Below are 140,359 nucleotides of genomic sequence, written 5' to 3' on the forward strand. Positions count from 1 at the left end.
TCCGCAGGCACTAGCAATTCCTTCTGTGGACTCCACCGGCACTTTCTGCCACTACAAGCTCTGAAGTGGTCTTGCAGGGGCCAGCACTGTGGCAAAGCAGGTTAAGCTGTCACCTGTACAGCCCATAAGTGTGTCAGCTCAAGTCCTGCATGCTCCACTTCCTATCCAGCTCCCTGCTAAAGGCTTGAGAAAAGCAGCAGAAGATGGCCCAAGTGCCTTGGCCCCTGTACCAGTGTGGAAGGTGTGGATGAGCTTCTGGCTCCTGACTTTGACCTGGTCCAGCCCTGGTTGCTGCAGCCATTTGGGGAGTAAATCAGCAGATGGACAATCTATTCTCCCACTCTCTTTGAAAGGTAGTAACTCTGCCTTTCAAATAAATTACATTTTTTAAATGGTCTGGCAAGCATGACCTGTGCTTGTCTGCCTCCCTGCCTGAGTGAGCCACTGAAGATGAGATTCATGCCTGCACCACAGGTCAGATGCTCAGTAACCACAGTTGCCTGCTGTTTCCTTCAGACTAGCCCGGAAGTCCTGGGCCACTGCCCCTCTCAGCTCCAGGGCTGAGCCTGCAACCAAGGCCTGACCAGACGAGCACTTAGTCTCAGCATTCACCAACAGGTACTACAGCCTGGATCAAACTGGCCCATTCCCAGTCCCAGCTCAACAGCAGGTGCACTAGCCTAGCCCAGCCTAGCACCCCCAGCCCACATGTGAACTGCATCCTGTCTAGGCTCTTGCTTGTGCCCATGTGTTCGATGGACTGGTCCAGCCCAGCCAGCCTTCAGACCCAGCTCACACATATACTAGCGGGTGCTACAGGATAGCCCAGCTTGTCCTACACCCATTCTGGCTCTCAGAATTGCCAGCAAGTGCTGGATCCTTGCCCAGGTTAGCCTGCCTCCAATCCCAGTCTATACATTCCCTGACTTCAGCCAGTCCACAGACCTTTTATAACGAATGTGGTTGAACAAAACAAATGAGAATGTGAAAAGCTGAAAGCAACATCATCTATTTCTCTCACTAATCAGCATGTGCGGCAGCACCCAGCAGGAATAACTCCTCTCTGCTCTACTCGGGCTTATCTGGAGTAACTCAAAGGCGGGGGTCAGAGTCACTGAAGGCTCCTCCAGACGTGGCACAGCCGAAGCTTTGAGGATTCAGCCAGCCAGGGGCTGGGCCAGCTGTGAGTCTTCAACCACCTGTCTACCTCATGGGGCCTCCATGCTCAGTGGCCAGGAGAGCAGCTTCAGCACTGTGAGACTTCAAAATGTTGGCTCAGGATCCCCACACTATGACAGACAGGGAGAGGGAAAACTCCAGATGGAAACTGGATCCCATTTTATTGCTTAGCTTGATTCCAAGCAGTCTCATTTCCTCCACATTCTATTTTTAGAACTAAGACCAGCCCCCGCTTAAAGGGAAAGACATCAACCCTACATGTCTCAATGAAGGACTCTCACCATCACACCCCAAAAACAGCAAGGCCAATGGGCTACATGGGCAGCTGTGCTTGCAACAACCTCTCCCTGTCCCCTTGGGGAAGGACTTGGCTATGCCACCAAGTGATACCAGCATCCATGGGCCAGACCTGTCAGGGAATACTAAAGTCGGGCTCTAAGTCCACACCAGCCACGGTGGCCATGGCCTCATCTACAGGGACGTCTCGGCCTTGAGACTCATTACACCTGCGTGGCCATTCCCCAACTACTAGGGACCAGTCAGGGAAGCAGCAACAAGTTGATGACATTGCGTCAGTCACTCAGTCACACATTGGGTGGCACTTCTCTCCAGAACAGAATCTCCAGACGTGGAGGTGCCTTCCTGCCGGCCATACTTTGGCTAAATCCACAGTACTGTTAGTTCACAATCACGTTATCAAAGAGATGGCTTCCACAAGTCCACATATAGTATACGCAAACTATAAAATTGATATTTTATCTTTGTCAACTTCCACCTTACCAAGGGTCCTTTCTGGCAACTTGAGACCAACACATGTAATGGTTCAGAGAATGATTTTTTTTTAATCCTGCCCTACCACAATGAATTTATTATGAAAGATTAGCTGGGAGTAGGGAGTACTTTAATAGGAAAACACTTCTGTGGGCACCAAACTTTCTACAAGTTGCAGAACTGGATACACACTGACCATTTGATTCTACCATAACATCTGTTCTTGCAGCCATGTTGAAAACAGCATGTCTGGGGCTTCACACTAAATAAATCTGCACTTGCTCTAGGAACTAAACTTGGCTATGGTCAAGGTCCCTGGAGGGAACTCTGTTCCTAATGGAACCCCGTCTGGGTTGCTGCCCCACTGTCATGAAGGGACCTATCTCTGCCCTCCACAGAGCCACACTGTGCCAGCTGTGCCCCAGGGAGTTGCCAATGCCAGGGCTTTGGGCTTTCTCCTCCATTTGGAAACAGCTCATTCATGCTGCCCAAGCCCAGTCCCATTCCTAAGGCAGGAAGCAGGCCAGTGGCACTTGTTCTGTTTGTTTCCTAACATGTCTCCTTTCAGGCCAATTTCAGACCCAGGGTGACCTTAAAGAGCAGGGCTGACGCAGCAGGTACAATCTGCAGCTGACCACTTTTGCTGCCCCCTCCCCAGGTCTACTAAGTCACCCTGGCCAATGGCTGCAGGCCATGATCTCAGAGCCATAGGCCAAGGAAGAGCTGGGAGGTTTTGCAGAGGAGGAAGGCCGCAACAAGGAACAGCAATGTGGCACACAAGAAGAAAATGAAAGAAAATCTAACTCCTAGGTGGCACAAGGTGGGAGCTAAGGGAGTTGTAACAGTCACGTCTCCTTGAAGTTCAAAAAATAGAATCCCACATCAAACCAGCTTACAAACAAGAACAAGAGATTTACTGGCTCACTCTCCTGGGAATGTGTGCTTCAAGCACAGCCGGATCTGGGGGCTTGAAGCAAAGATGTCATTAGGGCTATGTCTACAGTTTTCCTCTACAAAGAAGTGCCCCTCTGATGCCAGCAAGATGACCACCAGCAGTGACAGGCCCAGGTGGACAGTGAAAAGAACACTTCTCTTGTAACTTTCTTGCATTAATCTCAGGGAAGAGCCTGTCTTATTTTGGACACACATCCTGTCCCTATGAGCAGGAAGATCCTCGGGTTGGCCTCTCTGTCCTGTGCCCCACTGTGGCGGCCGCAGAGCTGATAGCCAGCTGTATGCTTCAGCTTTTCATTACCATACCAACACACCTAAGGCAGGCCATGAATGAAGAACAGAGGTGCATTGAGCTCCCAGTTATAGAGGTTCCAGGACATGGCACAGCACTGGCTGAGCTCTGGGGAGAGCCTGCTCAGCTGCATGATACCATGGCACAAGGCATGGGCAGAAGCACAGTGGTTGCAGGCGACAGCATCATCCAACAGGAAGCCAGCCAGCCAGCCTCAGGCTGCTGGACAACCTGCTCTTGCAAGGACCCACCCTAGAAAAGCAGCACTCCCTTCCTGGGGCAGGGCTCCCAGGGAGGGATAGGCCTCCCACTTACAGATTGCACCAACCTCAACACCACCCCACTAGAGGACAAACCCCAGCCATATCCTAACGGAGCCCTTTCAGGGCCACAGGACATGAGATGGTCCAGAGGAGCGTAGAGGATCAAATTCTTGCTTCTTTCTGTTTGAAATGCCTTATTGAATAACTATGTGTGCTATACTCCAGCTGTTTGTATCTATGTATTTAAAAGGCAGGAAGAGACACAGAGAATAAGAAGAGAAAAGAAGAAAAGAAAGTAAAAGAGGGAGGAAGGTGAATGACAATAAGCAAGCAAGGTTCCATCTGCTGATTCACTTCTCAAATGCCAGCTCGCAATGCTGGGAGCCAAAGATTCCACCCAGGATTCCCATTGTGGGCAGCAGGGACTTAACTATCACCTGATGCCTCCTAGGCTCAGCCTTAGCTGAAAGCTGGAATTAAAAGTAGAGCCAGGACTCACACCTGGGCATTCCAATATGGGATGTGGTCCCCACAACTGGTAGCTTAACCCCTACAGTAAATACCAGCCCCCGCAAAATATGCTTTGATTGTCGAAGGCTTGAGACAATGCTTGAGCTGGGCAGGATTTACTAGGGAGCAGTGAGGATGACAGGAAGGAACATGTGTGGGACAAGAACAATAACAGAGAGTCCAGGAGATGGAGAGAAAAATAGAGATCACCCACCAAACCCCACCAGCCTCCCTGCCCCAACTCATACCTCTCCAGGGCTGTCGAACTGCTTGGAGCTGGGGCCGAGGCACTAGGGTAGGGGACAGTGAAGAAGCTTTTGGGACCCAGACTTCTAATTAACATGCTTTGAAAATGAAATTTAGCACTATAGATTCCTGGCTGATGCTCAGGCGTGTGATGCTCATAAGTCATTGAGAAGAGGCCACAGGAGCAGGCACAGCCACCTAGGCCTTCCTGGCAAGTGGAGCAGGTCCCTGCTAACCACTGGCTGAGTCCCCAAACACAAGGGAGGCAACAGAACTTTAATAGCAGGAAGGATAGCAAGGATGAGCCTGGAATCCAGCATTTGGAGCCAAATATCCTATGGTCATTTTTGTGTTTTTTAAAAAATTAGTAAATGCACAGCACACGTTTCACCTAGCAGGTAAAATGTACATGTCCCACAGTGGAGTACCTGGGTCTTATTGTCAGCTCCAGCTCCTAAGACCACTTTCCCCCAGATGCAGACCCTCAGATGCAGAAATGTTGGCTCAAGCGACTAAGTTCCTGCCATCCACTTGGGAAACCTGCATGGAAGTTACCAGCTCCTGGCTTTGGCCCCAGCCCAACCCCAGCTGTGGCAGAAACTCAGGGAGTAAACTGGTAAATGGGAACTCTCTTCCTCAAGTAGACTTTTCTTTTTTTTTTTTTTTTTTGCAGATTTATTTATTTATTTGAAAGGCAAAGTTACAGAGAAAGGGAGAGACATAGAGAGAAAGATATTTTCCACATGCTGATTCACTCCCCAAACAGCAAAGGCAGTGGAACTGGGCCAGACCAAAGCCAGGAGCCTGGAACTCCATCCAGGCCTCCCACAGGGGGACTGAAGTTCAGGTTCTTGGGACATTTTCTGCTGCCTTTCCAGGAAGAAAGCGGGATCTGAAGGGGTCATGCTAGGACTTGAACCGGCACTCGATACAGGGTGCTGGCATTGCACTCACTGTGCTACAGTGCCAGCCCCTACCCATGGTTTTATCATTCTCCTGGTGGTAAACAAGGAGAGCCATCCACGGAAATGAAGTAAGTCATGTGATGGACATCCAAGACAACAAACTCTACAAATCCTTTTCTGAAATGGATTCCACATTTCCTGCCTTCTTAAAGATTGTAAGTGAAACATAACATGTTCCAAAGTATTCACAATCAGCATTACCCAACAGCACACTTTGCCACTGTAGAGTAATGCTCAGAGAGAAGGGTGGGTGGTGACCATCAGCACTTCCTGTCAGCATCAATCCTGGACTAAGAACTCAGCAACGAGAGCGTGTGAGAGGTGTAGGTGAAGGGCCCAGGCAGTAGCTTAATGGCTAAAGTCCTTGCCTCACAAGAGCCAGGATCCCATATGGGTGCCAGTTCATATCCCAGCTGCTCTACTTCCCATCCAGTTTCCTATTTGTGGCCTGGAAAAGCAGTAGAGGATGGCCCAAAGCCTTCGGGACCCCGTACCCGTGTGGGATACCTGGAAGAAGCTCCTGGGTCCTGGCTTCGAATTAGCTCAGCTCCAGCTGTTGCAGCCACTTTGGGAGTGAACCAGTAGATTGAAGATCTTTATATCTCCTTCTATCTGTAAATCTGACTTTCCAACAAAAATAAATAAATATTTTATTTAAAGAAAAAGACATTATGGATTCCAACCATATTGGATTAAAGTCCCCGTGTTGCCACTGTGGTGCATAAAGTTAAGTTACTGCCTGTAACATCAGCATCCCCTGTGGGCACTGGTCCACATCCCAGTTACTCCACTTTCAAATCCCTGCTATTGTGCTTGGGAAGATGGTCCAAGTGTTTTGGCTCCTTCACACACATAGGAGCCCCAGCTAGTCACAGAATTGCTCATCCACTTCTCAATACATAACTCCATTCAGCTCCTCCACCTGTCTGTGAGATCCCTTATCCTCCAGTCACTGAGCTTCCCCGCCAACAGACACTGCTGAGTCCAAAATGCCAGACCAGGATGGACACAAACTCACCTAGTGAGGAGAGCAGTCGGCTCCCTGCAGTCGGTCCACCTTGTGACAAAGACATAGCTGGTACAGTGTCCCAGGATACTTACAAGGTAGAGTAACCAGCTCTGCCATGTGGGAAAGGGGAAGCTTCCTGAAGGAGGTCATTTGAGCTGAGCCTTAAAGACAAAGAGAAAGAAGGGAAGGGTATTCCTGGCAGAGGGGACAGCTGGTGCAAAGGCCCAGGGGTTAGGGTCTGTTCACAGCTTAGGATTGGGACAGAGGCTAAAGCCAGAGTGCAACTATCCCCCCACTGGCCAAGCAGCAACCTGCAAAAGGACCCAGGAATTCTCCCAAGTCCTTTACCTTCTAGCAGAAGCTGACCCCAAGAGACCCTCAGGCCTGCTCCACCTGAGCCCCCACGCCAGGTCCACCCAAGGCCAAGGCACACCTCAAAGGCTGGAGAGCACTCGCTGGAGGCAGGGTCTCCCAGTGCCCAGCACTTCCACAGAGCAGCTGAGCCCTGAGCCAAACAGTCTAAAAATAAACTCAGGGTAGATTTCCAGACAGGCCTCTGACTCACTCAGTCCAAAAAGATTTGGAGATTGGCACAGTTGAGTAAAATGAAAATATCAATAGGCTCTCCCAGCTTGCAGAGCGCTTGGCTCAATCAGGCAGTGGTGATTCAGCAAGAGAGATTTGTCCATTGAGCACCTGCCACACTAGGGAACTTGACACTAACCCGTAAATAAACCATGTCTCATCCTCAGAGCAGGAAAACACAGGGAGGTGGCTCTGGAAACACAGGTCTGCAGGGACTCGAAAGTACGTAATGAAAAATGCAAACTGGAGAATACACAGGATCCCAGATAACTTTAAGAAGAATGTGTGCATACATTCGCATATGTGAATGCATGATTTAAAAAAAAATCTGGAAGGGTCTCCCTTGTCACACGCTGAGTGAGCATCTCTAACCCAAAAATGCAAAATCCAAAGGTTCCAAACTCTGCAACTTATTAAAGATTGATACAACACAAATGAAAAGTTCTATGCCAGGGCCCAGCACGATAGTGTAGTGGTTAAAGTCCTAGCCTCGCATGCTCCAGGATCCCATATGGATGCCGGTTCTAATCCCAGCTGCCCCACTTCCCATCCGACTCCCTGCCTGTGGCCTGGGAAAGCAGTCGAGGACGGCCCAAAGCCTTGGGACCCTGCACCCTCGTGGGAGACCTGGAGGAGGTTCCTGGCTCCTGGCTTCAGAGCGGCGCAGCTCCAGCTGTTGCTGGAGTGAACCATCGAACAGAAGATCTTCCTCTCTGTCTCTCCTCCTCTCTGTATATCTGCCTTTCCAATAAAAAAATAAATAAATAAATCTTTAAAAAAAAGAAAGAAAAATTCTATACTGAGGAACTTTGTTTCACAAGCAAAATTATTTAAAATGCTGTACAAGGCTACTTTCTGTGTACATGTGGCATATGTGAATCTAAGAGAATTTCATGCTTAGAGTTGGGTTCTATCCCCAAGATAACCTGATTATATACATCAAATATTCCAAAATATGCAATACTCATAACCATTTCAGAGAGGGGATACTGTGGGGCTAGTAATTAATCATATGGCTACTAAATTATAGAACTGGAACACAACAATTTTCAAGATTGATTTGGTATATTTTTGAAAATAAAACTGAAATGATACCCACCAGACCCACATATTCATTCATTCAGCAAATATGAATGGAACATCTACCACGTGACCACCACTCCCACCTGGAGATTAAATGATGAAAGAATATGCAGGCCGCCCAGACCCTCCTCAGTGCTGCTGTCCCTGGGCTTGCCCCGGGGAAGGAGTGGCCGAGGCGAGGGCCAGGGAGTGGAGGGAGCAGAGCAGCCTTGTCCAGGCCGCGGGATTTCAGAACAGACTTAACCCAGTGCGAGGGCTTGGACAGGGGCCACTCCCCTAAGTCACCAATGTCACAGTACCGCAAGAGGGGACAAAGTGGAAAGGACGGGTTCTGGGGTCACCACAGGGAAGGAATTCCTGTAGTTGAATTATCCAGGTTTACCGTCCCAAAAGTGGGCTGTTATACTGCAAAATCACCCCACATGTGTGTCTGCTTCAAGAGTGGCCACCCCCCCTTTCTGCTTCTCTATCACATCATGATGTAACCAGGCAAAATCATGAGCCAAACAAACCTCTTTTTTATAAAACCTCAGGTATTGTGTTATAGCAACACCAGAAGCGTATCCATTATTTAAATAATCAGAATTTAGGTCAGCATTCTCATTGGAGGTCAGTTACTCTTCAGGTCTACTGCCCAACCACCAGAAGTTTGTTTTTAAGAACTTCAGTTGTAATTACTGCAAGAGTAAGGCACATACAAAAACAAAACAAAACCCAGACTGACAGCACAAGGGGCCTGGGGAGGACACCACGACTACACATGCCTTCCATAGCCTGAGCATCACAGCCACACCACCTGATGCAGCAGCCATCAGCCACGGGTGATTGTCCAACACGTGGCACAGTGTGCAGACACCTGTATTTGTCACACTGAGAAGGAAGCATTTAGGCTAAATGTTCACCCCTGAAGCAGTTCTAAACCCCATTCAACAGACGAAAATGGGCACTTTATAGTTTACCTTTCTTCGGTTTTTGGAGGAATTGTACCTTTTTCTCATATATTGACAAATCATATTGATTTCATCTATGCACAATTCGTTCATGGAATTTACTCACTTTCCTACTTATGTGTTAGGTTTCTAATCAGGTTATTGTTACGTGATCTTAACTGTACGTTAGATCTTCAGAAAGGTCATGGAGAAATGTAATTAGAAGGCAAGTTTAGGGTTAGGCATTTGGCGCCACTTGGAATCCCTACCTCCTGTGTGATACAGAGAGGCCCGGAATGCTGCTACAATCCCACGGAGAATCATCCACCCCAGCACTGACAGTGCTGAGATGGGAAACTCCACGACACATGAAGAAACTCCAGTTCCAAAGAACAAGATGGACAGGGCAGTGGGGACCAGGACCTGCCAACAGGGTACCTTACTGTGAAGTCCCAGAGCCAGAGATGGGGTTAAGGCTGTTGGTCAACTGAGCTGAAGAAAGAAGGCAGTGGCCTTGGATTGTCTGAGCCCAACATAACCCCCAAGCGTCCTTACAATAACAAGGGAAGCCGGCGGGAGCATGTCAGAGAGCGAGCGTGAGGAGATAGGGGTCTGTGTAACCCACAAAGCCTAGCTCCAGACCACTACACCAGAAGAAGGGGTGCGGCAGCCCAGGGAGAAGCACTCTTACTATTCTGAGATTCTACCACAGTGATAGACTTACGTAGTAAACATTTCCCTGTCATTAAAAATGAATGCGAAGCATCGTTTTCATTGACCATGTCATAGTTCATCATTCATATGGATCTCCCTCTAATGTTCTCTCTTTAAACAGCCATTAAGTTGTTTACAATCCTGCACTGTTGCAAATAACCCTGAAATTTCTGAAGGAATTTTTTTTGGGGGGAGGGCAAAACAGATTCCTAGAAGTCAAATCCTTGATCCAGTGAGAATTAAAATGTTGAGCCTCTTCATAAACCCTGCCAAATGCCTCTCCAGAAAGGCCAGCACAGAGAAGGTCAAGAGAGAGAGACAGAGTGCTTTCTTCCACTCCCCACACTCCTGCAGGGCACAGGGCCAGGTGAAACCTAGGTAGGGCTGACTGAGATCTGAACTCGATCCAAGTCTCCCACATGGGTGGCAGGAGCCCAGTTCCTTGAGCCTCTGCCTCCCAGGGTCTGTGTTAGAGTCAGGAGTCAGAGCTGTGTAGTGAACCCAGGTATTCCTAGCAGGATGCAAGCGTCTTAACCAGTGCCTTCAATAACCACTAGGCTATATGCCTGCCATGCAGAAGTTTTAAAAATTGCTTGATAGGGGATCTAGCACGATAGCCTAGCAATTAAATCCTTACTTTGCATGTGTCAGGATCCCACATGGCACCAGTTCATGTTCCAGCTGCTCCACTTCCCATCCAGCTCCCTACTTGTGGCCTGGGAAAGCAGAAGAATATGACCCAAGGCCTTGGGACTCTGCACCCACATGGGAACTCCTGGCTTCTAGCTTCAGAACAGCTCAGCTCTGGCTGTTGTGGCCACTTGAGGAGGGAACCAGTGGAAGGAAGATATTTCTCTCTATATCTCCTTCTCTCTGCAAATCTGACTTTCCAATAAAAATAAATGTTTTCTTAAAAATTGCTTGATAGTTGGTTACTCATTACTATGTCAATTAATTCCATAATGATGTAAATTTTTGCTGATGGTATGTTGGAGCTTTCAATTGACTGGGATGATACTCTGCTGGCTCTGTCATCAGACCAGAGAGGGTATACCTAAGAAGCCGTTGAACTTGACGGGACAATAAGATGCTGGACTCTATGTTTGGTATACGCTTGCAATGGGGAAATCTCAACTGAACTTGAGCTGTGGTTATGCAACAAGGTGGAGGAATCCACCATGGTGGGAGGGTTTGGGGAGGGGTGGGGAGAACCCAAGTATCTATGTAACTGTGTCACATAATACAAGGTAATTACTGAAGTTAAATAATAAATAATTTAAAAAAAATTGCTTGATAGGGGCCTGGCGCGATGGCCTAGCGGCTAAAGTCCTCTCCTTGAACGCGCTGGGATCCCATATGGGCGCCAGTTCTAATCTCAGCTGCCCCACTTCCCATCTAGCTCCCTGCTTATGGCCTGGGAAAGCAGTCGAGGATAGCCCAAAGCCTTGGGACCTTGCATCCGCGTGGGAGACCTGGAGGAGGTTCCTGGCTCCTGGTTTCGGATCAGCACAGCACCTATTATTGCGGTCACTTGGGGAGTGAACCATCGGACGGAAGATCTTCCTCTCTGTCTCTCCTCCTCTATATATATCTGACTTTCCAATAAAAATAAACAAATCTTTAAAAAAAAGTTGCTTGATAGGGTCTGGTGCTATAAGTGAGTTAGCAGGCTAGTGCTCTACTCTCAGCACCAGCATCCCATCTGGGTGCTGATTGGAGTCCTAGCTGCACCACCTCCCCGTTTATGGCCTGGGAAAAGCAGCAGAGATCTCTCTGGCCCTTGGAGGAAGCTCCGGGCTCCCAACTTCCAATCAGCTCAGCTCTCACTATTGCAACTATCTGGTGAGCGAACCAGCAGATGGAAGACCTCTTCATGTCTCTCCTTCTCTCTGTAAAATTTGCCTTTCAAATAAATCCTTTTGAAAAAAATAGTTTGGAAGGTGAAAGTGAGTACGTTCTAAACTGTCTTTTTTCATCTATAAGCCATTTGTTCATGGTATTTGCTCACTTTTCTTCTGTGTTGAGTTTCTGATCAGGTTATGTTATGCTGTACTACCCCATGGTATGTTATGTAAGTGATTCTTCAGAAAGTTCACAGAGGAATGGAATTAAAGAGGTAGGTTTAGGTTTAGGCGTTCGTCATGGTGGTTAAGACACTACTTGGGACACCTACATCCCATATGACAGTGCAGGGGCCCGAGTCCACATCCCCCTTCCAGTGCCAGCTCGCTGCTAATGCACACCCTGGGAGGCAGCAGGTGGCGGCTCGAGGACGTGGACCCACGCCACCAGTGTGGGAGACCCAGGCTGAGTTCTTGGCTCTTGGATTTGGCATGGCTCAGCCTGAACCGCTGCAGACATTCAGGAAGTGAACCAGTGGAAATCTCTCCGTCTCTCTGCCTTCCAAATTAATTAATCAAAATATACTAGAAATAAATTTGATTTTTAAAAAATGAAAATCCACTGACAGGTTCTCATTATGTGCATTTTCCATGGACTTTCCAAAAACTCATTCTTTCTCTGTCTCTCTTAAAATTTCTCTCACACACACATACACATTTTAACATTTAAGATAGGGCTCGGCGGCATGGCCTAGTGGCTAAGGTCCTTGCCTTGATCCCATATGGCTGCTGGTTCTGGTCCCGGCAGCTCTACTTCCTCTCTATCTCTCCTCCTCTCGGTATGTCTGACTTTGTAATGAAAATAAAATAAATATTTAAAAAAAAAAAACATTTAAGATAGTAACCCTGTGCTCTCATTATGACAAAAATATTTTGGAAAATATTTGTTGTGCATACTTATTTTGGGAAAACCTTTGCCATCAACAGTAGTTTAGGTTGCCTTTTAGCAATTAGTGTTTGCTAATATGTCATACTTTTGTTTTTCCTGTTGTCAGATTTTCTCTTTGGGATTCCATCCATGATTCAAACACTTACAAAGCCTATCCAGTCCAGGGGTAAATATTTACACACATTCCCTTCTGAGTTTTATGCGTGTAACATTTAATTTCTTAACTTTGTGACTTAATAACTTCACCACCAAGAGATGCCAACCACAAAATAAAAAGTGGCAAAATTCCTGCCACTTTTTAAAGCTACAAACAGGTGACAAAACCTCAATGTGATGTACTAAACTATCAGTCTCCTTGTGTGATCTGGTAAGGCCATCAGCCACAAAAGACAAGCAGGTCATTTGGGAGGCCCTGGTGCCACCCCAAGCCACGAGCCAATCTCTTCTCCCTGTGGTGATCATCACAGGAGAAGATTCCCCAGAACTCGCTCTTTCCACAGCACCTGCTCAGCCTCACCTGGACTCCCTGACCCCTGCTTCCCTGTTCACCTGCCACCGTCCCGAGAGGGAAGGATGGAGATTCCTCCAACCCCCACCCCGCCTCGCCCACCATCCGAGAGGCGATGGCCTGGAGCTGTAGCAGTGGCTGCCAGTAACATCTCCACGCTCTGGTTGGCTCTAAAAAGGAGCAACAGCAACATGTACCAGCAACAGCTAATAAAGGACCCAAGATGGCAGATGACGTCATCATTTCCAGACTTTGAGTCCTGAGAAGGTTTGAAAGGCCACCTCAAAAACAAGAGTACAGGGCAAAGAAAACCAGTGACAGGGCATCATGCATAAACCAGGTCATGTGACACCAACTCCAACCGCCCCTCTGTGAGGCACTCATCTCTTTTTTTTTAATTGCATTTCATTTTTTTAATTAATTACATTGCATTATGTGATATATTTTTTATGCACTGGGATTCCCCCGCCCCGCCCCACACCCTCCCCCCACGGCAGATTGCTCCACCTTGTTGCATTTCCATAGTTCAAATTCAGTTGACATTCTTTCATTGGAGGTATCTACCAAGCATAAAGTCCAGCATCTTACTGTCCTGGTAAGTTCAATGGTTTCTTGGTGAGACCATCTCTGGTCTGAAGGTAGAGCCGGCAGAGTATCATCCCAATCAATTAAAAGCCCCAACATAATATTTCCAACCATTTACAACATTGTGGTATTAATTGACATGGTATTGATTAACCAATATGTTAATAGGAAAATGCAGGTTCTCAACCACAACGTGTGACTTCTTCATAGACATTTCAATTTTGGTTTATATTCAGCCGTGTTCTATACACCTTAAAATGGCTTAGATTGCTATTCAGCTGTCTCATGAGGCACTCATCTCAATGACTCCACCACACGTGTGTCCTTAAACAAGACCGTTAGTGCCATACGCCTGTTAGCCTTATTTAAATTAAAACATAACACATCATTCTTTTGCAAATGCATTTTTCCATTCAGCAGTAACTGCTTGGTGCCCATGTTTCCTCATGCAGCTATAATTTACCCATTAATACCGCTCAATGGGTTCCATTAAATAAACATGCCACAATTCATTTGCCCAGTCAACTGTGGATGAACATCTGGGCTGTTTCCAGTTTGGTGCAGTCATAAGCGATGCTGCTGTGAACACTTGTTAACAACTTGATTGAGGTATAATTTATATTACCACCAAATTTACCCACGCCAAGTGAATTACGCAGGGTTAGGTAACCATCATCACCACGCATTCCAACAACTCTCCCACTCCCCACTCCCCAACCACCCTTTGTGTCCATTTGCAGCCAATCTCACACAACCACTGGAGCCCCAGCAACCACGGAGCCAGATCTGGCTCTGGACAGCACTACTGTTTTTCTTCTAGAAATTTCCCACTAGTGAAATCCTACAATGTGTCATCTTCTATGTGTGGCTTCTCCCACTTAGCAAAGTTTTGCTGAAGTCCACCCACATCGTTGCTTGTATCCAGGAGTTGTTCACTTTTGTTGCTAAGTAGTTCGACATCCATGTAACATATATGTACACGTGATGTCACATGCATGCAAGTACACATAAATAATCCTGTAACTACAGTACGTCTTTCCAATCCAACCAGCTTCAGGTGGATTAAAGACCTCATAGTGGAAGACAAAGCTCCAGGTTTTAGCAGACGGTGTAGGAGAAGTTCCAAGAGGTCGAGGCACACAGGTTGCACCAGCTCCAAGAGTATTTCCAACATTCCTTGAGAAGTGAGGAAGGGAAGTGTGCCACAGTAAGCTAAACCTCTGCTTGGGATGCTCCCTGCATTGCATGCTACATCCAGCCCTGGCTTTTCCACTTCTGGTCCAATTTCCTACTAATACGCCGTGGGAGATAGCAGAAGATGGTTCAAGTGTTTGGGCCCCTTCCACCCACTGGGTTAGCTTTCATTCTGCTCAGATCTGCACTTTAAAGTGAAGAGATGTTAAGGTGGACTTGTCTCTCTGCTCCTGAACAACCCGAGGATCTTAGAGCACTCTGCCCCAGTCTCTCCTGATGGACACACTAGAGCTGCTGCCAGGCACCTCTGCTTTGTCCTCCACTTCCAGCCACTGCTGTTTGGGTAGCGTTCTTCCCACTAGTCTCCTTCCTTGGTACATCCACCCTCCTTGTCACTCAGACCCTTTCTCAGCAGTCCCTTGGCGAAACGTGCACACAGGGTGGGACTCTGCCAGGTCCCAACTGATGAATGAAACCTAAATTCCTCATCCCAGCTACCCTCTGGCTATACCACAACACACCCCACTGTGCTCCTGCTGTGCTGTCCCCCAGCCCTCTGTTCCCCCAAAAGATGTGTGCATCCTGACTCCAGAACCTACGACTATGCTGCCTTCCATGGCAGAGGGGAAGTGAGGTGCTTAAACAACATATGATTCTGAGTGTTGCAGGTGGGCCCTGGCCCAGAAGTCCGAGAGGAAGGCTGGGAAGAAAAGGGGAAGTAGCAGCATCAGAAGGACCTGGCCAGCTGCTGTCACTGTGAGCCCAAAGCACACGGCACCTTCTAGTAACTGGAGAGGACCAGGAGACACATTCTGGCCTGGAGACTCTAGGAAGGAGCCCCGCCCCACCAGCACCCTGCATTTTCTCCTGTGACACTCTAGATCTCCAGAGCTGTTAAGCAAATGCATTTGCCTTATTAAAGCACTCTGTGTGTGGCTTGTCATTTGATGACAACAGCTATAGAAACTCAAACGTCCCCCTGCCAAAGCCTCCTCCCGTGTTCACCCTCTGTGCCCACACTGGACAGAGGGCCTGTAAGCTGGGAAGTGTGCCCGCCTCACGGTCATTCAGTTCCAGGCCTGGGTGGCAAAGAAGTGAACTTTAGGGCTTTAAGCGGCCCAGCAATGAGACACCCATGAGCCATTCTGATGATGTCACACAAGAGAAGCCGGAGATTCAGAGAAGCAATTGACTTTAAGGTTGCTCCACCAACACAGAGCCCACACCCTGCCTGGCAGCCCTTGGGTCCCCTGTCTCAGGGATCAGAGCCCAGAATCCCAGGACAGATATAACCTCCAACACAGCACCCCAGAGAGGCACCATGAGGAACCAGGAAAGCTGTGCAGAGCTGGGAGAAAGTCAGTGCAAGTCATGCCAAGCCAGAAGGGGGAAGTGACCAGAACAACCCCCAGGAGCAGCCTGAGCAGCTCTGCTGAGAGAGACACTGAAGTATGAGGCTGGGACACCTAGGAATGCCAAGCCAGAGGGCGGCCTTCAGGACAGACACCTGCACTTCAGAGCGCCTGGGTTCCATGCAGCTCAGCTTTTCATTCCAGCTTCCTGCCGTCGGGCGCCCCTGGGAGGTAGCACGAGATGGCTCAAGTACTTGGATCCCTGCCACCCACGTCGGTGAGTCAGACTGGGCTCCAAGCTCCTGGCCTTGGCCTGGCCCAGCCCTGCTGATGTAGGTGTTTGGCGAATGAACTAACAGATAAGAGAGCTCTCTCTCTCTCTCTCTGCCTTTCACATAAAGGTGAAAGATCCCGTTAGGGAAGCAGCGAAGGTGGGAATCTCGAATGAACGCACATCTGTGGGCCAAGGCAGCATCCAGCAGTGTGAAAGTCAACAATGCAGGTTTTCCTGAGAGGTCGGGAGGGCTCTGGGGAGGATTTCTGGAATGCCGAGTTAAAGCTCACAGCACCAAGGACTCGAGGGCTTTGTGCCTAGGCACCCCTGCTATGTACACATGCTGCACGAAACAGAAACGTCGAGTTCCAGGCTACTGAGAACCGGAATGTAATGTTCCCTCCCTCCCCTGCAGCCTGGTGTTGCTGGCCAGTCCCTCCCTTGCCACCTAGCCTGTATGCTGGAAGCCCCAGAACTACCGGGTGCAGCTGAAGAGGCCCCGCCCCACCTTGCTTTGGGAAGAATGACAGGTGCAACCTTGCTGCTTTGTAAGCGGCAGGCAGAGCACGGCTGAGGCTGGGGGCGGGGTAGGCCAAGCCACAGGGTGTTATTACCGCCCTCAACTGGGCGGCCTTAGCCCAAACCAAGTGGGTGAAGATGGGGAACGCCACCTTCCAGCCCAGCCTTGTCACACGCCAATTCTGACGTGGTCGTCCCTTCCGCCTGGTCAGTCACTTTTGGACAGAAAAGCCCGATGCACCTGCTTTCCTCACCGCTTTTCACTGAAAACGAAGCCAGCCGCAAGCAAAGGATGCTGCCCCTCTAACAGAGTGAAACCCTGAAGACAGGACCCACCTTGTTGAGAAGACCCGGAGACAGCAACCGCAGCATCCCAGGCGCGTTTGCTGGCCTGCGCAGCCGTAACCCTTCCCTCTGGCTCGCCACCGCCAGTCCTGGAGGCCCCAGGGCTGAGCTACCTCCAATTCTGCATTTATTCGTTCTCCCTTTCTAAAAAGGGAGCAAACTCCAGCCCAGGGCCAGGACAGGGTCTCCAGGCCTCTCCTCACCCAGTCATGACCCAGGAAATGGGGGCCGGGCTCCCCTGGGGCACAGGGAGGACCCCACCGAATGACGTGAGCCGGAAGCCGGAAGCCGGAAACGGCTGCTGCTTCACCGGGGGAGCCCTTTGGCTGATCCCCGGAAGCCGTTGAGGCCGCTCTAAGGCTGCTCCCAGGCCTCAGGAGACACTGCTGAAGGCCTGGATACCAACCAGGTCCCAGGGCGCAGAAGGGCCTACTTCCTCCCGTGGCCACTCTGCTCCTGGCTGACTCTAACCCGGGACCCGGAAGGACCTACAAGCACATCTCTGTCGCTGCCTGGATAGGGACCAAGCTGCCTCGCTCCCTGGGGCTGACCTCACGCTTAGCCCAGACCTATGATTGCCCCTCACCGTCAGGTTCCGCAGCCGGCAGAGGAAGTGGCCTGGGTTCGGAGACAGGCAGAGAGGTAGGTATGCGGAGCCCAAGCAGCCCGGACAAGCACCACTCACCCTCCAGCGTCTGAGAAACGCCCCAGTCAACTCCAGCTGCTTCCCATCACCGAGACGCAGGCGTGCCCTAAAGAGATGCTCACTTTCTGGCTGTGGCCATCTGGGTCATTCCCCACTCCTGGAAAGCTCACAGAGGGAGGTCAGCCTTCACTGAAGGCTCCAGAAACCCCCTGAGGTCAGTTCCAGCAGCATGCTTGGGGTCAGACTGTGCCTCTGCCAGTGAACAGAACAGCTGTGGTCCAACCCAGCACTCAGCAGTGCCCACTCTGATCCTTCTGTGGCCACTCAGCAGAGCCTCCCTGTCCCCCCAGGGGCCCTGCGCTGTGCCTCCCTTCCAGTTCTGGTACAGTGCCAGGAGCTTGGGAAAGCAGCCCACAGCCAGACCCCAGACCCTCACGGTGGTACCTCTGCCCCGAGTCCCACACACAGCAGCTCCTTGCACAATCACAAGCGTAGGAAAGGCAGCCTGGGCCAGACTGGACCATCAGCGGCAGCTGGCATCTCCTCTTCCTGCAGCTCTTCATAGAGCACTGGCGCCCGCTCTTCCACACACTGCACGTGTGCACAGGCAGCAGGGCTCCTGAACACAGTGGCGTTTTCCATTTCTAGAACAGTGATCTCTGTGCCACTGTGGGGGCCGACATTCTCAGACCCATCAGGCTCTGGCAGAAGCCCCACAGCACTCTCCTATTTATTCTGGGTGGGGGAGGGGAAGGAAGGAAAGGAAAGGCTTTTCAACTTGAGTGCCAACACAAACCTGACAACGGAGCGGGCTGACGAGAGCAGAACACTGCCTGGGCCTCAGGACTTCTACCAGCTGCTGCTGGGATCTCACCTGAGAAGCATCCCCTCAGCCCCTCTCGGGACAGGTGCCAGGTGGGCATCGCTGCACTGTCTCAGGTCCTCCCATGCCTGCCAGCCCAACCCTGTAGAGCCTCCAGAGGACAGGGTCGAGGTGGAAGGCACATCGCCCCGTCCGCCTTCCCTTCTCCCCACTCGATCAATGGCTGCTGATGCAGGCACAGGCTGGGTGTGGAATACCTGCCGCACGTATGGTGTAGCAGGCTGGGAGTGGGAGGCATGAGTCCCAGTTCTGGCTGTCCCTTCATCACTGTGGGACCTCAGAACGTCCTTCCTCTGCCCTGGGTCTTGTTTTCTTCACCTGTGAAGCTTAGCTGAACGCCTTGCACTGTGAGCATTCTCATCCATGCTAATAGCAACCCAATCTGGTGCTGGCTTGTGGACCACAGCAAACCTGCAGCACGGCCAGACCCTAATGGGAGCTGCCAGCTTCAGGTACCCTGTCTCATTGTCTCCAGCACCTTTGCCAGGTCCCCAGTGGGGAAGCGAATCACTGCCCACAAAGCCCCCCACCCACCCGAAGCATCCCTGGCCCCATCCTAGAAGCGCCCCCAGTCCTCTTTTCAATCAAAAGGCGGGAGGGGGAACTGCAAGGAAGGGCAAGAAAGACCACCCTCTCAAGCTCCTGAGCAAAATCCATCTTGCCCTGTAACACACAAAAGCCTTCGCTGGGTTTACCTTTTCTTTCTGAAACTCCATTGCCAAGTCCCAGGGCATGAAGATCCCGTCCTACGTTTTTCCTCTAACACATACTTGGTTTTAATTAATATAATTAAGTTGCTGACCCTCCTTGAGTTCTTTTTCTACACACAGGATGAGGCAGTTGGAGCCTCGGTTGATTCTTCCGCATGTGGCGCTTTCGTTGGCCCAACAGCACCTGCCTGTGGCAGAGATGTCTTTCTCACCATCTGCTTTCTGATGGCATTCTACCCCGGTGGTGCTCAATGCCAGGACCCAGGTCACCAAACCCACAGCTAGATAACTTGCAGTTCCAAGAGGTGATATATCTAATCACATCTGCCTCACATCCAAGGAGCAGATGGGGCTATCTTGCTAGGACACAGTTTTCCAGGCTGTCCATGAATGAATATGCAGAGATGGCTTCTCATTGTTGTGTGTTTGTCTTTCATCCAGGCAAGCTCACAGACTACAGAAAAGTGCCTGTCTAAACAAAGATAGTACTTCATGCCCTGTCAAAAACAATCTTTTTGTATTTGTTTTTTTGGGGGGGCAGCCCCAAGGGTTTTCATCTACATGTTACTGTTTAGAACTACACCAAGGGCCCAGCAGCGTGGCCTAGCAGCTAAAGCCCTCACTTGAACGCCCCAGGATCCCATATGGGCACCGGTTCTAATCCTGGCAGCTCCACTTCCCATCCAGCTCCCTGCTTGTGGCCTGGTAAAGCAGTCAAGGATGGCCCAAAGCATTGGGACCCTGCACCCACCTGGGAGACCAGGAAGAGGTTCCTGGTTCCCGGCTTTGGATCGGCACAGCACCGGCCGTTGCGCTCACTTGGGGAGTGAAACATCGGACGGAAGATCTTCCTCTCTCTCCTCCTCTTCTCTGTATATCTGACTTTGTAATAAAATAAATCAATCTTTAAAAAAATCTTTTAAAAAAATTGAAAAAAAAAAAAAAAAGAACTACACCGAAAGGCCACCCATAGCTGCACAGGAGGTGGGGTGGTGGCAGCCCAGAGAACAGCAGGTGGTTAAGCAGGTGCTAGTAGCCAGACTGTGTAAGTGTGTTCACAACCTGCTGGTAAACTCCACTGGTAAATACACTGCAAGTTGCACTGTCCTGCTAGATTGTCACTGTCAAACTCTTAATTTGTTGATTTAGAAAAAGTCATTCTTAAAAAAAAAAAATTATTTCAAAGTATTAGCATTACAGGGCCCAGCGCAGTAGCCTAGGTTGAAGTCCTTGCCATGCATTACAGGATCCCATATGGGTGCCCCACTTCCCATCCAGCTCCCTGCTTGTGACCTGGGAAAGCAGCTGAAGACAGCCCAAAGCCTTGGGACTCTGCATCCACGTGGGAGACCCAGAGGAAGCTCCAGGCTCCTGGCTTCTGATTGGCTCAGGCCAGCCACTGCAACGACTTGGGGAGTGAGTCATCACCGGGCGGAAGATCTTCTTGTCTCTCTTCCTCTCTGTATATCTGACTTTCCAATAAGTAATAAATCTTTTTTTAAAATTACAGAATATGTTTTCTTGTCAAACTGCACACACACGCCAGACTGAGATCCAGGTCCGAGGTCTGAGGAACGACTCACATAAACACTTGTCAGTCGCGGCTGGAAGACCCTAGCTCTGGCACTGCCTCAGCCACCTGTTGGTAAAGGCGCTGCACGAAGTGGGACAGTCGGGAGTCCCTCGGCCGCTTAGGACAGGCAGCTCTCTGAAAGCGAGGTCTGGGACCCGGGAAAGCGCTCCCGAGCAAAGTACAAACGGAGGGCTCTGAGAGCCGGGGGTTTGGGGCGGGGGGCTGGCATGTCTGATGGACGGAGAGGGGAGGGGAGAGGGACTTCTTGGACCATTAGCCGAGGCCTTTCGAGGCCAGGAGGAGGATGTGTAGACTGTCCTCGGCACCCTAGGCAGGTTCACCTGTCCCCCACCCCATGTGCAGCGCCAGCCTAACGTTGGCCGAAGCAGCCGCCCTTCGCCACCCAGCTGCTCGGGCAGCGCATCTTCGTCTCCGAGCCCACCAATCAGCATCCGGAGCGGCGCCCGTGGCGCGGGGTGTGGGCTGTCTCTGGTCCTCAGCCAATGAGTGCCGCGGCCCGAGGCGGTGCCTCGCAGCCCCCTCCCAAATGAAAGCAGCCGGCGAGGCCCGTGCGGCGTGCGGGGAGCCGGAGCCGCGCCGGACTGAGCCGAGCGCGCCCAGCACCCGCCCCCGGCGCGCCTGCCCGCCTGCCCGCCCGCGCTCCGCCTCCGGCCCGGGCGCGGCGCGGCGCGGTGGCCGGGGCGGGGGAGCGCAGGGGGCAGGGCCGCGGCGGCGAGGAGGGGGCGGGGAGCAGAGGGCCCGATAAAGAGCTGCGAGGCGGCCGCACCCCGCGACAGGCTCGCGGGCAGCCTCGGCGCGTCCCTTCCGTCCGGCCCGCGCCGGCGGGGAGGCGGCGCGCGGCCCGCAGCCCGCCCATGGAGGCTTTCCCTTGGGCGCCCCGCTCGCCCCGCCGCGGCCGCGCCCCCGCGCCCATGGCGCTCGTTCCCAGCGCCCGCTACGTGAGCGCCTCGGGCCCAACAAACCCTCAGCCCTTCAGCTCGTGGAACGACTACCTGGGGCTCGCCACCCTCATCACCAAGGCGGTGGACAGCGAGTCGCGCCTTGGCTGCGCCAGTGGCGGTAGCGGGGACGGCGGCGGCGGCTCCCCGCCCTCGTCCTCCTCGTCGTCTTGCTGTTCCCCGCACGCGAGCGCCGGGCCCGGGATGCTGGGACCAGCCCTGGGGCGACCCGACTACGACGAGGAGGAAGACGACGCGAGTGACGACCCGGGCTCCCGGGGCCGCTGCGTGGGGGGCGCGCTGGAGCTGCGCGCGCTGGAGCTGTGCGCGGGCCCCGCCGAGGCCGGGCTGCTGGAGGAGCGCTTCGCCGACCTGAGCCCCTTCGCGGGCCGCGCCACCGCCGTGCTGCTGGGCTGCGCGCCTGCCGTCGCCGCCGAGGGGACGCCGCGTGGGGAAAGGGCCGCGGCGTGGGCGGCTGAACCCCGGCTGCACGCGGCCCCCGGGCCGGCCGCCGCCCGACTGCTCAAGCCCGAGCTGCAGGTGTGCGTATTCTGCCGGAACAACAAGGAGGCGGAGGCGCTCTACACCACGCACATCCTGAAAGGGCCCGACGGGCGCGTGCTGTGCCCCGTGTTGCGCCGCTACACGTGCCCCCTGTGCGGCGCCAGCGGCGACAACGCGCACACCATCAAATACTGCCCTCTCTCCAAAGCGCCGCCACCACCGCCTACAGCTCGCCCGCCGCCGCGCAGCGCCCGAGACGGCCTGGCGTGCAAGAAGCTGCGCTGAGGACCACAGCCGGCGGGTCTGCTCCCGAGCCTCTGTGGCTGCCCCGGAATCCACTCGGCACGGGACCTCGGGAGTTTGGCAAAGCAACCGATTCTGCGGACGACTTTGGCGCTGAGCGCCTGGGACTGGACACTCGAGTAGCTGGTCTGCATCTCCCTGGTTTCTCGTGGGCGCACGCCCAAGGACGAGGGCTGGGTGTTAGTTTCCGCTGGCTGAACACGGCAATTCCGCGTACCTGTTTTAGATGCGCATCAGTATGGAATTTCGCTCTAATCTTGGATGTTTCGTTTTACCAATGGAGGCACCCTATTAGGTCTGGAATATTTTTAATGGCCTCTGAACTGAGCCTTAAACTGGCGATTTTATGGAATGTCGACGAAAGTGACTATTTTATTGTTTGACGCAAGTAATGCTTTAGTTGTCCTTAATAAGTTACTCTAATTCCAGGTGGAGTAAGCCCCTGGTGCCTTCACCGTAAACTTGACAGTATTGGTTTGGACGGAGCTCGTTTCCTTCCTAGCTGGAGGTGTAAGACGCGCATCTGTAGCAGATAGAATGCAGCTCATGCTTTTCTGTACCAGCTCTTTTATTACTCAACTAGCCTTTTTCACCTTTAGAAATTGTGCCAAGTCATAACCATACTGTGTATACACTTGGAAATGGTGCTGTTAAAAGTGTATTTATAGCAGTAACAGTATATGAATGTACTCATGTCACAGCTCCTAGCTGGCCTTTTCTCCTGGCGTCCAACGCGCTTACAGCTCTCTGGAAATGTTTGATGTTAAGACCAGAAAAGGGAGGAAGGTAACACAGGAGCAATAGCCTAGCCTGAACTGCGTGGATTAGGCTCCGCAGTGGAGCAGAGTTGACCCCAGCTGTTGCCTCACGGGCTCCTGGAGCTCTAGGAAGCTAGTGTACTAACGTGTGAGGAAGGGGTCGGCTCTGCTGGGTCTGGCTCACATCAGGATGTGCAAAGGCACTGCTGCTGGTAGTGGTTGGCAGCGAGGAACACAACCTTCGCTGTGGAATCACTCGTTCGGACAACCCCTAGGCTCTGTTCATTATCCCCAAGTGACACTTGATTCTTAACAAAAGCTCCTAACCACAGTTGCACCTTAACACCTTTATTTTAAAAGGCCATTCCCATCATGTAACCAGGAGGTAAAAACACGAGGAAGCCAAGCCACTCTTCCAAATGTACACACTTCACTATTTGAAAATACCAGCCACAGGTACAGTCCAAGTCATGAAAGGCTCCCAGGACGATTCAGCTAGGGTGTTGGGAGTTAAGACTGCTTTGACACTGAACAGCTAATTTCCTCCACAGCAAATTGGCTTCATGTGGGACACTGGTTTATAAGTGTGACAAGTTGGGATAAGTTAACACTGGGCAGCTGTCAGCCTTTCTGGCCAAGGGGGTTGCAAGGTCCCTGCCAGCTTAAGCCCCAGATCAGAGCACTGCAGAGCTGGCTGTGCCACAACCTAATAAAGGTATGTAACTGTGTTCTCGTACGAGGAAATCGACTAGTTAAAATGGTCTTTGCTTTTTGGGTAATTCTTCTCTAAGGGTCCCCATAGAGACCACCGTGTTCTCCAGGCCAGAAGACCCAGCAAGTTTAGGGTCTCGGGCATGTGGCTTTGGCATCTCAATGGGTATCACACTAATCCACTCTTCTGTGACTTCTGCCAGTGGGGACACTGTGAAGTTGGGAGGTGAGCAGATTTCAACCCATGTAAGAATTCCCTCCCTATTCCACCCCCCACCAGATCTGTGGATTTTTCAACATCGCATTTTTTACAACAAATTTCAAATAGTTTGCAAGGGTGAAACAGGATCTTTGGAATTTAGAGGCATCTTCTTGTGTAGAACCCGCTGTAGACAAGCTGACATCTTCCAAGGAGCTTCACCCCGCCCTGGGGGGTAAGGGGGGGTGACCCGTGGAGGCCGAGGCAATTACCTCATGTTATTTTTTGGACACATTCCAGTGGCAACTTTGTTTTCTTTTTTTTTTTTTTTAAAGATTTATTATTATTGGAAAGCCGGATATACAGAGGAGGAGAGACAGAGAGGAAGATCTTCCGTCCGATGATTCACTCCCCAAGTGAGCCGCAATGGGCCGGTGCCGTGCCGATCCGATGCCAGGAACCAGGAACCTCTTCCAGGTCTCCCACGCGGGTGCAGGGTCCCAAAGCTTTGGGCCGTCCTTGACTGCTTTCCCAGGCCACAAGCAGGGAGCTGGATGGGAAGTGGAGCTGCCGGGATTAGAACCGGCGCCCATATGGGATCCCGGGGCTTTCAAGGCGAGGACTTTAGCCGCTAGGCCATGCCACCAGGCCCGGCAACTTTGTTTTCTATGAAGTCTTTTTTTTTTTTTTGAAGCTGCAAAATTGCTAGCTTTGATTAAAGCAACTTTTTCTTAGATTTGCTTCACAAAACTTTTATTAATCTGTATCCTAAACATGTGTACTTCCAAGGGAAAGATAAAGTCTTGGTCCTCACATTCTGGTCTGTTCTTAGTCACTCTGAGGAACACCACTTTCCTGATACCCCCCAATGCACTTCAATTACTTATAAAAAGTTGAAAAGTCCCCCAATCCATAATCAGCCTTTGGCAGGAAAGGATGTGTAGCCTAGTGGTTAAGATAGCGGTGGTCCCACAGCGCACTGCCTGGAAGCCCAGCGGACAGCACTAGCGGCTCTGTGACTAAGACCCTGTCACGTGTGTGGGAAACCTGAACTCAGTCGCTGGCTTCAGTCCCAACAGGGACCGCTGTCTTGTTGGGATTTAGCAAATAGGCCAACAAATTAAAAAACACATGCCACCCCTAGCTGCAACCCTTGCACTGAGGACAACAGGACAGTGTCTTGGTGGACAGTGTTCCTGCCCCCAGAGCCACTGTGCTGAACAATGTTACTCTCATGCAAAAGGCACATCAGTGACAGGGTAAGCAATTTAACTTTCCTATAACATCTGCCAATAAAAAGGCAAGGTGGCGGAGTGGGAGCAGACCCTGTCACCGCCTCCGGGCCTCTGGATTCCTGACTTCCAAAACAAAGCAGCTGCTAGAAGGGCATGCTTGGAAAAGTCTGTGCTGAAAGTGAGGCTCTGAAACCAGCCTTTGGACCCATCCATCACTCATACACCTAACTCCTCAGCAGGCTTTTCTGTGATGTGTGACAATTATAACACCAACTCACTGGGGTGAAATTATCCCCTATAAAAATCAGTATTCTGAAAGTCTTTTACTGCCATGAAAAGGCCTCTTCCCACAGAAGACCCCTGCGGTTTGAAATCAGACTCCAGAAGTCAACCACTCCCTCTCCTGGCCTGAGCAGCAGCGGAGCAATAGCTCAGCAAACAGGCAAATGATTTTCTAGAGAAACTAGGGCTTTTCTAACTAAAGGTGAAATCAAAAGGTGGCGCCTTACAGCATTACACAGAACTAACAGAGGACATTTCAGGGGCAACACCCAAACAAGGTTACTTTTACATGTGTTTAGGCTACTTTCAATCTTCATTAATACTCAACACTGAGACGTTCAATGGTACTCAAGTGAAATAAACCCAGCTGAATTTGCATACTTACCATTATAAACACAACACTGACAAATTCAACATTAAACAAGAAACAGTAAAACAAATTCTGTAAGTATTTTATTTTTCACTGAAGAAAAAACACAGCAGCAAGTTCTGTGTTGGCTTCAATAAGACCAAATAGTTCATCTTTAACACAGCTACGACACTCCAAAATTGAAGCCAGCACAGTCGTTACTACAAATTACTCCTGGAAAGAATCTATCCTGAAGAGAAAGAAAATTAGCAAAGAATTTAAACAGTTCCTCCAAACCACACATTTATAAATATTGTCATATTTAAAATGCTTGAAAGGCATGAATTCTCCATTAATGGAAAAGCAATTTGCTATTGGCAACAGGAAAAAAAAAAAAAAAAAAAACCTCAGCGATAGTTTACCAAATGCTTTAAAATGTAAAAGCCATGTTGTTTCGGATTCCCACTCAAGCAGCATCCTTACCATGCCAATGACTGTACTAACCTCATACTCACCTTGCCTCAAGTGAAAGCTACAGAAGACCCCGCTATATCCAATGTGTGTGATGTTTACTGCAGAGCGGATCTAAAGTCTCTGTAAATTTAGTTAGCAGTAAATACCTCAAAATTCCTAAATGAGGTATGTTTCAATCACTAAGTGATACGGAAACTGTCTCAGGCCCACTGCCCTAAAAGGTCTTCAGACAGACACATTTTAAACAGAACCTTATTCCAAATTCTCATTCCAAATTAATATCAGATATTTCAAAATCAAAAGAAAAGGATCAGTTCTATACCAAGATACAGGTGTTACTCAATACCTGAAGGGTTCACATTTTATTTTTTAGTTTTCCTTTTTTTTTGTAAACAAATGATTGATGAAATAATGCAACACCTTAATTTCAGAAAATGGCATGGTTTTCAAACCTCTGTGGATATGGTGCATGATCAATCTAATATATAGGATTAATACAAGTTCATGCTTTTGTGTAATGGTGAAACAAGGTTAAAGAACCCAACTGAAATTGGCTGAAGCACAAATATAATAATCCTTGAATGGGACCAAACCTAGGTAAGACGGGAGTTGGAATCCGTTCTCAGGGACCTAGCGGCGCACTGTGGTCCATCCGTCCTCATCAGTCTCATTCTTGGTACGCCGCAGAGACTCCCTGTCCTTCTCAGCTCTCCAGGAGGTCTTCTCCTTGTCACCTTCTCTCTCTCGTTCCCGCTCCCGCTCCCGCTCCCGGTCTCGGTCCCGCTCCCGGTCTCGGTCCCTAGAAAGAGCTGGGGGAGGAACTCGACGAGGTTCCCGCTCTTCGGCTCGGTCATCTTTCCTGTCATCAGCACGCCTCCAAGAACTTACTAAAAAGTTGAATTTCAAAAAATAGTGTTATCACAATTAAAAATAATAGGTAGTTATAATCATTTATGTAATTTGACAAGATATTGAAAATGAACTACCAACCTACAGATACAACTCAAAATTGAAATTAAGATCAAACTGTTGCCCTGAGATATGTCTTAACCTGTATAAATCTTCATGGCAAAGTGACAAATTTTAAACTACAGGAATTCCAGGCGATTATTAAGAATTTTAACTGCAAATTAGCCATTACACTGAAAGCCATCAATTGTTGCGCTAACAGAACAAACGGCCTTACAATCCTACTGTACAGCTAAAACACTGACCGTTTCTAAGGAAGGCAAGCACTCTAACCACACTCAGGAAGCAGCTGCTACGTGAACTGCAATTTCAGAGCAGCAGTGTGCAAGCCCAGTTAGCTTCACGCTCTGCTCATCACTCCTTAGCACTGTGAACACCCAGACAGCTCCACCTCGCAGCCTGCCTGCCAAGGTGGGGTCCTCAGGGTATCAGACACCACAGTGCGTCTGCCACGTCGCCATACCTTCTTCGCGCTCTGATCTCAGGGGGGGTCCCCTCCGGTCCCGGTCATCTCTCAGATCCCGTCTGTCTCTCAGATCCCGCCGGTCGTCTCTGTCACGGCGCCGGTCATCCCTGTCATCTCGGCGACTTGAATCTCTCCAGCTAGAAGCTTCCTCGGCTGGTCCTCGCCTCCAGCCACCTTCGTCCCTGCAGTGCGTGAAAGGACAAATGAAGCTCTTCCTGCTGCCTGTGGGGCTGTGTAGCTGTGTGCATGGTGAGCACAGCAGATCAAGTCAGTGCTCGTACCAGGAGCAGATGACCATAACCACAGCTCCACTCACAGCCTCTCTGCTGCCCTGTGTGACAGACAGCCACCATGGGATGGAAACATGACTCCTGGCACTCCTGGGTGTATCACTTTGGCAAATGGAACATCCTAGAACTAGGTAAGAGGCTTTTGAAACTATAAGGGCAATAAACTGCAGCCATATGGACTGGGCCTATATCAGCTCAAGCCTCCATGTTATCATTCAGAGAAGGCCACTCCAACTGGACAGCCTCTAAAGCTGCATTGCTGTATCCTGGACAGGGCTGGGGCTTGGAACCCACAGCAGGAGCTGCAGGGAAGCAGCAGCGCCGCCCCACCCAGAGCGGGCAGTGGACCTTACCTGGGCCTTCGGAAACGCTCTTCTCGGTCCCCGTCCCTCTCCCTGTCCCTGTCTCTTTCAGGCTCCTTGTCGTTCTCCTCGCGGTCTGCATGGTCTCTGTCTCTTTCTCTCTCCCACTCACGTTCCTCGGGTGCTCTTGATTCTCGGGGAGGTCCCCAACTCTCTTCTCTCGCCTTTTCTTTCTCTCTCCATCCACCTGTATTTTTTAAGAAGCAAAATTACTTTTTCCACTCGTAAAATAGGCAATCGTCATGGGGAATTTAATGCAGGCATGAGTTCTTTACTATGCTAAAATGCTAATGTAAGAAAATACCACTTTGGGGCCAGTGCTGCGGCACAGCCAAACTGTCACCTGCGGTGCAGGCGTCCGGTAGCTGGACTTGGGCTCCTGAACCAGAAGGAAGCTCCAGGTCCTTTTCTTTTTTTTTAAGATTGACATTTATTTTTATTGGAAAGGCGGATATACAAAGAGGAGAGACAGAGAGGAAGATCTTCTGTCCGATGGTTCACTCCCCAAGCTGAGCCAATCCGAATCCAGGAGCCAGGAGCTTCCTCTTCCAGGTCTCCCACGCGGGTGCAGGGTCCCAAGACTTCAGGCCATCCTCGACTGCTTTCCCAGGCCACAAGCAGGGAGCTCAATGGGAAGCAGGGCTTCCAGGATTAGAACCAGTGCCCATGTGAGGTCCTGGCAGGTTCAAGGCGAGGACTTTAACCATTACACTATCGTGCCAGGCCCATTCCAGGCTCTTGCCTTTCACATGGCAGACCTGACAACTGTGGTCATTTGGGGAATGAATCAGTGGATGGAAGGCCTCTCCCTCTCTAACTTGAGCTTTAAAAAAATTAATAATAATTAAAAAAAAATTTTTAAACTTCACAAAAAGCCCTGCTAAAACCTGTATTCAAAGACTGAGTACAAGTCTGTTCTTATGTAAACAGAATGTTCAAATAGCGGTTTTCAGAGAAGTAGAGAGAACCTGCCTACTTAAAAACTGCCAATATTGAACACTGATGGCACTTCAATGTTTTGTGAAACCAAAAAGCAGAGCAAGCAACTTCACATCAGCTGGGGCCAGGTCAGACCAAAGCCTGTAGCACCAGCATCCCATATGAGCACAGGCACTTCATTTCCGATCCAGGCACCTCTCTGCTTAATGGCCTGGTAAAGCAGCACAGAATGGCTCAAGTTCTTGAGCCCTTGCACCCATGTGGGAGACCAGGAAGAAGCTCCCAGCTCCAGGGTTCAGACCGGCTCAGCTCTGGCCACTGCAGCTATTTAGGCAGTCAACCAGATGATGGAGGATAGATCTCTCTCAAGTCTCTCCTTCTCTTAGGTTTGTGAATCTGCCTTTCATTTAAAAAAAAAAAAAGCTATGACCCCCCTCAGGCTCATAGAAAGTAACCTTCCATGTTTTCTAGGATTTCTCAATATTCAAAAATCCTTTCTAAAACAGGAACCATGATTTAGAAGAATCTACCATTAACCACATTTACATTAGGCACAGTAAAATTAAGTCATTTGCCCTGGTCCTCACAGCTCAACTGTGGAAAGAGGTGAGACTAGAAATGACAGAATGCAACAGACGCCACTAACAGTAAAAGGCAGGAGGCCACTCAGAACAGACTGTTCTGGAGAATGTACAAAGAACTGAGGAGAGGATTTTCAGGGGGTAGCCTAGCAGGTGAGACTTGAGTCTCACATGGGAGTGCAAGCATATCCAGCTGGCACCTCCACTTCAGCTTTCTGGTAATGGGAACAGATATAGCTTCAGTTGGATTCTTGCCATCAACATGGCACTACTGGATTGAACTAGCCCCCAGCTTTAGCCCAGCCCACTCGAGACACTACAGGCATGGTGAGTGAGAGGGTCTGTCCCTACATATGTATGTGGGGAGAGGGGGGAAGGAACTGGTGTATTTGTGGAACAGCATAAGAAACTGCCTTTTGGGCCCGGCAGCGTGGCCTAGCGGCTAAAGTCCTCGCCTTGAACGCACCAGGATCCCATATGGGTGCCGGTTCTAATCCCGGCAGCTCCACTTCCCATCCAGCTCCCTGCTTGTGGCCTGGCAAAGCAGTCTAAGATGACCCAAGGCCTTGGGACCCTGAACCCACGTGGGAGACCCACAAGAGGTTCCAGGTTCCCAGCTTCGGATTGGCACGGCACCGGCCATTGCACTCACCTGGGGAGTGAATCATCGGATGGAAGATCTTCCTCTCTGTTTCTCCTCCTCTCTGTATATCTGACTTTGTATAAAAATAAAATAAATCTTAAAAAAAAAAGAAAGAAACTGCCTTTTGGGACACTGCTTCATCTCAGTGCATCCTGACTCAGTGCCTGGGTCCCTGGAAACCAACTAAGAGATCCAGGGGAAGTTTCCAGGCTCCTGGCTTTAATTTGGCCCAGTCTTGTCTGCTGTGGGCACTTGGACAATGAGCCAGCAGGTGGAAGCTTATTCTCCTCTGCCTTTCCAGAGATAAGCATACACATAGCAAAAAGCTAGGAGACAAAAAAAACCATCAAAGAATCAAGAGACCCAAATGAAGTATACACCGTGACTAGAGGAACATCAAAGTCAGAATGAAAGGTTAAATACACATAAGAGACAAAACAGAAAACGTAAGCCCCATACTTCTAGCTGTCAAAGTTAGACGGACACTTGCATTCTAGCTGTCCGGAAGAGGACGGTGGGTCAGGTGAGAACCTGGAGTAAACAAGGCAGGAGTGAGGTTATTTCAGTTGTGCTTTTTTGTTTGGCCAATTTGTAACAGAAATTATTTTACTGATATTGAAAAACACTGCTTCTCGACCTTTTGGCTAAGATTAAATGAAAAAGAGAAGACACTTATTTAGAAGTGAAACAAAACTTTCTAGGGGCAAACACATCAAGCATGTTCCATAAGTCAATCTAGTTTTCTGAATATCCCACCACCCAAAAAAATCCCAATGTTACCTGGCTTCACAAATGGTCTCCACGGGCCGGGTCTGGAGTCCTCGCCCCGCCTGGAGAGCCGCTCATCATCCATGTTTCTCCAAGGGCCCCTGTCGTCATCAGCTCCCCGTCTAGGAATTCGATCATCATCGCTAGCTCTCCAAGGTCCTCGGTCGTCGTCCAGGCCTCGTCGGGGACCACGGTCATCGTCCAGACCTCGTCGGGGACCACGGTCATCATCCAGGCCTCTTCGGGGACCACGGTCATCATCTAGGCCCCTCCGGGGACCTCGATCGTCATCAGCATTTCGCCAGGAGGGCCTCTCGTCATCAGCACCTCCTCGCCTGGGCCCCCGGTCCTCGTCCATCCCACGTCTTGGTCCTCTGTCCTCATCAGCTGTTCGCCAGCTTCCTCTGTCCTCCTCCAGTCCTCGTCGGGGTGGCCTGTCATCATCCGCATGGCGCCAGCTCCCCCTATCATCATCGCCAATTCTCCGAGGAGGCCTGTCGTCATCTGCACTGCGCCAAGAAGGCCGGTCATCGTCCAGCCCGCGCCGGGAGAACCGATCGTCGTCGAGACCACGCCTGGGGCCTCTGTCGTCATCCAGGCCGCGCCGGGGGATGCGCTCCTCATCCGGCCTGAGAGAAGACTCTCTGTCGTCCTCGTCTCCCAAGCGCCGCGGCCGGTCTTCATCTCTGCGGTGAGACCTCTCTTCATCCCGGCCTTCTGCGCGTCTCCAATCCCTACACAGAAACAAACCACATTTTTTAAAGCAAAATTTGTAGAAAGCGTATTTCTTGGAAAATTATCTTTCAAAAAAAAAAATCAATCTAGTCTATATTCATTGATCCTGATCCTTAAAATTATACCCCTAATTCAACCACAAGCACATGATACAATCCCTGCCAACAAGCTGACACTGCCCGCGAACGGCTGTCTGTGCTGTACACAGAGCGCCACTCAGCAACCGCTCACCTTGGTGAACCTTCTAAATTCAATTCAGAAGAAAATAAAGCCAGTATTCTTGCCTATCATTAGCAGTTATTTTTAAAAATGAATTAATTATTTAGAGGATAAAAAAATAGCGCATGTATCTCGAATTCAGTCAATGTAGGTAAACAGCATAACCCAGAACCGAGCGCTTTTCCTACAGTGCTTTGGTCCTACAGGCCCAGTCACCGATCACGATGACATCCAACAGAGCACTGGTTCGAGTCCCTGCTGTTCCACTTCTACTCCAGTTTCCTGCTAATGTGAGGATGGCCCAAGCATCTGGACCCCTGACAATCACACAGATCAGTATGGAGTTTCTGGCTCCTGGTTTCAGCCTGGTCCAGCCCTGGTCATTGCCCTCTGCGCAGTGAGCCAGCAGACTGAAGACATCTCTCTCTCAGGATAACCACACAGAAGCAGTTTTGGTGCCGGGGGCTGCAGGCACACTGTGTGAACAGGACCAACGAGCACTTACTTCTCCGGTGGGCCTCGTCTCCACTCAGAGTCAGCCTCGGGTCCCTTTCTCCAAGTACCTTCTGAGTCTCTGTCTCCCCAGCGCGAGTCCTGGAGGAGGAGGAGGAGGGACGGGAAGCAGTGCTGTGACGGCAGCTGGCAGTATCCCACTCACTCTCAGCCCTGCCAACCCGTTAGCATGTCATCTTCCTTTCCAGCAGAGAGCACACCGACACAACCGTAAGCGTAGTATTTCCATAGACCACGTTCAGCTTGTAAATGCAAGCAGAACGACTAGAAAGCAACCTGGAACAATTAACATGTCTACAGATTTTCTATCTAGAAATTTCTTTTACAGGTTACATGGAAAAGAAAAACAAAACTAAAAAACTAAATTAACCATAGTGCCTATTACAACCATCAAGCCAAGGACGGAGCCAACGAACTGCAAGGCCAAGACTGACAGCCTCTCTCTCCGAAATATCCGGCTGATGGCACGACGAGCAGCCCCTCAGGAGGAATGGCTTCTCCGCACGCTCTTCCACGAGAACGCACACAGCTGTGTACCCAACAGCCTCAGTGTAACGACACCGGCACAGGACAACCTAAGGCAATGAGCTACAAAATAAACTCCATGAACCTATTTGTTGGGGGTCATTACTTTTTTTTTTTAAGATTTATTTAAAATTGGAAAAGTCAGATTTACAGAGGAGGACAACGATCTTCCATCACTGTTCACTCTATCACACTAGTTACTAAGTGACCACAATAGTCGGAGCTGGTCTGAACCGAAGCCAGGAGCCTAGAGCTTCTTCCAGGTCCCACACGTGGATGCAGGGACCTGGAAGAAGCAAGCTCCTGACTTCCGATCACTTCAACTCCAGCCACTGTGGCCACTTGGGAGAGCAAACCAGTGGACAAAATATCTTTGTATCTCTCTTCTATCTTTATCTGCCCTTCCAATCAATAAATAAACAAAAAAAAATAAATCTTTAAAAAAAGGAGCAGGCCTGAAAGGCCTTTAGAACGAGTGAGTGGTGCAGCTGACTGATCCGCCTCTGGGGCCCCCATACCCCACATCACAGCGCCCGTCTGCGTATCAGCTACCCCGTTTCTGATTTAGCACATGCTAACCATCTGGAAAACAGCAAAGCAGTCCCAAGGGCTGACCTTACATCCTCCTGTTGTTCCAAGCCCCTGCAACCACGCAGGGAGTGCTGCAACCACGCAGGGAGTACTGCAACCATGCAGGGAGTGAGCCAGCTACCTATTCCTCAGCCATTTTGTCCCTTTCAGTAAGTACACAGAACAAATTAAATAAGACACCAATCAAAAGGTTTGGGGTCAGGTCCCAAGAGCCTGTACTTCTGAGGATTGGGGCCACCTGACCCTGCTCAGCCCCAAACCTGGATCTGAGAGGATGACCACCCTCCACGCCACGGCAACTTCTCCAAAGGACTGGGAGACAGTCCTCTGCTGCAGCACCAAGGAACAGAAGCCGCAAACACTCCAAGATTCATTCCGGTTGGCAAGTATTTGGGAAAAGTATTCCAAACCCTACAAAACTCCCATACATCACATTTATTTCCTCTTTAGGGTCATTCTGTCTCTGGGAAGATGAAATGCCAATTTAAGAGATGTGCATGGGCCCGGAGGCATGGCCTAGCGGCTAAAGTTCTCGCCTTGAACGCCCCGGGATCCCATATGGGCGCCGGTTCTAATCCCGGCAGCTCCACTTTCCATCCAGCTCCCTGCTTGTGGCCTGGGAAAGCAGTCGAGGACGGCCCAAGGCATTGGGACCCTGCACCCGCGTGGGAGACCCAGAAGAGGTTCCAGGTTCCCGGCATCGGATCGGCGCGCATCGGCCCGTTGCGGCTCACTTGGGGAGTGAATCATCGGACGGAAGATCTTCCTCTCTGTCTCTCCTCCTCTGTGTATATCTGGCTGTAATAAAATGAATAAATCTTAAAAAAAAAAAAAAGATGTGCAAAGACAACTGATTTAAACAAGCAGCTAAGACACTGAGACACCATGCAAGGCAACTGACTGCAGAGCACAAGCCTGAACGTGTCGACTCACCTTCCTGGACAGCGGGTCCTCACCGAGCCGCCTCTCCTCCTCGCGCCGGCGCTCCCGCTCTTCAATCTCCAGTTCCCTCTGGCGCTTCTTCCTTTCCACTTCCTCCAGTTTCTTGACACGTTCCTGATATTCTCGGAGCTCTTCCTCTCTTTTCGCTCGTTCAGCACGTTCTCTCTCTTCGCGCTCTGTACAATTCACAAGGTTAGTTAACTGTGCCTTTACCCACACCTTTCTCACTGAGCAGGGTCTACTCGTCTGGGATACATGCAGCGGTGATGTGAAGGAGACACTGCTGCCCCTCCCTCTTCCTGCACATCTGAAATTCTGACAGCTGTCATGTCACAAGATTCCCAGTACATAACACAGTGATAAAAAAAACAGTATTCCTTTAAAAAACAAACCCCTGGGCCCAGCGGCTTGGCCTAGCGGCTAAAGTCCTCGCCTTGAACGCACGAGGATCCCATACGGGTGCCGGTTCTAATCCCGGCAGCTCTCCTTCCCATCCAGCTCCCTGCTTGTGGCCTGGGAAAGCAGTCAAGAACGGCCCAAAGCTTTGGGACCCTGCACCCGCGTGGGAGACCTGGAAGAGGTTCCAGGTTCCTGGCTTCAGACTGGCACAGCACCGGCCATTGCGCTCACCTGGGGAGTGAATCATCGGACGGAAGATCTTCCTCTCTGTCTCTCCTCCTCTCTGTATGTCTGACTTTGTAATAAAAATAAATAAATCTTTAAAAAACAACCTTAAACAAGCAGAAACAAGAAGATTCCAATTAACCGTGGTGCTAAGAGGCCAACCACTTACTGCTTTACTTCTAAACCAGCACCGACCCACCCGCCAGTCACCTTTCAGCATCTGCTCTTCCGCCCGCCTCTGCTCCTCCTCCTCTTTCTCGCGATAGTAAGTGATCCTGCGCTCCTCTTTGCGCTGCCTCTTGCGCTCCTCCAAGCGACTGCGTTTTTCCTCTGCTAACCGCTCTTCAAACTGTTTAAGTTTTTCCTGCAATTTGACAGTTACCAAAAGTCAGAAATGAAATTTATTTCTAGAGCTACAGACTACAAAAATCAGAATTCTCAAAGACTAGAGTTTCAACATGTACACCAAACTTTGCAAGCTAAATTGCTGATACCAGCTACAAAAAACCACAAATGATTGAATTAGAGTCCAGCCCCACAAACTTGACCAATAAAATGTGATCTAGTTTTTCCCTTTCTAAATAAAACTCTAAAGAAACAAAGCTTGGGTCCAGCTCAATAGCTTAGCGGTTAAAGTCTTCGCCTTGACCGTATCTTCTCCCTTTATCACTTTACCCTCTGACCCTTTGTGCCGTAATTAACAATGTAAAGATTGTCAAAAATAAAGACCAAAAAACCCATGAAGTTCACCTCGTATACAGACTGTCGGGCAGCTTTCAGTCGCATCACAAACAAATCTCTGTCCTCAAGCATCCGGGACATTCGGTTCTTGTGCTCAAGAGCCTTTTCACGCTCCAGCTGCATAGTTGTGATCTGCAAGTGCATCACACACAGGCAACGTCAGGCAAGCATTCACGGCTCACCTGGGACCAAGCAGCTGCTCCGAGGCCGTCTCATCTTGCCACACACTGCCACGCCCCCAGGTGGCAAACAGGAAGACAGATGCAGCATTCCCAGACACAACAAACTTTGCTAATTTAACCCCGCGGTATCGGAAATTTAAAACATAAAAGAAAAACTTAACTGATGAAACAAAATAATACCACTTGATATACACAATACCACATAAACACTGTGGCATAATTTTAAAGGTAATTTTTCTCTTTAAAAATCATTTGGGGCCCAAAACAGTAAGCCTAGTGGCTAAATCCTAGCCTAGCATGCACCAGGGAATCCCTTATGGGCACCAGTTCGTATCCCAACTGCTTCACTTCCCACCCAGCTCCCTGGTTGTGGCCTGGGAAAGCAGCAGAGAATGGCTGAAGCCCGGGCATCCTATGCCCATGTGGGAGACTCAGAAGCAGTTCTGGCTCCTGGCTTCGGATCAATTCAGCTCTGGCCATTCCAGCCATTTCAGGAATAAGCCAGCAAACAAAGATCTTTGTGTAAATCTGTCTTTCCAAGAAAAATCTTTTTTTAAAAATATACACAAATTGGGCCCGGCAGCGTGGCCTAGCGGCTAAAGTCCTCGCCTTGAATGCCCCGGGATCCCATATGGGCGTCGGTTCTAATCCCAGCAGCTCCACTTCCCATCCAGCTCCCTGCTTGTGGCCTGGGAAAGCAGTTGAGGACGGCCCAATGCACTGGGACCCTGCACCCGCGTGGGAGACCCGGAAGAGGTTCCTGGTTCCCTGCATCGGATCGGCGCACTGGCCTATTCATTGTGGCTCACTTGGGGAGTGAATCATTGGACGAAAGATCTTCCTCTCTGTCTCTCCTCCTCTCTGTATATCTGACTTTGTAATAAAAATAAAAATCTTTGAAAATTGAGAAAAAAAATACACAAATTGAAGTTAAAGTGCCTTAAGAATAGATGGAAATGTTATTTATTTTATCTGATTTGCGGCAACTATTATTTTACTAATAAATTTAGAATAGTTATCAAGAATTATCACAGAAATACCATCTTTTCATTTAAACACTGGAAGAGCCAGCCTCACAACCTCCAGCTGGCAATACTCAGTGGGACCCACAGGGCTCCAACTCCACCCCTCTTCCAGGAACCTGTGTTCTCCTGAGCTGGGTCATGCTTCGCAGCCAAGACCAGGATTCACCCTCACAAGCAGCTGCAAACCCCACTTCCGCCTATCAGGCAAACTTTAATACAGACTAAATGGCCAAAAATGAGGATGTCAATGTCCAGACTGCACAGGGTACCTCTACTGACATGAGTCACCCAGCAGAGGCCCATCTACAGACAGATCGGTAGCTGCTGTGGGTTGGGCAATGGGAAGAGAGTGGGGCGGGGGGTGCCCCTGGGTGTGACTGCCTTTATGGCGTATGTTCTAAAATGAAGAACCATGAATCCTACGCAAACCAGATTTTTGCTAAGTTTCATTTTTAATCTCTATCAAAATTTCTGTCTTTCCACCTATGTGTTAGCAGGCAACCATTAAAGAATCATTTACAGGGGCTGGAATTATGATTAAGTTGCCAATATCCCTTATAAGAACCAGTTCCAGTCCCAGCTACTCCACTTTCAACCAACAGACTCCGACTGTGTGCTCAGAAAAGCAGCACACGATGGCCGAGGGCTTGGGTCCTAGGTGACCTACGTGGGAGTCAGGGCGCAATCACAGGCTTCTGGTCAGTGTGGCCATTTTGGAGTTAAAACAGTTGAAGAAAAATCAATTCACCTCTCTTACTGTCTTACTCTCGACCCTCTCCGTCCCTGCTACAACTCTGCCTTTCATACAACCAAATCATAAAAAGATAAACAAACAAGGGCCTGGCACAACAGACTAGTGGCTAAAGTCCTCACCCTGTATCTACTGGGATCCCATACAGGTGCCAGTTCATGTCCCGGCAGCTCATAGCCTTGGGACCCAGTACCCATATGGGAGACCCGGCTCCTAGTTTCAGATGGCTCAGCTCTGGGCATTGTGGCCAAGTAGGGAGTGAACCAGTGGATGGAAAATCTTTCTCTGTTTCTCCTCTTTGTAAACACGACTTTCCAATAAAAATAAATAAGACTGTTTCTAGCAAAAGAATGTGAAAGAAACCAAGCATGATATCACAGCCCATTTCTGCAGCTCAGTACTATAACGGACCTACCCTCTCCTCCTCCTGCTGCTCCCACAGGTCCATATCCTTTATCCTCTGCTCCTCGTAAGCACTCTTGATCAGAGGGATTTCTTCCAAACGTTTCGCTCTTTCAAAATAGTCGATCTGATTGACACAAAAATCAATTCAGCTTTTTAGACAAAAATCTCTTTTAACTTTTATGTTCACAGTTTACTGGTCCCTTCTGTACCTTCTTTTCTTGATTCTTTAGTCGTTCTTGAAGTTCCTTCTTTTCCTTTTCCAGCTGTTCAACCTGTTTGGCCATGATGAAATCTGGATCCAGTTCTTCAAGATCCTAAGCAGTCACACAAATACACCGTTAACAGACAGCTCATGGCTAAGGACTTCACTGAGGGAAAAAATGCATAATGCAGTACATACCTCGATGTCAATGTCTTTAAATGCTTTGGCCCCCAGTTCTGTCTTCTTGATCTGCTCCAAACGCTCACGCACAGTTTTCTTTTTGATTTGCTCATGTTCTTGTAAGATCCGCTCCTTCTCTCTCTCCTTTGCCTCCTGGCGCAGCCTTTCCTCCTCAGCTTTCCGAACTTTCTGCAGCTCAGCTTCCCTCTGCTCCAGCTCTTCTTTCTCCCGCTGAATATTCAGACTCTCCAGACGTTCTTTCCGTTCCTCGATTGTCTGTCGGCGAGCCAGGATGCGCTGATGCTCCTTCCGTGAGTTTTTAAGATACGCAGTAACAGCCAACTGATGCTGCTCCTCTTTTTCTTGCTTAAAAAAAGGAAAAAGTTTCACAAATGACTGCAGCGCCATACCTGGTGTATTAGCCTTTCAAGAAACTCTCCTGCTCCCGAGGGCTGCCTACGTGCGGCTGCATCTGTCCAGGCCACTGCTGGGTGCTGCTCCCACTCAGCCTGAATGGCAATGCCAGGCTGAAGAACCTTTGTCTGTGAAATCTACCTTCCCCTGCACCAAATCCCGCCAGAAACGTGCAAGCCACAGAATAGTACTGACACACTCACAAGCAAGAAATTACTCCACTGACTTGCGTGGTCATGAGATATGTACTCTTTTGCTCTCTATAACACAACCCATACTCCTAAATTCCTGAGTAGTACAATGCTTTTCTCCAAGGAAAGCACATGCATTGTGTATCTTGTCACAATATCTGACAAAATAAACTACCAAACACAAGTGAATTGGAAACTCCTCTCAGACATCTCAAGCCTTTCTGTGAACGATTTGGTACAAGAGTCCCTAAAGCACTCTAGCTGACTCTCCCTCTGAAAATGCACGCCATGGCAGGCACTATGGCTCACTGGGTCAAGGAACCACCTGGGACGCCAGTATCCTGTATCAGAGTGCCATTTTCAGCCCCATCGACTGCACTTCCAATCTAGCTGCCTGCTAAAATGCCGGAGAGGCAGGGGTTGAAAGTTTCCATCAACACAGTGGGAGAGTCATGAGGCGCCCCTGGCTCCTGGTTCAGCCTAACACAGCTTCCTCTCTGGAGGAGTGAAGTAGCAAACGAAAGATCTGTCTCCTCTCTTAAACTGTCACTGTCTCAAATACATAAACAAATCTTAATTTAAAAAATGCATACCAGTATGTGAGCTGGTTTAATGACTTCAAGCGCTTTGGCCAGCACCGAAGACATGGCTGTGAGCTGGTTTCTGATCTGCTCTGAAGGCATGCTTTGCAAATGAGGACCAATCGGAGCGTCTTCTCGAGTAGCGTAATTCAAATCAGATCCAAAGCTCAGAGTGCGAGTAGTGTGGTCAATACGAACCTTTGAAATTAGTAAGAAACATGAAGTTGCTATCCAAATTAAAGGTTTTCTATGCAAATCTGAAGTAAATCAGAAAATAAACAAAGGCTACATTCCAAATCTAAATCATTGGCTAAGAGGAGTGTTAAAATGATACCACTATACCAAAATTTTAAAAGCTACATGTCCCAGCTGCTCCACTCTATCAAAAGCTGAGAAACCACAGTATGTCATCTCTCCTCTCAGGGGCCAGCCCAACGGCTCAGTGGCTCAACTCCCGCCTTGCAAGTGCGAGGATCCCTCATAGGCACTTGCGCATGTCCCAGCTGCTCCATTTCCCATCCAGCTCCCTGCGTGTGGCCTGGGAAAGCAGTAAAAAATGATCCAAAGCCTGGGAACCCTGAACCCACATGGAAGACCGAGAAGAAACTCCTGGCTTCTGGCTTCAAGGGAGTAAACCAGTAGATGAAAGATCTCTCTGTAAATAAATCTTTAAAAAATAACAATAATAGGGCCCGGCAGCTTGGTCTAGCAGCGGCTAAAGTCCTCGCCTTGAACGCACCAGGATCCCATATGGGCGCCTGTTCTAATCCCGGTAGCTCCACTTCCCATCCAGCTCCCAGCTTATGGCTTGGGAAAGCAGTCGAGGACGGCCCAAAGCTTTGGGATCCTGCACCCATGTGGGAGACCTGGAGGAAGTTCCTGGCTCCCGGCTTCGGATCGGCGCAGCACCGACCGTTGCAGCTCAGTTGGGGAGTGAACCATTGGATTGAAGATCTTCCTCTCTGTCTCTCCTCCTCCTCTCTGTATATCTGCCTTTTCAATAAAAATAAAATAAATCTTTTTTAAAAAATAGTAACCATAATAAAATTTCAGACTTAGTGTCCCCTCACAGCACATACCTGCAGGTCACAATGCCTTGCTGCATCTACTATGGCCCGTTCCAGTTGGAAAGCATCAACAAAAGGAACCAGAGAAGTCAAACGAGAAAACTCAATGCTCTGATAAATCTGGGCCACCTGCATATAAAACACATGGTTAGTGACAGCCACCTTCTTCTACCATGTAATGTACAATCTCATGACAGCAAGCCAAACAAAAGCTGCTGCCAAAATTCAGCTCATGTTAATAGTATATAGCCGGAATTGGAGATCAATTCCTAGCCATCTACTACAAATCCCAGGCTGTGCATCATCGTACTTAAGTATTCCTCAAATATTCTCTTATCAACTCCTAGTTTCACCATCAAAAAACTTACATGATCATACAGCTACTACCTGCTACTTATCTAATACATTTATAAACATTTCCTAAAAAAAATCATGTCTGAAGGAGACTGGCAGCATTACTACTGAACAGTCAGGCTGCTAATTAGCCTTCAGTTTTGTATAGCACATCAGAAATAACACTGCTCACATGTAGAAAGGAAAGCAGGTCAATGAAATGTGCAGAGAATGACGTGACTATAGGACAGCCACCCCCTAAATGAAAACAAGTGGAATAGCAACTTTAAGCTATCATAAGACATAATACTCAAACTTACTCGAGAAGATAGATGAGATGCATAACAAGGAAACACTACTGATTTTTAACGCTGAGCAAAAGTAACCCTCCTCACGAAGGGCAGTGACTGCCTGCTAAGTTTTCTGTGCAGTCTCTGAGGCTTTCCAGCATCTATTCTGACTAATTCCACTTTGACACAACACAAAGTCAGAGAGGTGTGCAAAGATTAACATATCAAGATGCTCAATGTCACATTTTCTAATGGGAAGCAAACTACTAAGAAACAAGAGTCTGAACAACTAAACCACGGTACCCTCAGCCCACGAAAACAAGTAAGAAAACGCCACATTTGGGAAAAAAAGGAGGGGGTACAGTAAGACAGTTCTTAGCAAATAGGTGATAATTCTTACTCCAACAAACCGTAAAACTAATTTTAGCAAAGAGAACTTGGGGAAGCTTTTCGAAGTTTGTCCAATTTCAGCTTAGTGCCGGGATGCACCCAGCACCCCACGCCCTCACCTGCTGCAGGAGGCGAAGGATGGTGTTGCTTTGCAGTTGTGGCACATACTGCTGCAACTCTGGCTCCTTCTCAGGTTGCTCCCGCACCCAGTTCAGAACCTACAAAGTCATTAAATTGACAAGGTTATATTCTGCAAACAGATAACGACGAAAAGGCAAAAACTTTCTCAAGCTCATTATTTGTGCTTATAGAAAAGGCAGAGCATGAAGAGACAGAAATCTTCCATCCGCTGGCTTACTCCTCAAATGCCTACAACTAATGGGACTGGGCCAGGCCAAAGCTGAAAGCTCAAACTCCATCTGGGTCTCCAGATGGGTGGCAGGAACCCAACCACTTGAATCATCGGCTGCTGCCTCCCAGGGAGCATATGAACAGGAGGATACTGGACTGGAAGCAGAGGTGAGACTCCACAGTAAGACACAGGTGTCTCAAATAGCAGCCTAACCTGCTGCACCATAATCTTGCCCTTTCAATCTGTTTTATACAAAAATAGTCACCAGGGCTGGTCCGACGGTGCAGCAAGCTAAGCAGTACCAGCACCCCATATTGGCTCTGTTCTATCCCAGCTGCTCTACTTCCAACTGAGCTCCCTGCTTACAGCCTAGAAAAACAGAAAAAGTTGGCTCAAATCCTTGGCACTCCTGAACCCATATGGGAGCCAGAAGAAATTCCTGTCTCCAGACCCTTGTGGCCATTTGGAGTATAAACCAGCAGGCAGATTATTTGTCTTTCTGTAGCTTTGCTTTCTGATTTAAAAATGAATAAATCCTAAAAAAAAAAAATCACAAATGTCAAAAAGTAAAATATGTGCCACAAAGTTCCTGATTATTTGTCTGAAGGTGACTGACAGCAATGGCTAAATTAGTCAAGCTGCTAATTTTCCTCCAATGTTTATTTAGCACATCAGAAATATCTTTTTTCTTGACACCAAGAAAAAGAATGAAATGTGCACTGAGATCAAACACACGACACTGCTTCTTCCTCAGAGAACATAAATACAACCCAGTCCTGCACTGGGGCTGGCCACAGAGCAGCACATCCCAACTCTGAATGTGGCAGCTCACCTTCGTGACTCTCTCACAGAGCTTCAGTGGGTTAAATTCCACTTCCAGCCAATTGTAAAGGTCTTTCACTTCTGGAACAACATACTGTAGCACGTTGAATCTGACCTATGTGGGCAAAAACAAAGGCGACATGTGGTAAAGGAAACTTCTCAAGTGAGCTTCTGAACTATAAGGAACTACAGACGACCTCCTCTCAATTCTTAAATATTCACTAAGAGGAAAGTGGTGTTCATGCAATAGTCCTCTATAGCAAAACATTCACCCAACCTCACACTGAATATTTTGGCAAACTGAAATTATACAAAGAACAAACAGAACTTACATCTTGTCATTTATTCCCTGGACACAGCACAAACATCTGAATTTCATATTAAAGAAAACTATCAAACATCCAAAGTGCACAGAACAATGTGCATCCACTATATGTACATAGTTCAGGTACAGACTATATATGCCAGTTCACATACAGACCGTCAAGAGCAGCCCTGAAACCCCTGTGGATATGGAGATGACAGCACGCTCAAGGTGAATGGTGATCAAAGGGATGCATTCAGAAAACAAGAATGGACCTCTCAAACATAAGGTGAAAACCTGCATGTCATTCCCTTTGCATAAACTTGACGTTTTATGTGAACCACACAAATAAAACCAAGCTGTGGTTTATCATCAGAACAATGGCTGATAAGAGTGGCATGTTTAGCAAAAACCCTGTGAGAGTTCACCCAACCATATTTACAAGTCATTAAATGAATATTTCATTTCAATAGAATTCAATTTCTCTACAAAGCCAATCACAAGTTCTTTCTTACAAAGAAAACAAGGCTATTATAATTTCATAGAACTCTAAGAATAGCCTATTATACAAAATTCCATCTTCTCTTTCACATGTTCCATGGGAAATAGGGCAAGCAGAATAAATGCTAAGTCAAAGCAAGACTTGCAAGCACAGGAGCAGACCAGGTAAACAGGCTGATGCACCTGCTAGCAGAGGGCAGCCACACACTCAGGCACTCCCAGCCAAGTTTAGCACCAATGCAGAATGGGTGCATGACCTATTTCCTAAAATACCCGACTACCTCTCCCTCAGAAGCATCCTCTGTCTACCCCAGCTAAGCAGGGCACACATTCCATTAGCTTATATGGAATGACAGGCTATTATTAATTACTCTTCACACTAAAATTTGTAAGTGAATTTTCGATTTAAAATTCACTCTCGTGAACTCTACGCAGTCTTTTCCTGAGATAATGCAGTCAGCTCTCCTGCTCTCAGCAATTCACCTGCATGGTGACCTGAGACATATGACAGCATATAAGAGCATTCACAGTAGTACCGCTGGGCAGTTATTTACTCTCCAGACACCACCCAGTGCCCTTCTCCAAATTTCTGCTCTTCATAAGCACATCTTCATGTCATGGCTGCTGGCCAAATGTTAACGATCTGTCAATAAAACTTCCTTCTAAGTATAATGCAATTGCTTTGACACTTAATCTTTCAGATTCTTAATCCATAGATTCTGACCAAACACTGTACTTCAGACAATTGTAACAGGGTACAACACAGAGATAAAGTAGAGAAATTCTTTTACATGTTCTTTTTTCCTGAGAAGGTTGAAACAAAGGAAATCTACACTGCTATTATCAAGATAATGCTACAAAAGAAAAATGCTGTTATCTAGAAAGCCTACTAGTTGTTATCAAAATTGACTCTTCCAGCAAACTAAGGCCATCAGTGACTGGACTTGCTTCCTGATTAGTCATTTACACAGCATCAAAACATGCTGCACCTGCTGTATCTCCCTGGCATTTCTTTAACTGCTCCACTCACAGGTAAGGACATGTACTGGTCTAAGCCCCATTTTCATAAACTTAGAGCCAAATTATCTCCACAATCCTTGCCTCTAGCACCTGCTCCTTTTTCCCCTACCTCAAAGAAATGTGCTGGAAGTAACCGCTATACTAATCAGCACTGCGTCGGTGTGAAGCCCCAAGAACCTCAACTTGCCAGGGAGACATGTTCTGTGTGAAGTGTCTTGGCCAGGCACAGAACAGACATACCACAAAGCTCCACGGAACCACACCCTGTGAAGACGCACAAGGCAGGCTCCACCATTGAAGCTAATGGAGCATAAATGAGGGACCTAGAAATTCACATTTTAAAAGGACAGTTGGCTAACTAAACACAGACAACATATTTGGAAAAAAAGAAATTGTGTCGTACCAAATATTAGATCTCTTTATCCTGCCTGTATTCCCTAAAACATGTAACTTACTTTGTATTATTAGTTACGCAATATACAAGGCAACAAGTACATTATATGCAAATATAACGCCGTCATATGTAAGGGACTCAAACATCTGTTGGCTTTCATATTCATGGGCAAAGAACAACTGTATTTTATACCTAATTTCATTTCAGTGTATAAATCTTATTAAAAACACTCCTTGTGAGTGGCCTAGGAGGGAGATAATGGGCACCTCCCTCTTGGGTTACCACTCCCACTGGAAAGCACAAAAACCAGGACAGGGACAGGGGTGGCTAGACAGAAAGGCACCTGCCAGGATGTGTGTGGGTTGGATAGTAGGGTTGGTTGGGTTGAACTTGGTTTCAATGACCACTGGCATGTACGAGAACTAAACGGGATGTGGGACAAACTGAACAAGCCTGCAGTACATACTGGCATGCATGGGAGCCAGGGTGGGGCAGGCCTGGTGGGGGTAATGGAGAGTCACCCCAACTAGGCTGCAGCTCCCACTGGTTTGCATGAGGGCAACCAGTATGAAGTGGGCAGGATCAGGCTGGACTGCAACACCCATTGGTTCACGTGGAAGACAGGGTTGGAAACAGAACTGACCCAGCAACTGCAACCACCAGCGTGTGCAAAAGCTGATTGGGGCGACTGTGTCAGACCCTGTACTGGCAAGCACACACAAGAATCAGGTCTGGGATCATCTCAGACGAAGTTTCTTTGGAGATCCCTCCAACTGAACTGCTCATCTCAGAACCGCAACCATGAAGAGACAATGTCAGCCAGTGGATCCTGAATAGGTTTCATCGCAATTAGAGCGGCGAGACTGCAGGACCCTCGAAGCGTGCCTCACGTCGGGGACTTGGGATGGGAGGGAGGTTGGGTGGGGCTTTTCCCTTTGTTTCTCCCTTGACCCCAGATACAGGGGGAAAATGATATTAGTGTGGAAACAACAGTATTACCCACTTTCCTGCAGCCCTTGATCCTTTGTACCCTAATCCACTAAGTAAGATTATTTAAAAAAAAAAAAGGGCCCGGCGGCGTGGCCTAGCGGCTAAAGTCCTCGCCTTGAAAGCCCCGGGATCCCATATGGGCGCCGGTTCTAATCTCGGCAGCTCCACTTCCCATCCAGCTCCCTGCTTGTGGCCTGGGAAAGCAGTCGAGGACGGCCCAAAGCCTTGGGACACTGCACCCGCGTGGGAGACCCAGAAGAGGTTCCAGGTTCCCGGCATCGGATCGGCGCGCATCGGCCCGTTGCGGCTCACTTGGGGAGTGAATCATCGGACGGAAGATCTTCCTCTCTGTCTCTCCTCCTCTCTGTATATCTGGCTGTAATAAAACAAATAAATCTTTAAAAAAAAAAAAAAAAAAAAAAAAAAACACTCCTCTAATAACACAAGAGTTTAAGACAAGTCAGTATAGTTTAGGCAACCAAAACTGACCTAGATTTCTGATCTGCTGTCCTGACCTTACCACATTTCCTATGACTGCCACCTAATCAGCCATGACCCATGACCCTGGGCACTGAGTGCTCTACTGTGTTCAGTCAGTCCAAGGTCTGCCTCAAAGGCCACATCAACTGAACCCCAGCATGCTCACTCATCTCAACTAAACACAAAGCTGATTTCCATCAGGGTTCCGAAGTATGCACCTGAATGCCCTAGAGCACTTCCACAATTTAATCATGAATTGCTGCAACTGTGGAGCAAGTTAGTTACTGAAACTCACACTAACCATATCATTAATGAGGCCAATTCGAGTCGGTGGGGCTTGAAGACCTAGCAGTGTTGCCAGGCGACGCTGCTTCTCCACTATGATACCATCCATGTCCAGAAGCCGAGCAATGTCTGTGCGCTCGGGTGTGATGGGGATGGAAAGCGTGGCCAGGAGGACTCTGGTAGACATCCTGTGGAATCATCAGCAAGCAGAAAAGCACTCTAACCATCTGGTAAAATGTGGCAGAATATGGACATCACAGTAACTTACAAATCTTATTCTATCATGACATGGGATGAATTAAACAAGCTCTGCTTTAATGAATACTTGTGGAATCCTACTTTATCCACCCACCTGGTACTGACATAGCTTTCGATAAGACTGTGGCTAAATGGCAGAGAAGGCATACTTTCATAAATAAACTAAAGCAGCTTCACCAACCAAGGTAAAATAAATGGCAAAGGGGGGTGGGGTGTTACTAAAATACCGTAAGTGAACAATTATAACAGGAAAGGGGAAGGGTGCTTCAAAGACAGTCTCCAATGTACAGGACAATTCCCACATAACAGAACTATTCAACCAAAAACGTACACAGTGCGGAGGCTGAGAAATCCTGACCTGGACCAAGCCAGTTCTCACTTCACCACTGCCCAGCTGTATGGCAGCCTCACCTTTGCATCTCCTCTTGTGTAAGATTCTTCCTCATTTCTCTGGACAGATGGTAAAGACGATGGAGTGTAGATGCATGAAAAAGAGCGTTTCCAGATTTCCAGAACACAGTTGAGACTTTATTATAGTAATTTGCCATCAACTGAGGTTTAGGTGGCTTTTTAGACAATGAGAACAGCCCATGAATATCTTCCACAGCTTTGAACGCTTCCTGAAATCAACAGCATAGATCACAGTCCTTTTATTACAAAGCAAACCTAATTCACACATCTATGAAAACCCAAAATATAGAGCACGCTGAAAGGAAAATATTTATATAATATACTACCTGAGCACTATAAAGAAAAAAAATTGAAGGATGCAGAACAGAACAAACAAGCTGTTTCTCAGTGACGGAAACAACGAATTTTTCTTCCTTTATCCATTTCTTAATAACAGTAATAACTTGTTTTCTACAAGAAGCATTTTACAAGGGCATCCCAATAGAAAAAGAACATATTATAGGACAAGCAAAAGATCAGATCAATTTTCATTGGGCTGAAAACTCTGAATTTTTGGCTTGTTCTAGTTTAAACTACACATTTTTGCCAAAAATGAAAAGGCTTCAAGTTTTTAAGGCTACATAAAAATGTCTGAGCTGTATTCTTTTTTACTAAAAAATATAGACAGTTGTCTTCCACCTGCTGGTTCATTCCCCAGATAGCTACCACAGCCAGCAGTTGGCCAGGCCAAAGCCAAGAGCCATGGCTTCTTCCTACTCTCCCCCGACGGTGGCAGAGTCCCAAGTTCTGGGACCACCTTCTGCTGTGTTCTCAGGCTATAGCAGGAAAATTACATGTGGAGTGGCTAGGACACAAACCACTGTCCAGGAAATGCTGAAGTCAGCTGCTCTTCATAATGGTAGCCCCTGAACTACTTAGATTCTTAAAACAAAGGCCAGGCTGAGAAGACAAGTTTCTCAGCTCCCAAGACCTCCAATGTATGGCATTCACCACACACCAGAGTAGCACCGGGGAATACCCAGTAAATGACCCACGGCAGCCAGACAAGTCACTTGCTTTCATTTCCAACTGCTTGGGACCCTGTACTCATGTGGGAGATTCCAAAGAAGTACCTGCCTCAGTTTAGGCCAGCCACTTGGGAAGTGAACCAGCAAATGAAGATCTCTCCCTCTCTGTAAATTTTTCAAGTAAATAAATCTTTAACAACAAAAAAAAAAAAAAGAAGAAAGGAAAAACAGATCTACTGGGGAAAAAAAAATGTTGTCTACATGTTTCTCTGTCCATATTAACAACTTACCTATTTCCACACTGACAACAGTCACGGAACCATGCTAGGAGCAGCGCAAGACAGAAACTGGACTAGAACAAATCACACGATTTGGCCCAGATTTCACAGGCAAGCAAACAAAAATATTCTGAGCTTCCTGTCTAAAAGTATTTTTAATCCATCAGACAACATTAAATTTCTCAATTTACCTATTAGAATTAACCAATGCACACCAAGATGATTCTCATTAGGGAACAGAGAGCAGTAAGAAACACACTGTTGTTGCGATGCCAACCTACCTGCCACAGCTCCATGCTGATGGCGCTGTCCAGCTGCACGAGCCGCGTCTCCAGATGCATGGACTGGCTCTCTGGGTTATTCAGATTGATGGCTGTGCTCTGGTTATGGTGGCGCTGGATTTGTGCTAAGTGCATTCTCAAATTGTCACACAGCTTACGGAATTCAGCCTTACGAGTATACTGAAGGCAGAATTTGAAGGCTATAAACAAACATGGTAAAAAAACATTAGGAAACTTCTACCGTCAACTTAAAGTTTATATTTCATATACTAAGATTCATCACCAGTTTCTGAAGCTGACTGATGAAGTGTCATCACTCCATGTCCTCACTAGGCTTTTTTTTTTTTTACATTTTATTATTATCATCATCATTTTCTCACTAGGCTTTTAACTGACCTCTACAAAACCAAAGATAAAGATAAAATCCTGCCCTAGTTCCAGGTTCTGCTGGAGTTCCAGAAGCTTACAAATGGAAAACAACTGGAATTCAGATCTTCTAACACCTCACATCCTACAAAAATTTCTAATCTGAGATACAGTGGCAAAGAAAGCAATATGCTCTTACACTCATTAAAACTAGAGATTGGCAGAGACCTAACTGCAACTGTATATACACATGTATGTGAACTGCTTGGCCATCACTGAAGTACAGTAACTTCTGACTGACACATACGTAATATTAATATTATTGTTCTAGAATTACTGTACTCTTAAAAGTCATTCAACAGACATTAAAGTTAAAATTAATCATCAAAAAGCCTAAGTTTACTTGTGTCGAGTGAAAATTCATATGCAACCCATGTAAACAAAAACATAGGCTCCAATACCCCAGCTAAGCACTCCTAGTCCAAAAGCACTGACACATGCTGGTCACCCGGTGAGACCGGCAGCATGCGCCCAAGCATCCCAGTGCAGCAGCAGCCAGTGACAAAGCCACATCCCGACTCTCCACAGATGTGTCCAGCCCAGCCCTCCAAGGCTCAACACACATTAAAGTAACAACTGACACTAGGATTGTCCATGTTCCTCACGACTGCATCTTGTATTCAGTACTACTGCAATGGATGGATGGATGGACAGAAGGACGGACGAACCACCAACACTCACAGAATTCTTTAAATGCAGAAACCTTTGACACCCAAGAGGCAAAGAGCCGACCAAGAATTTGTAGTAATGGAGTTTTTCCCAGTCACCTGGAGAGTTCCTTTTCTTTTTTTTTTTTCTCCAACCTGGAGAATTCCATGTTCAAGTCTTTGCATGTGCATTTCATGTGTAAGTGTTCTGAACTAGTAAAACTAGCTGCTAATGCAACACTTAAGACTAAAATGTCAATTTTATTCCAATAATGTCCAACACTAGTTGATTTTAAGTACTAAGAAAGAAAAGGTTAGTCTGCAAATCATAAGAGATTATCAACTTTTCGAATCATTTATTCAGATCGCATGATGCCATTTTACCTTGTTGGGCAATATCATGATAGAGGCGTTCTACTCTAGAATTGTTTCGAAGGAGGTCCAAGCACTGCCTGTATGATTCCCACAGGAATTTAACCCAGGGAGTTAGAAGCAGTCGGTCAGTCCGATCCTGAGTATCTTCCCCACTTACAGCACTCAGCAGAACACTGCAAAGACAGGAAAACCCGGTAACCAGACATGATTTCCCACTCTGTCACATGATTCAAAATCAACAATCATCATCTGAAAACAGTGAAAACTGCTCCTACAACTCTATACAGTGAAAGGCTCATCAAACATCTTAATTATTGTATGCTATTTTCTCTTAGAGCTACACTGCTCTACCTTCAACAATTTTGAGTATTACATCATTTCGGACTGTACTGCACATTTAAAATGGCAAACAAGCATTCTCTGTGATGACCATCAGATACATTTTCAAGTTTAGCCCACACACCTCTCGGGGGTTTGAATATTATCCAGATCCTCTATGTCCAACACCATCTGCTGGGACTCCTCCTTAGCAGCTTCGGTTTTCTCCTCTGCCAGCTTCAAATACGCCCTGACAACATCCTCCAAAGACTTAATGTTCACCTAATAACAGAAACCAAATGACAAACTGTTCCCAATGAAACTAGACAATGCTTCAAAAGTAAATTTTAATATAAAGTACATTAACTTTGAAAGGAAACTCTTCCACAAACTTTAAAAGCATCCCTTCAAGATATAAACTGACTCATGCGTACCTGTTGACAGATGTTCTTATACTGGTATAATCCTTCCTTAGCCAAGTGGCTCTTGCGAAGGTCCACGCAGAGTTCCAAGTATTTCAGCATAATTGGCTCATGTATCTTTTGCCATGTTCTGTGTTTCTTACTTTTCATAACATCGTAAAGAACATCCAAAGCAGGCTGTTTTTTGCCAACCTCAAGAAATTCTGAAAAAAAAAAAAAAAATTCTGAAATAATTCAGGATCATTAAAATCGACATATACAACACCAAAGTCTAACTCTTATTTCAACTGGCTGCTTTAATTCCTATTCATCATTACCAACTTTCTGTGGGTCACATTCATTTTTGACTTTGAAAATTATGCCATCATTATCCAAGATAAATCAGTGAAGATTGCTACTCTCAAAACACTGTCCACAGAAAAATTGAATTTCACTCAATTCCACTGTGATTTAAAAGTTCCAGAAAATTAAGTCATGAAGTAAGAAAATCCCAAAATCCAATTACCTTAACTGTAATACTGTATCAAGGTGGAGGAATCCACCAGGGGGGAGGGGCGTGGGGAGGGGTGGGGAATTCCCAGAGCCTATGAAACTGTCACATAATGCAAAATAATTAATAAAAAAAAATCCAATTACCTTCAGTCACCCAGATCTAGCTGAGGAAACTGTTCACATCACTAAGGCAGGAAACATTAGACTGCCACTGCTAGCCAAGATCAAATGACTATATATACACACTCAGATGGGTCTGTTGCTGAGCTTTCTTTCTAAAAAGATGTGTTTATTTACTTGAAGCGCTGAGTTGCAGAAAGGGGGACAGAGCAGGTGAGGGGAGTCTTCCATCAGCTGCAACAGCAAGGGCAGGGCTAGACTGAAGCCAGAAGCATCCTCCAGGCTCTGTCACAGAATGCAGGGCCCGAGCATTCTGGGCCATCCTCCACTATTTCCCAGGCTGTTAGCAGGCAGCTGAATTGGAAGTGGAGCAATCGATATGGGTGCCTGCATAGCGCCAGCTCTACAGAAAGTGGCTTAATCTATTATTCTATTTCTGGGTATTCTATTATGTAGATTAACAGAACTCTTGAAACCAGGTTCTTGAAACCAGGTGGTTAGTGCTCCAACTTTGTTCCTCACTGTCAGATTTACCTGGGTTTTCTGCCTTTCCATGCTAAGCATTACAGTAAGTTTGTAGGATCTGATAGGGATAGCACTTAGTGTATAGATGTACAGAATAACAATATCCAGTTTCCAATCCATAAACAGATTGTCCAAACTTATTTACTAAACATGAGGAAATTAGAGACCAATAACAGGTACTTCAAGAACTATTTATCAATATGAGGGGCTGGCACCACAGCACAGCATGTTAAGCCACTGCTTGGGATGGTCTACACCCACATGCCCCAGCTAAATGACACCAACCCAGCTCCCTCATAATATACCTGCAAACAGACCAAAAGGCTCAAGCACCCGAGTTCATGCCACTGACAGGGGCGACCCGGATGGAGTTCCTGATTCCTGGCCACTGTCTAGCCAGGCCCCAGCTGTGGACAACCATTTAGAGAATGAAGCACAGGATGGAAGCTTTCTCTCTCTCCACCATTCTATTTTGAAATAGACCTATCTTTTTAAAATGTATTTATTTTTATTGCAAAGTCAGATATACAGAGAGGAGAAACAGATCTTCCATCTGCTGGTCCACTCCCTAGATGGCCACACTGGCTGGAGCTGAGCCAATCTGAAGCCAGGACCCTGGAGTTTCTTCCAGGTCTCCCATACATGTGCAGGGTCCCAAGGCTTTGGGCCATCTTCTACTGCTTTCCCAGGCCACAAGCAGGGAACTGGATGGGCAGTGGAGCAGTTGGGACCAGAACCACCACCCATAAGAGATGCTGACACTTTGTTCGATTCTTTACATTGTAAAAAAAACACAGTAGCAGTACTAAAATCTCATTTTTACAGTACTAAAATTTTACACATTAAACTGCTACACACAAGCATCACCAACGTTTATAACACAAATCAAATTAAACTGATGAGCTGGTGCTAGCAGAATGATAACAGGATAAAAACTGTCTACAGATAACCCACTTTCCCCATCTCTTACTCTAAATGGGAGTCTTGTTTAAAAACAGAAAAAGCGGGCCCGGCGGTGTGGCCTAGAAGCTAAAGTCTTCGCCCTTAACACACCAGGATGCCATCTGGGCGCTGGTTCTAATCCCGGCAGCTCCACTTCCCATCCAGCTCCCTGCTTGTGGCCTGGGAAAGCAGTCGAGGACGGCCCAAAGCTTTGGGACCCTGCACCCGCGTGGGAGACCTGGAGGAAGTTCCTGGTTCCTGGCTGTTGCGCTCACTTGGGGAGTGAATCATCGGAGGGAAGATCTTCTTCTCTCTCTCTCCTCCTCTCTGTATATTTGACTTTGTAATAAAAATAAATCTTTTTAAAAAAGTAGAAAAAGCATTTTCTCCTTCTTAAAGTCAATCAAAACTTCCAATTCCAATTCCTCCCTGCTTTTGAAAGGCAGAGTGAGCAAGCCTAACCAATGGCCCCAACACCCGTGGCTCACTCCCCAAATGTCTGTGACCAGTCCAGAGATAACCCAGGCTGAATGCAGGGACACCGAGTGATCTCAACTGCAAGGACCCACCCACTTCAGCCCACCCATCAGCAGGGGGCTAGGATCAGAAGCTGCGTGCATCCCAAGCAGGACTTCACTGCCATGGCAAACATGTCCCCAAATTCCATACTTCTTCACTTTGAAACTATCTCAAACCAAAGCAAATGCAAGAGAAAGTTTATGACGGACATCCTGCCCCTCATCAAATAAAGACAACATGGTTAGTAAAAGGAAGTTAAAAGTTTATGAAAGAAAACCACTGGAATGGGAAAAAAAACTTTTCATAGAACTCAATGATGATGAATCTTCCAGTCTACCCCAACTTCCTCAAAGAGGACTTGGTTTCTCTCAATGAGTTAAAGGGGAGGGAGCTTTTCAACACCCATCACAGCTGATGTCTACATTAATCTTCCAGACATTAAAACCAGAACCTAGAATTTATAAACTATTCATAGGAAAGTAAGCATTCTGAGTTTACCTTTCAGACACCTGTCAGAAACTCTGTATCTACCTAGATAGTAAAAGTTACTGTCAGTCCTTGGTTTAACTTTACTTGCGCAATACACCTAACAGAAAAGCTATAATGTTACTCAGTTGTGCCTGTAGTAGTAGCAACTTGGTCTTAACACACTGGTTTTTGAATTCAAATCAAAAATTAAAGGCAAGGCATGCACAGTGGCCTAGCAGCGGATAAAGTCCTCGCCCTTAACACACCAGGATCCCATATGGGAACCATTTCTAATCCCAGCAGCTCCACTTCCCATCCACCTGCCTGCTTGTGGCCTGGGAGAGCAGTCGAGGAAGGCCCAAAGCCTTGAGACCCTGCACCCTCGTGGGAGACCTGGAGGAGATTCCTGGCTCCTGGCTTTGGATTAGCGCAGCACGGACCAATGAGGTCACTTGGGGAGTGACTCAAGGGACAGAAGATCTTCCTCTGTCTCTCCTTCTCTCTGTATATCTGACTTTGTGATAAATCTGTTCTCTTAAAAATATTCCTCTGATACAGACAGGCTGGGTTGAAAAACTACTGTGTTCCAATGTATTTACATTTTGAGATAAGCCAGTGAATTGAAATGTCTGGCATTACAAATGTTACAGATAAGATGCTCAGACCAAAGACTGCTGTGCCGTTTCTCTGTCCTGGTCCAGGTGTCCTAGCCCTGGCCCAGCAGGCCTGCTCATTCCTAAAACCACAGGCAGAGGCAGCACTGGAGGGAAGGCTGCCCGCAGAGGCTTCTCCAGCAGCTAGACACTGCAGGCATGCCTTCTCAGACAAAGGTCAAGTTCACACCCACACTATCCTCTTCTCATCCTGCTTCAAACTCAGATGCTGTCCCCAACTTTCACATCATGAATCAAGCCAACTGCAGCTTAGAAACTGAAAGTTTTGATTTCCTGTATGTATTCTAATTTTCAAAAGTTACTAAAGTGTTAAATCCATGCGAAGATTCCAAAGGCAGGGATTAGGAAGGGAACAGCCCTGAATGTGTATAATTTGGGCCACTGAAATTCACAGCACTTCAGCCTCCTGACGTCGGGGTGGGGTACAATGGAGCATAAAACACACCTACAGACAGCTCAGGAGGCCACTTTCTATACCATAATCTGCAATTTTAAAGCACAGTTTGCTGTAATGGGCTTCTACTTCAATTTACTTTTTCTCATAAACTAAAACAGTACCTGAACCTGTCTTTCCTTAGCACTCCATTACAATTACTGATCCAATTTAGGATGTCGTGTGCATACGCTTTAATAGTTACTACCATCCTCAGAATTTGGACCTATCCTCCTCCAGACTGGTCTCTCCCCCCTCCGCAGAAGTGCTACTTTTGGCTTAAAATAGAAAGGATGTGAGCAACACATCTAGGGGCTGACAGAATATCACTGGCACCGATTTTGCCTAATGACTTCAACTAAGCTTTTCACAAAATGAAATTTCAGGCAAGCTAATAAGATAAGTCGCCCAAACACGTCTGCACTTTAAGACTCCAACATCCACCTACGACCTGGCCAGCAAAAGGTGAAAACAAGATACGGATTAAACATGGGTATGTTTAAAGGAAAAAAAAAAAACTTTAACGAGAACGCTTTTAAAGACCAGACACACGCATAAAACGCCCTGCATCCTCGTAACGCAACGTAATAAATGCCTCCTGCGGAGACCTGGGCGCGCCAGCTCTGCCCCAAGGGACCACGCCATGCGTGCACTTGTGGAAAAGTCGCAGATCTGCACACTGAGACCTTGGGTCAGCCCTACGCACAACAACTCATTCCCCGAGTGACCTTGGGAAATTCTCTCTCCTCTCTGTTTCGTCCTCTTTAAGCGAGAACTCATAATCCCTTTCCAATATTCACTCCGTTCCAACTTCCTGCGCTTCGGATTCTCCTTTCGGACTGCCCCCTAATCCATGCCAGGAGCAAACAAGAAAGCCGACGAAATGGGTCAGAGGCCCCAAAGTGAACCCTGTGGCCGGGCGGAGGCCGAGTGGACCCTGCCCCAGGTCGGCCCAGCGCAGGGGAGAGCCTGGGCGCACGGCCTGGGACGAGGGAGGGGAGGGCGCAGAGGGGGCCGGGGCACACGGCCGGGCTGCGGCCCGGCGGGAGGTGGAGCCCAGACGCTCGCGTGCATTGTCCCCGGGAGGGAGCCATGTTTCCTCCTCCCCGGCACTCCCAGATGGCGGCCCGGCAGCGGGACCTAGGCAGGCGGAAGCCCCGCGGGGTGGAAGGCCAGCCTGGGGCGGGGACCGGGGGCCGCCCGGACCCCAGGATCGCAGCCGCTGAGACGCAGCAGCGGGCGGCGGGAGAGGGAAGGGCCCCCGGGGCGACGGTTCCCGGCTCGGCGCCTCCCACTCCCACTCGGTCTGCCTGGGAGGGGACGCGGAGCCCAGCCACGGGCCGGAAAGGCGCCCGTAGGCGGGCGGCCGAGCAGCGAGGAGCGGGCCGGGACCGAGGCCTCCGAGGCCTCCGGCCGCCCGGGCCGGCGCGCCCCGATCCCTGCCCAACTCACCGTTGGCGCGTTTGAGCGCATTTTCCGGCCTCTGGAAGTAGGCCGGCATCTTGGCGGCAGGCTCGGGTCACCCGGCGTCAGCGAACTCCCCAGTGGCCAGGGCCGGGAAAGCGGACGGAGGGGAACCAGCGCGAGGACCCACGCGCCTCGCCAGCAGTCGCCCGCGCCCAGCCGGCCAGAGACGGAAAGGAAGGGGCCACGTGATCCCCGCGCGGCGGCACTGCCGCGGCCCAGGCCCCGGATGTAGAGGCGGGCCTCCCCGCGCGCCCGGCCCCCTCCGCACGCGCAGCCGCGCTGGCTTCGCGCACGCCGGCTGACGTGGCAGCGTACGGCGTCGTCGGAGGGCGCGGGATTGGCGTTCGCGCTCGGGCGTCGCGGGGCAGCGTTGGGGGACGAGGGTTGCCAAGGCGCCAGGGCAGGAGTGGTGAGTTCGCGGGAAAGGCAGGTGTCTGCACAGGTTCGTGCTCAGCTTGTGCGTGAGGTCCCATAGCTGCTCTTGGGATGCCGGGTTGCTTTAAAGGCCATGCATGCAGCAGGTGTGTTGATGCCGGCGGCGCCCATGGCTGGGGATCAGTGCTGGCCTGTCCTCGGGCGCGCAGGCCTGGGAGAGAGATACTGGGATACTGGGAGAGGCCCAGGAACCGAGCAGGGTCGTCGCTGATCCTGCGGAGGTGAAAGCGTTGATGTCGCAGCGAGCGCCTCTGTGGGGACGGAGGGACGCCGCGAAGGCCCAGGCCCGGTGTGCAGGTGCGCCCGCGTTGCTTAGTGTAAACGAACATATTTAACTGGGGCAGACACACGGAAGACCGCTTACACCTGCTCGCCAAATTCTCAAACTCATGATAAAAAAATGGCAGTGGACTAAGTTAAGGCATATGTATGAAAAGTTTTTCTGCGAAGAGATAAAATAAGCGAATTTAGGAAGGCATACCACATTAATAGGAAACCACAACACCCACAAAAAAAATTTTTTTTTCTCCCGTCTGATAGCTCATTGTTTGAAACTGGGAGGAACTCATTCCAGGGTCCCTGTGTAGGGGAGGCCAGTTACCCGCTGCCCACCCCATCCCAGTGTCTTCTGCAGGAGCTAGTGCGGTACTGTGAGATGACACCTGTTGCCTTAATCAGTAGCCCAAACACCTACCCCTCGGTTTTTCTATTTATCTAAATATGTTATAAAGTTAGAAAATTTAGGATATGCAAATGTGGACCAAAATAGTCACAACAGATGGCCCACGTGTTGGGGTCCGCACCATCCCACTGGGACACGCAGATGCAGTTCCAGGATGATGGCTTTGGCCTGGCCCAGCCCTGACCATTGTAGAAATTTGGGGAGTGAACCAGCAAATGGAAGCAGCATTTGGCCCACAGATCCCAGCAAATGGAAGCTCGCTCGCTCTCTTGTGCAGTGTCTTTCAAATAAATAAAAGTCTTTTTTAAAACTATAAAATGGAGCCCAGCGGCGTGGCCTAGCAGCGGATAAAGTCCTCGCCTTGAATGCGCCAGGATCCCATATGGGCGCCGGTTCTAATCCCAGCAGCTCTGCTTCCCATCCAGCTCCCTGCTTGTGGCCTGGGAAAGCAGTCGAGGATGGCCCAAAGCCTTGAGACCCTGCACCCGCGTGGGAGACCTGGAGGAGGTTCCTGGCTCCTGGCTTTGGATTAGCGCAGCACGGACCACTGAGGTCACTTGGGGAATGACTCAAGGGACAGAAGATCTTCCTCTCTGTGTCTCCTCCTCTCGGTATATCTGACTTTACAGTAAAAATAAATATTTAACAAAAAAAAGTATAAAATGAGTTCAAGCATTATTACTTGCTATTTAGTTAGACTGACAATAAGACAAACTATAAACTTGGAAGATTGAAATGAAGTCCAAGATCTACATACTGATCCTTTTCCCCTTCAAATTACAATGTATGAAGTATTTGTTAATGTAATTGGCAATGCCATTTAGGTGCATTAAATAAAATTATTTAGAAGTGCAGGGTCAGTTTACCTATTACATCAGACAGATACTCAGTATCAGCAGCCATGATGTCAGTTGCTAGCAGTACAAAGATGGAAAATGTGTGCTTTCAAGAGGTTAGTGACTCAGTGGTGACAATAAATGAGGACACACTGAGGGACCAGGTAGGATCTCTTCTGGGTCAAGAATAAAGCACAGTTTCTTGGTTTGGTGAATTCTTTCCTAGCAGGAAACAGGCCATCTGAAAGAAATGGAAAGAGAAAATAACCGGCCTGATGAGATTCTTCCTAATGCATGTGATGATTCTGCTAAGGGAATATCTGTGGTATTTTTCCCCCTCAAGTTGAGTGGGATAAACTAGACTCCTCCCCCAGAAATTGTGAGAAACTCAGCAGAGGTACTGGCTTATATTTATCTGTGACAAAGTATCATCTACCTTTAAAATAAGTATCGTGGGCCTGGCCGGTGGCCTGGCAGCCAAAGTTCTTGCCTTGATCTCACCAGGATCCCATATGGGCGCCAGGTCTAATCCCAGCGGCCCTGCTTCCCATCCAGCTCCCTGCTTGTGGCCTGGGAAAGCAGTTGAGGACTGCCCAAAGCCTTGGGACCCTGCACTTGCATGGGAGACCCAGAAGAAGCTCTTGGCTCCTAGCCTCAGATTGGCTCAGCTCCAGCCTTTGCAGTCACTTGAAGAGTGAATCATTGGATGAAAGATTTTCCTCCTCTGTATATTTGACTTTGCAATAAAAATAAATCTTTTTTAAAAATAAGTATCACGGGCTGGCGGCGTGGCCTAGTGGCTAAAGTCCTCGCCTTGAAAGCCCCGGGATCCCATATGGGCGCTAGTTCTAATCCCGGCAGCTCCACTTCCCATCCAGCTCCCTGCTTGTGGCCTGGGAAAGCAGTTGAGGACAGCCCAAGGCTTTGGGACTCTGCATCCGCATGGGAGACCCGGAAGAGGTTCCTGGTTCCCGGCATCGGATTGGCGCAGCACCAGTCCGTTGGGGCTCACTTGGGGAGTGAATCATGGGACAGAAGATCTTCCTCTCTGTCTCTCCTCCTCTCTGTATATCTGGCTGTAATGAAATGAATAAATCTTTAAAAAAAAATAAGTATCACACATTACACTTTATAGAATGTTTTCACATTGTCATTTGGAAGAATGCAGTAATAAAGGCAGCTGTGCTGGTTGAACATTATGAATTGCAGAAACATAAACTAAGATTCGCAGAAACCTGTGGATTCAACAGGCCATCATGAAGGGCACAGCATGTAGCCAGGTAGAACAGAGTTTACAGCAGGAAACAGGACTGACTCGTTTCCTGCAATGGTGAACTCTGACAGTCTTAGGGAGAAACCAGACTCCAACATCCTCCAGCAGCAGTGTGCAGGCAGTGGTCACTAGTTGAAGCCCTCTCACCTCTCCCAGAGCATCTCTCAGCACACTCAGTGTCTGTGCCTTGGATTCCCCCTCATCCACCACTCCCTTCACTTGGAGCTTCCTTCACCACCAGCCATCCCTTGCTCTAAAATAACTTATTATTCCTTCAGATTTCACTTAAACATCACTTCTTTCTGAAGTCTTTCCTGGTCCCTAGGTTAGGTGCCCAGGCGCTAAGTACCAGTAACATCCTCTCCGGTGCCAGTCATTGTTCAGTGTGATGCCTTGTCCTTTGGAAACAGCAGAGTCACATGTGGTGAATTAAGGCTTGTATCCCAGAAGCCTAACAGAGGAGGGCAAACCGGCTGCCCTCTGAAAAGGCCAAGGAACTAAATGAATGAGCCCATATGCAGATTTACATAAGCATCCCACTGTCAAAAAGTTTTTACAGGTGAGATTTTCCATTTATTCACAAATGGCAGATCACTGCCTTGGAAATATACATACCGTGGTAAACCATTGCCATATTCAAAGAAGGGCAAACAAGGGGGAACTTTTACAAGCAAAAATAAGAATTACATTAGATAGTTTGAAAAAATAGTCTTTCGTCACAGTAATTAACCATCAGTGTGAAGTTAGCCTGAAGTTTAATAAAAGTGACTGGGTAGATGATCCTGTGGAAGCACTTTTTTTTAAAAGACTTGTTTATTTGAAAGACAGAGTTACAGACAGGGAGAAATCTATGTGTTGGTTCGCTCCCCAAATGGCGATAATGGCCAGGGCTGGGCCAGGCTAAAGCCAGGAGCCCGGAATGGCACCCTGAGCTCCCACTTGGGTGGCAGGAGCCAAAGCACTTGGGACAATGATCTTCCATCATTTTTCCAGGCACGATAACATGGAGCTGGATGGGAAGCAGAGCAGCAGTGTTGTAGGACTTTTCGACACAAGACACAGAGCAACCTCAATCCTTGTCTCACATGAAAGAAGAATGTTCATGCGGACACACTCTTGTTTGCAAAGTATGATTTATTTAGGAGAGAAAGAGCTCCAAGGAAAGAAAAAACCCTAGATCTCCTGCCATGGTGGCAAGAGGAAGGAAGGAAAACCCAAGTTAATGGTGGGATAGTGTCTTTTAAAACTTCACTTCAAAGGAGTTTCTGCCTAAACAAAGGAAAAATCCTGGTTTCCAGGGAGCCTGGTTCTGAGACAGAGTTCCGAAAGGTGTTATCAGCTAGCTCCCTCAGTCCCTTTCTGGTGACACTACCCCTGCCAATGGTCCAGACATGAAACTGGGCAGGCCTTTTCGGTCGGGGAGCTGATACGTTAATTTTGCCCTTGTCTCTTCGGAGAAATGTGTTCTGGTGAATTTGAGACTTGGAGAAGAAAATGCCATGTTTATATTTGAGAAAAATGACTGGGGGAACCCAGAAAATCCTGCCTGCTATCCCGTCTGACTCCTCGCACATCAGCGACTTGAACTGGTGCCTTTGAGCTCCCAGTTTTGCAGCGGACTTAGGCTGCTAGACCACAGCACCAGCTCCACTGAGGAAGTGGCCTCTGCTTGCTCTGTGGTTCTGACAGCCTTCTGATCATTACTGCCAGTCATGTAGAAGAACACTTTATTTTCTGTTAGGGTTGATACAATATGTTTTGATTTTTTAAGAAAATACTTGTTTGTTTGTATTGCAAAGGCAGATATACAGAAAGGAAGATCTTCTGTCCGATGATTCATTCCCCAAGTGACCACAACAGCCTGTGCTGCGCAGATCTGAAGCCAGGAGCCAGTGTGGTGAGATAGACAGCTAGTTCAGGGTCACTCCCCGACCACCTAGGTGTTCCCTGCTGCCCACCTGTGATTCTCGCCTATCACCTGAGAGGGGGCGGTATTGCATTGCCGTGTAAGCACTGCCCTCACAAGCCCCTCTAAAGGCTCATGATTAGGAGGGGCTCACTCTCCTGCTCCTGTGCTCCCACAGCTCTGGCACTCGGACTCTTGGCCTCCCCAGTACCTCTGCGGGACAGGTGTCTCCTGAGCACGGCCCTTGTGTGTCTGTGTCCCTCACTCTGTTCACTGCTTGGGCAGGACAGTGAAGACAGCAATGATAAGATGCTTTGTATCTCTAATGTGTGTACTATCAGGAGTTCCAGGAGAGGTGAGGCCTAGCAGTGATGGAATGTGGGCAGAGAAGCCAGGGAAAGGTGACTGTCTGCAGCTTTGTAAGTGTGTCCAGGTTATTCATTGCATGTCTCAGGATGACTTGTATTGCTGGGGAAGCTGGGACATAGGTCTTCAGCTTAATGGACAGACTTCAGGGTAATGACCATTTGTTCCTCTTAGGGTTACAACTGGTTGGAATGCCATATGGAGTTGTGATTTGCTGTTTCTGATGGACCCTGTCATCACCAAGCTTGGTTAATAAAGACTCCTTAATAAACCTTGGACATGTCTGGCGTGATCTCACTCACACCCTGAAACACCAGGAACTTCCTCCGGGTCTCCCACACGGGTGCAGGGTCCAAGGCTTTGAGCTGTCCTCAACTGCTTTCCCAGGCCACAAGTAGGGAGCTGGATGGGAAGCAGGGCCACTGGGATTAGAACCGCTGCCAATATGGGATCCCGGCGTGCAAGGCGAGGACTTTAGCTGCTAAGCTACCGCACCAGGCCCAGAAATTGCTATTTATTGGGAGAAATACACCTTGTTCTCAGCTGTCCTCACCCTTGAATGCCCTGCTGGATGCCAGGAGAAGGTTGAGGAGAAGGAAAGGAGCCTGCTTGTGTGCGTCACTCCCCAAACAAAGGCAGGCACACGCCACGAAGCCCAGCTCCTGCTTGGGGCCTCAGGCAGCTGTGGCCACAGCTACACACATGACCAAGAAAGCAAAGTGAGTGAGACACTGCTGTGCGTGGTGGTTTAGGGTGTGGTTTGCAAACAAGTTTTTCTGTTACACATGTTCAGCAAGATTAGAAGGAAACCTGGAGCCACAGGGCGTGGACCTGGGTGCTTAGGATGTCAGTGTTCGATAAGCTTCCTGGGGCCCCATTGTGCTCTCCTGTCATGGCTGGCCTTTTGCAACCTCCACAGGGCACTCCTCGTGCTCCTCGTGTGCCGTTTGCCGCATGTCCGTGGCTGCTGACCCCTCAGCCTTGATGGCAAGCGCCAAGAGGCCAAATGTGCCCTGCTCACATTGTTGTCTCCAGCTCTGGAGCAGTGCCCAGCCCAGGGCATGCACTCGGTAAATGTGTGAGGTCAGGTTAATAAACAAAGGGATGGAGACGGAAAGGAATTCTCCCCTGAAAGTGCCACCATCCCATATGGGCACCACTTTGTGTCCTGGCTGCTCCATTTCCCAACCATCTTCCTGCCTGTGGCACTAGAGGATGGCCTGGAGTAGAATCCTGGCTTCAGATCAGATCAGTTTCAGCCATTGTGGCTACTTAGGGAGTGAATCAGCAGTTGGAAGAGCTCGCTCTCTCTCTCTCCTCTCTGGAAATCTTTCCAAAAGAAAAAAAAAATTGGGATGAGGTGCAGTATTGTGTCCCAGCTGCTCCATTTCTCTGCCAGTTCCTTGCTTGTGCCCTGGAAAAGCAGTAGAAAATGACCCGAAGCCTTGGGATCCTGCACCCACACGGGAGACCCGGAAGAAGCTCCTGGCTTCTGACTTCAGATTGGCTCAGCTCCAGTCATTGTGGCCACTTGGGAAGTGGACCAGCAGACAGAAGGTCTTTCCCTCTCTGTCTCCCCTTGTCTCTGTAAATCTAACTTTCCAATAAAAATAAATAAATCTTTAAAAAAAATAGTTAGATCTGGCGCTGGTGATGTAGTGCAGTGGGTTAATATGGGCTCCTGTTCCAGTCCCAGCTGCTCCACTTGCTGTGCAAATCCCTGCTAATCACCTAGGAGAAAGCAGGGACTCAGCATTTGGACCCTGTCCCCTACCTGGAAGACCCCATAAAGCTGCTGGCTTCAGTCACCCCAGCCCTGGCCTTTATGGCCATCTGTGGGCATTGAGTGAACTGATGGTTGGTCTCCCTTTCTCCATCTCCATAATTCTGACTTTCAAATACATTTAAAAAAATTTTTTAAAAAGCATAGGGGAAGGAAATTGTAAGATGTATCATTGGCATGATAGATTCTTTTTTAGTGTTCTTTGAAAATGCAGTTAAGGATCAGTATTTTTTTATTTATATTTTTGATGATGTTTACATAGTTGATCAGGGTGGGAAGGACCAAGGATTAGAGGAAAGTGGGTGAGACAACTGTTTCCAAAGTCTCTCTCTCTCTCTTTTTTTTTTAATTTCACTGCAAGGTTCTGAGAACCTGCACGTAGAAACTTCACAACCGCCCTGACCTCCCAACAATCCCCACCTCCCCTAAATTTTATTTTTCTTCCTCCTGTATTTGAGGGAAGGGGATGATTAGTGGAGAAGCCACACCCATTCTCCCAACCACCCCAGGACCCAAGGATGGAGAATGGTGGCCTGATATCAACCTAGGGTCCTCAATTTGGAGCATGTTCTAAGGGTTCTGCTAAAATGATTTAGATGGTTCTCAAATGCTGTCAATCTTACCAATCCAAGGATGAGGAAATCCTTCCAAGGTCCATTGGCTGACATAGTCCGCCTTAGAGTCTCCATTTGCCCAAATATTTGCTGTCACCGCTTGGTTAAAGTAGCTGTCCAATTTGTTCCCCCCTCCTTCCTCTGCTGTCCTCAAATGTCCTCTGCAGACCCCTATGAGCTGCAATGTCCTCTCTGTGCATCTGGGCCCGCCAGCCACTGTTCTGTGTTTGACACATGCACTCTATGGTCAGGCCACCCAACCCGGACATGGGCTCTCATGTGCCTGTATGCCCACACCTTTGTCATCCCCCAGACCCCTTCAAACCCACACGCCAAGCCCCAACAAGCACCCAGCTGGGCAGCCAGTGGGCTTCACCCAGAGCCAACGGCACCCGGGGCCCCCTGACCTAGGCCCCACTGGACACCCCACCACCAGGCAGGCCAAAGGACCCAGGCCAGGTGCCGCTCCATTCTCATTACTGAATTTAATAAAAAACAAATGGGGCACAGAGGTGTCACAAGGTAGCAACCCATGTCCACACGCCCGAGTGGTGTGGACTTTTCTAATATGCCCATTTCTTGGATGCCACAGCAACTTACTCTTCCTGGGGAGCAAAGAGCAAACAGACTGCATACCAAGGAGCCAGTTGGCAAGCCTGAGCTTGGCTTAGGCTGCTGGCATCGCAGGCCCATGGCTGAAACCTGGGAACTTGGACTTGAACTGACATGTAATCATTGCAGCCTCAACTATTAGTGCAAACAATGTGGCTTGTGCCAAGAGTTTGGAATTTGAATAGGCACAAGGTAAAGGGTGCCACAACTCCTGCCCTTCCAAGTGTTTTAATTGTTTCAGTTTTGGAATATATATATATATATATATATATATATATATATATAGCCTGATGCAGTAGCCTAGCAGCTGAACTCCTTTCCTTGCAAGAGTCGGAATCCCATATGGCCACCAGTTCTTATCCCAATGGCCCTGCTTCCCATGCAGCTCTCTGCTTGTGGCCTGAGAAGGCAGTTGAGGACAGCCCAATGCCTTGGGACCCTGCACCCGCGTGGGGGACCCCGAAGATGCTCCTGGCTTCAGATTGGCTGGGCTCCAGCCGTTGCGCTCACTTGGGGAGTGAATCATCAGACAGAAGATCTACCTCTCTGTCTCTCCTGCTCTCTGTATAACTGCCTTTCCAATAAAAAAATAAATCTTAAAAAATATTTATTTTTCATTTATATTGCAAAGTCAGATATACAGAGAGGAGGAGAGACAGAGAAGAAAATCTTCTGTCCGTTGATTCACTCCCCAAGTGGCCACAATGGCTGGAGCTGAGCTGATCCAAAGCCAGGAGCTTATTCTAGGTCTCCCATGCAGGTGCAGGGTCCCAAAGCTTTGGGCTGTCCTCAACTGCTTTCCCAGACCGCAGGCAGGGAGCTGGATGGGAAGCGGGACTGCTGGGGTTAGAACCGGCACCCATATGGGATCCCAGGGCGCCTGCAAGGCGAGGACCTTAACCACTACGCCATCGCGCTGGGCCCAAAATAAATATATTTTTTAAAGTGAATAAATTTTTTTTTAAAGATTTGTTTTTTATTACAAAGTCAGATATACACAGAGGAGGAGAGACAGAGAGGAAGATCTTCCGTCCCATGATTCACTCCCCAAGTGAGCCGCAACGGGCCAGTGTGCGCTGATCCGATGCCGGGAACCTGGAACCTCTTCCAGGTCTCCCATGCGGGTGCAGGGTCCCAAAGCTTTGGGCCGTCCTCAACTGCTTTCCCAGGCCACAAGCAGGGAGCTGGATGGGATTAGAACCGGCGCCCATATGGCATCCTGGTGTGTTAAGGGCGAGGACTTTAGCCGCTAGGCCACGCCGCCGGGCCCCAAAGTGAATAAATTTTTTAATGAAATATATGATGTGTAAGGAATCTACTGATATGGGGCCCTGATTAGTATCTGTGCACTGATTTCTAGTGAGTGTGCTCAGGGGTTGTCACCCTTTGTTACTGCTGAGGTGTGTGACATTTGACTGTCTTGGACCGTCCCTGCTTCCCCGACGCCCTGTACCCCTCTAACTGTAGAACTGTGCCGCTCTGAGGCCTTGTAAAACATCTCTGGATCCTGAGGTGGTCTAAGGGACTCCCTCCCGCATTGAAGGCTTTAGTTAGCCTAGAGACTTCTCCTGTTTAAAGTTTACTGGGAGAGGCCTGAGGAAAGAGTGGCGAGCCCCACCGTAGCACTGAGAAAGTTCAGAGAGCACAACCCTCAGGACAGAGGCTCGGGGCATGCAGGCTGAGCTTCCGCAGCCTCAGCTGGCGCTGTCAGGTGTTCTCAGGCTTAGGGCCAGTACTTTCCCTCTCTCCCCACCCCCACACCTTCTGCAGACCCGTCTAGCGGGTCTGCCAGCCCAAAGTGGTGAAATAGCAGGCGGCCGGCTTCACCTCAGGCATCCTCCCACCTTCCCATAAATACCTTCTCCAATGCAACTCTGGGACCCAACCTCTGGGAACCTGGACAGCACCCTCACTACCCTTACTCTCCCTGTTGCAACACCACCCCTGTAAATCCTCCCTGCATTTTTAAAAAAAGATTTATTTATTTTTATTGGAAAGGCAGATATACACAGAGGAGGAGAAACAGAGAGGAAGATCTTCCATCTGATGGTTCACTCCCCAAGTGAGCACAATGGCTGGAGCTGAGCCAATCCAAAGCCAGGAGTCAGGATCTCTTCCCAGTCTCCCAAGCGGAGGGGGGGCGGACGGGGGGTGTGCAGTGTCCCAAGGCTTTGGCCCGTCCTTGACTGCTTTCCCAGGCCACAAGCATGGGAAGTGGGGCCGCCAGGATTAGAAACGGCGACCATATGGGGTCATGGCGCATGCAAGGCGAGGACTTTAACCACTACGCTATCGCGCCGGGCCCTCCCCACACTTTTTAAAAATTTATCTATTTGAAAGGCAGAGTTACAGAGAGTGAAAAACACAAAGATCTTGTATCAGCTGGTTCACTCCCCAAATGGCCATAATAGTCAGGGCTAGGCCCGACCGAAGCCAGGAGCCTGGAGCTTCATCTGGGTCTCCCACGTAGGTGTAGGGTCCCAAGGCGTTGGATCATACTCCTCTGTTTTCCCAGACCACAAAAGAGAGCTGGATAGGAATTGGAACAGCTGGGACACGAACCAGTGCCCATACAGAATGTCAGTGCAACAGGTACCAGCCTACCTGGCTGCGCCACATGCCGGGCCCAAGTCCTTCTTTTTATTATCTGTTCCTCATCTTCACCCTGTTGTATTTGCTGACAAGATCAAGACCTACTCATGGGACTTGGTCACGTGGGGCAGCTCCCAGACACAGGTCCCTTGAGACACAGGTCTGCCTGTGTGCCTGGGTCAGGGTCAGGACCAGAGAGAGGCACCTAACCCAGGTAGCTTCCTCCTTCCCACCCCTGCAATTGCTTGCCCATTGCTCTGTCCTAGAGTTGGGATTGCCAGGGCTGAACTCCAGTAGCCAATCTGTTACTCCTTCCCACTCACTGCCCCCAAAGCCCTGTTTTCTCCCACCTGATTGTGTGTGTGTGTGTGTGTGTGTTTAAACAGTTGATCAGGGTGAGAACGATCCAGTGTTACAGGGAAAGTGGGTGTGATCATTGTGTCCAAATTGTCTATTTCTTCTTCTTGTATGTGGGGGAAGGGGGGAGATAAGGGAAGAAGTTGCAGTGATCCTCCCACCTGCCCCGTCCCCAGGGATACCACCAGTTATCAACCCAGGGACCCCGATGTGGCGCATGCTCCGAGTCCCTCCTGATTGTGAGGGGTTCCAGGCAAGAACTCTGTCGCGATTGTCCCTCATCAGTCTGCTTTATGAATGTGTGCACACCATGGAAGGGAAATCCAGTCTCACTGATCCTGTGTTCCTGCTCACTGGATTCTCCTAGTCCAGGTGCCACTCAAAACTCTACATTTGGGAGTAAATGTATCCCAAAGACTCCAGCTGGCACCATTGATGAGGTGGAGCAGCAGGAGGGCTGGGGCCTGGGAATTCAATAAATTTCTCACCTTTTCCTTTTGTAATATTCCCCAAATCTAGAAATGCTGTTTGTGATGAAGCATCATTTTAATTACCACAAAGGAAAAAAAATGAAACTGCTAATATAACTGTAGGATGCATCTCAGTTTCTGAGTTTTTAAGCCAGGGGAAACCATGACATAAAGTACTTTAAGAGCTGTGCAACAGGGGCCCGGCTGTAGCACAGCAGTGGGGACACCTACACCTGGTATCCGAGTGATGGTGTGTGACTCAGTCCCGCAGCCACCACTGGCTTCCAGACAACACGCCCACTAGGAGGGAGTAGAGGATGGTCCCTCCGCTCAGGTGGGCTCCTGGCTTTGTCTGCATTCTTCAGCTCTGTTGGGGGAATTCGGGTGACCAGTACATACAGACTCTGTCTCCTCAAACAAAATGAGAATAATTTGGGCCCGGCAGCGTGGCCTAGTGGCTAAAGTCCTCGCCTTAAACACCCCAGGATCCCATATGGGCGCCGGTTCTAATCCTGGAAGCTCCACTTCCCATCCAGCTCCCTGCTTGTGGCCTGGGAAAGCAGTTGAGGACGGCCCAATGCATTGGGACACTGCACCCGCGTGAGAGACCTGGAAGAGGTTCCAGGTTCCCGGCATCGGATTGGCGTGCACCGGCCCGTTGCGGCTCACTTGGGGAGTGAATCATCAGACGGAAGATCTTCCTCTCTGTCTCTCCTCCTCTGTGTATATCTGACTTTGTAATAAAATGAATAAATCTTTAAGAAAAAAAACAAAATGAGAATAATTTGTTTAAAAGGTTGTGAAACGGGCCTGGCATGATAGCCTAATGGTTCAAGTCCTCACCTTGTATTCGCAGGATCCCATATGAGCGCAGATTCTAATCCCAGCAGCCCTGCTTCCCAGCCAGCTCCCTGCTTGTGGCCTGGGAAAGCAGTTGAAGATGGCCCAAAGCCTTGGGACTGTCTTTCCAATAAAAATAAAATAAACCTTTAAAAAAAAGTTGTGAAACATGGGATCAGCATTGTGGCTCAACAGACTAAGCCTCCACTCGCTGGCACCAGCATCCCATATGGGTGCCAGTTCCAATGTTTAAGCTCAACAGACTAAACCTCTACTTGCTAGCACCAGCATCCCGTACGGGTTCCGCTTCCAATGTTTAAGCTCAACAGACCTAGCCTCCACTTGCTAGCACCAGCATCCCGTACGGGTCCCGGTTCCAATGTTTAAGCTCAACAGACTAAGCCTCCACTCGCTAGCACCAGCATCCCATAGGGGTGCCAGTTCCAATGTTTAAAAAAATTGTGAAAGAGGAAGTGAGAACTGTAGCTGGTGGTTACAAAGCCCGTGTCCCTCCTCAGGTGTCTGGGTTTGTTTCCTGGCACTAGAAGCCCACTTGCCATCAATGTCCAGTCTGGGAGGCAGCAAGGGATGACTGACTCAGGCCCCCCGGGGCCCTGCCACCCGTGGGGAAGGTCCCGACTGAAGTCTTTCTCTTTCTTTAGCCCCAGCCAGCCCTGCCCATCGCAGGCGTTTGGGGAAGGAACAAGCATTGGGGGTTCCTGCTTTCTCTCCACTTCTTAAATACATAACACATTTCCCAAAAGTTGTCAAACAAAAATACAAGGGCCCAGTGGAGTCTCCTAGTGGCTAAATCCTTGCTTTATATCCGTCAAGATCCCATTTGGGCACTGGTTCAAATCCCAGCTGCTCCAATTCCCTTCCAGCTCCCTGATGTAGGCCTTGAAAAACAGTTGAGGAAAAAAACGATTATTAGTATTTGAATATTTTCCAATGCTTCTTATGCTTTAAAAAAAAGATTTATTTTATTTTTATTGGAAAGTCAGATCTACAGAGAGGAGGAGAAACAGAGAGGAAGATCTTCCTGTCCATTGATTCATTCACCAAGTGGCTGCAAGGGCTGGTGCTGAGCTGATCCAAAGCCAGGAGCCAGGAGCCAGGAGCCTCTTCCAGGTCTCCCAAGTGGGTGCAGGGTTCCAAGGCTTTGGGCTGTTCCCGATTGCTTTCCCAGGCCACGAGCAGGGAACTGGATGGGAAGTGGGGTTGCTTTGGTTAGAACCAGTGCCCCATATGCGATCCTGGCGCTTGCAAGGTGAGGACCTTAGCCACTAGGCTACTGCATTGGGCCCTTATGCTTTTCTATTCAAATCTTTATTTGAAAGGCAGATTTACAGAGAGAGGAGAGACAGAGGTCATGTTATTTATATAGGTATGGGCATATATATATATATATAGTCCTTATATATATGTAGGTATGGGGATATGTGTGTGTGTATATATATATATATATATATATATATATATATATATATATATATATATATATATATATTTACAGAGAGAGAGAGAGGGAGAGAGAGTCTTTTTTTTTTTTAAATGACGCTGCGGCAAAGCCCAATCATCCCTCACCCACTCCAATTTCTGCTTGCACCAGTCAGAACAGTCAGCTCAACCTGGCTTCTCCCTGATCTAGTTCACATGAGGCCCACGGATGTTGTCGCCCTGCCTGGCCTGGACTGCCCCCATCCTAGCTCACGCTCTCCAGTAGGAGTGGCTGTCCAGCAGGGGAGCCCCCCCGCCAAACCCCCTAACGGCTCTGCCCCCTCCCTTCCTGGTTCTCACGTGTGCTGTTGGGCGCTGCGGCCACATCTGGTACGGGTCACCTCATCTTGGCATTCTGTAACATGCACTAGTTTTTGTCATGACCAAACCTGGTTCTACCCACACTCTGTTCCGGTGCTCAGATTTGCCAGTGCGTGATGTGAACTGGTTCAGCCTGGTCAGCCCCTGACCCATGCCAAATGTATGCCAGTGGGAAACTTTCCATGACCTTGTCTGGACTGTTTCTTACTATGCTTCTTGCGCTCAGCTGCAGGGACTATGTCCTGCCAGAGGAGTTGCCCAGGCTCCTCCATCAGAACCTCTCCCAATGTCAGACTAGTCCATGAGCCAGCCCTACTCAGTTCACCTCCTGTCCTGGCAGTTTCAGACCACCACGGTGCGTCCATACCCACATACAGCTCACACATGGCTCAGTCGGGGCTGAGACCTAGCCTAATCCGTCCCACATCTACCCTGGTCCTCCAGAACACCAGAAGGTGTTGGAGTCTGGCCCGGCTTGGTCCGTCCAGTCCCAGCCCACACTTGTGCCAAGGGAGACTGCAGCCATGTCCAGACCAGACAGCAGCCCCTATTCCAGCCCCCGCGCTCCTCGGTGGAAACCTCAACTCAGCTAAGGTGTCCCCTTAGCTCCGGGCCTGTTCTCAGCCATAGATCGCATGCATGCCAGTGGTTGCTCTGACTCAGCTTGGCACAGGCCCTCACTAGTCCTGGCCCCTGCCTTTAGACTCAGCGCCAAGGACCCAGGAAGAGCCCGCCCGGAGCAGGAAGTCCGGGGGCGGGGTCCACCACGGGGCGTGGCCTGTGGGGGGGGGCGGAGCCCCGAGGGCGGGGTCTCCGGCGGGGCCCGGTGGCGGAAGATGGCTGCGGCAGAGGTGGTGGACACTCAGCTGATGCTCGGAGTAGGGCTGATCGGTAAGGACGAAGGCGCCCTGCCCCACAGGCCCGCGCCTGTCCTGGACCCTCGGCGGCCCCCTGCGGTCCAGGAAGGCGCGGCCCTCTCCAGGTGTGGCCTCGCACGGCCCCCCGGGGCCCAGCTGGCCGCAGGGCCGGGCAGGGCGGTGGCCTCGGGGCGTGGGTCCGCGGGACTGCTGGAGCCGGCGCCGGGTGTGCACTGGGCTCGGGCGCCGCGGCTGGCGCTCCCGCTGCGCTGGGTAGCGTCGTGTCGAGGGCCAGGGTCCTTCGCCCTGAAGCCCACACAGCTAGTCCCGCACTCCCGAAGCATGCGAGGTGGTGGGGGTCCAGGCCGGGAGTGGGGGTTCGCTGGGGTCCCCGGACAGCCTGGCTGGAGCCGGAACCTGTGTTTCAGGGGTGCGCCGTTCTTCCTGTAGGTCCCCCGTCGCATCCTCCCCAGGTTTTTACCAGCCTGTCCGCCCCATGAGCCATTCCCAGGCTTAGCCAAACTGCAGAGCTGCGCTCATTATTTTTCCATGTATCACAGGTGGGCGATACCTAAAAGTTTTTAACATTTATTTTTATTGGAAAGGCAGATATACAGAGAGGAGGAGAGACAGAGAGGAAGATCTTCCGTCCCATAATTCACTCCCAAAGTGAGCGCAAAGTGCCGATCCGAAGCCAGGAGCCAGGGTCTGCCTCCAGGTCTCCCGGGAGGTACAGGGTCCCAAGGCTTTGGGCCATCCTCCACTGCTTTCCCAGGCCACAAACAGGGAGCTGGCTGGGAAGCGGGACTGCCGGGATTAGAACCGGCGCCCGTATGGGATCCTGGTGCTTACAGGCAGAGGATTAGCCAATTAAGCCATTGCACCCACCCCGTTTCTAAATGTGGTGTTAAAACTGTCTCAAAGCAGAATCAAAAGCCCCTACTGTCTTAGTTCTGCCTTGAAGGTGCTGAATACAGCTCAGTTAAACTGTGGCTTTATCTGGGAACAAGGAAGAAAAAAGATGGTCAGTGACCAGATGTTCAATTCAGCAGCTTTTACATTTTTGTTATATGACATCCACTTATTATTATTTTATTTATTTATTTTAAACTACATGTAGAAGTGTTTGTTTGGGATGAGATAGAGAGGAACTCCACTCAACCCCTAGGGTTCAACGTTTTCATTCAGGATTTGTTGTAAGAAAACTCAAGTGACCTCAAACTCAAGGAGTGGAGGGTGGGAGCTGGACGCGGTAGGGGTAAGGTGGCATTTGCCGGCTGCGGGCTCTCTTGCTTTGGCAAGGGGGTGCTTCAATGGATTGCACCGGTGTGTGGTGCTTCGGCGTCATCTGCCTGGCGAACGTTCCACAGTGAGCATGTCTCCACCTCAGAGAAGGACACGAACGGAGAGACACTGTGGGTGTGGTGCTACCCTCGCACCACGGCTGCCCTGCGGAGTCTGCTGCTGAGGAAATGCTGCCTCACCCAGGACGCCGCGCCGCTCCATCCCTTCGTCTTCGGCCAGTACCGCAGAACGTGGTTTTACATCACCACAGTTGAAGTTCCTGATGCCTCAGTGTTGAAAAAGGTATGACTGCGGTGCTGGGCAAGAAACGCCAGGTGAGGGGAGAGTGTGCAGGTGGCTTCCTGTCACGCCCAGTGCTTGTGGGGATGCTCGCGATTTCACTGAAAGCCTTCTCTGCAGCGCTCATTTCTTCTAAAAATATTCTCCGTGGTCTCTATTACATGACACATGTCTCAGCCTGTCACCCTTTCAGCATGTTTCAGAATTTTTAAAACAAAATAGCAAGGTAAAATTCTTACAAGGAAACAAAATTGAGGAGCCAGGCATTAGCCACCCCTGGGGATGCCATTTCAGAGTGCCGGTTGGAGTCCTGGCTCCACTGCTTTGGGTCCTGCCGCTGTAGGGGCTGGATGGGGCAGCGCTCGCAGCTCCAGTACTTAGCCTGGTGCAGCACTGTGGGAAACCCAGGCTGCGTTCCACTCGGCTCGCGTCAGGCTAGTCCAACCCTGGCTGTTGTGGGCACTTGGGAATGAGCCAATAGAAATAATGTATTCTTTTGAATTTTATTTTTCATGATGTTTACACAGTAGATTAGAGTGGGAAGAGTTGAGGACTAGGGAAAGTGAGTGGAACCACTATTTGTACACCTTCCTTATAGAATGAATATTTATCTCTCTTTTTCTCTGTCACTTTGCCTTTCAAATAAGTAAATAAAAAAATTGGAAAGGATAGTTAAGAAAATTCATTTATGAAGCAGGGTGTTTGATATATTCACATACCCAATATCAGTGTGCTGTGTGGAAAATTATATATGGTTGGGCTCCATGCTATAGCCCAGTGGCTGGGGTACTAGCCTTGCATGAGCCAGGATCCTGTGTGGGCACCGGTTTGTGTCCCGCTGCCCTGCTTCCCATCCAGCTCCCTACTTGTGGCCTGGGAAAGCAGTCGAGGATGACCCAAAGCCTTGGGACCCTGCACCCGTGTGGGAGACCTAGAAGAAGCTCCTTGATCCTGGCTTTAGATCAACTCAGCTCCAGACTGTTTTGGCCACTTGGGCAGTGAAGCAGGGGATGGAGGATCTTTCTCTCTGTTTCTCCTTCTCTTTGTAGATAAGACTTTCCAATTAAAATAAATAAATAAATCTTTAAAAAAATATAGTGCTTGGAATGGCAAGATTGGCAGCAATTCAGAATTGTTGAACTATCAAAACCATTTGAGCAGTGCCCTCAGAGTATGCCCCATGTTGGGGACCTTGGGATGGGTGGTAGGCTGGGTGGGGCTTCTCTATCTCCCGACTTTCCCCGGATACAGAAAAAAAAAAAAAAGAGAGATTGAGAATGCGGAAACAATGGTCTTACCCACTTTCCTGTAGCTCTTGACCCTTTGTGCCCTAATCAACTATGTAAAGATCATCAAAATAAAATAACAATAATAAAAGAAAATAAAGTATATATGGTTGTTGTGGACTTTCCTAAATCAGGCAGGTTTTTCAAAGAAAAGCATAGTGAATAAAGGTGCTGTGCCAACTTAAACATGCAGAGTTGTGTTTAAGAAAGCAGGAAGGCAGCAGTGTGGGACTGTGTGGCTTGAAGACAGAACGGAGCCTCAGGAGGAAATGTGAATCTGGAAGAAGGCCTCCCTCTGCTGTGGGTCTTTCAGCTCCCGCGCTACGGCGTCCTGCGGGAAGCCTGGCTGCTGCCCGCTGCGATCCTCCCAGGCTCTGCCTTCCAGCAGCGCCAGGGCCACGTCTGTGTCTCCCAGTGTTTTCAAGGGTGTATTTCTGGATTGTGTCTTGCTGATGGGAGTGTTATGTGTGTGATGATCAGAATCCTGGGGTGTTTACTTGGGCCACAGTTACTGTGACAGGATCCTTGTTAGAGTCTCATTCATAAACACCAGGTGCTAGCATTTTTTAAAAAAAATTATTTATTTTTATTGGGAAGTCAGATTTACAGAAAGGAGGAGAGACAGAAAGATCTTCCATCTGCTCATTCAATCCCCAAGTGGCTGCAATGGCCGCAGCTGAGCCAATCCAATTCCAGGAGCCAGGAGCTTCTTCTGGATCTCCCACGTGGGTGCAGGGTCCAAAGCTTTGGGCCGTCCTCTAATGTTTTCCCAGGCCACAAGCAGGGAACTGGAAGGGAAATGCAGCAGGTGGGATACGAATGCTTGAAGATGAAGGATGGTTTGTTGAGCCATGGCAGTGGCCCACATGTTTTGAAAATGTCTTAAGAATGTTGCCTTCTTAAGGAGAAAATTGAATATATGTAAGTAAATACATGTGTAGATACTTAAGCAAACATAAAGAAAGTATAAAGGAGTAAGTGGGGACTTTTCCATGTTTGGTCTTCTTGGTACTGGTATATCTTGTTCAAAGGTTTGCTAGATTGCGGTAATATGAATTCATTCTATGAAAGTATGTTTAAAACATGTACTTTTCTTGTTTCTTTTGGACAGGTGACTCATTTTTCTATTGTTCTGACCGCCAAAGATTTTAACCCAGAGAAATATGCCGCCTTCGCTAGGATATTGTGTAGGTCTGTATGAAAACTATTAAATGCTCGTTTGCCAAAGTGAAGATCTTGCTCAGCACTTCACATAACCAATTTGCACACTGAGGAAGCACGTTCAGCCCCTTCTGCCCAGCCTGCTGGCTAACGGCCCTTCGGGGACGGTTACGCAAAGGGGAACTTCTCTGGGACCTTGCCAACACTGCTCTTACGTGGGAAAACCACATCTTGGTGAAGAGAAAAAGGTTTGCAGAGCTCCTGTAGTGCCTGGTCATGTGGGGCCACTTGTCACTTTTGGCCTGTTACTTGTACTCCCTGCCCAACTAGAACTTTCCTTAGCAAGATGGATAAATTCTCTTCTCAGGTGGCATGCTGGTTCATACATGTCGTGGTCAGCATGTTACAGTCTTCTGGAGAAAGTGGAGGTGCTTAATAATACGAAAGCACAGGAAAACGTTTCCTAGCTGGAATGCCCCACGTTAGGGAAAGTCGAGTTAACTGATTAGCTGTGATTGAAGTGGATTCCTCTGGTTTCACCCAGCTGTAGAAAACACATATCTAAAATCAGCAGTTTGCTCTCTGCCTTGGCATGTGCCTCTACTGCAGTTAATGAAATTATGCCTTTGGATTGAGACACTAGGTCTTTCTGAAAGCTTTTGCAAAGTTTAATTTGGGGGAATTTTGTGTGTGTTGCCTGTGTTACAGGGTAGAATTAAAATTCTAGATGTTGTGTGTGGCCTTGAGCTCTGAGGCTCTTGCCCAGCAAGTAGCTGTTTATGGTTTTCCCTGTAAGAAAAGTAAATGGCTGACCGTTTGCCATTTTTGCGCTTCTACGTGCATATACACATACACTGCAGACACATTCCGAAACAAAAGACCCTTGTCAGAATATGTGCTGCTTACTTAAGGGTTGCAGTTAACATTGCACTGTGACTGAATGAGGCTTTACTATTTTTGCAGCCAGCTATGGTAGCAAAAACTTACTGTGGTAAGATAAAGTCCACATAAACTATGTGGCTCACGCTGGAATGTAAGTAGTTGTCAGCTAACGTGGCCCTGCCACAAGGGGAGATGATCATTGCTTGTTTAGACACTGTCCAGAGACCAGGAGTTCAAAACACTACAAGGTGTTTTTAAAGCACTGGACCACGCTGGAGTTGACTGAGTCAGAGTGAGGGTACTGACAGCTCACGGGGGAATATTCTAGGTGCAGAAGGCAGAATGGCCCCCAGCCCCATCGCCTGCCCAGGAGGAAGGCTGGAGGTTTCCTGGAGGCAGCTGCAGGGCCATGGTGTCACTGCACACTGGCTTCTTCTCTTCCACAGTGCTGTTGGAGGAGCAGGGGCTGGGGGCTCCTGTCAGCCTCCAGCCCTGCCCCATGCCCCTCGGGCACCTGCGGGTCATCCCGTGTGCCTGTACGCCATGTGCCCCTGCAGCTGCATACATCCTGCACAGGTGTCTGCCTGCCCACGCATGGCCTCGTAGACAGACGGGTTGCATGGTGGTGAGGTCATTGTGGGTGGAGTTGCTGTTCTCTGTTCCTGGTGGGAGAAGCAAGCCAGTGTGCCCAGTGGCAGAGGAAGCCACGCGGGAGATTGCCCCCGCCCCCTCAGGCCCTGCAGGTCGCCTTCATGCAGCTCCCGGGACCCCACCAGAGGCTGTTTTCTCCCTATTTAAGCATATGAGTTCTTAGGTTTGCATGTATTTGCCTTACAAGAGAACTTACAGTATTCCTTATTCTTTACCTTCTTTCTCAATGTGTAGATTCAAACGAAAAACTCTGATAATTGCCAGAATTTCCAGGTTGTTAAAATATTCGGTTTTAAACTTAACATGGAGTAATCTGATATTCAGATTATCTATCTCAAAGCATCAGTTCTATTTCCTCCTCAGTTTTCTTTCATATGAGCTGATGAAAGGCCCGAGTGGACCCAATCCTATTTCTCAGGCACAGTTTATTTTTAGTTGCTCATCGGAAGAGATGTCAAGGGGAAGAGACTGGCTCCACATGTGAGCTCTGAATGCAGACAGTTTCCTGTCAGCATTTTCTGGAAGTTTTGACTTGATTATGAATGTCTCTAGTAACACATTTATCCCAGGAAACTTTAGAGTTTTTATTTCTCAATTATCTAAATATAGCTGCCTCTGGGAACTCTGATGATAAGTATGGGTTCTACAGCTAATGACTGCTTTCTGTGTGAACAGTGCATAAAACTGCTGTCTTGTCAAAGGAAACCCCAGCCATAAAACAGCCGAGTGACTAAGAGCACCAGTTGGGAGGAGCACTAGTTCTTCCTGCTGCCTCAGTGGGGTGCAGCAGGCCTCCCCAGGGTGGCCAGAGAGCTGATTTGATGGGAAGAATGGTTGGAGAGCTGTCACGTGGGGTTTATTCAACATATTCTCTAGCCAGACTCAGGCAGGAACATGGGCACGCTCATGTGTCACAAACAGGTGCAGGAGCCTGGAAGGGTAGTAGTGATGGCTTTGCAGATGACCTGTGCCTACCTGGGTGCCTCCCCAGGTGACTCAAGTCAACGAGGGGCATGGTTGCTTTTTGTCCTTTCTTGCAGGTTGTACCTGAAGCATGGGAGCCCAGTGAAGATGATGGAGAGCTACATTGCCGTTCTCACAAAGGGAGTATGCCAGAGTGAGGAGAACGGCTCTTTCCTCAGCAAGGACTTCGATGCCCGGAAGGCGTACCTTGCAGGCTCCGTTAAAGGTAACAGGAAAGGAGGGCAGTGGGATGTTCCCATAGCAACACTGGAATGCCTGAGCCCAGAATAATCTCTCCTTGAACTCAGGCGCACTCTCTTTCCATCTGTTGTTCTGTCACATTTAGACATTACTTTAGCTTCTGTTTTTCCTCACTCAAAATTCTATCAGAGAAGAACATTTTTATATCTATATTATTCTATTATTACAGAAATGTTCTTTTTTTTTTTTTTTAAAGTGTATTTATTGCAAAGACAAAGAGCGATAGAAGGAGAGATATCCCATCTACTGGTTCATTCTCCAATCCCCACAAGTGCTGGTCTAGTCTTAAATCAGTAGCCAGCAGACACAAAAAGATTGTCTGTCTGCTGCTTCACTCCCCAGGTGGCTGCAACAGCTGGAGCTGAGTCGATCCAAAGCCAGGAATAGCTTCTGGGTCCCTCACATGGGTTCAGGGTCCCAAGGCATTGGGTCATCCTCTGCTGCTTTTACGGGCCAAAAGCGGGGAACCTGATGGGAAGTGGAGCAACTGGGACACGAACCCAGGCCCATCTGGGATGCCAGTGCTATAGGTGGAAGCTCAACTCGATATGCCATAAGGCCAGTCCCATCACCTTCGCCTCTTAGCATCTGCCCTGACAGAAAGCTGGCACTAAGACCTAGGCACCCAAGTGACCTCTTAACCACTATAGCAATGCCTGTCTCTGTGGGATGTTTGATCAACCAGCCAGTTTGACAGCTCAAGGCCTCCACTGCTTGCACATGGTTTTCTCTCTTTAAGCCTTAGCCATGCAGTCTTCCACCTGCAGACATCAAGCCTTGGCCCGGAATTCTTAATTCAGCTCCCAATCAGAAAATGCAAAGTGGCAGAGCCAGCCCAGAGCTAAGCTGTATGGTTCAAGACCCTAGAGCAGGAGAGGGAAGCGCTGAAGGTGGCTCCTTCTGCTAACTTCTTCCCAGCCACCTGGCTTTGCTCTGGATCCTGCTGTCTGTTGTGTTTTTTAAACATCCCTGTAAAGGTGTTAGGTCAAAATGATTTAAGTAGTGATGCAAGCGAATGAATTAGTAGATAGTCTTTTTTTTTTTTTTAATAAAGATTTTATTATTATTGGAAAGCCGGATATACAGAGAGGAGGAGAGACAGAGAGGAAGATCTTCCATCCGATGTTTCACTCCCCAAGTGAGCCGCAACGGGCCGGTGTGTGCCGTTCTGAAGCCGGGAACCAGGAACCTCTTCCAGGTCTCCCACACGGGTGCAGGGTCCCAAAGCCTTGGGCCGTCCTCGACTGCTTTCCCAGGCCACAAACAGGAAGCTGGATGGGAAGTGGAGCTGCTGGGATTAGAACCGGCGGCCATATGGGATCCTGGGGCGTTGAAGGCGAGGACTTTAGCCGCTAGGCCACGCCGCCGGGCCCCAGTAGATAGTCTTTTTCTTCAGTTTCTTTTTTTAAGATTTATTATTTTTATTGGGAAAGCAGATCAAATTTATAGAGAGAAGGAGAGGCAGACAGATCTTCCATCCACCGGTTCACTCTCCAAATGCTGCAATGCCCATCTGAAGCCAGGAGCTTCCTCCGGGTCTCCCATGCAAGTGCAGCATCCCAAGGCTTTGGGCCATCCTCTGCTGCTTTCCCAGGCCACAAGCAGGGAGCTGGATGGGAAGCAGAGCAGCTGGGACACGAACAAGTGTCCATATCGGATCTTGTATAATTTGTGAGGTTGAACGATTGTTTACTGCAGTGTCATCCTGTTCCGCTTCCAATCCAACTTCCTACTAACACACCTGGGAAGACAGTATATGCTAATCCAAGTACTTGGCGCTACCACCTTGGTGCACTGGATCAAGTTCTAAGTTCCTGGCTTTTACCTGGACGTACCCTAGTCATTACAGCCATTTGTGGAGTAATCCAGTGTGGGGCAAAATCTCTCTCTGCCTTTCAAAAATGTCCATCCAGGGCCCGGTGGCGTGGCCTAGCGGCTAAAGTCCTCGCCTTGAACGCGCTGGGATCCTAGATGGGCGCCAGTTCTAATCCCGGCAGCTCCACTTCCCATCCAGCTCCCTGCTTGTGGCCTGGGAAAGCAGTCAAGGATGGCCCAATGCATTGGGACCCTGCACCCGCGTGCGAGACCTGGAAGAGGTTCCAGGTTCCCGGCTTCAGATCGGCACGCACCGGCCCGTTGCGGCTCACTTGGGGAGTGAATCATCGGAGGGAAGATCTTCCTCTCTGTCTCTCCTCCTCTCTGTATATCTGACTTTGTAATAAAATAAATGAATCTTTAAAAAAAAACACAAAAATGTCCATTCCATATACATAAATCTTTTCTTTTAAGGAATAATATTTGCTGCTTTAAAAAAAAGATTTATTTATTTTTATTGCAAAGTCACATATACAGAGAGGAGGAGAGTCAGAGAGGAAAATCTTCCACCCGATAGTTCACTCCCCAAGTGACCGCAATGGCTGGAGCTGAGCCAATCCAAAGCCAGGAGCCAGGAGCTCTTCCTGGTCTCCCACGCGGGTGCAGGGCCCCATTGCTTTGGGCCGTCCTCGACTGCTTTCCCAGGTCACAAGTAGGGAGCTGGATGGGAAGTGGAGCTGCTGGTATTAGAACCAGCGTCCATATGGGATCCCGGTGCGTTCAAGGTGAGGACTTTAGTCGCTAGGCGGCCACCAAAATGGGTCTAATATTTGCTTTTTTTAGGGGAAAGGAGGTAATATGGCCTACCATTTAAGACACTAGTTAGGACACCCACATCGCACAGTACTTAGCTAGGGCTCCTGATATGCTAACTTCTTGATAATGCCAGCCCTGGGAAGCAGTGATGGGTGCCCAAATAATTCGGTTTCTGCCCCCCACATGGGAGAGCTGGATTAAGTATCTGGTTTCTGGTTTCAACCTGGCTAGTCCCCATCACTGAGCTCATTTCAGAAGGGCATTAGTAGATGTTAGCTCCTATGTGGTCTGTTCCTCAAATAATAAAAATACATTTGAAAAGTCATTTTTCACTTGTATGATAAATTCCTTCTGATAATGTCCTGGGCTGATGTATCAGTCAGTTCCATTTCGCAGGCCCACACCTACCAGTGTGCCTGGGTGAGTTCTGGTTCGACTTGCAGTTACAGCTCCTTGGGAGACAGCAGGTCATGACCAAGTACTAGGGTCCCTGCCACCCACACAGGGAGGTTTGGATTGAGTTGCAGACTCCTGGCTTTGGTCTGGCCCAGCCTCTGCTATTGCAGTCATTTTGAGAGTGAACCTGTGTGTGGAAGACATGTCTGTTTCTGTCTGTCTTTCAAATAAATACAAATTAACTGTAAACATTGTTAAATGCTTATGTTCTTACATACTATTTAATGTGTTAATTTCTTTTTTAAAGACATTGTATCTCAATTTGGAATGGAAACTATCATCTTACACACTGCACTGATGCTAAAGAAAAGAATTGTTGCTTATCATCCCAAAATAGAAGCTGTCCAGGAATTTACCAGGTACTGGGTCTAAATATTCAGAAGTCTGAGCTTCCTTGGTGGTTTGTTGCATGTTTGATATAAATACAATTTGTTAGTGTCAGAGGGAAATACCATTTTGGTCTGATGTTTCAGTTAAGATCTAGTAGTTCCAGGTCAACTGAATTTGGACGGATTAACTTCAGGACTAGGACCGTTTGAGTGCAGGGAGTTAATAGACTGGTTGCCAGACACTTAAATATGTTAGGTCTGTAAGCCATATTATCTCTGTGCCAAGCTCTCAACTGTCCGGGTAACACTAAAGCAACCATGTTAAATGAATGGGCATGGCTTGTTCAGAAAGCTTGATTTAGAAAGATAGGCAGCTGGCCCACAGGTCATGGCTTGCTGTCCCTTATTTGAGATAAATCATTTCTTCTGTTCTCTTTGACCAAAGACTTTTTTATTTTTAATACGTATAAAAGTTTTTTTAAATTATACATACCTATAAATATATTTATGAGCTTTTATTTACCAAGTTTTTTTTTTTTTAAGGATTTATTTTTTATTACAAAGTCAGATATACACAGAGGAGGAGAGACAGAGAGGAAGATCTTCCATCCGATGATTCACTCCCCAAGTGAGCTGCAATGGCCAGTGCGCACCGATCCGAAGCCGGGAACCTGGAACCTCTTCCAGGTCTCCCACGCGGGTGCAGGGTCCCAATGCATTGGGCCATCCTTGACTGCTTTCCCAGGCCACAAGCAGGGAGCTGGATGGGAAGTGGAGCTGCCGGGATTAGAACCGGTGCCCATATGGGATCCCGGTGCGTTCAAGGCGAGGACTTTAGCCGCTAGGCCACGCCGCCAGGCCCTATTTACCAAGTTTTAACTTGCTTTCGAATCTTTTTTTTTTTAATGCAATGGGGGTTGGCATTTGTGCTGCACTTACCATGTGCTGGGCGTTATATAAGACATCTTGAATTATTAAATTTAGTCATGACAAGAACCCTATCAGGAAGTGTGTAAGTACTCTATTTTATGAATGAGAAAATAGGTTAGAGAGCCAGAACTTTCACTCTCTGTGCTCTGGCTCCAAGCCCTTGCAGTCTTCTGCCTGGTCAGCTTGTTCCCACAGGTTGATGCTTCCTGCACTTGTGTGGAAGGAACCCAGGCCCTGCAAGGCACACCCTGGAGGAAATAACAAGTAAAAAACACATAGCAGGGCCTGGCACAAAGATGTAGTGGTTAAGGTCCTCGCCTTGCACACCTGGGATCCCATATGGACATTGGTTCTAATCCCAGCAGCCCTGCTTCCCATCCAGCTCCCTGCATGTGGCCTGGGAAAGCAGTTGAAGACGGCCCAAAGCTTTGGGACCCTGCACTCACATGGGAGACCTGGAAGAAGCTCCTTGCTCCTGGCTGCGGTTTGACTTAGGTCCAGCCATTGCGGCTGCTTGGGGAGTGAACTACCTGATGGAGGATCTTCCTCTCTGTCTCTCCTCCTCTCTGTATATCTGCCTTTCCAATTAAAAAACAAAAAATGAGAAACAAAAAACACTAGTTTAAAAAAAAACTTCATAGAAATAATTAAAAAAAAAAAAAAACGCATAGCAACACCGAAATTCCTAAACCAAGAATGATCTCTGGGATAGGTAGCAAAAAGCCCTAGATATATTTGGCATACCTTGAAGTAATTGTACTGCAGGTTTTTTAGGAAATCCATGTTGTGGGATGAACACAACATGGTTTGCAAGCTTGACTGGAGTTTTAATGTAGCTGGGAGACTTCCTGAGGGGTCCCGCTCCCCCAAGAGTTTCTTGCTGTGAGAGGTCCTGCTGTACTTCCCCCCACACTCCCTCACCATGGCAGCCCACACGGTGTGGTGTTTGGAGGAAAACTTTGTGTCACTGCCTGCCACTGTGGAGATCTTTGGAAAATTGACGAGCTGTTCGTAGCTCATCTGGCCATATTATTTTTTTTTTTAAGGAATCCATTTTGTTTTTGGTGGTGCTTACACCGTTGAGAAGGACGCCTGTCCACATGGACCAGTCAGGGTGGGAAGGGGCGTGCAATGCAGGAAACAGGACGAGACAATTGCTTTCTTTTTTGTCTTCCTGTATCTGGGTGATGTCGGGCGCCAGGCAGAACTTAAGACATAGTGCTACTTTAATCTGAAGCTGGGGGGTGCTTGCTGGGGAAGTTGGGGTGTGGCTTCCCGGGGAGGAGGAGGAGTCAGAGCGGCCAAGGGGCAGGCCAGCAGCCATTCGGGTTCTTGCCTTGATTTCCCCAGGACTCTGCCTGCCCTGGTGTGGCACCGACAGGACTGGTCCATCCTGCATTCCTACGTCCACCTCGATGCTGACGAGCTGGAAGGCTTACAGACATGCACAGGTAGACCAGAGGAGCCCAGGGATGAAGTCATTGGATTTAAGGGGAGGGGGTTGTTGTTTCATTGTTTTTATACATATTGATTATTTTTTTTAAACATTTATTTATTTTTATTGCAAAGTCAGATATACACAGAGGAGGAGAGACAGAGAGGAAGATCTTCCATCCGATGATTCACTCTCCAAGTGAGCCACAACGGGCCGGTGCGCGCCGATCCGATGCAGGGAACCAGGAACCTCTTCCAGGTCTCCCATGCAGGTGCAGGGTCCCAAAGCCTTGGGCCATCCTCGACTGCTTTCCCAGGCCACAAGCAGGGAGCTGGATGGGAAGTGGAGCTGCCGGGATTAGAACCGGCATCCATATGGGATCCCGGGGCTTTCAAGGTGAGAACTTTAGCCGCTAGGCCACGCCGCCGGGCCCTATACATATTGATTATTAACTTTTTTTTTTTGGCTAATGCAGTTCACTATTTATCTCTTTTTTAATATATATTTATTTTTGTTGGAAAGTCAGATTTACAGAGAGAAGGAGAGACAGAGAGAAAGATCCTCATCTGCTGGTTCACTCCCCACGTGACCGCAATGGCCAGAGCTGAGCCAATCTGAAGCCAGGAGCTTCTTCTGGGTCTCCCATACAGGTTCAGGTCCCAAGGCTTTATGCCGTTCTCGACTGATTTTCCAGGCCTCATGCAGGGAGCTGGAAAGGAAGTGGAGCAACCAGGATACAAGCTGGTGCCCATATGGGATCAGGGCATGCAAGGCGAGAACTTTAGCCACTAGGCTACCGTGCTGGGCCCCATTTTTTATTTCTTAAAAAAAATTACTTCTGGGTCTGGCATAGTGTTATAGAGGCTAAGCCTCCAGTTGGAATGCCAGCATGCCATATGGGTGCTGCCTTGAGTCCCAGCTGTTCCACTTCCAATCCAGTTCCCTGCTGATGTGCTGGGAAGACTGTGGGAAGACAGAGAAGGATGGCCCAAGTACTCAGGCCACTGCAATCATGTGGGAGAAGCTGGAGCTGGATTGGAAGTGGAGTATCCAGGACTGGAACCGGCAACCCTGTGGGACACTGCCGCTCTAGACAGCAGCTTCCCATGCTGCACTGCAGCCCTGGCCCAGTGCTCGAGTCAGTCTGTGTTCTGGAACTCTCTGTACCACTCAGATCTGAACAGAGGGAGCCATCAGGCCACTCACTGCACTTTGCAGGGCCCGGGTGTTGAATGACCGCAACAGATGAAAACTTGGAGGAAGCACGTTGACCAGTGTGGATCCTGCCACTTCCTGCCGGAAAGGAAATGTTTGACTTCAGCTCTGCTCCTTGATGTTGCAGTGTAATTTTTTTTTCTTTTTTTTTTTAAAGATTTATTTTTTTTTTAAGATTTTTTTAATCTTTTTTTTTTTTTTTTTTACTGGGAAGTCAGATATACAGAGAGGAGGAGAAAGAGAGGAAGATCTTCCATCTGATGGTTCACTCCCCAAGTAACTGCAATGGCTGGAGCTGAGCCAATTCGAAGCCAGGAGACTCTTCCTGGTCTCCCTCGTGGGTGCAGGGTCCCAAAGCTCTGGGCCGTCCTTGACTGCTTTCCCAGGCCACAAGCAGGGAGCTGGGTGGGAAGCGGGAATGCCGGGATTAGAACCGGCGCCCATACGGGATCCGGGGTGTTCATGGCCCTACATGAATGCTACACTATCGCGCCAGGTCCTTTTTTTTAAAAATATATTTTTATTTTGAATTTTGAATTATGTTGTACAGTTTCATATAGGCTGGGATTCTCCCCCCAAACTTCTACCTGACAGATTTTTCCCATTTTACTACACTAGTGTAGTCTTTTTTTTAAAATTTATTTTATTGTATTGTTGTTGACAATCTTTACATAGTTAATTATGGTTAAAAAAAAAAGGTTCAGGGGGTATAGGGAAGTGGGTAATACTATTATGTCCATATTGTTTCCATCATGTATCTGAGGTAAAGGGGGATATTGAGGGAGAAGCCCCACCCAGTTTCCCACCCACCCCAAGTCCCGGATGTGGGGCATGCTCTGAGATACTTGCTCAAGTGGTTTTAATAGTTCTCCAGTTATGAATCGCTGCCAGTTTCGCTCGATGAGGTCGTCCACTGATTGATAGGGTCCATCATAAAGTCTCCGTTCGCCCCATATTTCGCTGCCAACATATAGCTGAGATGAATGATTGACCTGTTCTGTCTTCTGTCTTTTCTTGGTTAGAGTTCTGAGTCCAGCAGTTCTATTGGGGAGATCTCCAAAGAAACTTTGAGGTATTCCCAGACTAGATTCTTGTATGTTCTAGCAAGCACAGGGCCCGGCACATTCCATCACCCCAATCAGCTGGTGGTTTCAATTGCTGGGTTGGTTCTGTTTTTAGTCCCGAGTTGCACTGGAACCAATGGGTGTTGCAGTCCAGTCTGGTTCTGCCCAGCACATACTCGGCCCTTACATCAACCAGTGGGAGCTGCAGCCTAGTCGGGGTGACCCACAATAACCCCCACCAGGCCTGCCCCCTACCCTGGTTTGCCAGTATGTGTAGCTGTAGACCAGTCTGTCCCCCATCCCATTTGGCTCTTGTACTTGTCAGTGGGTATTGAAGCTTAGTTCCATCTAACCAACTCAACCATCCAGCCCTCATGGATGTTGTCGAGTGCCTCTCTGTCTAGCCACCCCAGCTCCCATCCTAGTTTTCATGCCCTCCCGCGGGAATAGTGACCCAAGAAGGGGGAACCCACTTTTTCCCTCCCAGGTCTCTCTGTCCCGGTTTATGCACTCTTTAGGTGGTTCTGTGATTTGACTTGACAGAATTAGTCCCCAGTGTCAGCTGATGCTGTGGCTAAGCCCAAACATCCCTCACCTACTCTAATTTATGCTTGCACCCGCAGGAATAATCAGCCCAGCCTGGCTTTTCCCTGATCTAGTCCACATGCAGTGCACAGGTGTTGCAGCCTTGCTTAGTCTGGTCTGTCCCCATCCCAGCCCACGCTCTCCAGTGGGAGCAGCTGTCCTGCGAGGGGACCAGCCCCTTAATCCCCCTGCCAGCTCTGTCCCTCCCTTCCTGGATCTCACGTGTGCTGGTTGGGTGCTGCAGTCAAATCCAGTATAGGCAACCACGCCCTGGCATTCCATAATGTGTACTGGTTTTGTCGCAACCAAACCCGGCCCAACCCACACTCTGTTCTGGTGATCGGATTTGCCAGTGTATGACATGAACTGATTCAGTCTGGTCTGCCCCTGACCCATGCTGAATGTGTGCCAGTGGGAAACTTTCCATGGCCTATTCTGGGCTGTTTCCTATCATGCTTCTTGCGCTTACCTGCAGGGACTGTGTCCTGCCAGAGGAGTTGTCCAGGCTCCTCCATCAGAACCCCTCCCAATGCCAGATTTTGCGCATACCAGGGGGTCCTTGAGCCAACCCTACTCAGTTCACCTCCTGTCCTAGCAGGAACAGTGGCTTTTCCTGGCTGGCTTTCACCCCATTCTGGTTCTTGTTGTTGGATGTTTCAGCCCAGCCATAGCTCGTCCATACCCACATAGAGCTCACACATGGCTCAGTAGGGGGTTGAGACCCAGCCTAGTCAGTCCCACATCTACCCTGGTTCTCCATGACACCAGATGGTGTTGGGGTCTGAACTGGCCTGGTGCATCCAATCCAAGCCCACATACACTAGTGTAGTCTTAAGGAATCATAATTCTATCAGTCTCTTATTTAAGTGTACCGCGACATTGCTGGTACAGACAATGTCAGACAGTCCAGCATCCCATTGTCTATACATGTCCAACAGTTTCATTGGGAATCCATCTTTGGTCTGGAAGCAGGGATACTTGTTCCATTTTACCCCCACATCTGGATATGGTAGACCCCAGTACTCCATCACTATACATTTCCATAATTGAGAAGCCATGAAACAAGGTCAACAACTGGTATGAGTTAGAACAGCCACAGCAACAACAACAACAACAACATCAACAACAAATTATAGCTCCATGAAAAAACACCCCACTGAGTAACCAACACGTGTGACAAAAAGGAAACACAAAAGTATCTTGGGAAAAATAATGCCACCAGGTATTCCATGAGCCAGTGATGAATTCGACAAGAGAAAAGGAATTATTTGGAATAAACAAAACTGAAATAAAAACACATGGGATACAAACAAAAAACAAACAAAAAACACTATGGATTGGATTATTGAAGTTACACTTTCCATGCCGGTTTCCTTATACAAGAGAGAACATACGGTATTTGTTCTTTTGTGATTGACTCATTTCACTGAGCATAATGGTCTCTAGTTGGGACCACCTAGTTGTAAATAGTATGATTTCATTCTTCTTAATAGCTGAATAATATTCCTTGGAGTAGATGTACCACAGTTTCTTTAACCACTCTTTGGACGCGCATCTCGATTGTTTCCATGTCTTTGCCATCGTAGGTTGTCCTGCTGCAAATATAGGATTACAGATCCCCTTCTCGTATGCAGATTTCACTTCTATTGGGTATATTCCTAGGAGCGGGATAGCTGGGTCCTATAGCACCCTCCAATACTGATTGCAGTGTAACTTTTGAGCAGTCGATTGTAGGAATTTCTTCAGGCCGTGTAGTGCTAAGAAATGCTGCAGGAGAGTTGGTGTCTTGTGAATAAAGAAAATGGAGAACCGACCTGCAGCTAATGACCTTGTGCACTTCCCTCTCTTGGGGCCTGTTCGTGATCCCTCTGGCTTGAGCGGCCGTGGTTCTCTTTGCAATGCAGGTTACGTCGCTGGCTTTGTGGACCCGGAGGTGAGCAACAGGCCGGACCTCTATGACGTGTTTGTGAATCTGGCGGAGAGCGAGATCACCGTGGCTCCACTAGCGAAAGGTCGGTCCTCCTCTGCCCTCAACACGAGGTGTAAGCCAAGCGGCTGTGGTTTTCAGGCTGATTGTCTAAACCCAGAATTGGGGAACCTGCCAGAGCTATTTTTTTCCAATTAAAAAATTTATTTTATTTTTGATGATGCTTGCATAGTTGAGGATGCATGCCAGTGTGGCCCACAGAGTAGGGCGGAAAGAGACCAGGACTGAGACAAAGTAGATGAGACAATTGTTTCTAATTTTTTTTTCCTTCCTGTACTGAGGGAAGGAAGAGAGAAGGGGAGAGGGCTGCAGTGAGCAGCTTAACCGCATCAGAACCCGGGCGGCTTCCTGCGCTCGTCTGGAAGGGCTTTAGTACACTGAATGCTAGCTGGCTGCTCCCAACTGTCAGGAAGGGCTGCTGTCACAACTTTGCCACCAGGAAGATAAATTCTTCTTCTGCTTTTTTTTTTTTTTAGATTTATTTATTTTTATTAGGAAGGCAGATATCCAGAGAGAAGGAGATACAGAGAGAAACATCTTCCGTCCTCTGATTCACTCCACAAGTGGCCACAGTGGCCAGAGCTGAGCCAATCCGAAGCCAGGAGCAAGGAGCTCCTTCTGGGTCTCCCAAGCGGGTGCGGGGTCCCAAGGGCATGGGCCGTCCTTCACTTTTCCCAGGCCACAAGCAGGGAGCTGGATGGGAAGTGGAGCAGCAGGGATTAGAACCGGCGTCCATAGGATTCCAGTGCGTGCAAGGCGAGGACTTTAGTCACTAGTGTACTGTGCTGGGCCTTGGGAAGTTAAATTCTTAACTGTGAAGTTCTGAGCACAACAGTCAGGCTCTTGGCTTAAAGAAACCCATTTGCTCATTGGAACTTTTCCCTCGATTTTGTTTGGGAAGAAAAATAAAAATTCTTGTTGGGTGGCTGCGGAGAGGAGATTTGCTTTGGTATTGATGTGTTTTCTTTGTGATCGTATGTGCCCTCCTGCTCTGTGGCCATGTCTGTGGCCAGTAGTGAGTGGGAAGGTGGAAGTAATGGGTGGTGTTCTGAAAAGTCCCTTTAGTTTGCAGGAAGATAGGATGATTGTTTTTTATTTTTATTTATTACATAAACGTCTCAATGTTCACGTGACATCTTCCTGCTCTCTCTAGAGGCCATGACGATGGGCAAACTGCACAAAGAAATTGGGCAGCTGATCGTTCAGTCTGCAGATGACCCAGAGAAGTCAGACAGCCAAGTTATACAGGTTCGTCCCTGGTCTTCCCATTTGGCAGCAATAAGAGAGTCCCGCACTGGTGGGACAGGGGTTGTGGACGGTCAGTATGTGACAGTGCTGGTCACAGCTTCTGTGCTCATGCGCAGAGTGAAGGGACAGGGGTCTCAAACCTGCTGTGCAAATGCGCAGAGTGAAGGGACAGAGGGCTCAAACCTGCTGTGCCCATGCGCAGAGTGAAGGGACAGAGGGCTCCACCTGCTGTGCCCATGCGCAGAGTGAAGGGACAGAGGGCTCCACCTGCTGTGCCCATGCGCAGAGTGAAGGGACAGAGGGCTCCACCTGCTGTGCCCATGCGCAGAGTGAAGGGACAGAGGGCTCCACCTGCTGTGCCCATGCGCAGAGTGAATGGTCATAGGAGCAGCCAGTGAAGGGCTGTGAGGGGAACTGCACAGTGGCCTCGGTGTGATGAATGATCAAGTGTGGTTTACTATGAGGTGTTAATGACATGTAATCACAGGGCTAGGGTCCCTGCCTAGTGCCAGCCAGAGCTTTCCTTCTCCTTTGAGAATGTTAAGGGAGCAGCAAACCGTGGAGCCAGGGTTGCTGCTGAATGTGGGAACAGATTGTCAGCCTATAGTTTTGCTGTGTTGCAGGCAGGAAAACACAGCCAGACCCCATCCCAATAGGCCGACTGCCCTCACACCCCACAGTCAGGCTGGCCAGAGTGTCATGTTTGCCAGCTGGCACCGTCTCTCTGTTCCTGCCAGAGCCACCTGGCCTCTGCCCTGAGTGCAGCTTACCAGGACTCATCCCTCTGTCTGCTGCCTCTGTTTGGCCTGGTCCCCGTTGCTCTGGACGTACACACCCCCGAGCCCCTCCCGGGCCCTGTTCATCTAGAAGCCAGCCTTCCGCTCCTTGGCAGGGGATTGTTTGCCCAGTCTGCACCTGTGCCAGGCAGGTGCTGTTCATCTGGCCTGACCTGGCTCATTTGTTTACTTCTCCACTGAGCACTAGGCACATGGGTCCAGAGGTGAGCATGGTCTCTTGGCCTGCAGAACCTGCACGTTAGTGGAGCAGATGAGCGACAGTAAACCTGCACGTCATGACAGAGCAAGGGGCAGGCATGTGGGCAGGAGGAGGCTCTGCAGGGCTTGCCTGGACCTCCCAGCTGTGCTTTCTGTTCGGTGCCATGACCCGCCCAGCCACTGCCAGGGAGGGTAGACGGATTCTGTCCCAAGGACCTGGCTTTTGAGGCTCTGTGGAGAACCATTTTTCCAACCCCCCCCCCCCATGGGGCTTATTGTTGGCACCCTTCCTCCCATCCCCAGGGGAAAGAAACTCCAGATGAAATATGGGATCCTAAGGTTTTTCTTTTTCTTCTCTCTCTTTTTTTTTTTTGTTAAGATTATTTATTTATTTATTTATTTGAAGGCAGAGTTAGAGAGAGAAGAGAGACAAGTGGAGAGATCTTGCATCTGCTAGTTCACTCCCCAAATGGTCACAGCAGTCATGGGCTGTGCCAGGCTGAAGCAGGAGTCTAGAGCGGCTGCTGCTGCTGCTTTTTTTTTTTTTTTTAAAGATTTATTTATTTTTATTGCAAAGTCAGATATACAGAGAAGAGGAGAGACAGAGAAGAAGATCTTCTGTCCACTGATTCACTCCCGAAGTGGCCACAACAGCCGGAGCTGAGCCAATCCGAAGCCAGGAGCCAGGAGCTTCTTCTGGATCTCCGACGTGGGTGCAAGGTCCCAAGGCTTTGGGCCCGTCCTCAACTGCTTTCCCAGGCCACAAGCAGGGAGCTGGATGGGAAGTGGAGCTGCCGGGATTAGAACCGGCACCCATATGGGATTTCAGCGCGTGCAAGGTGAGGACTTTAACCACTAGGCTACTACTGTGCAGGGTCCTAGCCTGGACCTTCTTCTCCCATGTAGGTGGCAGGGATCTCAGCACGTGGAAGCACAGCAGCTGGGACGTAAACTAGCACTGCAGTCTGCAGCTTACCCTGCTGTGCCGTAGTGCTGGCCCAGCCCCTGTACCCAAGCTTTGAACACTTGTGCTGCTCACGGAGTGCGACATGCACAGGTAACTCAGTGTAGTGCCTGAGTCTTGGGTAGGGGGAGGGGGAGTGACAGCGCTCAGAGGGCACAGAGATTCAAAATGTCTGAAAGAACTCGTGCCATCAGTGAGCCCGGACAGACAGGGTAAGGCGAGCTCTGGTGAGCCCGTCTGCAATGCCCCCAAAGGAAGACAGGCCCTGAGGCAGAGGATGGGGAGGGAGATATGTGTGGAAAAAACTGACAGCTTCTCAAACAGCTAGAGATCGAATTTCCCTATGGCCTAGCAGTTCTACCCAGGGTAGTACTGGTCCCAAGAGCTGAGGACTCAGTGGCTGAAGTCCTTACCTTGCAAGCACCAGAATTCCATATGGGCGCTGGTCCATGTCCTGGCAGCTCCACTTCCCTTCCAGCTCCCAGCCTGTGGCCTGGGAAAGCAGCAGAGGACAGCTCATAGCCTTGGGACCCTGCACCCACGTGGGAGACCCGGAAGAAGCTCCTGGCTTCAGATCAGCTCAGCTGTTGCAGCCACTTGGGGAGTGAACTAGCAGATGGAAGCTCTTTCTCTGTCTCTCCTTTCTGTAAATCTGCCTTTCCAATAAAAATAAATGTTAAGAAAAAAAAAAAGAATGGAAAGCAGGGACTCAAGCAGATCATGGCGTGCAAATATGCAGAGAGATGTTATTCACAATCACTGAGAAGTTGGAGGAGCCTGGGTGCCCCTAGGCGGATGAGTGGGAGCCACAGTGTCGTGGGTCTGCCCCGTGGAGCATTAGTCACTCAGCTGCAGGCCAAGATGAGCCCTCAGCGTTTGTACTTGAAAACATCTAAAGTGTTAAAAAAAAAAGTCTGTGACATTGAATTTTAGGTTTATGACTTTATAAAGGTAATCTGATAAAAATGTAAAGTAGCAGAAAAAATTCTAGAGAATGCTCCTCCAATTTTTTTTGTTTGTTTTTGTTTTTCAAGATCGATTTATCTGAAAGGCAGTTAGAGAGAGGGAGAGCTGGATGTTCTGTTCATCTGCTGGTTCACTTCCCAAGTGACCAAAACAGCCGGGACAGGCTGGTCCGAAGCCAGGAGCCAAGGGCTTCAGAGGGAGCCTGCTCCCGTGTGGGAGCAGGGATCCAAGGGCTTGGCCCATCTCCTGCTGCTTTCCCAGGACCATTAGCAGGAAGCTGGATGGGAAGTGGAGCAGCAGGGCCACAACCAGCACCCCTAGGAGATGCTGGTGTCGCCCATGGCAGCTCTATCTGCCGCATCGCGGGCCAACAGCTGTTCTGATTTCTGGATACGAATGTGTTACATATTTGCGTGTTCTATTAAAGGATATTGCGCTGAAGACAAAGGAAATCTTCACCCACATGGCACCGTTCTCAGAAGTGTCGGATGATGGAGGGAAGGTGGTCCTCAATGTGGAGGCCTTGCGGCAGAAACGGTTCCCACCAGCCACAGAGAACTTCCTGTACCACCTGGCGGCGGCCGAGCAGATGCTGCAAACCTGATGGCAGGTGCCCTGCCGGCGGCTGAACTGGAGCCCCGTCACTCTGACTTCCCATCAACTGTGTAAAATACCAAAATTAGCACAGAAAAGGTTATATTTTTAATGATTTACCTGAAAGTTTGAGATTTGACCGAAACACTGAAACCCATGAACACATACCTGTGATTGCCTCCCAGCTGATTAGCTTCCCGCCTGCGGTCAGAGCTGGACAAAGTGACGTGAGAGTGGCCCAGTGTCCTGGAGCCCAAACACAAGCCATGGCCGCTGGGGCCGCCTTCGCCGCCCCTTCCCGTGGTCCTCCAGGCATGGGCTCCGTCGGAGCTGCCTGCTACTTTGCCCTGCATCTCCTGGGCAGACTCAAGTTTCCCAGCAGGGCTGCCAGGTTGTCTGCGGAACCATCGAGAACAGCATCTGGAGGTCCTGGCAGTCTCACTTTCTTGGCCTTTGAACATTTTGTCCTATAAGGGTGTTGCGCAGGTTTTATACCCGAGTAGGCAGCTATGATAATCCGTATTTCTCTGGCCGCAGCAGCCTTGGTGACGGCCTTGAGGTGTCACCCCCCTTTAGCCCTGCTGCTAGCAATCCCTTTGGAAGACGCCAGTCCTTGTACGACAGGAAAACCGGAAGCCCGCGGCAGGGCTGTCTGCTGCCAGCAGTGACTACGGGTGAGGAAGTGCGCGTCTTCACTTCCTGCAGGGGCCGAACCAGACAGTGTCTTCAAGCCATGTCAGCAGAACCTGGCCACGTGTCCCAGCTAGCTGTCATTGTCCACGTAGGTACCCCTTTTTCAAACTTGGAGACCTTGGAAGCCGAGTAAGCATGGAGGTCTAAGCTATCTGCTTGTCATTCTAGTCCATGTGTTTCTGTTCTTGTGGAAAGATGATTTTTCACTCAGTACTGTTGTCTTCAAAGTCTTACCTGGAAACACGTATGTTTGCTTGAACTTTTGCTTTTTCTTGGATAAAATTTAGCCTTGTCCCGCTCCTTTGGGTGGGAAGAGGGGAGGCTCCAAAATGAGTTTACTAAGGCAACCAGCTGGGATTGACACCTGCACTTTATGAACATGAATACTAACATTTCTCACCCTTTCTTTGGGCATTATTAGTTAACAAAATTGTTAAAATTATAAATTTATGCTGTACAAATAAAATGAAAATATTTTGATACTCCACACAGTTTTAGTTGAGAATTGTACCCTCTTCCCCCTAAATCTCCTGGTGTGTCAGAACGGAACCCCTTTCCTCCAACTGCCACCCCGCCTGGGTCCTTCTCTCCCCTCCAGCCACCCAGCCTCTATCTGCAATCTCTGACTATCTGGTTCTCTGCATTTTTCTTAGTGTGAGCCTGCGGCTGGACCAAGCCACATGACAGCTCATGCACACCCATTCTGTCTATAGATTGTGGGGACCCGGTCTGGAAAAAGCCGTCTTTCTGGCCCAGGAACAACTGAAAGTCATGGTGCTTGCTTTGGCCACTGGGAGTAGGACATTCTGGAAGCACCGCTCACACAGGAGGGGTGGGTGCTGTCTATACCCTGTGTGCGGTCCAGGGGCTCTCATGGGCAAGGCAGGAGCTGCTCTGGAGGCTTGAGTGGCCTGTAGGAGGACAGGACCCACTAGTGGCTTTTGCAATAGCGTGGTCAGAGCTAGACCAGACATAGGAAGTAGGGTACTATGAGAGCACATAGCAGGAACACCTAATTCAATACCACGCCTCCTGGGAGGCCTCCCAGAAGCAGCGATTGGTGTCCACAGAAGACCTGAAGGTAAGCAGAGGGAACAGCCTGCATGAAGGTCTGGAGGAATCACAGCTCCCTGTGAGGAGCTGGACGTGGGTCCAGCGCTGGGAGAGCCAGTGTCAGAAGGTAAAGGCCCTTGTCCGCTGGGGTGAGGGTCGGCTTATTCCTGACTCCAGGGCTACTGAAGGCTTCTCAGCCAGTGTGGTCTAAGACAAGCTGGGCAACGCATAGAGGGGGCTGGGCGGCAGGAGGGAGCAGGACCAGCAGAGAGCGCTGTTGCATCAAGCCAGGCAGCGGCAGCCACATCGAGCAAAATCTGGGACTGGGCCCCATCCCGCTGAGTTAGGGAGGGGTACACGGAGGGACGGGCAGAGCAGGGAGAGACACAGCTGGTTCAGTGGCGGTACAGTTTCCCAGCATAGAGAGCCAGTCTCCAGTGCGGATGCGTGCAGTTCGTGGTGCTGTGGGAAGTCAGAAGCCCAGCAGGTTGCAGCATCCATGGTCATGGATGACCACGAAGGGGCAGGAGACAGGACAGACAACTCCAGTCTGACTATAAGCAGGGGGTTTTCTTTTTCTTTTCTGCTGATTTATTTGAATGGCAAAGACAGAGCTCCCATCTGCTGGTTCACTCCCCAAATGTCCTTACAGTAAAGCTGGAAGCCAGGACACAGAACACGACTCCAGTGTGGGTGGCGCAGACCTAATCACTTGAGGCGTTACTGCCGGCTTGGGGCCTGCACTGGCAGGAAGGCCTGGAGCCAGGAACTGAATCCAGATGCCCAGAACAGGATAGGGCAGCTTAACCACAAGGCTTAACAGTTACCTTGCTCATGCTTTTCCAATAGGCCGGGTAACTGTAGCAATTTATTCAACACTTCTTTATTTATTTGAAAGGTGGAGACAGAGAAAGATCTTCCACCTGCTGGTTCATTCCCCAAATGCCCTCACCAGAAGGGCAGGGTCAGGTCGAATCTAGGAACGGAGATGGCATGGGGCACGAGGAGCCATCACTTACAACTCCCAGTGAGCACATTTCTTTCTTAAGCAATCTTGAAAATTTGGAGCAGCTAAAATGACATGAAGAGGGTCTGGCGCGATAGCGTAGTGGTTGGGATCTTTACCTTGAACGCCCCGGGATCCCATATGGGCACCGGTTCTAATCCCAGCTGCTCCACTTCCCATCCAGCTCCCTGCTTGTGGCCTGGGAAAGCAGTTGAGGACGGCCCAAAGCCTTGGGACCCTGCATCCGTGTGGGAGACCTGGAAAGAAGTTCCTGGCTCCTGGCTTCAGATCAGCGTGGCACTGGCCGTTGCAGTCACTTTTGGAGTGAATCATCGGACGGAAGATCTTCCTCTCTGTCTCTCTTCTCTGTATATCTGCCTTTCCAATAAAAATAAATCTTAAAAAAAAAAAGCTTTAAAAAAATGACATGGGGCCCGGCGACGTGGCCTAGCGGCTAAAGTCCTCACCTTGAACGCCCCGGGATCCCATATGGGCACCGGTTCTAATCCCGCAGCTCCACTTCCCATCCAGCTCCCTGCTTGTGGCCTGGGAAAGCAGTCGACAGCCCAAGGCTTTGGGACCCTGCACCCGCGTGGGAGACCTGGAAGAGGTTCCTGGTTCCCGGCTTAGGATCGGCGCAGCACCGGCCCATTGCGGCTCACTTGGGGAGTGAATCATCGGACGGAAGATCTTCCTCTCTGTCTCTCCTCCTCTCTGTATATCCGGCTTTCCAATAATAATAAATCTTATAAAAAAAAAAAAAAAACAGAAAAAAAAATGACATGAAGAAGCCAGCAGGAGGCTGGAACCAGAAAGGACCACAAGCCATAGAGGAAGACCCAAAACCTGGCGGACAACTGACCACACGGGGATACTGCCTATGGATGCAGGGAGGTTTGCCAGTGGAGGATACTGCTGGCCCTTAGCCTTGGCTTTCGTGGTGAGAGCAGCCAAGGTTTTTTTAACAATGAGGAGGAAGAAGGAGCTGGGAGGAGGCTGGCAAAGGCGTCCGGAGTTGTCCACAACACGGGACGCTGAGTGGGAAAGCAGGTGTATGTGGGCAGGAGGCTTCAGCCGAAGTTCACCATGTCCCTCTTGAGATGGGTGACCACCCTAACACCTGAGCATGTCCTGAGCATGGATGGTCATTCACTTCATTTGTCCAAGTTCTCAGACAAGTTTATTAGTAATTTCAGTTTTCTTTTCCCAGGCTGACTCTCCCATCACCCACCTGCCTGCTGCTCCTCTGGCAGCCTCAAAAGTCCAGACCTGGCTGGCCTGGCCAACTCTCTGAGCACGTGGCATCACAAGGCACCTGTCACAGGTGCCTGTGGCATCTCTGGAAGCCCACTGGCAGAGGTCTCTAAGCTGGAACCTCCCTGAGAGGAAGGTCGGCAGGTGAGATGAGCCGCTACACGCCCCTGTGATAGAAGAGTTCTGCTTCTTCAGTCAATGATTGGATATCCTCCTCCAGCTTGGCACGCTCGATCTGCAAACCAAAGGCACACTGCTCAGATGGACTGAGTACACACACTTTCCAGAGGCAACTATCTCAGTCTTCCCCAGTGATGCCTAGTACATAGCAAAAACATGCCAGCTAGTTTAATTCTAGAAAGACCAACTAAGCTACATACTTATAAGAAAAAACATGCATTTAAAAATATATAATGATTAAATTATAAAAATTCTAATGATTACACAGGACAAAGTCATACATATTAGATGTCTAACCATTCCAGAATTGCTTGGTACATGAGAATTCATATCAGCAGACAAAACAGACTTCAGAGTTATTGCTATGAAATTTGTTGCTTGACTTTATATGTATTTAAGTCTTTAAAGTAAAATAAAATTCTCCTTTTGAGCCTTAAAAAAAAAAAAAAAAAAAATTATTTGGCCCAGCAGCGTGGCCTAGCGGCTAAAGTCCTCGCCTTGAACGCCCCGGGATCCCATATGGGCGCCGGTTCTAATCCCGGCAGCTCCACTTCCCATCCAGCTCCCTGCTTGTGGCCTGGGAAAGCAGTCGAGGACAGCCCAATGCATTGGGACACTGCACCCGCGTGGGAGACCCGGAGGAGGTTCCTGGTTCCTGGCTTCGGATCGGCGCAGCACTGGCTATGGTAGTCACTTGGGGAGTGAATCATGGGACGAAAGATCTTCCTCTCTGTCTCTCCTCTCTGTATATCTGACTTTGTAATAAAAATAAATAAATCTTTAAAATATATATATAAACAAAGGTAGAAAAAAATGTAACATGCCCTCATGTGTTCACACCTGCAAGCACCATGCATAATTGCTGATCTTATTTCTATAAGCATCTCCCACAGAGGAGTGACGTGTTTCCTTGAATCTTTTCTTTTTTTTTAATTGGAAAGTCAAATTTGCAGAGAGAAGGAGGAGAGACAGAAAGATCTTCCATCCGCTGGTTCACTCCCTAAGTGACCGCAAGAGCTGGAGCTGAACTGATCCGCAAGCAGGAGCGAGGACCTTCCTCCAGATCTCCTATGTGCAGTCCCAACAGTTTGGGCCATCTTCTACTGCCTTCCCAAGACACGTGCAGGGAGCTGGAAGGGAAGTGGAGCAGCTGGGATATGAACCAGCATCCATATGGGATGGAGCGCATGCAAGGTGAGGACTTTAGCCACTAGGCTACTGCTCCGGGCCCTCCTTGTGTTTTAAAATTTTGAGAGAGAGGGAGAGAGAACTAACTAGATCCCAGCAACCAGAAATCCCACCACCTGGAAAGGCTTCTGTAAAAGGGCTACCCTAGCTTTATGTGCGGGCGCTGATGCAATCAGAAGCCATGTTTTTGTGTTTTTTTTTTAAGATTTATTTTATGTTTACTGCAAAGTCATATATAGAGGAGGAGAGACAGAGAGGAAGATCTTCTGTCTGCTGATTCACTCCCTAAGTGACCACAATGGCTGGAACTGAGCTGATCTGAAGCCAGGAGCCAGGAGCTTCTTCCAGGTCTCCCACACGGGTACAGGGTCCCAAGGCTTTGGGCCTTCCTCAACTGCCCTCCCAGGCCACAAGCAGGGAAGTGGATGGGAAGTGGAGCGGCTGGGATTAGAAATGGTACCCATATGGGATCCCAGCGCCTTAAGGTGAGGACTTTTAGCCACTAGGTCACCGAGCTGGGCCCAGAAGTCATGTTTTCTAAGTAAATGGATTAGTGTTACACTTAGATGTAACAAGCCCTGTTCCCATATAAATACTGGTTTGTGTCCCTGCTGCTCCACTTCCCATCCAGCTCCCTGCCTGTGGCCTGGGAAAGCAGTTGAGGACGGCCCAAAGCTTTGGAACCCTGCACCCGTGTGGGAGACCGGGAAGAAGCTCCTGGCTCCTGGCTTCGAATGGGCTCAGCTCTAGCTGTTGCAGCCATCTGTAGAGTGAACCAGCATGTGGAAGATTCTCTCTCTGTAATTCTAACTACAATAAAAACAAATAAATCTTGCAGCTTTTTCCCTTCTCTCCATCCTTCCTCCAGATACAGGAAAAAGAAAAAGAAAATTGGAAATAATGGTCTCACCCACCTTGCCCTATTCCTCGACCCTTCCCACCCTACTCCATGGTCCACTTGGGCATGCATCTTTCTCAACTGTGCAATCATCAGCATCGAAACTAAATTTAAAAAAATAATAAAAATAAATAAACATTAAAAGAAGAATCTTATTTATTTGTTTTACTGTTGCAACCACAAGATACACAAGAAAACTTTGACTGGGATGGGGCAGGGGGAGGGGGAACACTCACCCGGCCGACCTGTGGAAACAAGCTTAAAGAACCTGGCACCATCAGTCCCATGGCCAGGATGGTACAGGACAGCTTCAGGGGCCACAACGACTGGGGGCTTTTCAGGAAAACCTGGGTCCTACAGGAGACAAAGTGAAGCTCAGGAGGGCAGCAGGATAACAGGGCTGGGCTCTTCCTGGTTGGCCTTGCCAGGGGTGGCTAATCCCGCCTGGCCTGTACCCACAGGCCCACGCCTTGGTCCCCACTTGGTCCCCAGAAAGGCAAGGCAAGCCGCATGGGCTGAGCGGCTCGAGATGTGTGAGGCGCGGTGCTGAGTACCTCCCACACTGGTAGGCCCCCAACCTTGGGAAGTCTGCATTGTCATTGCACAAACACAGCTCAAAGTGGACAGGCTGGGCCCGGCGGCGTGGCCTAGCCTTGAACGCCCCGGGATCCCATATGGGCGCCGGTTCTAATCCTGGCAGCTCCACTTCCCATCCAGCTCCCTGCTTGTGGCCTGGGAAAGCAGTCGAGGACGGCCCAAGGCATTGGGACACTGCACCCGCGTGGGAGACCTGGAAAAGGTTCCTGGTTCCCGGCTTCGGATCGGCGTACACCAGCCTGTTGCGGCTCACTTGGGGAGTGAATCATGGGACGGAAGATCTTCCTCTCTGTCTCTCCTCCTCTCTGTTTATCCAGCTTTCCACTAATAATAAAATCTTAAAAAAAAAAAAAAAGTGGACAGGCCAGGGCGGCCCGTGCTGTGGCACAGTGAGCTAAGCTGTGGCCTGGCACACCAGCACCCCACATCAAGGTGCTGGTGTGAGTGCCAGCTATTCCGCCTCTGCTCCAGCTCCCGGCTAATGCCAGGAACATGGGCTCTTGCCATCCATTTTGGAGACCCTGCTGGAGCTCCAGGCTTCTGAATTCAGCCTGACTCAGCTCCGGCCCTGTGGCCATTTGGGGAGTGAGCCAGGGGATGAAAGATCTCCCTCTCTCCCAGTAATTCTGCCTTTCAAATAAATAAATCTTTAAAAGAAAAAGTGATGGATCAGAGATTCTAGAGCCTATGCATTATTGACCCGGGAAGGACATTCTGACCTTGACATTGAACTTGGTCAGCAGCTCTGTGACCTGGATGAGGTTCTACAACTGTGTTTCCTCAGCCAGCCCTTTTCTCCCTTTGAGCCCTGCGTTGTTTTCACACACAAAGATCTGCGAAGGTCACTGCCACAAGGATCATATGGCAGCTCTGGGATGGCACATCTGTGAGGTCACCAGCTGGCCCGCTCCTATGCCCACTGGGAGCCATTAGGCAGCCTGCACCATGCACAACAGAATCCCAGCTGTCACAAGAGTTCCAACTTTGAGGTCCTCCTGGTCCAGGAAGTGCCTGACTGAGCAGGTGTCTGCACTCAGCCAGCCCCATCACCCATGAGAAGGCAGGGCGTGGCCTGACCTGCACACTGCTCCTGCTTCCGGGAAACAGGGCCCATGTGCAGCTCCAGCAGAAGCTTCCTGGACTTGTCACACTGGAGCAGCAACAGGCATGTGACCCAGCGTGCCCACCGAGTGTGAACCTGGGAGGGGCCTGGGGCTCCATATCCCACAAGGGAGTGCCAGCTCTGGCTCCCCACTGCCACTTCCTGCTTACGCTGACGCTGGGAGGCAGCAGTGACAGTGCAAGAGATGGACAAGCTGGAGAGAATTCCCGGCTTGCAGCCCCTGCTCCATTGCTGCAGGTATCTGGGGAGGAACACTTTGTCTCTGTCTCCAAAACATAAATATTTCTTGTATTTATTTTTTTTAATTGCAAAGTCAGATATACAGAGAAGAGGAGAGACAGAGGGGAACATCTTCCGTCCCATGATTCACTCCCCAAATGACTGCAACGGCCGGTGCTGCGCAGATCCGAAGCCAGGAGCCAGGAACTTCCTCCAGGTCTCCCACGCGGGTGCAGGAACGAAGGCTTTGGGCCGTCCTCGACTGCTTTCCCAGGCCACAGGCAGGGAGCTGGATGGGAAGTGGAGCTGCTGGGATTAGAACTGGCGCCCATATGGGATCCTGGTGCATTCAAGGCTAGGCCACCGAGCTGGGGCCCCCAAAAATAAATATTTAAAAGAGACAAAACTGCTCCCCTGGGAGCCTCTGACCTGTGACGTGGTTTGCTGTGTTAATGTCTACGATAGAGGCGGACGGAGGGAAGCAGGGTACAAACTGGAAGTGCTGGGTGCTCATGTCTCGCACCACATGGAGAAGCAAGTCCAGGGCAGGGCAGCCAGAGGTCAGGCCAACACCACGGAGGCGAGGAAGTGGGGAGCATCCTGTAGTGAAGCTTCTGCCAGGGCTGCCGGGGGCTCCACTGCCTGCCCCTGCCTGGACCTACACCTGCACAAGTCCCTTCTGGCCTCAGCTCCTGCAGGTGGAGCAGCACCCAGAGGCCCCGGCGGATCCCTTGCCCCTTCTAGACCATCCTCACAAGCAAGGATTGTCTGGTGAGTCGGGGGCACTTGGGCTAATTTGGACTGTGCTGCGAAGTAGTATCAGCATTGGTGGGGGGAGGCTGGAGCACTGTTCATAGCACCTTGGAGATGGGATAGTTGTAGATCATTCTAGAAGAAAGGGCATGAGCCTCTGTGTCCACGCCAAGGACACAGAGCCCTGCTAGGCAGTGCCAGGCTAACTGGAATTTGAACTTCTGGTGTTCCAACCTGCCTGCCCCATTGTCACCCCACCCCAGTGTAATGACAGAATCTGTGGAGGTCACTGAGGCATGCCCTTGCCACCTGGGGGATCACTCTCCAGGGAGATGAGTGTACCCCTTACCGCTTGAAGAAGTACACGAAGACCTCGGGAATCAAAGCTGAGCTCCCAAAGAGCACCGCCCTGGACAGCGCTGTTTCTCTCACGGCCTGGTGGAGATGAAGCAAAGTGGCTTAGCACGGACAGCAAGTGCATTCCCAGGGGCCCTACGGCTCCTGCCACACACACACACACACACACACATACACGGCTCCTGCCACACACACACACATGCACACACATACACAGCTCCTGCCACACACACACACACACATGGCTCCTGCCACACACACACATACACGGCTCCTGCCACACACACACACATGCACACACATACACGGCTCCTGCCACACACACACGGCTCCTGCCACACACACACACATACACGGCTCCTGCCACACACACACACACACACACACATACACGGCTCCTGCCACACACACACACACATACACGGCTCCTGCCACACACACACACATGCACACACATACACGGCTCCTGCCACACACACACACACACACACACACGGCTCCTGCCACACACACACACATACACGGCTCCTGCCACACACACACATGCACACACATACACGGCTCCTGCCACACACACACACACACATACACGGCTCCTGCCACACACACACACATACACGGCTCCTGCCACACACACGCACATACACAGCTCTTGCCACACACACACACACACACAGACACAGCTCCTGACACGCACACACACATGCACACAGCTCTTGCCACACACACACACATAGCTCTTGCCACACACACACACACGGCTCCTGCCACACACACACACACACACAGCTCTTGCCACACACACACATGCACACACATACACGGCTCCTGCCACACACACACATATACACAGCTCCTGCCACACACACATGCACACAATACACATACATGCACACACACAGCTCCTGCCCAAGACACACACACACACACACACACAAATACACATACACACACACACACAGCTCCTGCCTGAGACACACACACACACACACACACGCAGAGCTCCCACTCAAGATACATACACACGCAGCAGCTCTCCCTTCTCATGTGCAAAAAAATTTTTGCACAACTCCAACAGAGGCACCTCATGCTCACTCTTCCCAGGCCACAAATCTGTGGGAGCAGCTGGGGAGTCCCCTCATCCCACAGTGATCTCTGTCAGCCAGCTAGATAGCCCAACTATGTTTCCCACGTGTGCACAAGGCAGGCACAGAGGGTTCTGGTGCAGAACCAAACGGTAGCCTCGCTGGCAGGAATGCTGGGGGCCACTCTGGGATCCTGCTCTCCCCACCCAGTACTCTGCCACTGCCCCCCAACCATGCTGAATGGCTCCCCAGGGGACTCCATCCTATGGTGGAGGAATGCTTGGAAGCCCAGCTCTGAGTATGCCAGGGCTCGCCTGTCTGTCCCTAACTGCCTATCTATCATTAAAATGCAGTGCCGTCAAACACTGTTGCATGTGTATCAGTATCTACAGCTTACCTCACTCCGCCATCACTGGCTGTACTGCCTGAGTCCTTACGCTAAACATGAAACTACATAGTAAACACTCTTTCTGGCCCTGGGCAATAGCCTAGTGCCCAACTCCTACCTTGCATACACCAAGATCCCATACAGGCACTAGTGCATATCCCGGCTGTTCCACTTCCCATCCAGCTCCCTGCTTTGTGACTTGTCTCAAAGTCTTGGGACCCTGCACCTGCATGGGAGACCTGGAGGAAGTTCCAGGCTCCTGGTTTGAGATTGGCACAGCCCCGGACGTTGTGGTCACTTGGGGAGTGAACCAGTGGATAAAAGATCTATTTCTCTGTCTTTCCTCTCTGTAAAATCTGCCATTTATAAAAATAAATACATCTCTAAAAATCAATCAATCAAACAAACAAACAAAAACCACTGTTTGTTCACTAGACAGAACTCCCTAGTTTATTCCCCACCCATCACGACCAAGGCTGAATCAGGCTGAAGTGACAAGGCAGGAACTCACTCCGGCTTTCCCGCATGGCCAGCAGGGACCCAGTTAGCAGGCAGCTGGGAGCAGAGGTAGAACCTGAAGGCAGGCACTGCACTGTGGGATGTGGGCATTTCACCACCACGCCACATACCAGCCTGGTATATGACACATTTGAGCATATAATTTACTGTATAATTATATATGCAGAAAACCACAGATTTTTAGGGCCAGTTAAAGGAAAATTTGGCTCTCGAAGAGCTTACGTGTTGCCTTCAGGATCCAGCCCAGGGCAAGACAAGTCCACAAGCTGCAGAGGGTTCGGTTCACAGCAGACAGGTGCCAGTCCCTGCCCTGCCTGGAGCTCCAGTCTTTCAGCTGCAGCCTCGGTGACTGGGCTGCAGCCATTCACCTGGGACCGGCTCTCCGCTCACGCTACGGCCCGGCAGTGGAGCCACGCAGGACCTCCAGCGATGTACTTTGCCCTGCCCCCACAAGGGCAGCCAGCGCTGGGGAGCGGAGTTAATGATGACCGCTTCAGGGACAAAATCAGCTGTGTCCACACACACGGGCTACATTCCCAACAGGACACTCGTCATCAGGGGCTCTAGCAGACACTTCCCAGGGTGCCACACGGTGGCAAAACCACACGGGCCAGCTTCCTTGAAACAGGGTCAGAGGGGCCCTGTTACAATCAGATACCGCTGGTTACGCACTTTCTGAAATTCTAGCCAAAGAACATAAACTTTCCCACGACAGGGCAATAAAGGAAGGCAGGTGCTTACGCACAGCTGGAGAAGCTCCTTTCAGAACAGAAACATACACTTCACTCTCATGCTGAAAGCAGATCACCAACTCTTGCTCTAAACTGGGCCTCACCCACATCGAGTCCCTGCAGGGGAGATGGGCTCCAGATAACCTACAGGGCCTGAGGCCACTGCCCACGGGCAGCCCAGGAGGGAAGGGATGCCCACAGGAGAGGGCTGGGTGCCCAGAGGCCAGCACAAGTCCCGCAGGCAGGTGGGCGGGCAGCGCTGGGCAGCCCCGGGTGGACTAAACACCAGGACTAAACACCACCTTGCTCTCCACTCTTGGGCTTTGAGCACAGTTCCCGGCCATACTCACACCCACAGGCGGAAACAAACGCAAGTGCACATAGTGTCTAGAGTCCATGTGTGGAGCAGCGTTATGTTCTATGGCCAAAGCTAGACACCATCAAGTGCCAACCTCCCAGGGAACAAACAGATCACAGCACATCCACGCACTGGATGTCACGCGGCAGTAACAGGAACAAGCGGCTGCCAGACAGCACGAGCGAGAGCAGCCAGACCAATGGCTGCTGCCCTGACTCTCACGGATGAACTCTCTAGGGAGATGCAGAGCAGGTGGCTGCTCCTCTGGACCGCAGCTGACTAGGCAGGCATACCGGGAGGGTTCAGGGTGATGAAAATGTTCTATAACTGAACTTTGGTGCTGGCCACATGGCTTTAAGTCGGCTAAAATTCATCAGACTATACCCTTATTTCAGGTGAATCTTATAGTACATAATTTACTAACCCCCATAAAACTATGAAAAATTAGTCTTTCATGTGGTGCATATAGTCAAGCCCATATTGGAATTTCTAATTATTTATAACTACTCTGCCCCTGTTGTAATTCACTGAGAAAATGGAGTCATGCTACTGCAGAGAGCACAGCAGGAATACTGCGCAGGCACCTCATGGGTCATCGTGCAGCTCTGCTAACCAGATTCTGAGCTGAGGGATGGCTAAAAAAAATGCACAAATGAATGTCAAGAATCCTTCATAACGAAGTGTGGGGGAGGGTAGTCTGCCCTACGGAAGAATACACCTGGCTCAAGTTGACGAGCAAGCTTTCCCACTCACGGTCCCATGTTGTAGAGCAGCCAGTTAAGCTGATGCCTGCAACCAGTTCTGTCTTGGCTGCTCCGTTGCCCGTTCAATTCCCTGCTAACGCTCCCAGGAAAAGGCAACAGCAGACTCCACAAGAACTTGGCCCCTGCCACCCAGACAGGAACCTGGATGGAGTTCTGGGCTCCTGGGTTCAGCCTGGTCCAGCCCCAGCTGCCCCAGCCTCCCTGTTACTCTGCCTTTCAGATGGATACATCAGATCTTAGAACAAGATCTCCCACTCTACGAGGGAGTCCGTGCTAAACGCTCTTCTGTGACGTCAGCCTGGCACACATGCAATCACTTCTTTAAATTGTGAACGACAGTTGCTGGGTGGTGCCATTTCACCACAGGATGTCAGCTAAGTGTGCTTGCGTCACTCTCCCCCATGGGGACACACCCCACCCCGTCAGCTGGAAAAGCCACCAAACACGTAAGTTTCCCAGAGGACAGCCCAGTGCCTGAGCGCCCAGCCCAGCCCTGAGCATTCCAGCTGGCCTCCCACCCCACCCCAAGGCACAAACTAACTCCTCAAGGTAAAGTACTGAGCAGGTGAGTACCTCCATCCCAGGAGTTCAGCTTCCTTTGGGAACCCAGCTGTCTACACGGGATGGTAGGGTCAAGAGTACACACGAGGCTGTCCCTGGCTCATGAGCAGGACCGTCCGTTCTTGGCCCACAGGGGCCACAGCGACAGCTCCACCAACTTCCCTTACCTTCTTCCCCGCTCTTCTGGACTGGCCGAGGACGTTGCCTTCCTTGTCCATCACCTCAATCCCACGAACAGGCTCGAAGCTTCGGGATGCAAAAACATTTAGCCCGCTCACTTGGGCTGTGGGTGTAGAAGATGAGCAGGATGAGTTTTGGATCCACCAAAGGGATATCTTTTCAGAGGTCTGTCACTTGGAGCTCCCTTCCCAGGGTCACCTGCCACTGACTGCAGAGGTGACCACAGCCCAGGGCTCAGCCCTGCTCCACAGCAGGTTTAAGCGAAACTGCAGAGTCCTGGGAATGCAGCCCCCATCTCTGTGTACGCCCATGGAATCACATCCTGCAGCTTCCCCAGCTGACGGCCTCTTGCCAGCTGCTCAGACGGCATGTTCCCACCGCCAGCTCCGAAGCACAACCCAAGGGCACGCAGGCAGCGCAGCAGGGATCTCTGTTACTCCCCGTGAAGTGTGAGGACCGCACTGGGAATCCCACGCGCTCGCCCCAGGACCCTGGACGAGCTGTTGAACTTGCCTGGGCCTTAGTCTACAGATGGACATCTGTAAGAGACTCCTGCTAGTTCCTGCCTATGAACAGCTGTCAGGATTAAGTGAAATAAGGTATGCAAAGGGCTTGTATGGCCAATCTCTAAACAGCACTTGTGGTGCTGCCACAATGGCTCAACTGGCCAATCTTCCTCCAGCAAGTGCCAGCATAACATTTGCATGCTGGTTCTTGCCTGGCTGCTCCACTTCCAACTGAGCTCCCTCCTTATGGCTTGAAGAGGCAGCAGAGGATGACCCAAAGCCACAGGCCCCTGTACTTGTGTGGCAGAACCAGCGGAAGCTCCTGGCTTCAAAACAGCCCAGTTCCAGCCATTTGCGGCCATTTAGGGAATGAACCAGTACATGGAAGATCTTTTTGTCTCTCCTCTCTGCAGATCTGCCTTTCTAATAAAAACTTTTTTGTTTGTTTTTTTAAAGATCTATTTTATTTATTTATTTATTTATTATTATTTTTTTAAAGATTTATTCCATTTTTATTACAAAGTCAGATATACTGAGAGGAGGAGAGACAGAGAGGAAGTGGAGCCGCCGGGATTAGAAACAGCGGCCATATGGGATCAAGGCGAGGACCTTAGCCACCAGGCCACGCTGCCGAGCCCAAGATCTATTTTATTTTTATTGCAAAGTCAGATACATAGAGAGGAGGAGAGACAGAGAGGAAGATCTACCGTCCGATGATTCACTCCAAAAGTGACTGCAACGGCCGGTACTGCGCAGATCCTAAGCCAGGAGCCAGGAACTTCCTCCAGGTCTCCCACACGGGTACAAGGGCCCAAGACTTTCAGCCATTGTCAACTGCTTTCCCAGGTCACAAGCAGGGAGCTGGATGGGAAGTGGAGCTGCTGGGATTAGAACCGGCGCCCATATGGGATCCCGGCACATTCAAGGAGAGGACTTTAGCTGCTAGGCCACTGCGCCAGGCCCTCTAATAAAAACTTAAAAAGTCACTTGTATATTGCAGTCACCCTGGGACCACCAAAGGGGACAGAAAATATCATCTTTTAAGACTAAACCCTGATGTGGGTCTGGGGGCCCTGGCAGGCTGCCAATGGCAGGTATCACAGGTCACACGGTGGCCAAGGGACCCACTGGAAAAGCTCAGAGACACAAAGACAGCCCAGGGCACCTGCTCCCAGAGCTTCTGCTCACCGATGAAGACGACAGGCAAGACTCTTTTGACCAGCAGGTTATCCAGGGGATACCTCATTCGGGCCAAATGAGGAATTAACTAGAAAACAGGAGAAAATGAGCATTAGTGCCTGCGACCCAACCTTCAGCTGAACACACAGTCAACAGCACAGCACCAGGCCTGATTCGGCTCCTGTCACCAGCCAGGGCTCTCGGATGCTTCTGCTTTGGTTCTTACTGCAGGAGGCATTGCCCCGAGGAGGAAACAGGAAACATAGTGTCTGTTCCAGTCCAAGGTGGGCTGAGCCTGCAGGTGCACATCTGTGGATATGGGAACAGGTGTATTCCCCTGGAAACCCCGACTATTAACCTGATTATTTGGGGATGACAAGACGACAGGTGATTTTCCCATGCTTCCTAGTCGTACATTCTGAACTGTTTAAGTTGCAACATAATAGGATGAACAAGCAATCAGAACAGTTTTTTGTTTGTTTGTTTGTTTGTTTGATGCTGAGGAAGAAAGGATCCATCAGGGTGTAACACACCTACCCCAAAGAAGGCTGAAGAAACAAAGGCTCCTGCCCCAACAAACATGCTCTCCAGGGAACTGTGGCTCTAAGGAGAAATAACAGTTGCAGAAATAACAGTTGTGGTTGTGTTACAGTGGGTTAAGCAGCCAATATGGTGCTGGCATCCCTTATGGGCGATGATTCAAGCCCTGGCTGCTCCACTTCCCATCCAGTTCCTTGTAAAAGCAGTGCAAAATGGCCCAAGGTTTCAGCCCCTGAAACCACATGGGTGACCCACATGAAGCCACTGGCTGTTGGCTTCAGCCTGGTCCAGCCCTGACTACTGAAGCCATTTGGGGATTGAACCAGCAGATAGAAAATCTCTCTCTCTTTCCCTCCCTCATCATACTCCTAAAACTCTAACTTTCAAATAAGTAAATAAATAAGTAAACCCAAATTAAAAACATAAGTATTTAACACAGATCACAAATTTCTTCAGCAAGAATAATTTTTTTTTTTCTTTAAGGATTTATTTATTTTCATTGAAAAGTCAGATACACAGAGAGGAGGAAAGACAGAGAGGAAAGTCATCCACCCAATGATTCACTCCCCAAGTGACCGCAACGGTCAGAGCTGAGCCGATCCAAAGCCAGGAGCCAGGGGCTTCTTCCAGGTCTCCCACGTGGTTACAGGAGCCCAAAGCTTTGGGCCATCCTCTACTGCTTTCCCAGGCCACAAGTAGGGAGCCTGTATGGGAATCGAGACCGCCGGAATACAAACCAGCACCCATATGGGATCTCGGCTTGTTCAAGGAAAGGATCTTAGCCACTAGGCTACTGCATTGGGCCCAGAATAATTTTCCTAAGCATGCAAAAAACTACATAGAAATGCACAATATAGAACAGACTTTTTTTTATCGCTTCTTGGCCTTTGGCAAAGATCAAATGTACAAAAGACATTTTTTCAGTCCAACGCAATGGCTCAATGGCTAAATCTTTGCCTTGCAAGTGCCAGGTTGCCATATGGCACTGGTTTGTGTCCCAGTTGCTCCACTTCCCATTTAGCTCCCTGCCTGTGGCTTAGGAGGGCAGTCGAGGATGGCCCAAAGCCGTGGCACCCTGTACCCACGTGGAAGACCTGGAAGAAGTTCCTGGCACCTGGCTTAGGATTGGCTCAGTCCTGGCCATTGTGGCCACTTGGGGAGTGAATCAGCAGATGGAAAATCTTTTTCTGTGTCTCTTCTCTATAAATCTGATCTACCCTTTCAACAAAAATAGATACATTTTTAAAGATTTATTTATATTTTTAAAATTTTATTGGAAAGGCAGATACACAGAGAGGAGGAGAGACAGAGAGGAAGATCCTCCATCTGATGGTTCACTCCCCAGTGAGTGCAATGGCTGGAGCTGAGCCAATCCCAAGCCAGGAACCAGGAGCTCTTGCAGGTCTCCCATGTAAGTGCAGGGTCCCAAGGATTTGGGCTGTCTTTGACTGCTTTCCCGGGTCACAAGCAGGGAGATGGGTGGGAAGCAGGAACCGGTGACCATAAGGGATTCTGGCGCGTGCAAGGTGAGGACTTTAACCACTAGGCTATCACACCGGGCCTGATGCATTTACTTTTATTGGAAAGGCAGACATACAAGAGAGAAGGAACTACTTAGAGAAGCATCTTCTGTCTAATGATTCACTCCCCAAGTGGTCGCAACGACTGGAACTGAGCTGATCCAAAGCCAGGAGCCAGGAGCTTCTTCCAGGTCTCCCACGTGGGTGCAGGGTCCCAAAGAAAGGTTGACTGCTTTCCCAGGCCACAAGCAAAGGGCCAGATGGGAAGTGGAGCAGCTGGGTTTAGAACTGGTGCCCATATCGGTTTCTGGAGTGTGCCAGGCAAGGACTTTGGCCACTAGGCTACCATACTGTGCCCAAAAATAAATACATCTTTAAAAAGAAAAGAATAAACATTTTCCTCATTTGATTATTTGAGAGTTTTAAAAATAATTTTATTCCAGAAAACAAGTATAAATTTTGAAGCAGATGATTAAGCATTGTGCGAGGCCTGTAACACTGCATAGAATGGTGGGATCAGTTGGTCCTTGCTCAAGCCCTGCCCTCTACTCCTGCTGAACTCTGGTCTTTTTCTATGGGTGGAATTCTGTGTAGTGGAGTATTGAGTGTTGGACCTTAATGTCAATTAGAAATACGCTATCTCAAAAGTTAAAAAAAATTTTTTTCTAAGTAAAATAAAAAATGCAGAGACCCACAGAAGGCTCTGGGATACGTACGTAGCTGGTGTTGCCATTGACAATGTTGAAGGCTGACATGTAGGCATAGAAGGAAACCTATGGAGGGCGACAAGGGCACCCGGTCACATCTCAGTTGCAAACAACAGAATCACAAATCCCAAAATGGAACCGCTGCTCACCTGGGGTAAAACCAGTGACTTCAGCCCTCTCGCTGGCATCATGGAGAAAAACATCTTTAAGAAGAAAGAAGACAAAAAGAGGAGGGCAAGCTTGCAAGAGGAAAGAACTTTCCAGAGCAGACAGGGACTGAGCTGGGCAGGACAGGAAGGTGCGTGCATGGCAGTGCCAGACAGTGGCCAAGCTGGCACTAAGCTAGCAACGCTGAGGCTCCAAGGATACTTGGGATACCCAGGGGTCCTGTCCCCTAAAGTCTATAGTCCAGCAGGACAACTCTGCAGGGCACATCCACCAAGGGAGGCAGACACGGGACAGGTGACAGGCCAGTGTTGTGACCAGAGGCTCTTCCTGGGAGCCCAGGCAGGTGGGCTCCTTGGTGGTGACTGCAGGTGAGGGGCTAGACGTGGCGGACCTGGGCACAGCAGGTCCCACGACACGTGGGCTGTGACCAGTCAGGTTCTTCATGCATAATAGAGTTTTAAAGTAAGGAGGATTGTGTGACATGGTGACCCCGAGAGGCCCGGGCACCAGCTAGGTGGGGATAGATACAGGATCAGACATGGATCACAGGAGGGGTACATGAGCATGTTTCAGCACAGCCAGGAACTAAAGGCTCACAGGGGTCAGGAGGGAGGCAGCCGGCGGCTCACTCACCAGGGGCGCCGTAAGAGGCAAGAAAGCTGGCAGGAAGAGAAGAGGCATCAGGGACGGCCACAGCCACAGCCCACGGGCACCACCCTCCACGACCCCCTCCCAGGATCCCAGGGCAGGTGGCACATGCCTCCAAGGTCATCTGGCTGCTCTTAGCTTCCCAATAAGACCTGCATGAACAGGGCAAATGACCAAAGCAGCACGGCTCAGACCAACCTTGACAGAGACCGGCCCCCTCTTCCAGTCCTGGTTCCCGGGACAACTCAAATGTTCTCCCACACACCACCCTTAGCGACACAAGGACGAGCCACAAACTCAGTTTTCCTTCCATCACACTAGTTCTGCCATGTTCACAGGAACTGACTGAGCAGGGCAGGATTCCCCCCCAACCCCACGGTCTGGGCCCCGCTTCCCAGAGCCCGGCTTCCCAGAGTCCCACTTCCCAGAGCTCCGCTTCCTACAACCCCGCTTCCCGCAGCCCAGCACCCGGCTCCGCACTCCATACCTGATTCTCTCCACCCTCAATCCCAGCCCCCCTAACCGTTCTGTTTACATTTTATTTATTTCTTATTTGAAAGGCAGAGAGACCAAGATCTTCCATTCTTTGGTTTACTCTGCCAATGTCTGCAGCAGCTGTGGCTGGAGCAGGGAGAGCGCCTGGTGCTTGTTCTGAGTCTCCAGTGGGTGGCAGGGACGGCCTATCTGAGCCGTCACCTGCTGCCTCCCGGGATGTGCGTGAGTGGGAGGCTGGAATATCGGGAGCACAGCTGGGTGTTCAACCGAGGCATGAACAGGAGATCCTGGCCACCCAAAACACATCTTAACCACTCGCCATCATTCTTTCTAAGCTGAGCTTTTCTGATTCACCAACTGACATCCTTCTAGGAAAACAACACTGAAACCAGTGAGCAGTCTTGCTGTCTTCCCCACCTGCTTCTGACAAGCGGAGCCAACTCACCCGCCGGCCGGAAAAGAACAGGGATCAGCTTGCCGCTGTCGGGATGCACCGTCGACTACAAGGTGACACGGAAGCTGAGTGGAACGCTCGCTTTTGTTTTCTTAGAGAAATTTAAAAATTAGAAAGGGGATGAAACTTACAAGACTCCTTTTCCATGCTTCCTGTACCTAAAAAGAGGAATAACAAATAACAGCTTCAAAAGGCAGCCTGGGGTCCAGTGTGATAACCTAGAGCCTAAAGTCCTTGCCTTGCGTCTGCCAGGATACCCAGGTGCCGGTTTGTGTTCCGGCTGCTCCACTTCCCATCCAGCTCCCTGCTTGTCGCCTGGGAAAGCAGTCAAGGATGGCCCAAAGCCTTGGGACCCTGCACCCTCATGGGAAACTGGGAAAAAGCTCCTGGCTCCTGGCTTCAGATCGGCGCAGCTCTGGCCTTTGCAGCCACTGGAGAAGTGAACCAGTGGATGGGGGATCTTTCTCTCTTTATCTCCTTCTCTCTGTATATCTGCCTTTCCAATAAAAATAAAACAAATATTAAAAAAAAAAAGGCAGCCTGGCAGGGAATGCCTCCTGGTTAGACTTGTTGCTGGTGCCAGCTTGGTACCACCTTTCCAGACAGAGGCTGGAGCTGCTCTCTTCAATGTGGGTGGGGCAAAAACAAGTAATCTGCAGGGCTGGCATTGTGCCACAGTAGGTTACGTCGCTGACGGCAATACCACTGTCCCATGCCAGAGAACCAGTTTGAGTTCTGGCTACTCCATTTCCAGCCCGAATTCCTGCTAATGTGCATGGGAAGAAAGCAGACAACGACCTCAAGTACTTCGGTCTCCTGCACCCACCCAAGAGATTAGGACAGAGTTCCCAGCTCCTACTTGAAATCCGGCCTAGCCCTGGCTGTTACGGCCATTTGGGGAGCGAACCAGGAGATGGAAGATCTGTTTCTCCTCTCTATGGCTCTGCCTTCCAAATACATTTAAAAAATAATAAAAAATAAAAAGTGAATTTATAAAAAAAACCCTAACAAAGAGATGCTTGAAGAAACTGACCTGATGTTCCAGCCCCAAAGAAGACAGGCCCCTGAGGGACCCCTCAGTGAGTCCCAGAGACCAGCTGCCCCCGTTCATGGCAGCCCATGACACCATGCCAGGAGCCAACTCACTTGCAAGAGCGGCACACTGCGGGCACAGAGGCCCCAGGCGGCTCTGGGAAGAACAAGTTAAACTTGCGAGCCTGCCCCAGGCTGCCCCAGGGCCCCGCCTTTTTTTTTTTTTTAAGATTTATTTATTTTTTTTTTTAAAGATTTATTTATTTTATTACAAAGTCAGATATACACAGAGGAGGAGAGACAGAGAGGAAGCTCTTCTGTCCCATGATTCACTCCCCAAGTGAGCGCTACGGCCAGTGCTGCGCCGATCCGAAGCCGGGAACCAGGAACCTTTTCCAGGTCTCCCACGCGGGTGCAGGGTCCCAAAGCCTTGGGCCGTCCTCGACTGCTTTCCCAGGCCACAACAGGGAGCTGGATGGGAAGTAGGGCCACTGCGATTAGAACCTGTGCCCATATGGGATCCCAGTGTGTTCAAGGCAAGAACTTAATTGTTACACTATTGTGCTGGGCCCAGGCCACTTTATTTTTTATTTCAAAATTTATTTACTTGAAAGGCAGGCACAAGGAGAGGAAGAGAGGAAGATTTTCATTCACTATTTCACTACCAAGATGCCGTCAACAGCGAGGGTCCAGCTGGGCCAAAGCCAGGAGCTAGGAACTCCATGCTTGTCTTCCACACGATTGACCTGAGCCCACGTACTTGTACCATCCTTTGCTGTCTTCACAAATGCAGTAGCAGGAGGGTAGATCAGAAACAGAGACGCATGGGAATTTCAGGCCCTCCATAATTATACCATAAAATTAACAACAACAAAAAACCCAGAGCAGCGGGACCTGAACCAGGACTCTAACACAGATGCTAGCACTGCACATGGCAGCTTCACCTACGGCACCCCAACACAGGCCACACTTTATATCATTTTATAAAAGGGACTTGAGTATCAGTGGATTTGGGTATCTGTGGGAGGTGCAGGCTTGGCTGGAGCCACTGTCCCATGGACACCAAGGGAGATGGCTGCACCCAGCCGTGACCGGACACCTGGGTACCCAACACCTACCCCGCAGTCTGCTGAGTCAGGTTTGGAGGCATCGCCATTGGTGAACAGTAGTTGCCGCGACTTTTCTATTTTCTCCTGTAATCACAGAATCGAGAAGAGGCTGAGCCATAGTTCAGGACTCACAACTTGCTCACCAGCATAGGCTGTGTGTCAGCCACAGCACACCTGTTCTCCCTGCAGCACCCAGCCTCCCTGGCTCCTGCTTGCTCTCCCCGCTTCCTCCACGGCTGCACACAACCCTCTCTCCTGCTGCCCTCTGTACTCTGATCGCAGTGGGCTCAGGAACAGTAGGCATGGCCACCCAGAAGCAACAACCAGACAGTTGCTGATAGCTCCCACGCCTGTGTGGCCCTCAGTGGGACCTGCCAGCCACGGAGGCCAGCGTATGTCGTCCAGTGCACATCTGTCTACATTGTACACACATGTGTATGTGGGCTCTTCGAAAAGTTCATGGAAACAGTATATTAAGAAGAAACGATGCATGAATTTCAAGTTGGTTTTTAAAAAATCTATATAACAAAACACTTTTTCTTTAAGAAATAAATTATTTGGTTCAATCCCCCACATACTCAGGAGCCAGGAAATCCAACCAGGTTCCCCACATACATGGCAGGGACTCACACACTTGCTCCATGACCCAGAACATGCATCAGCAGGGAGCAGAGCCCAGAAACCCAAACCCAGGTACCCAAAAAGGGGTGAGTGCCCCACCCAGCATCTTAACTCTTGTACCTATACACTCTATCAAATATGTTGAATTCCATTTTCCATGAACTTCTTAAAGTGGCCTCATCCTGAACATATACCCATAAATGAAGGGCTTCCATTTGTTCCATTCATGCAAAGTGCTATATTTGACATACCTTGAACTTCCTATTATCTAGCACAGGCATCAGTCACTTCCATTTAATGTTACATTGATAACCGGCTCTTCAGTGTTAACAGCCACGCATCACCCGCACCATAAGCACCCCACACCATGCTGTTCTCCAACACACACAGGCATTCGGGTTGCTCCTTGGAGCCTCAGGACGCAAGCGGTGGAGGGTCTGGTCCTAAGGGTAACCCCTCTGCAGCCCGAAATCTTCACCCATCATGAGGTCAAACAAGCCGTCCCGGAGTGACAGCCCTGCCCTGAGTCCCATCACTCTCCACAGGGCTACCAAAGACCTGTGGGACACAACCCCATCCCTGCCCATCACGGACATGAGGGACAGACAAGGCTCTGTAAGACCTGAGTCGGGCCCTGCACTCTAAGCTCCAGGCCGAGGTGATCAGCTCTGCTGCCCATGGCTCTGCCTGCAGTCGCCTTTGCCTGTTGAGTCGGTGCTGCCCCTCCTGGCTCAGCTGCCACCCCAAGTGTTCCCAGTTCCCTTAGAGCCCCAGCCAAGGTGTGTGCCCAGCCCGCCTCATCCATACAGAACAACCATGTAGATTCTCTTTTAGCCCCCAGCACCTGAACCAGGCGTGGTATTAAACAGATGCACTGTTCTTTATCTGCTTTCCAACCTAACACACTCCTTCAAAAACAATCAACACATGAAGTGTCTGTCACCTCAACTGCTTTTTACAGGGTCACGGTCTTCAAGTTGCAAAGTAAAACACGAAACGCACTATCTCCAAAAAGAATACTTACAACCGAGAGGACTAAATTTGTAGGATCTAGTATTTCCGTCCACTGAAGAAATCTTCGCACGAAAGACTTCAAAAAAAGGCATCAGAGAGGTTAGAGGCAGCAGGAGGGACACATGGTAATACAACAGTTGACATTCATGGAGAGCACACCCAAGCCCATTTCCTGGAATCCTCACAACACGCCCATTTCACAGGTGAGGAAGCTGAGGCCCGGAAGGGCAGGACAGGACTCAGCACTCTGTGCGGTCTCAGTGTCTCAGAGTAAAACTGCTGGGGCCTGAGGCCTGATGGGTCAACAGGCCAGTCCTCCACCCCCAAGGGTCAGCATCGCATACAGATGCCAGTTCACATCCCAGCTGCTCCACGTTCCATTCAGCTCCCTGCTTACAGCCTGGGAAAGCAGCAGAGGACGGCCCAAAGCCTTGGGACCCTGCACCTGCGTGGGAGACATGGAGGAGGTCCCTGGCTCCTGGCTTCAGAGCAGTTCAGCTACAGCGTTGTAGCCATGTAAGAAGTAAATTGGTGGATGGAGGACCTTTCTGTCTCTCTGTAAATCTGCCTTTCCAATGAAAACAAATATATATATTTTTAATAGTTGCTGGGGCCTGTGTAGTGGCAGACAGATTAAGTAGCCCGTATCAGAATGCTCATTTGAGTCCCGGCTGCTCTGTTTCCGATCCAGATCCCTGTGTGTACACCTGGGAAAGCCGAGGAGGATGGCCCGGATGCTGGGCCCCTGCTGCCCACATGGGAGACCCAGAAGCAGTTTCAGGCTCACTAATGGGAGATGGAGGGCAGATCTCTATCCCTTGGCCTTTCAATTAATAAAAACAAATCTTCCAAAAAACAGGAACTGAATGAGTGCATCCAGGCTCACTCTGGAGTAAGGAGCCTGGTTTGCTCCAAGCCCTCAAGCTTCAAGCAATGGCTGCAGCTTCACCATTTAGCAACATCCAGCAATTTGAGCTCTCTGTCCCTCCTCAAATTCACCTAAAAATGAAAGAAGCCCAGGAGTCAAAAGGTCTGAAAGGAAATGATTGCCGGGGAAACAGGGCTGGCCTAAACCGAGATGCGCCCCAGCATCTGTAAGCCTTTATACCCGAATATGTACTGATCATTCTCTGAAACGCTCATTAGCGCCCCTCTTGAGCAGGCTGTCCTATTACAACCCATAGCACCTGTCTTCCCGGTGTTTGCCAGGCTCCAGCACTTGAAAGGCTCTCATCCTATTTCTATTGGGCAGAGTGGCCAGGGCTTCCGCTCCACCGGCTCCGCCTCCCCAAGGCCGCCTGTGGGAGCCAGCAAGGTGAGGGCTCCTAGCAAACTCTGCTGCTCAGCAGCTGCCCGGAATTCTCCACTGGGATCCTACTGAGGGTCACCTTGTGGAGTGCCACCCGGGGCACGCTGCTGCACCGCAACATACTAGGCGCCTTCGCCTCCAACCGGGAGGCGGGCGGTGCTCATCCAAGGCCATTTGGGGTGGAGGAAAGGCGTGCCCGCAGGGCAACCACGTGGCCTGCCCAAGGTCACCTGGCCAGCCCCGTGCCACACGGCGCGGCCCCCACCCGACCTGTCCCCAGACGCGCAGGGCCCGAGCCGTACTTGGCGTTCGGCAATCCAGAAGCGCAGGTTGGGATCCATGCGGGCAGCGACGCCACGCTTGCTCCTCCACCTCCTCTTCCTGGGGCCTGCGCGGTGGTTGGGGTGGCTGGCGCGTAGGAGGAGCCGGCGGCGCGCCCCGCCCCGGCCGGCGTCCAGCTGCAGTTCCCGCCGGGCCTGTGCGCCCGCATCCTGCCAGAGTCGATGGGTCAGACAGGGCAAGGCCTCCCAACCCTTCCGTGCACTGCTGCGCCCCTAAAGGCATCCAGGGCTAAAGAGGCTCATTTCTGGAAACGCCACAGTAGCACACCTTGTGCGAACACTCTGGAAAGGGCTCTGGAGTCCCTTCCTTCCTGCTCCCCTTACCTGCACTGAACTTTTTAGAATTCTCCCGAAAATCTCGTAAGTTGCCCATAAACTTAAGTTGTACACAACAATGTTGGGCACAGTCAAGCTGGCTACATAATCATAGAGCAGTGAAAATGTAGGTACTCCTTATAAAATATCATTGAGAATTTTTAAAAGATTTTTATTGGAAAGGCAGATTTTACAGAGAAGGAGAGACAGAAAAGATCTTCCATCTGCTGGTTCACTTCCCATGTGGCTGCAACGGCTGGAGCTGAGCCCATACGAAGCCAGGAGCCAGGAGCTTCTTTCTGGTCTCCAGTGTGGGTGCAGGGTCCCAATACTTTGGGCCATCCTTGACTGCTTTCCCAGGCGACAAGCAGGGAGCTGGATGGGAAGTGGAGCAGCTGGGATATGAACTGAAATCCATATGGGATCTTGGCACATGCAAGTTGAGGATTCAGTCACCGAGCCATTGCACTGGGCGCATCATTGAGAATTTTTTTTTTTAAGATTTACTTATTTTTATTGGAAAGTCAGATATACAGAGAGGAGGAGAGACAGAAAGAGCTTCCATCCGATGATTCACTCCCCAAGTGACCGCAATGGCTGGTGCTGCGCCGATCCGAAGCCAGGAGCCAGGCCTCCCACGTGAGTGCAGGGTCCCAAGGAATTGGGCTGTCCTCAACTGCTTTCCCAGGCCACAAGCAGGGAGCTGGATGGGAAGTGGAGCTGCTGGAATTAGAACCGGCATCCATATGGGATCCCGACGCGTTCAAGGCGAGGACTTTAGCCGCTAGGATACCACACTGGGCCCGAGAAGTTTTAAAATGTAAAAGGATAACATGAAACCACACCTGGGGCAACACTGCCAATGCCCTTCCTCAACAGCTCCCCTGTGCTGGAGTGCTGGAGCAAATCGTGTGCTTGGAGTACCAGGTCAAGCACTCCCATGCACTGGTTACTCCCAAATGCCTGCCATGGGCAGCTGGGCTAGGGTGCTGGAATCTCTATCTAGGTCTCCACACAGGCTCTGAGGATGCAGTCAACTACCAAGGCCATTACCTGCTGCCTCCCTCTGTACCGACAAGCACACATGAGCAGGAAGCTGGGGCCCAGAGCAGCTGCACAACTGGAACCCAAGCAATCCAGTCTGGGATGTGGGCATCCAGTGGGCAGTTAGCCACCAAGCAAAATGCCTAACCCTGGTAAGCACTGTCAGAGACAAACGCTTCTGTTGGTGGGTGCGGTGTGTGAATCGTGCTTCCACCTGCATCATGGAAGGCAGAGTGTGCTTAGGATATCCTGGGGCCTCTTGAGGTCCAGCCTGGGAATCCCAGGACCCCATTTAAGGTGTAGCCCTGTCATGTCTACCTCCAGGTGCCTCTTCTCATCTGTACATGTAGACAAGTGCACCATCTAGGGTTTTCGCCGGGGATCAAGGCAGGCCAAACCTGTGCGGGCTGTTCCTGCCCTCATTCAGCCCTCCAGGAACACGCAGCCAGGTCTCTCCAGGTGACTGACTGCTCTGATGCTCACATGTGCTTGGCTCACCTGACTCGCCCTCCTCTAGCCTTCTAGCATGTCCATCATGTCCCAGAAACACACCTGCCACACCCCAGGATTTAGCACACTGCGGTACTCTCTTTTGGACCTTCGGTTGTATCTTTATTTATTTGAAAATCAGAGTTAGAGTTTCCATCAGCTGGTTTACTTCTCAGATGGCCACAATAGTCACGTCAAAGCCAGGATCTTGGGTCTCCCACGTGGGTGCAGGGGCCCAAGAACTGGGGTCATCCTCTATTGCTTTCTCCGGCGCATTAGCAGGGAACTCCATCAGCTATACCGTAACATCAGGCTACCCATGGTCTAGTTTTAACAAAGGCACCTCTTGGACCACTTCTTGCCTGACTCTTCTTGGGAAACTTCCCTTGTTTCCCATCCCATCCCACAACAGAATTCGAGGCCCCACTTCTTTGCAAACCCCTCCTGAGACTTCCCCAGTCCAAGTGGCAGTTCTTAACTCCAGTGAGCTCTCTCCTGCCTCAGGGTCTTTGCACTGGCCACACCCTCTGCCTACAACTCTAAACTCCCAATGCTCACCTGGTACGTATTCTTGCCCACTTGAGCCTCAGCAAAATCCTTTTTGTCTTTTAAGTGTGTAGGAAAGGGGATGGACACCAAGTGGGTTTTTTGTTTGTTTGCTTGTTTTTGGAAGGCAGCGCAGCAGAGGGAGGAAGAGGCATCTTCCATCTGCTGGCTAACTGCCCACACAGGGAACAGATACCCCCTGACCTGCACCCTGGCTCCACCCCACTTTCCTCTTCACTGGGCACTAGGATGCGGGTGGGTACATCAGGGCCTCATCCTCTGTTCATCCTCTTGCCTCTGAAACAGCGTCTACCTGCCATGCAAGGATCTGGGGAAGTCACTGAACGCGTGGGCCCAAGTCTGCTTCCTGGCGGGTGGAACCGGCATCCTGCTTGCCTCCATGACAGTGACCATGTGCTGACGCCCTCAAGGGAGGAAAAGCGGGGCTGGCATTAACTGTCCCCACAGCTGCAGGCATTAAAAACACAAGAATTTTAAAATATGTTTATTCTATATCTCATATTCAATACTTCAAGAAAGATTACCATGATTTCAGAATGCCATCCCTGGATTCAATAAATATCCATTGTAATTACACTTCATCAGAATCTGGAGAAGCACAGAAAACACCGAGAGGGGTTTTATTGGGGCGAGCTCGGGGGTGCTCGGGGTGAGCCGTAGGCTCAGGGTCGGGGGCAGGGGCGGGTACTCAGTGGGACTGCAGGGAGAGCTGCAGGCTAGGGCCGGGCAGTCAGTCACGGCTAGGAGGTGCTCAGTGGACTGTGGGGCGAGCTGCAGGCTCAGGGCTGGGGGCTGGGCAGGGTCAGTCACCACACTCTGCTGCCACGGTTTTGAATGACACAATTCGTATTTGTTTCCACATCACTGCAGGAGTTAAACACAACTGCTGATTCTAACAAGTTAAAACTAGAATCTTTGAGATCTTAAAAAAAAAAAAATCAGCTTACTACAACAAAATTCAGGGAGAAACTTCCAGGACCCTTGATCAGAAGCTCCCAGTGCTGTCGTCTGGTGTGGAGGAGGCACTGGGCCAGGCTAGCACAGAGCGTGCCCCCCGAGCGGGAGCCATGAGCTAAGGAGTGGGAGGGCGAATGAGGGGGTCTGCGGGAACAGGCCAGCCCTCCCAGTGTTCCACTAAAGGCTCCTTGTGTCTGCAGCTAACCACTAACTACCGAGCCAGTGTTACAGAAGCAGAACATTTAGATGGACTGTTTATCAAGCTAAGCAGAGCTGTCTTTTCGCCTTCTACAGCCCCCCACCTTCACAATGATAAAAGTGGGTACCAGGCGTGGGTGGGTTGCGATTATCTTCCGGTGTGACAAGGTGCAGGTACACATGGGATGAGCTACTGATGGACCTTCTCAAAGTACTCCTTGGAAGCAGTTGGATTTGGCTTGATCTGAAAATATAAAAAATATCTAACTGGGTGGGCAACAGGGACTTCGTGGTGCTAGCCCCAAAAGTTAAGTTGAACACTCCCAAACTCTGATGTCTACAGTTTGTCTACAGTTTGTCAGATGGGGGCCTGTTTCTTGTTGTAATGCAGACTGGAGTACCAGGAATCCAAGAGGAACTCCAGGATGCATTCCTACTCCCGAATAAAAGGAGGCCCCGAGAAAACTGCTAAGTATACCTTGACGACAAAGTTCTAGACTGTTTACTGTTGTTTATACCTACAGTGTCATGACACATGTAAAGAATAGAATGCTGGAGTCACCACTACAGCTGAAGGACTATGTTACTGCAAACCGCAGGGGACCATGGGAAGAGGAGAAGGGGCCGGGTGGAGAAGGGGGAAAGGGGAAGCCCTATACCTACAAAACTGTAAAACAGAAGATGGGCCTGTTTCTTAACGGCCTGCCTGGCCCTGGTCATTCACCCTCCCCATCCCCCCCACTGTCCCACCTCTTAGCCCCTGGCCTACACTCTTGCCAGGATTGGCCCCCTACTGTCCTACCCCAGGCAGACAGCACCTGAATCTTACCGTGGGAGAATTCGGTGTCCAGTTGGCCGGGCACACCTCGCCGTGGGTCTCCACGTACTGGAATGCCTTCACCAGGCGAAGGGTCTCTTCCACACTGCGGCCCACGGGCAGGTCGTTGATGCTCAGGTGCTTGATGACCCCATTGGGGTCGATAATGAAGAGGCCTCTGCAGCGGAAGTGATCCCGTTAGAACCTAGACACGACTGGAACCAGGGACGGTGCATCAAGTCCCACCGGAGGTTTAACAAGGGACCCCTATAGCCGTGCAGGAAGCAGCCCCATTGCCTCTCACTGAAGAGTGAGGCAGTCCAGCAGCAGGTGTCCTCGGGGGGTATAGAGTATGCTCAAGTTTACAGAACTACAGGAGTGAGGGCTGCTCTGCCTCTCTGAGTCGCTGCGGCAAAGCCTGGCAGGCGACCTCAAGCGAGGGAGAACGGACGGGGATGGCATCTCTGTGGCCTGCAGACCCTGAGAAAGTGCATGCATCCTTGGGAAGAAGAGGGAAAAGCCCATGGGAAAATCTGTGCAGCCCACTGCTGAGCAGTGCAGTGCGTGCCATGGTTTGTCCCACCTAGGGTTCATCCGAGTGCATGATACATGCAGGTGGGTTGACCCACAGGTCTTAACAATCTGGCTTCAAGATGTAGGGAAGCCCGAACGAACATTCTGAGTGGCACCAGGGCTAGGCTTTGGGACTTAATGGCTCTGGGGATCTGGGCCTGCAGCCAGTGCAGCTGCAGGACAGGGGCAGAGCTGGGATGGGGCCACTTCAGGCAGGCAGGCATCCCTCGGTGGCCATGCAGAGGCCCCCACGAGTGACTTGCTGGATGTCTGAATGCTCTGGCAAGGTTTGCACGTGTCACCAGAGTGGATGCTCAGAGGGGGAGCCTCACCTCAGCGCCACCCCGGAGCCCTCCAACAGCACACCGTAGTCTCGGGAGATCTGTTTGGTTAAGTCTGACAGGAGTGCGATGTTCATGTGGCCCAAACCGCCGTTCTGACAAACACAAACAACACTGCAGAAGTGCTCGTCCCAGTGTCCCAGTGTCCCAGTGCATACGACCCACCAGCAGGGCAGTGAGCGGGGGAACTGGGTGAGGACTATGGACCCCGCACTGCTAGCAGCTCTATTCAACTCTGGAGGAGCCCAGTGACTGCTGCCACCTTACAGGTGAGGCACCTGACACCCTCCAAGGTTGAGCAGCTTTTCTCGGGTCATGGCTAGAGAGGGACTGAAATCAGCTAATGCAAAGACCTTTCTCCAATTCTTCCTCCGCTTTTTTTTTTTTAACCTATCTATTTTACTTGAGAGAATTAGAGAGATGGAGGCAAGGAGATCTTCCATCTGCTAGTTCACTACCTAAATGGTTGCAATGGCCAGAATTGGGCCAGTCCAAAGTCAGAAACCAGGAGCTTCTTCCAGGTCTCCCACGTGGGTACAAGGACCCAAGGCCTTGGACCATCCTCTACTGCTTACCTGGACCATTGACAGGGAGCTAGATTGGAAGTGCAGCAGCAGGACTTGAACCAGTGTCCATTCGAGACACCAGTCCTGCAGATGGAGCACTAACTTGCTATGTCACAACACCAGGCCCTCTACCTAATTCTTCCAGTGAACTCTTTGCTGAAGCTAACTTCTCAATCACAAAAATGGAATCACTGTGATTCACCAGGGATCTGTAGTGAACCCAGGGGAAGCAGGGAGAACACTCCCGTCTGTGTGACAGACCTGCTGAGCCTGGCCCTGTTGTCCACTAGGAAGCCCCAGTGTACCTGACCCTGTCGTCCATCTGGAAGGCCAAGTGTAGCTGGCGGAATATACACAAGCTACTTCAAGAAGCTGATGGAAAATGACAGGAAAAGTAAGTTTATTCTAAAATCCATGTCTAGCTTTTTCGTAATGTGCATATTTGGGGCAGGCAGTGGGGCACAGGGGCTAAGCACCTGCTTGGGATGCCCACACCCCAGACCAGAGTGCCTAAAACCAAGTCCCACCTGTGCTTCTGGCTCATGCTCTAGCACATGCTGGCCCAAGTGCTTGAATTCCTGCCATACACATGGGAGGCCCAGATGGAGCCCCCTGGCTCCTGGCTCCAGCCTTGGCAGTTATTTCAGAGAATGAGACAGCAGATGGAAGAGATCTATCTCTCGGCCATCAGTAACTACCCAGGCTTTCCACGGGCTCCTTGCTGGTTTTCCAATCCCAAGTGCAAAGGCCCGTGAGCATGCCATACCTTGCGTGGTGTGTTGATCCAGGCAAGATGGCTAAAGTGGGAATCCACGGAGACAGCGACAACTTCACAGTTCACATCATGAAACTCATTGGCTTTGTCACTAAAAGCCACGATTTCTGTAGGACACACAAAGGTGCTGCAAAGAAGAGAGAATAATTCTCAGAAGAGCTCAGAACACAGAAAAAGTGAATAGTAAGTCCTCTAAAACCAGCACCTTCCGCTTAGAAGTGGGACTGGCAAAATGGCTACCCCCGCCTTGCTGCATTCTAGGTACTGTTGCAAAAAAACCACCTTCTGTCATCTTTAAAGGAATTGCATCAAAAACTAAGAACAAAACGAATGAGATTTCAATCAAGTAGCTTGGGAAGAGGTGGCAGAGCAGTTGAGATGCCCCGTGGAGATGCCTGCATCCCTGTCCCAGCCTGGCTCTCACGGGCTCTGCTCCCAACGCCAGCCTCTCAGCACAGAGCAGAGGCAGCTGGTGATGGCTCAAGTTGCCTAGTCCTTGCCACCCTCCTGGCAGACTGGCACCCTGCTCCCAACACCCAACTCAGGACATCACAGGCATGGAGTGAACCGAGACAAAGGAGATCACTTCTGTTTTCTACCTTCCAAATAAAAACATAAAATACAGCAGCTTTGTGAAAATTTTCATTTTATTATCTTTGATTTTAAAGATTTTTTTTTATTTTCAAGACAGAGACAGAAGGAAAGACAAAGAGATGGAGAGAGGAAGAGGAGGAAGGAGAAAGGAGGGAGGAAAGGGTGAAAAAGAGAGGGAGAGAGAAAGAGAGAGACTTCCATCTCGGCCCTCCACACACAGCCTCTTCATCCTTCCTCACTGTTCATTCCTTCAGGGGCTGCCAATAACCAAGTCTGGGCCAGGAGCAAGCCAGGAAATTCCATCTAGATCTCCCATGTGAGTGGCAAGAATCCCAGTACTTGGGCCACCTCCTGCTGCCTTCCCAGGCACATGAACAGGAAGCTAGATGAGCAGCAGAGCAGCCTGGACCCTGACACCTGTCGAGGGCATCGCAGTAGCAGCTTAACCCACTGCGCCATGCCAGCCCCTAGCCTTTCTTCCATGATTTTTTTTCAGCAGAGCAGGGAAAATTTCTTCAGACCAGCTCAACGAACCATCGCTCCAAAGCATAATCAAACTTCAGCAACTCAAGGAAAGCCCCCAACCTGTTCCTCACTTGGAGATCAGCCAAGCAGTGACCCATGGGCTCACTAGCAGCAGACAGAATCGTCACGGGGAGACAGGGGATGCTGGGGGGATGAAGGGGAAACTGGGAGCTGCTGGACAAGGGAGGTGAAAGGACACTTACAAATCCAGCGGGTAGAAGAAAAGCACCAAGTATTTCCCCTTGAAGTCATCGAGGCTTAGGTCTTTGAACTCGCCATTGACGACGGCCGTACCCTTGAAATAGGGCGCATGCTGGGTGACTGCGGGAACATGGCACGAGGAGCCTGGAAAGCAGAGAGCCGTGTGTGCATGTCACCAGCTGCTGCACCGAGCACCTGCACAGCTGCATTTAGCCTTGCCTCATGACCAAATGTCTACCAGCAGGATCGACCCAAAGACAGCACAGGGTGGGGCGTGTGGCGCAGCGGCCAAGACAGCCCTGGGACACCCAAGTCCAGCTCACAGGGGCTGCTGGGAGACTCGGCTTCACCTATCTTTGTTGGTAAGGCAGATCAGATTTTTATGGAAGAGAAGGTGAGACAGATAGACAGATCTTCCATCTGCTGGTTCACTCCCCAAATGGCAACCATAGTCGGAGCTGAATGCATCGAAGCCAGGAGCCAGGAGCTTCTTCCTGATCTCTCATCCAGGTCCAGAGTCCCAAGGCTTTGGGTCATCCTTGACTGTTTTCTCAGGCCCCAAACAGAGAACTGGATGGGAAGTAGAGCAGCCAGGACACAAACTGGTGCCCATATGGGATCCTGGCACTTGCAAGGTAAGGATTTAGTCACTAGGCTATTGTGCCAGGCTGTCAGCTTCACTTCCAATCCACTTTCTCACTAATGCACATCCTTGGAAAGCAGCAGTGAGGGTCCAAGCAGAGTTCTGCTGCCCCCACGGGAGATCAGCACGCAGATGCAGGCGGCTTACTGCCACAGGCTGGGGCCATCTGCAGAGTAAAGCAGTGGAAGCAAAATCTCCAACTCTGCCTTTCAAATAAATGAAAACATTTTTTTAAATAGGGAGACAAAGATAATAGGGATGGACTTAAAGAAGACATGAGGCTAGATATGTATGGTCTAGCTGCTAAGATGCTCCTGTGGCAGCTTGCGCTGTGGTGTCATGGGGGGAGCCACCACACGATGTTGGCATCCCATATGGGCTCTGGTTTGTGTTCCAGCTGCTCCACTTCAGATCCAATTAGCGAAAGCAGGAGATGACCCAATTGACGAAGTCCCTGCTATCCCCATGGGAAACCTGGAAGAAGCTTCTGACTCCTGCCTTCCGAATGGCCCAGCTCTAGCCATAGCCATCTGGGGAGTGGACCAGCAGATGGAGAATTTTTCTCTCCCTTCTTCTCCATAACTCTTTCAGATAAATGAATAAGTCAAATTATTTTTTTTTCTTAAAAGGATACTCTTGGGCCCGGCACCATAGCCTAGTGGCTAAAGTCCTCATCTTGCATGTGCCGGGATCCCATATGGGCATTGGTGCTAATCCTGGCAGCGCCGCTTCCCATCCAGCTCCCTGTTTGTGGCCTGGGAAAAGCAGTTGAGGATGGCCCAAAGCCTTGGGACCCTGCACCCAGTGGGAGATCCAGAAGAGGCTCCAAACTCCTGGCTTCGGATCAGCGCAGCTCCAGCCACTGCAGTTACTTGGGCAATGAACCAAAAGACTGAAGATCTTCCTCTCTCTCTCCTCCTCTCTGTATATCTAACTTTCCAATAATAATAATAATAAATCACTACATTAAAAAAAAAAAAACAGGAAAAAGGATACTCTTGTTTTACACTGTATCCAACACGGGAAAGCCTGGATTCCACACCTGTGCCTGCCCCCTTCCCCGACCTGAACCCCCCCACCCCGCTTAAGTAACAGGTCCAGCCACTCACATGAATGAACTGCACCGAGTTCCTGGCTCCTGGCTTGGCCCTTCTCAGGCCCAGCTGCTGCAGCTATCCGGAGGATAAGCTGGAGCTCTCTATTTCTCTCTGTCAACCTCTCAAACAAATACTTTAAAAATCTTAAGCAGCTTCAGATTTTGTCCAGTTGAGGTAGGAAAGCAGGCATGTGCCTTCCATTGTCCTCCCACCCCAGCCCCGGGGAGAAGCGGAGAGGAAGGGTGCAGAGGGAACGGGAGGGGGGGAGTGAGCGGCAGAGGCAGGGTGAAGGCTGGGCAGTGAGGGCCGTCACTGTGGGCTGCCGAGATAATGAGGTGCCGTGGGATCTGACGGAGGAGATAGGAGAGGAGAAGGCTGTATCCAGGAAGATTAGTACGGGGAAGGGGGAGATGCAGGAGCCGCCATGATGGAGGCAAGGTGATTTCAGTTATCTCAGCGAGCACTACAGAGGGGAGGGATGGGACAGAGAACAGCAAGGAAGGGACACAAGTGTGGTGCACGGCCAGGAGCAGTACAGGTGGCGGGGGGGCGGGTCCAGCATGCAGGGTGTGGGACCAGTCCAGACACAGAACCCATTTACTTTAATATGCATCTTACACTAGGCTGAAGTGATCTTATGCAAGTTTTTTTTTTTTTCAAATTTTTTCATTTTTCTAAAGGGCAGAGAGGAGAAAGAGCTTCTACCAGCCGGTTCATTCCCCAGGTGCCTAAAAAACAGCCAGGACAGGGTTGAGCTCCAGCAGAGCCAGGACCTCAATGCAGGTCTCACACCTGGTTGGCAGGCACCCAAGCACTGGAGCCGCCATCCCCTGCTGCCTCCCAGGGTGCAGAGGGACAGAAAGCTGGGGAGCAGAGCCAGGACTCAAACCTGGCTTTAACATGGAATGTGGGCACTGCAAGCTGTGGTTTGGCCCGCTGCACTAGACACCTGGCCCTGAGTAACAATTGTAGCAATTCTGGTGCAAGAGCCATCAAGTTCATGGAGTGGGATCTTCCCCTTGTGGAGTCAAGGTCTCACAAAGAATTTCAGATTTTTGGGTGGGGGATGCTCCACCCTGTGAGAAACATTTGAAAGTTCTAAGAGCAGCAAATTGTGCGACTAACTGTTTCCTCCTGAATGCTCTGTGTCTGTTCCTTGCTGTCCTCATAGAATTCATAACACATGAGACATATTAAGAGGAGGCATGTTTCAATACCACAGGCATCTGCACCTGGCCTTTGCAAAGCTAACATCCTAGGTCACAGCTAGACCTCACTGGGCTCCCACAGGATTCCAGCATCTTCCACTGGCAGCCCCTTCACTTACACCCCTCCACACACAGCAAGCCCACAAGGGTCTCCACCCTGCCACTCAAAGCAGGCAGCTGATCCTGGCGATTCCCTGGCTGCCCAAGGCAATCACCTATCCCACCTGGGGCGTGCCCAGCTGCGTTTGGGGTGAGGCAGGGATCAGAACAGCTGTCCTGCCCCACAGAGGATGAGCATGGCTGCCTTCACCTGAGACCAGCCAAGGCAACACACTTACTGGTGCTGAAGGCGAGTTTTGCCTGAGCGGAGCCACACCACGAGAGGCTGTCCCGACAGGATCTTGCAGCTGTAACAGGTCTGGGGGCTGAGAAGGCAGAAAGGCCCCGAGCAAGGGCACCCACCTGCCGGGCGAGCTGCGAGGAGACAGGTGGCCAGTTGGTAAGTTTTGCAAGAGTGGTGACTGCAGACTGGGTCTGCTGACGGGGCATGGTGCCAGGGGTGGCTAGCTGTCCATGTCCCTGAACCAAATGCCAACCTCACTCCACCCCTGCCACACACACTCTCTATGGGCGGGGACCCAGCTTTCCGCACTGTTTCCCTCTCCTTTCAGACTCTGGGTTCAGCACGCAGGGTTCCTTGGTCAGGCCGTGGGGGTGCTACCCTTTCCCAGCCCCATTGCCTACCGTGCCAAGCTTCCCAGCAAGGACTCGGCCCCCCTAGTTCCACACCGAGCAAACACCGGGGCAAGGTGCAACCTCCCAGAGGGTTTGGACAGGGCCCCAGGTGGGCTGTCAGCTCGACTCCAATGCCCTGCACGACGTGGGGAGAACGGTAGCGAGAGGCCGCGGGCTCAGGCCAGCACAGCGGGTCACCTCTGTCACCGGCGCCTGTCCATGCTGCAGGTGAGCTGGGCTCCCGTCCACACCCCCAGGGCAGAAGCGTCAAGGAGGCTCAGCAAGGCGAGACCGCCCGCCCGCATGCTTACATGCCGACGGGGCTGGACGGACCGGCCACTCCGGGCTGAGCGGGGAACAGTGGACAGGCGGCCCAGCGCAGGCGCAAGGTGCCTTCCCGGTGGGGAGGCCTGCGGATCCGTTACCCGATCCGACCTTCCAAGGGCAGTGACGGCCCTGCAGGATCAGGGCAACGCGATCTCTCCTGGGAAACGGTTCCCGGAGTCCTCGCACCGAAAGTCCGTCTGTCCCGGGTCAGTAGCACTCACCGAGGCCCGAAGCAACCTTCCTGCAGCAGCCGCCATCTTCAATGCACGCGGGAAGCCGCGGGGACGACCGGAGACCGGGAAGGCAGGGCCTGCGGAGAGGCGGGGCCTCCCGGGGCGTGGTCTCGGCGGGCTGCGTGGGAGGGGCCTGCGGAGGGCGGCCCGGGCTGCATGGGCGGGGCCTCCGGAGGGCGTGGTCTCGGCGGTCTGCGTGGGAGCGGCCAGGCAGTGTGGGAGCTGGGCGATCTCGCGGGAAAATGTCGAAGTTGTGCGTGCTGTGCCCTTACGGGTCGGCCGTCCTGAGGAGAGCGCCTCTAGGCGGGGAGCCGGACAGTCATTCCTACGTTTCCCTCTGGTTTTGCACGTGAATCGAGTGTGGGTCCCTGTTCCTTCCTTTTCTGTGAGGTGACCAAATCCCCGTTTGGGCTACAGCTAAAGCCTTAACATCAGCGTGAGGTCAACTTTATTATTCGTGCAGTTCTAGTCCTTGGGTAGGACACCCTGTGGGAGCCTCTCCAAATGAGGAAACTCGGAACAAATGTGACAGTTGGAGTCTGTGACAGCCGTAGCCCCTTTCGGGGTCTCTGAGCGCGTGTGGCCGCTCACGTCTGGTTGCAGCTCACCGCTAATGGGCGTCCGGGGAGCGGGCTGCCTGTCAAAGCAAATGAAAATGAATAGATTTTAATTTTTGTTAATTCCTAGCCCTCCCCCGACCCCAGCGGAGAGGAATGAGAGTTTGAAGCAAACGCACGGAGCGTGGAAGTCACACGGAGGCATTAGCTACAGGTGACACATTTCAACTCCAAGTGATTCCAGCTGGTCATTCCATCCCCAACTTAGTTTCTCAATCTGCACCACCTGGAGAGTTACTGTTGTCTTGAAAGACTCACTGTTGAAAATGTAATTGAATTAAAAAAGGAAATGGTATGTGGAAACTGTTCCCACCATAAATACTAAGTATCTTAAAATCAATACATTATTACCCAGCGTCATTGAGTTCAGGATACAAACCGTGGTTAGAAAGGGAGGGGCCCGGCGCAGGGAGTCCTCTCCTTGAACGCGCCATGGTATGGGCACCAGTTCTAATCCCGGCAGTCCCACTTCCCATCCAGTTCCCTGCCTGCGGTCTGGGAAAAGCAGTCGAGGACGGCTCAAGGCCTTGGGACCCTGCACCCACTTGGGAGAGCTGGAGGAAGTTGTGGCCATTGTGGTCACTTGGGGAGTGAATCATCGGACGAAGATCTTCCTCTCTGTCTCTCCCCCTCTCTGTGTATCTGACTTTATAATGAAAAATAAATGAATCTTAAAAAAAGAGAAAGAAAGAGAGGGAGAGGGAGGAAGGAGGGTGGGTCAGGGAAGCCCTGCCCCTGGTAATGCCCTCACACCCACGCCACAGGTTGCAGAGACAGCTGGAAGCCTCCTCACACTGCCATCTGACACCTCTTTCCCTTCCTCATTTCCTCCAGCGTCTATTTCCTGAAATCATCTGGAGGACCAGCAGGTGTCACCCCTGGGTACCCTTTCGTCAAGGTGGAGGGACACCTGTGCCTGGACCATGGCCCTTAGAGCCAGCCTGCCGGGACTGAGCAGGTGCCTGGAAGGAGCAGGGGCCCGATGTGGGAGACTCATAGTCAGTGGATCTATTTTTCTGTGAGCTATCTAGAACTATCTAGAATGAACCCAAGTGCAAGGACAGTAAGCAAACTGCTAGCAGCCAGGCACAGGGAGCCTGGCAGACTGAGGCTGACTTCAGCGGCCCCGGTGTCTCAGTGGTGGGCATTCAACATCGTGAATTCACTCAGTGCCATGGGATCCTACCCTTTACAGTAGTTAACACTAAGCTATGTGAATTTTACTTCAATTTTCTTTTTAATAACAAGAGGATATGGGGACTGTCATAGCCTGAGCATGAGTTGTCTGTTATGAAACACAGGGCCCAAGAAGTTTTTGTTTTAAAAGATTTATTTTTAAAAAAAGATTTATTTTTATTGATAAGTCAGATACACAGAGAGGAGGAAAGACAGAGAGGAGGGTTTTCTGTTTGATGATTCACTCCCCAAGTGACCGCAACGGCCGGTACTGCGCTGATCCGAAGCAAGGAGCTTCTTTCCTGGTCTCCCTTGTGGGTACCGAGTCCCAAGGCTTTGGGCTGTCCTCGACTGCTTTTCCCAGGCCATAAGGAGGGAGCTGGATGGGAAGCAGGGCCGCTGGGATTAAAACGGCACCCCCATGGGATCCCAGCATGCTCAAGGCGAGGGATTTATCCACTAAGCCACGGCGTCGGGCCCAAAATATTTATTTTTATTTGAAAGGCAGAGTTAGGGGCCCAGTGCAAAAGACTAGTGGCTAAATCCTTACCTTGCATGTGCTGGGATCCCATATGGGTGCTGGTTCATATTCCAGTTGTTCCACTTCCCTTTCAGCTCCCTGCTTGTGGCCTGGGAAAGCAGTTGAGGATGGCCCAAAGCCTTGGGACCCTAAATCCACATGGGAGACCAGGAAGAAGCTCCTGGCTTCTGATCGGCTCAGCTCCAGGTGTTGTGGCCACTTGGGGAGTGAACTGGAAGATGGAGGATCTTTCTGTCTCTCCTTCTCTCTGTGGATCTGCCTTTCCAACAAAAATAAATCTTAAAAAAAAAAAAAGGCAGATTGGAAGCATAGACAGAGAGATAGATCTTCTATTCACTGGTTCACTCCCCAAATGGCTGCAGCGGCCAGAGCTGAGCTGATCTGGAGCCAGGAGCCAGGAGCTGCTTCTGGGTCTCCCATGTGGGTATAGGAATCCAAGAACTTGAGCCATCCTCTGATGCCTTTGGGAAGAAGTTCTTGCTCTCTAAGACTGGTTAATTATCAATATCTCATAAGCAAAGCTACCCCTTGGGTTTTTTTTGTTTTTTTGTTTATTTGTTTGTTTTTGTTTTGTTTTTACCTTCTATACAAGCCTTGTGCTTTTCTACCATGTTATCAGGCAGCACTGGGGGCTTGCATAGGGGTGCAGTGGGTTAAGCTGTTGCTTTTAGCACTGCTGTCGCATATATCGGAAGTGTTTGGAGTCCCTGTTGCTCCACTTTCTTTCCATCTCTTTTTCATTGTGTCTGGTAAGGCAGCAGAAGGTGTCCCAGATACTGGACTCCTGTCACCCGTGTGGGAGTTCCAGGCCAATGCTTAGTCCCGCCCCCTCTCCACCTGTTGTGGCCATTTGGGGAGTGAACCAGTGGATGGAAGACTCATTTCTATCTGCCACTGTCTTTCAGAATAAATCTATCTCAAAAAAAAAAAAAAGGAAAAATAATGGGCACAAAGCTGTCAGTTGATGTGGGTGCAGGATCTGAGCCCCAGCCCCAGCCTGGCAAGTCATTTAATTGGTCTTGGCTGTTCTGTGACAGCCACAGCACATGGCGTAGCACAGGGATTAATGATGGCCAAGGACCAAGTCTCAGTGCTTCCCTCTGAGCTGCCAAGCTTTGCAGCTGCCCGTGTCCCCGCCTGTGTTGTGAAATGATGTCACCAGCACTTGGGTCTTCTCATCTTTCCCATCACTGCAGGGTTTTGCTTATTTATTTATTTAAAAGCTTTTTTTTTTTTTTTTTTATTGGAAAGGCACATCAGATTTAAGGAGAGACAAAGATCTTCCATCTGCTGGTTCATGCCCCACATGGCCGGGATGGCTGGGGTTGAGCTGAGCTGAGCTGAAAAGCCTAGCTCTGAGCACTGGGTCCCCTGCACCAGAGTGGAAGACCTGTTAGAGGCGCTCAGCTCAGCTTTGGGTCAGCTCAGCTGGCCAGTGCAGCCACTGGGGAGTGAACCAGTGGATGGAAGACCTCACTCTCCCTCTGTCTCTCCTTTGTAAAATTCTGCCTTTCAAATAAAAAACAAATGAATCATTTTTAAAGTGTACTGCCTTATATGTGTTTTTCCATTTTTTCCCTCATTGGGGACTATGCTTGGACATCTTGCAATTTTAAAAATTTTATTTTATTTTATTTTTTGAAGATTTATTTATTTTTATTGGAAAGTCAGGTATACAGAGAGGAGGAGATACAAAGACAAAAGATCTTCTGTCTGTTGATTTACTCAAATGTCCGCAATGACCAGAGCTGAGCCAATCTGAAGCCAGGAGCCAGGAGTTTGTTCTGGGTCTCCCACGTAGGTGCAGGGTCAATGCTTTGGGCTGTCCTTGACTGCTTTCCCAGGCCACAAACAGGAAGCTGGATGAGAAGCGAAGCTGCCAGGACAAGAACCGGTGTCTGTATGGGATCCTGGCATGTATAAGGTGGGGACTTTAGCCACTAGGCTACTGCGCCCGGCCCACATCTAGTAATTCTTATCTCCATAAATCCAGGCATTCTTCACTTTGTCATTTCATGTATGCTCAATGATGTTTGCTCTTTGCCTCACACTGGCCATACAGGCCCACCCCCAGGGGCCTCCCAGACCTCCCTGCCACAGGAGATGAAATTTCACTGCTTATCACTCCTGGACCAAACAGGAAGCTGAGGCGGTAGCCTGTGGTTAAACAGCTCACCTCAGGCTGTGCCAGGGTACTTAGGCTCAGGCATGCCTAAAGCCTGGTTCTCTCCAGGGTATACAGCGGGTGTCCTGGCTTGCCAATCTCTGCGGCTTAACTGGACAGGAACAAAACAGCCTGGAATCTGTGGCTTAGAGGCCCAGAAGGAATTTCCTACGAGAGCCTTCTGATGAGTTGCTGGAATCAAAGGTGTGAGGGGCTTCCCGCTGACCTCTGACTTTGACTGAGTTGAATGACCTCTCCTGGAAGCATCCAGACGATCTCCCTTCCTTTATCCAAAGGTCTGTTTTTTTGAGCTTTGCCTTAGGGGGAATCAGCCCTGCTCTGCCGCAGCTGGATCAGTCTGCCTGGTCTTGCTCTCACAAACTCCCTGAGGCAGGGTGCTTTATAAAGAGTTCAAAGAAAGTCTAAGGTTAAAGTCCTTGTCTTGCACATGCCGGGATTCCATAAGGGCACCAGTTCTAATCCCGGCAGCCCCACTTCCCATCCAGCTTCCTGCTTGTGGCGTGGGAAGGCAGTCGAGGACGGCCCAGTATCTTGGAACCCTGCACTCACGTAGAAGACCTAGAAGAAGCTCCTGGCTTTGGATTGGAGCTATGTGGGGAGTGAATCATCAGATGGAAGATCTTCCTCTGTCTTTCTTCCTCTCTATATATTTGACTTTCCAATAAAAATAAATCTTTAAGAAAAGAGTTGAAAAGGGATGCAGGTAGAGGGGGGAATGGAGGCCAACACTATGTGATAGCAGGCTACACCTCTGCCTGTTTGAGCTCCAGCTGTTCCATTTTGGATCCTTCCCCCTGCTAATGCACATGGGAAATCAGGGCAAGACGGCCCAGGTGTTTAGGCCCCTGCATGTGGAAGACCCCAAAGAAGCTCCAGGCTCCTTGCTTTGGGATGACCCCACCCCAGCCACTGAGGCTATTTGAGAAGTGAAGCAGCAGATGGAAATTTCTGTCTCTCCTCCTGTCTCCATAACTCTTTCAAATAATATAAACCTTTTTCTGTTTTTGTTCTTAAGGGTTTTCTGTAGCTCACAGTCTCAGGTAGGGGGCTGAAAATCTGAGATCAGGTAGTCCCACGGGCTCAGCCTCTGCATAGATTTTAATGGCCTCCAGCACAGTGTCGCATTCATGGCAGAGCACTGAGTAACCTGGGAAGGCAGAGGGATTTGCGGTCAAGCACGCTCCCTTTCTTTCTTTTCCTTCTTTTTAGATTCATCTGTTTCTACGGGAAAAGCAGATCCACAGAGACAAGAGACAGAAAGGCAGAAAGATGCTCTCTCTGGTGCTTCACTCCCTATGTGGCTGCAACAGCCAGAGCTGAGCTGCTCTGAAGCCAGGAGCCAGGAGCTAGGAGATTCCTCCGGGTCTCCCACACAGATGCAGGGTCCCAAGGCTTTGGGTCATCCTCAACTGCTTTTCTAGGCCACAAGCAGGGAGCTGGATGGGAAGCGGGGCAGCCAGGATTAGAATCAGTGCCCATATGGGATCCTGGTGCATGCAAGGCGAGGACTTCAGCCACAAGGCTACTGCTGTGGGCCCTCTATTCTTAAAAAAAAAAAAAAAAAGATTGGAAAGGCAGATTTACAGAGACAGAGAGAAAGATCTTCCATCTATTGTTTCACTCCGCAGATGGCTGCATCAGCTGGAGCTGAGCTGGTCTGAAGTCAGGAGCCTCCTCCAGGTCCTCCATGCAGGTACATGGTCCCAAGGCTTTGCCGTCCTGAACTGCTTTCCCAGGGCATAATCAGAGCTGGATCAAAGTGGAGCAGCCAGGACATGAACCAGTGCCCATATGGGATCCTGGTACTTGCAAATGGGGAATTAGCCTGTTGAAGTATCATGCTCCCCCCAGGCTCACTTTTTTTTTTAACTTTTTAAGAGATTTTATTTATTTTTATTGAAAAGTAGATATACAGAGAGGAGGAGAGACAGACAGGAGGAGAGATACAGAGGAGGAGAGATACAGAGGAGGAGAGGCAGAGAGGAGGAGAGACAGAGAGGAAGATCTTCTGTCCAATGATCCACTCCCCAAGTAGCGGCAACAGCTGGAGCTGAACCAATCCGAAGCCAGGAGCCTGGAGCTTCTTCCTGGTCTCCCTTGCAGGTGCAGGGTCCCAAGGTTCCGGGCGTCCTTGACTTCTTTCCAGGCCACAAGCAGTGAGCTGGATGGGAAGTAGGGTTGCCAGGATTAGAACCGGCGCCCATATGGGATCCCGGTGCTTACGAGGCGAGGACTTTAGCCGCTAGGCTACCACACTGGGTCCCAGGCTCACTCTTTTAACAACCCAATCTCTGTCTGTTTCTCTCTGTTAAGTTTTATTTATTTATTTAAAAGCCAGTCTGAGAGGGAGAGAGGGATAAAGAGAGAGAGGAGGAGGAAGAGAATCTCCACCCACCGGTTCACTCCCCACAGGGCCACAATAAACAGGACTGGGTCAGTGTGAGCCAGGAGCCCAGAATTCCATCTGGAACTCCCTGGTGGCTGGCAAGGGTCCGGAACTCCAGGAGCATTAGCAGTGAGCTTAGGAAGGAAGGAAAGGAAGGAACAAAAGAAGAAAGGAAGCGGAGCAGCTAGTACTCGAACCAGCATCTGTATGGGATGCTGGTGCTGCGGGCACTGACTTTAGGTGCTGCACCATGCTAGCCACTGTCACAACCCATTCTCGCAGGAG

At 49.9% G+C, this 140,359-nt stretch overlaps 5 protein-coding genes and 2 non-coding genes across 12 annotated transcripts; 2 read left to right on the forward strand and 5 right to left on the reverse strand.

Moving 5' to 3' along the window:
- Window positions 1–21,608: 21,608 nt before the first annotated feature.
- NANOS1 (nanos C2HC-type zinc finger 1) lies at window positions 21,609–22,633 on the forward strand. The gene has a single exon (XM_004580209.3). It carries the CDS (start codon window positions 21,755–21,757, stop codon window positions 22,625–22,627), a length of 873 nt encoding a protein of 290 aa, XP_004580266.3. The 5' UTR covers window positions 21,609–21,754; the 3' UTR covers window positions 22,628–22,633.
- Window positions 22,634–26,261: 3,628 nt separating this feature from the next.
- Window positions 26,262–58,005, reverse strand: EIF3A (eukaryotic translation initiation factor 3 subunit A). 3 transcript variants are annotated; one of them, XM_058671568.1, is made up of 23 exons: window positions 57,769–58,005; window positions 52,156–52,346; window positions 51,867–52,003; window positions 51,413–51,576; window positions 49,956–50,155; window positions 48,390–48,598; window positions 47,737–47,908; window positions 43,757–43,861; window positions 42,692–42,790; window positions 41,572–41,688; window positions 40,505–40,690; window positions 39,325–39,672; window positions 39,134–39,238; window positions 38,935–39,048; window positions 36,571–36,693; window positions 36,031–36,184; window positions 35,188–35,372; window positions 33,131–33,219; window positions 31,879–32,405; window positions 31,684–31,848; window positions 28,732–28,927; window positions 28,086–28,270; window positions 26,262–27,540 (listed from the first exon to the last, which is right to left on the reverse strand). In XM_058671568.1, exons 1-23 carry the CDS (start codon window positions 57,815–57,817, stop codon window positions 27,284–27,286), a joined length of 4,077 nt encoding a protein of 1,358 aa, XP_058527551.1. In that variant the 5' UTR covers window positions 57,818–58,005; the 3' UTR covers window positions 26,262–27,283. The 3 variants fall into 3 exon arrangements, with proteins under 3 accessions (XP_058527551.1, XP_058527550.1, XP_058527549.1); XM_058671567.1 differs by having other exon boundaries at window positions 31,684–32,041; window positions 32,072–32,405; window positions 57,769–58,004; XM_058671566.1 differs by having other exon boundaries at window positions 31,684–32,405; window positions 57,769–58,004.
- LOC118759493 (small nucleolar RNA SNORA19) lies at window positions 41,990–42,120 on the reverse strand. The gene has a single exon (XR_004996221.1). It is a non-coding gene; the product is annotated as a small nucleolar RNA SNORA19 (small nucleolar RNA).
- On the reverse strand, window positions 43,520–43,644 carry LOC118759494 (small nucleolar RNA SNORA19). The gene has a single exon (XR_004996222.2). It is a non-coding gene; the product is annotated as a small nucleolar RNA SNORA19 (small nucleolar RNA).
- Window positions 58,006–73,191: 15,186 nt separating the features above from the next.
- Window positions 73,192–95,724, forward strand: DENND10 (DENN domain containing 10). 2 transcript variants are annotated; one of them, XM_058671580.1, is made up of 9 exons: window positions 73,192–73,261; window positions 74,618–74,814; window positions 77,209–77,288; window positions 79,832–79,980; window positions 83,350–83,461; window positions 85,712–85,812; window positions 90,565–90,672; window positions 91,801–91,895; window positions 95,248–95,724. In XM_058671580.1, exons 1-9 carry the CDS (start codon window positions 73,207–73,209, stop codon window positions 95,422–95,424), a joined length of 1,074 nt encoding a protein of 357 aa, XP_058527563.1. In that variant the 5' UTR covers window positions 73,192–73,206; the 3' UTR covers window positions 95,425–95,724. The 2 variants fall into 2 exon arrangements, with proteins under 2 accessions (XP_058527563.1, XP_058527564.1); XM_058671581.1 differs by lacking the exons at window positions 73,192–73,261; window positions 77,209–77,288 and having other exon boundaries at window positions 74,679–74,814.
- A 3,605-nt stretch (window positions 95,725–99,329) lies between these two features.
- Window positions 99,330–121,048, reverse strand: SFXN4 (sideroflexin 4). Of its 3 annotated transcripts, XM_058671582.1 has the most exons (14): window positions 120,926–121,048; window positions 119,325–119,390; window positions 117,689–117,763; window positions 115,670–115,696; window positions 115,530–115,584; window positions 114,575–114,600; window positions 113,923–113,976; window positions 113,783–113,839; window positions 111,544–111,609; window positions 111,016–111,094; window positions 109,309–109,424; window positions 104,728–104,813; window positions 101,923–102,040; window positions 99,330–99,655 (listed from the first exon to the last, which is right to left on the reverse strand). In XM_058671582.1, the coding sequence occupies exons 1-14, from the start codon at window positions 120,962–120,964 to the stop codon at window positions 99,578–99,580; spliced, it is 942 nt and encodes a 313-aa protein (XP_058527565.1). In that variant the 5' UTR covers window positions 120,965–121,048; the 3' UTR covers window positions 99,330–99,577. The 3 variants fall into 3 exon arrangements, with proteins under 3 accessions (XP_058527565.1, XP_058527566.1, XP_058527567.1); XM_058671583.1 differs by lacking the exons at window positions 117,689–117,763; window positions 119,325–119,390 and having other exon boundaries at window positions 120,926–121,021; XM_058671584.1 differs by lacking the exons at window positions 115,530–115,584; window positions 115,670–115,696; window positions 117,689–117,763; window positions 119,325–119,390; window positions 120,926–121,048 and adding an exon at window positions 115,439–115,498.
- Window positions 121,049–124,441: 3,393 nt separating this feature from the next.
- Window positions 124,442–133,277, reverse strand: PRDX3 (peroxiredoxin 3). Its single transcript, XM_004579778.4, has 7 exons — window positions 133,158–133,277; window positions 132,213–132,348; window positions 128,929–129,070; window positions 127,598–127,733; window positions 126,257–126,360; window positions 125,364–125,529; window positions 124,442–124,778 (listed from the first exon to the last, which is right to left on the reverse strand). Exons 1-7 carry the CDS (start codon window positions 133,191–133,193, stop codon window positions 124,725–124,727), a joined length of 774 nt encoding a protein of 257 aa, XP_004579835.2. The 5' UTR covers window positions 133,194–133,277; the 3' UTR covers window positions 124,442–124,724.
- Between the last annotated feature and the right edge of the window lie 7,082 nt (window positions 133,278–140,359).

Source organism: Ochotona princeps, chromosome 13 (genome assembly GCF_030435755.1).
Source record: "Ochotona princeps isolate mOchPri1 chromosome 13, mOchPri1.hap1, whole genome shotgun sequence".
Classification (NCBI taxonomy): Eukaryota; Metazoa; Chordata; class Mammalia; order Lagomorpha; family Ochotonidae; genus Ochotona; species Ochotona princeps.

What these genes read in the sequence shown, in the direction of transcription:
- DENND10 (XM_058671580.1), top strand. Translation starts at nt 73,207, where the DNA reads ATGGCTGCGGCAGAGGTGGTGGACACTCAGCTGATGCTCGGAGTAGGG. An exon ending in ATGCCTCAGTGTTGAAAAAG is followed by an intron (nt 74,815 to 77,208) that starts GTATGACTGCGG and finishes TCTTTTGGACAG; the next exon opens with GTGACTCATTTTTCTATTGT. An exon ending in CAGACAGCCAAGTTATACAG is followed by an intron (nt 91,896 to 95,247) that starts GTTCGTCCCTGG and finishes GTTCTATTAAAG; the next exon opens with GATATTGCGCTGAAGACAAA.
- NANOS1 (XM_004580209.3), top strand. Translation starts at nt 21,755, where the DNA reads ATGGAGGCTTTCCCTTGGGCGCCCCGCTCGCCCCGCCGCGGCCGCGCC.
- PRDX3 (XM_004579778.4), bottom strand. Translation starts at nt 133,193, where the DNA reads ATGGCGGCTGCTGCAGGAAGGTTGCTTCGGGCCTCG. An exon ending in GGATCAACACACCACGCAAG is followed by an intron (nt 126,361 to 127,597) that starts GTATGGCATGCT and finishes TGTGTTTGTCAG; the next exon opens with AACGGCGGTTTGGGCCACAT. An exon ending in GGACACCGAATTCTCCCACG is followed by an intron (nt 124,779 to 125,363) that starts GTAAGATTCAGG and finishes TTATATTTTCAG; the next exon opens with ATCAAGCCAAATCCAACTGC.
- EIF3A (XM_058671566.1), bottom strand. Translation starts at nt 57,817, where the DNA reads ATGCCGGCCTACTTCCAGAGGCCGGAAAATGCGCTCAAACGCGCCAAC. An exon ending in ATAAGAACATCTGTCAACAG is followed by an intron (nt 52,004 to 52,155) that starts GTACGCATGAGT and finishes TTCTGTTATTAG; the next exon opens with GTGAACATTAAGTCTTTGGA. An exon ending in ACACAAGAGGAGATGCAAAG is followed by an intron (nt 47,909 to 48,389) that starts GTGAGGCTGCCA and finishes ATGATTCCACAG; the next exon opens with GATGTCTACCAGAGTCCTCC.
- SFXN4 (XM_058671582.1), bottom strand. Translation starts at nt 120,964, where the DNA reads ATGGATCCCAACCTGCGCTTCTGGATTGCCGAACGCCAA. An exon ending in CAAATTTAGTCCTCTCGGTT is followed by an intron (nt 117,764 to 119,324) that starts GTAAGTATTCTT and finishes CTGTGATTACAG; the next exon opens with GAGAAAATAGAAAAGTCGCG. An exon ending in TGTTTCCACAGGTCGGCCGG is followed by an intron (nt 99,656 to 101,922) that starts GTGAGTGTTCCC and finishes TTTGGTTTGCAG; the next exon opens with ATCGAGCGTGCCAAGCTGGA.